Below are 121,866 nucleotides of genomic sequence, written 5' to 3' on the forward strand. Positions count from 1 at the left end.
GATATGTATTGTATTCATTCAAAATTGTTGTATTTTATCTATGAGACTCTTTTATTCATAAGGAGCGAGAGGAAATGTCGATTAATTTCTCTCCCCCGAAATCTGTTTAATGCGCTAGGGCTTTGTTTTGTGGATTAAGATCTGTTATTTCCTCTACGAGAAAGAATGGTGATCAAATTATTTCTATGGATGTTTCATTTGGTGAGGAAAGGAAATCAATCGCCGAAGAGAATTCTTTCTAATCGTAATAACTGGGCGAATAGTAATGTTAACACACACAATGGCTTCGTTTATAAGGAACTTTTATCCTACCTTATTACATCAGCAGCTTTAGCACAGGACACCAACGCGCCAGGCATCCAGCACACCATCATCCTAGTTGTGGGTTCGAATCCTGATTCCAACACAAAAAAATCATTAAGCTGGTAAAGAAACCCATTGAATGGTAGTCAATGGATTCATTGTTTTGTTTATTTTTAACGCAAGCTCTAAACATACATTGTTTTAAGCTAATTTACATCATGAACCCTAAATATACAAACATAAATGCTTTAGTAGGGTTTGTGCATTAAAACTGCTTTACCAAGTATTGCATTAATTTGGTTGTTGTGGGGCCCTTTCCCACTTTAATTATGCTTTATAAAGCTCTTAAAGGTTATGTCACTTTAAAACAAAATCTGATAGCATACTATAGAGCAAACATAAAGTATTCATATAAAGCTTCGTGGTTACTTGGGCATCTTCTATGGTGACAGAGGGCTCGATTGGCTTGTCAGATAGATCGGGCCCGGGACATCCTGTCTACTGCAAATCGCTGCAGTTGATATAGGACATGTCCATTGCCTGCAATTTTCACTTCGGAAATAGCATCATCGAAGGGAATGAGAAATCAGAAAAACCGCCATAGAAAGCGATCAAGAACTCAGCACTTGAAAGTAAAATATGGAACCGATAATATCGAGAATGAAGGTAAGTTTGTTCATCGTATTCATTTTGGAATTTCGTCATCATTTTGTCAAACTTTTCCAGATTGTTCTATGGGAGACCTCATCCATTTCGGTTGTCGAGAGCACGATGGAAGCAACTGCGGCAAATATGGGGAAACTGGATTTTTAACGCTACGAATAGGTAGCAAAGTCAGATATAACTGCACATGATTAATATTAAAATAAATTCACTAAATGCAAAAATCTACATTTTAGTATTTTTCTGGTCTTTGTTTACTATGATTTACGAAAATGGCTAATTTTATTCATATCACAATATTTTTGAACATTAAGCATCAAACGCATACTTTCCAAATAATCATTTACCAATATAAAATTCGTTTTTAGTAGTCAAGCTTAAAACGTTAAAATGCACCGCAATGAGTGAATAGACCGAATATGGTTTTAGAATAGTATTTAAGCCATCTAGTATAATATTTTCTTAGCGTGCATATAAACTTTAATAGGGTCCTAAAGCCCTGTCCCAATTTTAGTGCCAAACGCTTAAGTTTAGGCCAATGGGTTTATTCACAAATGTCATAAAGCCAAAAATGGCCATTTTCGACACCCACCCACCCCCTCATAACGCTTTTTATATGAATATTTTACAAATTTTGTATGAGCCGTAACACCACGAGGACACCCACCCACCCCCTTTAGCGTTATGAAATTTGTGAATGGGCCCAATAACACATGTTTACTCAACTTTCTAATGTTTTCCGTTGGTTTGAGTCCAAAAAACATTTTTTTTAGATTTTGTCACACCCCTTGGCTTAAACTTAAATTTTAGGTGTATTTTGTTTTCCGTGTCCCTTCCAATATGTCAGATAGGAACAACCCCAGTGTTAAAACTAAAACTCCTGTGGTGTTTTTGTCGACTAAGCGAACGTCAAACATGATCTTAAGTGTCAAGATTCATTTATGGACCCAATTTTTAAATTAAAGTTCAAACATGATATAGCCGTTATTTGAGCGGGAAGAATTGCTAAAGTAGTGCAGTAAAGGCCCAAACGCAATGATAGCGGAACGGCAACGGAAAGCGGGACCGGTTCGCCAGCATGAATTACACCATCTCGACTGAGCTGTCAACGAACTACAGTCACAGAGAACAGACATGGAGGCTCGAACAAAATTTCATCTGAACCATGTGTAAAGGTTCGAATCAACCATCAGCGCCGCCAACGCAGACTGCCCGACATACAAACTCGTTTCGACAACACGATGTCACTAGTGAACGTCAAAATGCATTAGCACACAAAACAACGCTAGCGACAAGTGGCAATTTTTGATATCGACACTAGCGCCAAAGTGTAAAAAGCGGCAAATTTGTAGCGTTCTCAATCTGACGACAGCGCCACGTAACAGGAGCATAACGACACACTTTGAAATGACCAGTACAATGGTTTACACACGCTGACGAGAAAAGATGAACGTCTGTTCTCTGTGCTACAGTGAATCAACACTGAGTCGACATACATGTCATAGTTCGTGCTGGCGAACCGGTTCCGCTTTCCGTTGCCGTTCCGCTATCATTGCGTTTGGGCCTTAAGACGCTCTTTCGTGTTATTGAATAACAACAAGATTTCATTTAAAATTTTAGGACCCAATTTTTAATATGGGTCCAAATTTAACCGCACATTTTTTTTTGCGTGTATATCCGAAGCACGCAGCCACTTCGTTCGAAGCGCGCGCACCACTTTGCTCCGCAGCGGCCGCCGTCGGCACTACGCTTGACAGTTCGTTTCGCATTTCAAAAAATCGCACCCGCAGACAAAAGCAAAGAAAAAAACTTCAACAGAAAAGCATCGGCGGCAGCGGCGTCCATCGTATAAATTTTTGTTATTCAACACAGTTTGACGGTGGAAAATCCGCAACAAACCAGACAGTGAACGCGCGCGAAAAGTGACCCCCTCAAACCCGGCCAACGATGGAACGAAAACCGGAAACGCAGATCCAGAACGCCCCGAGCGATATTATTTCGTCGGTGAAGTTTTCGCCGAACACGAACCAGTTCCTGCTGGTGTCCAGCTGGGATTCGAGTGTCCGGCTGTACGATGTGGTCAACAATACCCTGCGCCAGAAGTACTACCACGATGCCCCGGTGCTGGATTGCGCCTTTCATGTAAGTACCACAAGAATGTTCTTCCGGCGAGGGTTAGAAGCTTTTTGAATGACAGGGATAGTTGCGAGTCACTGTTTATGGACTGTTTTGAAGCATCTTAAACGTCTCTATTTTCAACGGAAGGTCACTAAAGCTTTTGTTTTAATCAAAATGGCATTTAAAGTAACGTGACTATTTTACAGGTTGTTCAGAAATTTCTTCTCAGCAGGGCTGGTAGCGAGTCATTTTTTTTTATTTCTGAAAACAATCCTTAACATTTTCCTGAAGATATCCTCGGGAAAAAATTGAGGACTTTCCTGGAAAATTTTTCAAATAAATTTTGAATGAAATCCTGAAGGAATCTCTGGATTAATTCCTGAAGATGTTCTTAGGGGGATGAAATTCTACATAAATCCTGAACGACAATTTTGCAGGAAATCCTAGAATTCTAGAAAATGTCCTCATCGAAAATCTTGAAGAAAGACCTAAAAAATACGATGCTAGAATAAATTGGATTGAGGTCCAAGTTAAATTGGAGTAAAACAGCTGTGTAATATTACTCTTTCTTATTTGTCGATTATTTTGGAGAATGTTGCTTTTAGAGTTTTGACATCTGCTCCAATATTGCTTGGACCTTAATTCCTAAAAAACTGGACTTTCTTGAAAAAAAAATCTGCTAGAGTCTTCGGAGGAATTCCAGATGGAACCTCTGAAGTATCTTCTGTGGTTATCATTTGAAGAAAATCCTGAAAGTATTTAAATCAAAACTCTTACATCTTAAATGAAGATAATTAAAAAACTCATGTCGTAATAGCATGAGTATTATAAAAAATATTTCAGAGAAATGTCTGGTAAGCTTCTCCGAGGAATGAACATCTTATCTTATAGCTGCTGCTTTTTCTCGTACCTATTTGATCTCTTTTGGTTTCTGTCTGGTCTCTTTTGGTGCCTTTTTTCAGGCAAGAGGTCTTTACAATTCCTATTTTGGAAGACACTTCAAGTCTCTGAAAAGTCTCTAATAGAAGATCGCTAAAGTCTCTTGTCTTAATCAAAACGGTCTCCAAATATTTTCCTTCTCTTTCTGAAATCCGATTCCAAAAACCTAACCAGAATTTTTCAGATGGCATACCTCTAGAGATTTTTTTTTAATTCATCAATTCCAGTTCCCACCGATTTTCCAGCAGTTACTCTAGCAAATCTTCTTAAGATTTCTACAGGAGTTCTTCCAAGAAAATCTCCAAGAGCTTGTTCTAGAGATTTAGAAAAAAAATCGTTAAACATTTTTCATAGAACGCCAGAACCCGATTTTTTCAGTTATTTCTCCAGCCATTTTCATATGAATTTCTTCGTAAATTCATCTACTGTTTATCTCAGGAGCGGCTCCAAAATTTTTCGAGGACTTATTCCTGGAAATCTATTAGGAACCCAATAAAATTTGACTAGTGATGCATCATTGAGTTCGTTTAGAAATTTATCTCGAAGTTTCTCCAACACTTCCTTCATGAATCTTCCTTGCAGTTCTTCCAAACTATTCTCGAGTATTTTTTAAATTCCATAAGTTAAATCTCCATGGATTTTTCGAAATGATATTTTAGGTATCATACCAGCAAAAACTACATTAATTCTTTTGATTTCAACATAAGATTCTTGAGGAATTCTATTCTGTTTTTAATAATATGCCTCTAGAAAGATCTGTAAGATTTCATCCAGGGATTCAATTGATTACTCTTCCAATAACTATCTTAGAAATTCATCTAGAAAGACCTCTAAGACTTCTTAGGAAGTAAGGCAGTTTTTCAGAGATCCTCGCAAGAATTCATCAGGAATTTCTACAGTTTTAACAGAAATTTGATTCAGCGTTACTTCGGATGTTTTTTGGGACTTATCAAATAATGTCCATTTCACGATTCCCTAGAAAAAAATCCTGGATGAATTATTCGAGAACTTCTGAGATGAACCAAGAAATGAAGAAATGATCATAGCATAGAAGGAACACAGGTAAACAGACGTAACACTTAGAATAAATATCTGTAAAATACATCGCCCAATTCACACCATGATCATCTGCTGTGCATGTTTCACGAAACACCGTTTTGTGAAATGACGCAAGTGTGAAAAATCATACAAAAAAAACGAGACGCATGCCTCTGGTTGTAAGGTTTGTAACATAGCAATTCAAAATGAATAGATACTAAATAGATGCTCGATGTAAATTTATTCAATGTTACGTCTGTTTGTCTGTGGGAGGAATCTCGGGAGTCATTTCTAAAGGTATCCTTAGGGAAATTCTTGGTTGAAGTTTTGGAAAAACTGATTGACAATTCTGGAGGAAATCATAAGAACGATTTCTCTGAAGAAATTATTGAGTTCTTGAAGGTACTAAACCGAATTCTTGCACAAAACCCTACTAAATTTGATTGAAGGTTCACTGGGTGTATTCCAAGATTTTCATGAGCAATTGATGAAATAATCTTTGGAATAATTCTTGAAGCCTATCATGGTGAAATATCTGGAGTTATCCTTAAAAAAAAGGTTGTTGAATTCTTGAACGTATATAGTGGTTATCACGCCCAATGGTACGGGTGTCCTAGTGTAGATGTAGTTGTGAACCTTAGAGGAAACCAATATGCACTCTGCCTCGAAAAACACCCATAATCGGAGTGTAAACTTTTCAAATTGGGTAATATTTCCATATGCATTTTGATGAGTCTGGAAAGCGTGTGCAAGTTTCTTTGAGGAAAACAAAAACAAACTGTGTATGACGAGCGTATGCTAGTCTACGTGTGTTCAAATGTCACTTAGCTCTATTGAACCAATACCGTTGAAGAATTCATAAAAAAAAATCTTTAGGCAACTGATTTGGTTTCTGATAAAACTGATGGAAAAAATCTTGAAAATATGCTTACAGCAATACGATCAGTAACCGGATTTTTTGAAAATATTTTATGAAAACTTTAAACTCCTGCTTCCATGGCTGGTAGCGGCTGAGCATCTTAAATGAGGGGATTTAGATACCTAATGCTTGAAGAAAAGACACCGAATTGGAACCAAAAAGAGACCAAACAGGAACCTGAAGATAAGATTGTTTCATAAAATCTGGTAACATTACAAAAACTATTACTGAATGCATTTTTCTATGTTTTTTTTCAGCAATTTTATTAGAAACTAATTTGAGTATTTGCCCAAATTTCCTTCAGGTATCAGTCCGAAGGTTCCTGGAGGAATTCGTTAAACAATTGTTCATGAACTTCGTCAAGAATACATTTAAGAGTTCAACGTGGCATTTAATTAAGTTTAATTTCAGCCATAATCGCCGTTATTCTCCTGTTCACAGCATTCCAGGTGCTTTCATGCTGGCACATGCTGCACGATGTTGTCCAGATTTAGGACGCTTGCAGTTTCTGGCATCATCTCGCTTCGCATATCCCTGAATCGAGGGCAGTCGAATATAACGTGCTCCGGTGTCGCCTCGATATTTGGACAGGCCGGAAATTTTATAAGCTTTAATCACTGAAATTTTTGGAATGCACTTTTTTCTCGTTTTTGAGTTATGGCCAATTTTGTGAAAAATGTCCAGATGTGCCATATAAGACTTTTCTTTGAAAGATCATAACTCAAGAACGAAACATTGTAGAAACAAAGTTTTTATATGAAAATTTAAGCAAATTTTCTCAGAAATCCAAAAAAAAATATGAACTGGAAAAAGTTTTCCACAAAATTTTCCACCGTTAGGGAAATTAATAAAGAAAAGCTGGAAAATCTATGCCCGAACTCGCGGAAAATTTGTATTAAAATATTTTTGAGAAGGAAACTTTATAAACTTCAATTCTAGTAACTTTTAGGATGTACTTTTTTTTTGTTCCTGAGTTATGGTCAATTTTGTGAAAAATGACCATATTAGCCTTTTCTTTGAAAACCCATATTTCAATCGAAGCATCAGAAAAACAAGGTTTTTTTTATCAAAGCAATTGCAAATTTTCTAAAAGATCTGAAAGAAACGATATGGGATTTGTTTTAACGAAGTATAAGTCGGATAGGATTATATTTTTCATGAAACATTACACCGTTAAGCAAAGCTGAAAAAACTGTTTCTTTTCCATTCCAAGGGATTCTTTCTTTTCTATGGAACAAATAAGATTCTTTTTATATTTTTCTTTAATTCTATTTATTCAATTATTCAGTACATAACTTACATTTTATCTTAAAACTATCTATTTTTTCAACCGGGAAGATTGTCTTTGGTTGCTACCACCAGAAGATTTTCGTTTCTTTGTAGTATTAAGAACAAAGCATGCTGTATTTTCTTGGTTTTCATGTGCATCTGAGAATTCACTCGCAAAAATGCTTCGTTAGTCTTTTGGAATAAATGAATGATATTTTTTTGTTCCAGGAATTGGAACAAGGTTAGAAAATCTCTCCTGAAGTAATTTTTCAGCCTCTGAATAGTCATTTTCAGTTGCATAGATGAATTCCCAATCTTTTTTAAATTGGTCTTTCACCTTTTGCGACACAGCCCAATCAAAAAATTGTTTGGCGTTGTTAATTTCCGCTGACTTTCTAATACTAGCATCTCTAGCCATTCGCTTAATATTGCCACCGATACCATCACATGGACCTTTTCCATGTGAGGTTGGGAAAAAGTGCCATTCTGCTCTAATTTTAAAATCATTTTCATGGTTTCATACATTTTTGAAATTTAATTTATTTTTGTACTGCTCTTCGCAACCATCAGAAAGATAAATGATTTTTTCAAGCTCAGGAAATTTATTTTTCAATCTTGAAATTAGTTTTGTTTGAAAAGCATAAACTGATGTCGTGTTATGCTTTTTTATGTCAGCAATTACAACAAAATTTAAGACTTTGATCGAAGATTTGTCTTTGTAATAAATTACAAATGGATGTATTGTTACTTGAGGTCGTACAAAGTAATGGCTTTGAATGGAATCTTGTATCACGCACGAATAATTTTCCGCGAAATCCATCTGGCACATTATTTCTTTGTTTTCAACTAGTGATTCCTTTTTAGCTCTTATAAATTTATTTTGTTTATCTACTTTGAATTGATGCACAAGAAACTTCTCTGTGAGATTTTCCAAGTTTTCTATAAAATCATTTACATTTTCCTCTTTGTTGATAATTTCACAACGAGGAGAAATAATCCAAAAACAATACTTAACTTCTTCAACGTTGTTTTCATCTAAGCGATTGGCAACAAAATCTAATTTCTTTAATTTACAATCCTCACAGGACCTCAAGTAACAATCATCTGTACTATCTGGACATATCATTTGACTAATCAAAAAGGTGTTAAGTTTTTTTTTTCTGTATTATGAACTTCAAAGCAATTAGTTTTTTTCAATGCATCAACCATGAATTTCATATTCTCATGTATCATGCAAACACAAACATTCATGGCCGATGAATCCTTTGTATAAACACATTGTTTTGGTTTTAGTTTCCAGAACGATGTGAATGAGACAGATTCCTGTTCACTCTTACAGGTTTCCAAATATTGTTTATATAAAGTATCCAAAGGGTCAAGCAAAAGGCGTTTTTGAACATTTTGGCGCACTCCATTGGGTAACTTAATAGATATGGTATCTTTCAAGCCAGGAAATGGCCGACTGATATCATCCCTTAGGTAAAAATTTGAAACTATGTCTTGGACATCTGATCCATGCGAGGGTCGCCCTACTTTTGAAAGTGGTTGAATCCCTAAATTGTATTTTTTGATTCAGTTATAATGTGTTGAGACACGTCAAAATGAGCTTTAACTTTGGCATATGACCAATTCCTAGGAAGTAATTTTAGAAGTTCAATTTGCTTGTCAGGTTCGGCTTTTGTAACAGCTGAGTTCAAATTTAATAAAACGGAATTAAAATCCTCTGTAACATCGACAATATTAGGCGGAAATCAAGTCTTTATTTTACTCAAAATTTGATTGAACATTTCGTCCATAGAAGCATTGCGATAGTTACTACTAGAAGCATCCAAACGTGAAAATTTTACTTGAAAAGAAATTTCCAAGAATTTAGCAAGCTTTTGTATTTTTTGTACATTATTTATAGAACCAACTGACTCACCCGAGGAAGGAGTTTCCTTTGGCGACGCCAACGAAGATAGTGGTGAAACTTGTTCCTCAAACGCCATTGCTTCTGGAAGATCCGTTACGAGAGCCTTCTGGTCACCGGTAATGGAGCACTTTACGCAAATTTTCATCTTTTCCGTAATCCACCGAACTCCATTCGAATGAAGCTTACTGATGAGGCCTTGGCTGATCGATCGTAGATTTGTCCTTACTGATTTGTGGCCGTCCAGTCCGAAGGGGTTACAGCATAAAGAATTGTATTCGTAATATTGAACTTTGTCCATTTCAACAGCTTCGGGAAAACTTTTTTCACTTTCCAAAAATTAATAACGTGGAATATACAGCTGATAGACAACACTTGCACTTTCTCACTGCTCTTTGTTAGTTTTAGGTAAACTTATGATTCTCAAGCCATTTCAACGCTTTAAACTTGAATTGGTAAATACCTATTTGTCATATTGTCTACCCATTTATTTAACTGTCAATTTTGTAGTTACCTAACAGGAAAAAATTGCCTACATTCTGATTGAAGAAAACTTTGTTTCTATGTAGTTTCGTTCTTAAGAAATTTTGTTTATGAACTTATAAATTTGTAAATATATGGTTCAAACAGCTCATCCTAGCAATATTTGATCATGTTTTAGGAACGAAAAATGAGCGTATTGAAAAATATTGTGGGATTGGATCTTATTGATCGCTCTTTTCAAATATACTTTGTTTGAAAGCTGGAATAGCTAATCGGGTTTTCATAATTTGTTTTCATAAACAGTGAAAAATGTCCTGGGAAACTGATTCCATTTCAAAAATTTCATATTTTTGAGATAATTTGAATCCGGTTCGACAAGTCATGATGAGTCTTGAGTCATGATTTTTAAACGAAAAGGCATGTATGGCAAATCTGCATTTTTTATAAAATTGACCATAGATCAGGAACTAAAGAAAAGTACATCCTAAAAGTTACCAGAATTGAAGTTTATAAAGTTTCTTTCTTAAAAATATTTTATTAAAAAATTTCCGCGAGTTTGGGCATAGATTTTCCAGCTTTTCTTTATGAATTTCCTCAACGGTGAAAAGTTTTGTGGAAAATTTTTCCCAGTTCATATTTTTTTTTTTTTGATTTCTGAGAAAATTTGCTTAAATTTTCATATAAAAACTTTGTTTCTACAATGTTTCGTTCTTGAGTTATGATTTTTCAAAGAAAAGTCTTATATGGCACATCTGGACATTTTTCACAAAATTGGCCATAACTCAAAAACGAAAAAAAGTGCATTCCAAAAATTTCAGTGATTAAAGCCTATAGAATTATCTTCTCGAAAATATTTTTTTGAAAATTTTCCACGAGTTCGGGCATAGTTTTTCCGGCTTTTCTTTACGAATTTTCCCAACGGTGGAAAATTTTGTGAAAAACTTTTTCCAGTTCATATTTTTTTTTGATTTTTGAGAAAATTTGCTTAAATTTTCATATAAAACTTTGTTTCTACGATGCTTTGTTCTTGAGTTATGATTTTTCAAAGTAAGTAGTGTCAAGGGAAAACAAAAAATTTCCACCTGAGTTTTCCGGAAAAATAGGCGACCCTGAATTTTTCTCAATTTTTTTTTATTCATATATCCATGAGCCCTGCTTGTGGAAAAAGTTTCATGAAAATCTGAGACCCTGTAGCGAGCCAATTAGAGCTCAGGAAAAAAATAATAATTTGACCAATCAGAGTTCAATTCCCTCTAAAAACCAACAGCCAATCAAATTTGTTTGGATGAGAGAGATAGCAAATTAGGAGCCCCCGCGCAACTATATAAGTTGGGGCAAACACGCGCCCATCATCAGTTTTAATTTATCAGTTGGACCGAAAAGTAAAAAGCAGAGTGAGCTCTCCTCTCCTATCCCAACCACAGCCTGCAAACCTAGGAGCAAAGCCCCATCGAGGAAGCCAGATAGTCGTACCTACGACGGCGTGAAGCACGAGGTAGCCACGATCCAGTCCGTGCTAGCACCTAACAAGCTGTTTAGCTTCTGTCCCGACCTTTGTTCAAAGGTGCGCGGGTTTCCGAAACATCAAAAAAGGGCTTTGGCTGCTCCAGAGGTTTTGCACGGTAAAATAAACCGCAATTTTCATTGCGATTCCCCAATCTGCGTTTCTAAATGCAACGAAACAAATATTTAAAGAGTTGTTTTCCCTTCCCTAGTGAAACTCCTTTGCAACTGTGTCCAACAAGTTTCAATTGTACCTAAATTGTGTGTGATTAGCGGTAAAACCGATGTAAGCAGTGATCATGTAGTTATTTGCCAATCATGTAAGTGATCAAGTGCTCATCCTCTCAACAGCGCCATCCACGGTGGTCGGTTTTTTGGAGGCGCACCCTAGCCGCCTTCAGTTGAGGTTCTCAGCCGTGATCCACCAGCATGATCCAGACCTCTTCGGGGGATCTCTGTGGCTGAAGCCGAAGACAATGTGTGCACACAAACCAGAAAACTGATGAACATTTGTTTTGCGCGTGAGTTAGTATGTAAGCAGAAAACTAGGGTAAGTCAAAAATAAAAAAAATCTCTAGAACGGCCGTTATGAAGAAGTGTAGAAGTAAAATTTTCAAATTGATTTGATTGGTTTTATTAGTAAATTGTGTTGAAATGATTAGTAGTGTTTTTTTTCTAATATTGAATTTTGATTGATTTTCCTATTAAAATTCTGTGCGTTCCCACGACTTGCCGCAGAGCTTAAACCGGGCAACCTTTTGAAAAAGTGGAGTTTTGCATCAGGTCACGGCCTGATTGGCGCTTAAGCAAAACTTTAAGCAACGGAATCAATCAGCATTCGCGTCGAAATTAGTTTATTTAAAATTTGAGTTTTTGTGTGATCCACCAAGCGAAAACGTTACAACCCTTCGGCCCAAACCCGTACGGTAATAAAAAAAATCCCCATCTGCTAGTGCTGGCTGCTACCGGTATCACTGGCGATCTTTGCATCTTTCCGCTCCTTGCGAATACTATCGCGTCTTTGTTTCGTCCACTAGATTCGATTATTTCTCGCGAAACATTACTAAAGGACCTATGTACAAATGAGAGGCTCTCTTTGTTTACTTTCTCTTTAATCAATAACTGAGTCACATTAACCTCTTCTGTTGCGTTTTTTGTATGAAACGCCAGTCATGGAAACTGCCTTTCGATCTGTAGTGAAAAACTTCCCAAAAGCTTTAGTATTCCACTGTTATAATCGAAAGAGAGCGAGAGAGGAGAGAATCTCCCATTTGTACATAGGTCCTTTAGTAATGTTTCGCGAGATTTGCTCCATTCGATTGGGTCCCCCCTTAGGGCCGCTTTCTCTACTCGTTGTATATAGTCGCCTCTCGTGATCCCATGGTTGTCTATGAAAGCAGGGAGGCCATGCTAGGGTTTACACAATCCTTCGTGGGGGTTGTGTGCAGAGCCGGATCGGTGTAAGTCAGGAATGTTACATTTGAGCCTACTACTCACCGAGGTTGGTGACGAGTTTCGAACGTACACGAAGGCCTGCCAAGGTTTTATCAGAACGGAGGCAGTTTCCTCATAGTCCTATTTGCCGTTTCAAGTTGATGTCACCCTTCCTTACTCAGGGAACAGTAGAGTACGCCGCCAGCCCACGACTGTTAGTCGACGTATCCAATCCGTAATCCGTGTACTGCCCGTTGTTCTACACTGTGACCAGTATACCATAATCAGGATTTTACTGGCATCCATCCTGATGTGCCGGTTGGCACTCCGGAGGGCTAAGGTACTTTGAAAGCGGTACCAGGTCGCTTGTTCAGGGTTACTTGCAGATATGTGGTTTTTTGTAGAGATTCACCAGAGCCCACTGATGAACCCCCACCACATCCTAGGTAGACCATGCTTAAGCCCCTGGTCAGATGGAAGGAAGTGCTAAAGGTGGTATTCCATACGGCTGTATGTACGAGTTTCGATTGGAAAGGGTAAGGATCCCAAGCTCCCACCTGGCACCCCCTCACTCTAGCTGATGTCAGAAGGACATCATTTGGGGGAGGGTGATTCTACGAAAATATGACAGTGCATGTATTAGGTACTGGAAAAAACGTGACAGAGGGGGAGGGGGAAGGGGATCTAAAAATCCCGAAAAACGATGGACATCATATTTGAATCTCCCCATCAATGCTTCCCCTGATTTCTTAAGATTTCCTCAAAAATTTTCGTTTATAATTTTCTTTTAATTTCAGCCAGAAATTTCTTTACGAAATACTTTGCGAAATTACACCATTGATTCCTGTCAAGATTTCTTCAGAATGTCCTCCAAAAAATCATGGTGGCCACCGAACCGGGAAAAACCTGGAAAGCGGGAGAAAAACGGGAATTTGAATCCATCGGGAAAAAAACGGGAAAACCGGGTATTTGAGATGGCCACCGGGAAAATTACTTTAGGCGAATATTTTTGAGCTCTAAATCTACAAACCAAAAGATTTAGAAAGTCGTTATGTTTGAACATAATATAATTAAGCATTTGTGAATTTGAGCATGTAAGTTTCATTGATGCTTTAGAATGTTTAATGATTTACTTCTTAGTATGTTACAATATGCTTCTTAGAAATGTTTTTTTTTTTACTTTTCTATAATTGAACTAGAAGTTTTGTGTGAAAATTTCAAGTTACATCAATTATAGAAAAGGTAAAAAGAATCATTTCAGAAAATTTTGGCACTTGAACTTATAGGGTCAGTGTTCCCTTAGTGGACAGTCCCCTATAGTCGCACTAGTGGCGGAGAAAGTCCGAACAGTGCATCGAGAACGCCCGAGAAGTCGTCAGTTTTTTCCCTCTCGGGTGACGCGTTCTTTTCTGCCGGGCAGTGCGTCGAGAAAGTCCGAGAAGTCGTCAGTTTTTTTCCCTCTCGGGTGACGCGTTCTTTTCTGCCGGGCAGTGCGTCGAGAAAGTCCGAACAGTGCATCGAGAACGCCCGAGAAGTCGTCAGTTTTTTCCTTCTCGGGTGACGCGTTCTTTTCTGCCGGGCAGTGCGTCGAGAAAGTCCGAGAAGTCGTCAGTTTTTTTTCCTCTCGGGTGACGCGTTTTTTTTCTGAGTGCTTTTATATGGCCGAGCACACGAGTGAAGCTGAAAGTGGATTGTGGCTGCTCAATCAGGGATGAAGGATCAATCGGTGAGCTCGTTTCATGCTTTTTTTTCAAGTCTATAAAATATGTATGACCGCACATTTAATCGTTACATAAATATGATTTTTCAACAAACTATGAATGGTTCGTCACTGTGGGTGTCGGCATAAACTCTTATTCATAACTTTATTGTTTTAAATATTTTGTATTCAATCACTTACCTTTATTTTTATACATAAAAAAATGCTTTGAATGGTTTGGTCTGTGCTAGAAGTGTAGACTTGCAAAACGTTCATTTTATTCAAAAAACTTTGATGGTTCGCCACTGTAAGTGTCGGCATAGGAATATTATGTGATGGTCTAGCCAATCGATATTTTTTTTTCAATTTGAGTAAAATATCCTGTAGGAATGTTGCTTTTAGCTATTTGTTCAACAAACTTTGAATGGTTCGTCACTTCAAGTAACGGCATTATTTTCTCATACTTAAAAATTTTTCATGTCAATCGAAAATTTTATATTTCTAAGTATGTTTATATCTCACAAATAATCGTTTATCATGGTCTAATCGCTTATCAAAGTGAATCCTGTGACCCAACGATCCTCCCCATTAACAAACATCCCTCCCAGTAACCTTTGCGGAGATGCAGAGGCAAACACGGTCTCCAAATAGCAAAAGTTACACACTAACATTCCTTCCCCCAATCCCACCTGACTGCAAGGACGTGGCCGGCGCCGTTATTGACCCTGTATAAATAGAGGCACTGAATTATGCACACTGAAGAAGATTATGGCCAATCCCAGCCGAACTTCTAGTTGATTCTTTGTGCATTTTCACTGACTTCGGTCAATCACGGAATAGCAACCATTGATATGTGTAGTCAGTCTAAGCTAAGCTAAGCTAAGCTAAGTCCCCTATAGTCGCACTAGTGGCTTTTTACGGCCGTTTTGCTATAAATCTTTTCAAAATATTTTTTGACATGAAGGTCAGGAGCTTTTTATCTAAGTACCATTGATACACATTTTGATTTTGTTCAAAAAATGATCGAAATAATTAGTTTTGCTTAAAATTTGAGCTCCCTTGCGCCTATAGTAAACCTATTGTTCCTATAGTAGCACTACTGAGAGAAACTGTTTTTTATTATACGAAATAATCAATGAATTAAGAACTTTTTTACATCAAAAGAAAGCTTTTGATCTACACTTTGAAGGAAAAATATAAAAGCATTGTAAAAATATGGTTTTGATTAGTATTTTGCCAACGCCGTGATGCTAATGCTACTATAGGAACAGAAATAAAAATAGTGCTACTATAGGTACATGTATTCCTATAGTGGCACAAGCGATAAAAAATACAAACATATGAGTTTTAGTAGTTTTCATATTTTTCCCTCAAAACCAAGATAAATAGCTTCCAGATGTTATAAAAATAATTACGCTAGCGTTATTTTTCGATTTTATACGAATATGTGTTCTCAGCTATGCGGCTATTGGTACATCGACCCTAGTATTGAAGTTCCTACTTTCAAGACACTTAGTTGCTATCAGCCCTGGAATAATGATTATCCTCCTTTCAGGATTCCGTCCGCACGGTCAGCGCCGGATTGGACAACCTGGTCAAGCTGTATGATCTAAACACACACGCTGAGAGCATCCTCGGCAGCCATGACGCCGGAGTCAAGTGTGTCGAATACTCGTCCAAAGCGAACGGCATCCTGACCGGAAGCTGGGACAAAACGGTCCGCCTGTGGGACATCCGCGATAAGGATTGCGTCGGGAAGTACGAGCAGAGCAATGGAAAGGTATACTCTATGAGCTGCATCGACGAGAAGCTGGTGGTCGCCACGTCGGAACGCAAGGTCCTCGTGTGGGACCTGCGAAACATGGGCCAGTACCTGACGCGGAGGGAATCGTCCCTGAAGTTTCAAACCCGGGCCATCCGGTGCTTCCCGAACAAGGAAGGCTACGTGATGAGTTCGATCGAGGGCCGCGTCGCCGTCGAGTACTTCGACATGGATCCGGAAGTGCAGAAGAAGAAGTTCGCCTTCAAGTGCCACCGCTCCAAGGAGAACAACATGGAACTGATCTACCCGGTCAATGCCGTCAGCTTCCACAACGTGTTCAACACGTTCGCCACCGGTGGTTCCGATGGCTACGTGAACATCTGGGACGGATTCAACAAGAAGCGCCTGTGTCAGTTCCACTTGTATGATAGTTCGATCTCGTCACTGGCTTTCAGCTACGACGGAAGCACCCTGGCCATTGCGTGTTCGTACCTGGACGAAGCGGAAGTGCCACCGGAGCCGGTGCCGCAGCCGACGCTCTACGTTCGCTACGTGAGCGAGGCCGAAACGAAGCCGAAATAACCAGGCGGACTAGGTTTAAGGTAGGTTTATGTTTTCTCTGTCTCTATTTGTGAATAAATTAACGTTCTGTGTAAGAAACTGGAGAAGATGGCGCGCTCTTTTGTTATAGGGGAATCAGTTGTGAAAGCCAAAAGGAGAGGGAGTCCTTGGGTTAACTGTTTAAATTACAGATTTCACGGATACGTTCCCAAACATAGATAACACAAAAACTCGATCTAGTTTCAAAATGTATCTAAGTTTTGTGCAGTAGTAGACATATTTTAGTGTTTTTTTAAGAAGAAGGAGGTAATTCGGAGTGAAGTCCGTAACAAAATGACAACGTTTTTTTCAATCATCATTTAATGTCCCACTGTCCTGGGGCGTCTTCCCAAGAATATGCTCCACATCCGGGTGAACCTTTTTCCAGTGCGTCAGCCGGTTGTTCATCGCTGCAAAGCGTCGATCACAGATACCACAGGGATAGGCCAGTATCCCCGTGTGAACGGCCATGTGGTCCTTCAGGTAAAACCTATGAGAAAACCGAGAATAATTAGATTAGTCTTGAAAAAAAGAGCTCCATAACGAGTGCCACCTACTTGTAGAACATTTTCCCGCAAACCTGACAGGCCGACTTTCGGGGATTCTTCTGCTGGCCCTCGTTGTGGACCAGCATGTGCCGCCTGAGCAGCGCCTTTCCCTTCAGCTTACGCTGACAAACGGGGCACTCTAGCGGGTCGTCCAAATGCACCACTCGTATATGGGCGGCCAATACCCGGCGACTGAAATATCCCTTGCCGCAGCCTTCCTGGGTGCAAACGTAAGGCCGAATCCCGAGGTGCTTGTTCCGATGTTGCTCCATCAGATGTGATTCCGTAAATTTCCCGCAAACATCACAAATGGCCTTTTTCTGTACGGGCACCTCCGAACGAGGTTTCGGTGAGGGAAACGACTCACAGTGGTTCGATCTAGAACAAATGTCGGTCAATACGGGAAAATGTAGAACACGCCGGGATAAAAGCACTAGACAATTTTGCCAAAGAATGCAACTCTGAGAGATGGAGGAATAGGATACGACTTCTAGTATGTTTTAACAAAAATATCGTTGGTTGATTGTCCTACCCACGATTCAATAAAAAAACAGAATAGCAGAAAACTTGAAAAACAAACTAAATTATTTATCATCCGTAAAATATACATACAAACTCGATCAATCTTTAACCTTGAGAAAAACAAATGTAGCAAACCTCTATGGCATATCTAAATTAGTCAATGGATGGTTTCTTACAAATACGTGTGGCCAACCCTGTATATGTTCTGGAACAAATAGTTATGAACATTCCTGAAAGAAATTCTTGAAAATTTCTGGGAAAACCGTAGAGAATTATCAGATTATTACAGAATCTTTGGATGAAGTAATGGATTAATCTATAGTCAATCGTATCGTGTTATATACAGCACGAGTTTGGTAGTACCAGCGATTTCTGAATGTGTGATCACTCCTGATATAATCAATCAAAGCATAGCTGATTCTATTGACGATTTTCAGAGCAATTTCTATAGAACATGGTCTCTTTATTTTAATTCAAGTCGCTAAATAGCCTCTATTTTTTTAATAAAAGGTCTCCAAAGTATCTATTTTAACCAAAATGGTCTTAAGCGGCATCCACAAATTGCATAACGCTCGAAGGGGGGGAGAGGGTAGGCTCAAGCGTTACGACTCATACAAAATTAAAAAAAAATCCATACAAAAAGCGTTACGGAGGGTTCGAAAATTTCCAATTTTAGCGTTACGTAATAAATGGATGCCGCCTTATTCCTTATTCTGCTTGCATTGAACTCTGATGCAAAACTGTACAGGCTACAAAGAAACTTTCAGAAACTATAACGGGTTGAACAAGCTCTTCAAGAGTTCTGAGAATTTTTCTCAGCTTCTTTGGAGAGATCTAAAGATTTTTTACAATTGTTACTTTGTTGCAAACTTCTTACTGGATAATAAGCACATTGTAAGGGATTCTTAGGAAACATCATTGAAATCCTCGAGAAATGTCAAGAAAAGTACTTAGAGATTCATGACAAGTTTCTTGGTGAAATGCCTTATAAATTTATAATAGGTTTTTTTAAGACATCTTTTCAAAAAATTCAAATTGTATCGAGGCGATAATTGAGCATTCACTTGAAAAAATTAGTGCGTCATTACAAACAAATCGATATATTCTAAAAAAAATGTTTTAGTGAATTTTTCTTGAAATTTTAAGCAAATTCTTGGCGTTTGTTAAGAACTAAGCTCAAACCTCTATGGGAAAGTTCTTGGAATATCTGAGTGATTTCCAAATGAAATGCTGGACACATTTGTTAAGAATTGCTGTGTAGCGGTTTACTGGAGGAACTGATACGGATTCTTGACAAAGTCTCGTTTGGATTACTAACTTGACTAATCCGTGATCAACAAAGTCGTTGTGATGGCCCCTAACGAGATTTTGTGTGGATTTCTGCAGATTTATAGCGAATTCTTCCTGCCATTTTCAAAAGTTTACCGTGTGTGATGCTGCTTGACGAACCAATTTGATAGTTTGTGAAACATGTTTGACGGTTGACGAATCGGTCGGCCAAAATCAAACGAGTTTAACAGAAATTCCTCCAATGATTCCATCCAGAGTTCCTTCAAGAATATCTTTACAAATTCTTCCAAGGATTCCTTCAGGAGTTCCCCCAGGGATTTCATCAGGAGCTCCTGTAGTGATTCTATCGGGAGTACCTTTAGGGCTTCTGGAGATTTCATCAGGAGTGGAAAGTCAAAATGCGTTTTGATCCTCCAGGGATTCCATCAAGAGTTCCTTCTGAAATTTCACCCGGAATTCTTCAAGACATTAAATCAGATGTTCCTCGAGGAATCCCATCAATGTTTCTTCTAGAAATATCAGGAGTTCCTCTAGGGATTCAACACAGCCAGGGAGATGCTGATGCGAGATCAAATACTATAGATAGGCGTTCTTCCAAGGATTCCATCAGGAGTTCCTATACGGATACTATTTGGAATACCTTAGGGCTTCCATTAGAGTTCTTCTGGGGATTGCATCAGGAGTTCCTCCAAAGTTCTTTAAGAGATTCCACCTGAATTGCCTCCAAAGATTCAATCAGGATTTCCTCCAGAGATCATATCAGGAATTCCTTGAGGAATTTCATCAGGATTCTTTCTAGGGATATCAGAAGGAATTCATCTAGGGATTCTTACAGGAGTTCCATCAGAAATTCCTCCAGGGTTTCCATCAGGAGTTGCTTCAGCGATAGCAACTGGAACTTCTCCAGGGATTCCATCAGGAATACTTCTAGCAATTCCATTAGAAGTTTCTCCAGGGATATCATCAGCAGTTCCTTCACAGATTCCACCTGAAATTCCTTCCAGAGATTCTATCAGGGGTTTCTCTAGAGATTCCATCACTAGATTCCATCAGGAACTCCTTCAACAATACATTTAGGATTTCATCAGGAGTTCCTCCAGGGATGCCATAAACAGTTTCTTCTGAGATTTCACCCGAAATTCCTCAAGAGATTCTATCAGGAGTTCCTCTATATATCCTGCAACAATATCTTTATATTCCTCCAAGGATTCCATCAGGAGTTCCTCCAGGGATTCTATCAGGAATTCCAATAGGGATTCTATTAGAAGTACCTTTAGGGCTACCATTAGAGTTCTTCTGAAGATTTCATCAGGAGTTTTTCCAGAAATTCCACCAAGAGTTCCTTCAGAGATTCCAGCTAGCATTTCTTCCGAGATTCTAATACGATTTCCTCCGGAGTTTATATCAGGAGGTCACCTAAGAATTCCTTCAGGATCTTCTATGGATATTATAAGGGATTTCTCTAGGCATTCTATCAGGAGTTCCATTAGGAATTTTATCAAGAATTCCTCCAGGGATATCATCAGGAGTTCCTTTAGTGATTCAATAGGGAATTCTTCAAGGGATTTCATCAGGAGTTCCTCCAATGATTTCATCTGGAGTTCCTGCAAGAATATCTTTAGGAATTCGTACAAGGGTTCCATCAGGAATTCCTCCGGATTCCGTCAGGATTTCCTTCAGGAATCATCATTAAATTCTTCAGAAATTTTAACAGGAGTTCCCTTAGAGATTCCATCAGGAGTTCCTCTAGAGATTGTATCAGAAGTTTCTTCAGAGATTTCACCTGGATCCTCAAGGGATTACATCAAAAGTTTCTTATGGGGATAACATCAGGATCTCTTCTGGGAATTACATCAGGAGTTCTTCTGGGGATTTCAAGAAGAGTTCCTTCAGGGGTTTCATAGGCATTTTCTTTAGACATTCCACCTGGAATTCCTTCTGGGATTCTATCAAGAATATCTATAGGGATTCCATCAGGATTTCCCTGAGCCTTTCAATAGGAGTTCCCAAGGATTTCCATCAGGAGTTTCAATAGGGAATTAATTAGGAACTCCTACAGGGCAAAACAACAGAAGTCGTTTTTGGCAATTTCATCACGAGTTTCCAAGGGATTGCAAAAGGAGTTCTTTTAAGGACTTCATCACGAGTTCCTCTAGCGTTTGTTGTTGTGTCGTAACTTCAAAACTCTTTTGAAATGATAAAGGAAAAGTTTAATTTTTTTCTTGTCTATAAAAAGAATTTGAACTTCGTTTTACAACAATGCACCCTACACTACGCTGTACATACATCCACATAATTGATGTTATCTCAATATTCGACTATCTTTGAATTCATTTTCAAATTATACTCAAAATGAGGCCCTATTTTGCAGTTTATTGATATTATGAGAAAAATATAAAATAACTGAAATGAGCAGAGAGCATTGATATACTTTTTACTGGGATATATCCTGCTGTTTTCATCATTCCAAAACACGTATGTGTTGCGGTTAGGGCAATAATATTTATTCTATTAAACTCTTCAATCTTGTTTGGTAGTAAAATGTAAGATAATAATAATAATTACGCAATGCTGTAATAGGAACATTAACTATTATGTATATTCATTCAGGAGCCAAACTGAGAGAAATTGACTTAAATTTTTGGTTTTGAATTTGTTATAAATGTTGTGTTACTTAAGATCCTGAAATATAAGCTGACGATATCCACTCGTAGCTACTCTAAAACTAATTCTAAGTTTTTGAAACTTGTTCTGTATTCGCAGTAATCATTCTTAAGGAAGTGATGTTGAAAAAATGTACGTTATTGTTGGCCTTACCGGCAAATGTTTTCGCAAAAAAACATTGGAAAAGTCGTAATTTTTCTTAAATTCACTTAAGTTTCAAATATGTCCGCTTATAGATTTTTGGAATATACTCTACTATATCTGAACAACACAATGAAGAACTTAAGCAATTATCTAGTCAGTTAAAAATTAGTTTTGAATGATGTAAGTTTGTTTTTTGTTAGGTGTACTGCCCATACTCGCAATACAGTCCCATTAGGAAAACCATCATATAGAGAAAAACACATTTAAACATAAATGTTGAAGTTTTCGTTACACCGCTGCTGGCAGCCGAAAATTCTTGTGGCATTACTCAACACATTATCATTGATGTATAAGAATTTGTTCAATAACTAAAATTTAGTTAATGCGATTGTTTTTTACGTGCAAATCCAAGATAAGAGCAAATGGGACTCGTTATCCGAGTATTTTTCTCGCAAAATGCAAGTATACCCGCATACCAGTCCCATTACTTGGGACTCGCTTACTTTGTTATCGCGGACGATGACATATTTATTTTCAATTTAACAAGACATTCCAAAACACCGTTCCTTTCGAAACTTTTAGGACTCGCATTTTTTAATCGTAAACGTAATTGTAGTGCTGAAGATTACCCTAGATTGGTTGGGCCGGTGCGACCGATCAACACGAACAATTTTCTGGATCCACTTGCTGTTGATGTTGGATTTGAAACGGATCAAGATGTAAAATCGAGAAGTTCTAGAGGCCTGATGTCACCGAAGCAGTTGGAAATTCAATAGATATAGATAATCATACTAAGTGTCCAGGACCTTCTTATTTTCCGGCATTTGATGTCACACTCAGTTTGACCTACCTTGTCGACTGCATGTGCCAATGGCTATGTGCGCATTTCTACGCTGGTATCAAAAGCTTTCCCCTTCATGACTTCGGATGATAAATCTTCAAGAGATTTCGTTGTTATAACCGGATCATGATAGTAATGACCGACATGGACTCTACGGGACGCTTTCTTCTCCAGGATACACGGCAAGATGTGGTTCTATAACTTATCCCGTAAAAAGGCTTACTGGGAATATTTTCAAGTCAAACAAAAACAACCATCTTTCTTGAATAAAACTGATTTGAACCTCTGGAATTTGTATTATATCTACTTTTAATGTGATCAAAACTTGGATGTAAGATTACAGAGATCCTTACAGTAATTATAGTAATACTTTTGGTTGAATTTCATCGTAATTTACTAATGGGACTGTTATGTGGGTATATTCAATATGGGACGCACATGGTTTGGTATTTTTTTTCGCATTTTGTCCATACAAAAACACAATTTTAAGAATGGTACCGAAAAGTACACTAAAAATAAACACTATTCATGGAGCTAACTCAAATGTGTCGAAAATTGAAATGGGACTGTTATGCGAGTATGGGCAGTGTACGAATATGGAATTGGGTCAATTTTAGACACAAATTCAATAGTTTTCCCTTATTCCAAAGATTTAAACAAATGAATACAGTTTATGATTGCCGAACAATAGGTGACACCTATGACCTTCGTTGTTGATAAAGTATATCGAAGTCCATAGATCATTTAATAATTTCACACCAACTTGATATGAAAACAGTGCCCCGTACGAAAATGAAATTGAGTCACTGTAACTCCTTGAGGAATTTGAGGAGGAGTCCTAGGAGCAAGCCCTTAAAAAAGTCCTGGTGAAATCCTTGTGGGAATTTCTGGTGATGATTTTTTTTTAAGAAATCCCTTGAGAAGTATCTGAAAGAATTCGTTATGCGATTCCTGGGTAACGCGTGATGGAATCCTTGGAACTAACTTCTAGAGAAATTTCTGAAGAAGTCTTTGAAAAAAATGTTATAACAATCTGGAGGAATTCTAGGAGGCAGCCTTGGAGTTAGCCCTTGGGATTTTTTGGACAGATCTTTGAAGGAATCATTGGCTGAAATTCACAAAAAATTGTAGAGGAACCTCCAAAGGAATCCTTGAAAAAGGCTAAAAAAAATGTTCCCAGGGAAAAATTTCTGGTTGAATCTGTGGATAAATTTCTAAAAATTTTTTTGATATAATTCGTGGTAGAATCCCAGGAAGAGCTTTTGGTGGAATCCTTAGTATAGCTTATGAAGTCCTGGAAAAACTTTAAAGCTGAATAACTAGAGGAAACGACTAAAAGATTCTGGATAGAATGTTTGAAAAAAAAAATCCCTTGGCCAGTCCCATATCAAGGACTGCTCAGAATATTTCCCGAAAGAGACCCGTCATGATTTCAGAGATTTGTCGGAATATTTTGTACGAATTATAATTGGAATTCATCTTAAATATTTATCTCTTCCGGTACTTAAATGTTGAAAGTTCTTCTCTTCCTTACAGCGATTATTGCCAGAAAATCGCGAAAAGATTCTACCTCACAACCACAGCATTCGAAAAAATAATAATCACATATTCACTAGACTCTCGGCAAGTCTAAAAACATGCGAAGAAATATCGTGTTGCTGCAACCAACCTTGACAGTCGGTCAAACGGTTGTATCAACATAAGTCGGTTTGACTAACTTCGGGGCGGAGTCAATGTTGGTCAAACCGTCTGAGCGTCTGTGGGCTGCATGAGGGGCAGTTGTACGAACACCGGCGTGAGCTAGCCAAATTGTAGCTTTGGCGCCTCATCAAATACCGATGCGCATGGGCGGTAATTCACATTGCGTAGATTTATGCAGCGTTGTCGCCGTGGGAATGTAGAGAATGCGCGCTTTTGAGATTATTCCGTATATTCCACCAACGATTTCGTCCGAATATATACATCATCGAACGATTTCATTTGAACATCTATCAGATATTTTACAGATGTATAACCAGCACTTCTACAAGAATTTAAAACTGTTCAGTATTCACTCCGGGGATTCTTCCCCAGCTTCAGAGATTGCGTCAGGAATACCAACATAGATCCAATCATGATTTTTTTTTGGGTTTTGAAATGAATTCTTTCACAAGGAATTTCACTAGGAATTATTCTAGGGATTCAAGCAGGAATTTCGCTAGATATTGCACCAGGAAAACTCCGATAATTTCCCCCAGTATTTTTTTCATCGTTCCCATCAGGAAAAGATTGCACAAAACAAATAACAGGGATTACACCAGGCTAGTTTCAGGAATTTTGACTAGGGAGTTTTGACTAGGGATTCCACCAGAAATTCTTCGCGATTTCATCGGCATTCCCTCTACGGATTCTACCAGGAATTCCTCCAGATATTCAAGCTAGAATTCTTCCTGGAAATCCTTAAAGAAATCCATCAGAAAATTCCACAAGGAATTGTACCAGGTTTTTTTTACAGGGCAACCTGGAGTTTCTCCAGAAATTTTTACTGCGAATTCCCACAAGGATTTTCTCTAAGATTTGCATCGAGATTTCTTCTAGAGATTTCACCAGGGTTTCCACCAGAAGTATTTCCATTGATTCTCTCTGGGATACGACAAGGAGTTCTGACCAGAAATGTGACCAGAAGTTCTTCTAAGAATTCCACCAGGAATTCCTTCAGGGAAACAACCTGGAATTCCTCCAATAATTTCACCCAGGAGTTCCGAAAAGTATTTCACTAGGATTTTAGCAAAGATTACTTCAGATATTCCTTGTGAAATTCCACTAACGATTTCACCACGAATTTCTATAGGGGTTCCTTTCATGTTTCTTTTACGAACTTTTACTGAAATTTCTCCAGATTTTCCATTTAGAATAATCTCAGGGATTTCATTTGTAAATCCTTCAACGATTCCACCAAAAATTTTACTAGGGATTCCACTTGGAATTCTTCATCAAGAAATCTTCCAGACATTCTATCAAGAATTTCTACTAAAATTCCAGCATGAATTTCATCAGGGAAAAAGAATTTCCTCCGGCAATTTAACTAGGAAGTTTCCCAAATATTTTACCAGAATTTCCACAAAAAAATCCTCAAATCTGTTAATAAAATGCTTGGTGGAATCTCTGAAATAATTCCTAGAAAAAATCATGGTCGAATCCCGGTTGGAAATCTTGACTCAATCTCCTTAAGAATTCCGGAAGAAATCCCTTGAGAAAATACTTTGGAGAAGGTTTGGTGTAATCCCTGAGAATATTCCTATTGGAACCTATAAACTAATTCCTGGAGGAATTCCAAGGAAAATACTAGGGGTATCCCTGAAATAGATCTTTGTGAAACTTTTGGTAGAATTGGTAATAGGAAATTTGTAAAGAAATACTTGTTGGAATGGCTGGAGCTTTTCCTGGTGTAATCCCTAGAAATATTTCTAATGAAATGATTGTCGGAATTCGTGATGGAATCTCTGTTGGAATTCCACTTGTAGTCTTTGGAGGAAACATAAGTAGAATCATGGGAAACATTACCGAACGAATCCCTGGGTTAATTCCTATTCGAAACCCTGGAGGAATACTCGATTGAATCCCTGTAGGGGTTCCTGGTTGAGTCCTGGAAGATATTCTTGTTGGAATCCCTAAAAACCCATGGAGAAAATACTGGTGGAATCCATGAGGACTTTTTCAAGAATATTGTGGTGCAATCGCTAGTCACAAACGCCTAAAGGCATCCTTGGAGAAAATCCTGGAAAGTTCTTGGAGAAATTTCGGGAGGAATTCCAGGTGGAATTTTAAGGAATTCTGTGAGGAGTATATGAGGTGTCACTTTTTTCGGGACTTTTTTCGGGAAACACACCATGAACTACTCTAGGGATCTTATCAGGAATTCTTGTAGGGATGGGCATTACCTCATGGTCATGGAATTTGGTGGAGGAATTTTGAAGTAATCCCTGGAAAATTGGTGACAAAACTCCTATGTATGGATAAACTCTTGAAGACTCTCTGGAGAAATTCCTGGAAAAATTCTTGCAAGCATCTCTGGAAGAATCCCTAAAGAGATTGTTGAAGGAATCTCTATAGAAATTTCTGGTAAGGCTTCATACAAAATTGTGGAGTAATTAGCGATGGAGTATCTGGAGGACTATTAAGGATTCGTGATGGAATACTTGAAGGAATCCCCAAAAAAAATCTAACCCAAATTTCTAGTTTAATTCCTGGAGAAATGTCTGGAGGAATCTTTCGAAAAATTCTTCAAGGTATCGCTGTTTCTCCAGCGATCCTGGTGGAATTGCTTATGGAACTTCTGGATGAATCCCATATAAAATCCTTAGGTGATTTCTTACACACATACCTGTAGGAATTCCTGAATGAATCATTGGAAGCATTCCTGGAATCCTTTTAATCCCTGGAGAAACTTTAATGGAAATGGTGAAAGAATTTGCGATGAATTATCCGGAGATTTTTTTTAATAAATACCGGGGTAAACATTTGGGAAAATTTCTTGAAAATGTGGTTGAGAAAAGCATGATGAAATTTATGAAAGAATACATGAGATGAAGATTTTTTTTTTGGAAATCTCTGATGAAACTAAAAGAACACTATCGATAGAAATTCATGTAGAAATGTTTGTAGGGACTCCTGGAAGAACCTCTGAAAATATTCCTGGTGAAATTCATGGAGGAAACCTAGTAGAAATCCTCATCGTTGGAGAAATTCGGAAAAGAATTACAGATATATACCTGGTGGTATTTCATGAGAAATTTCAAATTTTCGAAGGATTTCTTTATGGAATCTAGGAAGGGTTTCTTGATGGAATCAAGGAAAAGTTCCTAGTGAATTTCATGAAGGAATATTTGTAGACATGTTTGAAGAACCTGAACAATTACTGGAAGCATTCCTTGAAGAATTTGTGAAAAATACCTGGATTAACACTTCACCATTAGTTTCGGGTTAATACCTGGATGAATTGCAGGCAAAATCCCAGCAGGAGCAATTTCCGTAAATTTCTTTGAAAGAATTATTGAAGAATTGTCTGGATGAATGCCGGGAAAATTCATAATTAATTTTTATGTTTGCTCATGATATCTTGGCGATATTCAAAATCTTAATGTATATACATAGAAAATTCCTACAGAAATTTATTATGAGAGTACAGGTCGGACTCGATTATCCGGAGACTCGATTATCCAGGGATTCGATTATCCGGGATTCGATTATCCGGAATTTGTTTTTTGATGTTCTCATTTTTCAATTTTTATGCATAAATCTGAAATAATTTGGTATTGCAATATACAATATGAATGGTTTTGCAATTTTGAACGTATTTAAGAAAAGGGGGTTTGAAAAAGGTGTTTTTTTTGTGTATGCTGGTCAAAATTTAGTTTTTCTTGTAGGGATCCCTAAAGTTTCTAGAAAAAAATTTCTGGCTACGCCACCGCATCATATAAATCAAACAACAAAAAAAGATAATATTTAAGTTCTTTTACCGAAGATTTCAATTTTTTTCTTAGTGATTCGATTATCCGGAGAGAATTCGGTTATCCGGAGTGAAAAAAAAAATCGATACTCCGGATAATCGAGTCCGACCTGTACTGATAAAAAACTCCGTGAAATTTCAATTCTATTCCTTGCAGAACATTCTGTTGGAATTCCTCCCTCTCTACCTGATAATTCCTTAATTAAATATTAAATCCGGGTACATATGTTGCCATTTGACAAAAACCAATGCACGATGATAAGCCAAAATGTCGTACTAATAACATTTTTAATTAGTTTGTCTTGATGCTTCATAAATATTTTCTCGACTCTGGAACGTGGTATCATTTATTCATTGATATTTTTTTATCTGGTGGATATCAGGCACAATTTCTATCATTTTCGCATTCACGGGAACAACAGTTAATGGAAATATCAACGGACGAATATATTCTCCATCCCGGTCACATTAATGTTGGTGCAACAAGATTTGACAATTCGTCAAGCGGTCGTACGAACATAAATTGGTTTGACTAACTTGTGGGTGGAGTCAATGTTGGTCAAACCGTCTGAGCGTCTGTGGGCTGCATTAGAGTCGGAGGAATCGTTTCGCCGAAACAATCTTCACTGGGCTACTGGGTAGTCCTTGTTGTCCGGTTGCCTAGTGTTAGTGAACGTTCAGTCTGTGCAGCCTATGACTGAAGACGTTGTGATCCTTTCCAAAACCCATTTTGAAAGTCCAACCACATATCAAAACTTTCTATTTAAGATGTCTGGAAAATATGCAGTCGCAGAACTATGATACGATCCAGTTTTAAAGTTTTTCGAATGGATACCCTGATCTACGACAACTTCTCTACAACACCCTTTGAGTGATTTCCTTTCGAAATATTTCTAAAAGAGGTACACAATCTCTTCATCTTTTTATATAACGTAATAAACCAAAAGAAAAATTGATACTAAAGGCTCATGCTGCAAAAAAAATACCATAGCAGAGCCACAAACCAGTCAGAGTTGTAAAAAACTTTAAATCCAACTTCGATTTAAACCAAGAACCTGTTAAGAAAGTTGTGAAAAATATTACCGTTCAGAGAAAGTAATTTCGATTTTTGCGGTTTTGGCCGCCTTTGAACCACTGTGCGATGGATGTGTAAACGGAATCGATTCCAGTAGCGTCTCGTCCAACACTTCGTCGTCATCACCGTCAAAAAGTGCACCCGGCAACGAATTTATCACCGGTGGAACATTCCTGATGGCTTTCCCTTCCAATCGTCGTTCAGTTTCCCTGTTCTTGCATTCGAACACTTTGAACATCCCGTCCATCTCGTCCCAGCTGCGTTTCACCAGCCTGTGGCAGTCTTCCAGTATTCCCTTGCTGTCCTCACTGGTACAGGAGGGGCAGGGATGCATCACCAGCTGCTTCGACTGGTGGATGATGTCCGCCTTGAGGCACGATTCCCTGAAGCTGTTGACCATGTCCACCAGAAGCGAACAGCTGCTGCACACGGCTTGGATGCGGTCGTCATCGTTGATCCGCACTCCGACGGCGTCACAGATTCGACGCCGGAAATCCGCCACTTCGGATTCGTCGTTGTTCCAAGGGGAGAAGTCCTTACCCGGAAGCATTCGCAAACAAAGCCTGCACTGGCGGATGTCGTCCTTTTTGAGGCGAATCTTGCTTTTGACCGGTTTAGGTGAACTTTTGGTGGTTGATCCGTGAGGCACTGAGAGTGGGTAACTCATTATCCGGCGGGATGGAATATCCGCGAGGATTTTGATTTTTAACTGATAAACGAAACGCGAATCGCGTCGACTGTTGAATTGTTGTCAAACAAAATTTAAATCCCCGTCAGCTGGTCACTGATTAGTAGTGGGCGATCTGTTGAGAATGATCGATTATCAGGTATTTGCTCGATTCACGCACGCTAAAAATGTTTTCTGCAAGACAGGGGCATCAGATGGCAGTTGCAGGACTGGGAGCTACTGAGTGTCCTTAAAATAAGAAGGAACATCAGAACCCTTAGGACCCATTCACAAATTTCAGGGGGCTGAAGGGGGCGGGTGGGTGTCCTCGTGAGGTTGCAGCTCATACAAAATTAGTTAAGTTTTCTTACGAAAAGTGTTACAAGGGGGTGGAAATGGCCTTATGCTTGAACAATGAGGACCGAACGTTAATTAAAAAGTGCTTAGACCAGACGGGAATCAAGAAAACAAAAACCATCTTATCAGGAACTCTCATGATCCTCTTGAGCCTTTTTTTTTTTTTCAAAGAATCCTGCTAGTCATTTTAATTAGGCAGAAAGGTTCTTGATGATCTCGAGTTCATAATTATAAGCATCGTCTTCAGAAAAATGTGTATGCTCATTTAGTGCGTCCGATTGGTGGATACTTTGTTTTGCCTTTAAGGGGACACGGGAGACCGTGTTATTTTCCCTATCTTTCGTCTCACTCTAACAATAATCATCAAAACATTGTGGCAGCAAATCTAAAGTTTTAGTGAACCGATGAAGCTGAAAATTTATCGGGTTGTGCACTACATATATAGAATCATAGTGATACATTTTCGCATCGATATATGGAGTGGTTCTTGGGATTTGCTTCTTGAAATGGATAGGATGATTATGATGACGTCCCGTGCGGCCTTAAGCATTTGAAATTGATCATTTTCAATGAGGTTTATCTCGTAATCCTGATAAAATACAAAGTTCGTGTCCTTGACAACGTTGCTCAGAAGGTCGTTGGGAGAGCTTGCCATCCCAAATGTGAACTTTCGAGAACTCCAAATATTGTAAAGTCAATAACTTCCTATACACTGTAAACTCCGCTTTACCCTTTAATGTGTAAATAATACCCACTATTTGAAGATATATGGAGCTGTCAAAATAATGGGCAATTGTCAACTTTCTATAATGGGTGAATAATGCTCTCTTCCATATTCTGGATGTTTACTTAGTAATGGGTGAAAAACTTGTTAAAGAAGTTTGATCTCGTGATCTTCTGGCTTTGATTATTGTGCTCTGCAAGATAAATCCACGTAATGCGATTATCTGAAAATGTCGATATATTGTCGCAATGATAATGAAAATCACCAAATGTTTCAGATTTAGCAAATTTGAAACATTTGCGTCCTTGAAGAACGAAAAAATCCAAGCCTACTTGAATTTTGACGTAGCGTTTGAATTGCGCGCATATCTTCTGCGCGTTACCGCCGCCGCTGGATGTGGATTCAATATAAGCGCCGCAATACAATGAGGCCATGTAAACCGGCGTTTTTCTACCTATAGAGAAAGGTAAATTAATATATTCAGAAGCATAAAATACTATTCGTTTACTAATACTCTTCTACATTTATTTCAGGCTTCAAAAATAAATGAATAAAAAAGAGCAGTCTTGGGAGTCAATATGTCCATCAAAAGTAGTAGTTTAAAACAAAGGTACTGCTGAATTTTAGATTCCATGAACTGTTTATTAAAAGAAAATAAAGTGTTTTTAAAATGAAAACTATATCCTGTTATTATTTTCATTACTATTTACCTAATTATCTAAGTTTTCTTAATGAATGCAACAAATAAAAGAATAAAGAGTACATTTTACCCATTTTCCGTAAAAAACCTACCAGCAATAATGGGTAAAATTTACTCGCTGATTTGACGTACAAGCAGTTTACCCATTAAAGAGTACAGGTGCTTTACTCTTTTTAAGAGTTAAACTAGTTTCTCTCAAAGAGGGTACTTTTTAACCTTTTAAAGGATACTTTGAGCTTACAGTGTAGGAAGTTTTTGTTAGTGGGGAGGGTTCAAAAGCTACACTGAACGAAATCTCCCGCCATCAATTGAATGATTTTTGCCTCATCTAAGCCCCATACCTATTTTCAGACACAAACAAGATGATTTTCATCGCTGTCAAAATCATTTGTTTACAAATAGCATCGTATGAAAATCATCCAGTCGAAAAATGATTCATATTGAAGTAAAATATGTTTAAAATTGAATGATTATCACACACACACATGTAAACAAACCCCATTGCATTCTATTTCGTGATTTAAAAGAAATCTAATTGAAAATAAGTAATCAGCCATTGGTGGTTTCCACAAGTCATCATTTATTTTGATGATAATAGGCAACATAAAAATCAATCAACAATTCACGCACTTATGAGCCGCCTTTAATATAGCTGTTTGAAGCATTCTGGAAGTGTCCACATTATCCACTCCAATGTCCCTGGATCGAACCAGGATTATCGGTTCTTGGTCACCTTGAAAATAATTAACAAATTACAAGTAAATATACTTCCGAATGCTTCTATCAAAATGAGCAATTACCTGCGAAATCCGAGAAGAAATGCTAAGTTCCGCTGCTGCCGCCATGTTTTTGTTTAGATTGACAAGGATGATTTCAAGTCAAGGATCATTTGCTATCCGAATGAAGTTTTAGACTATAATTGAATGATTTTTGATTTGGGGCACGGAAGAAATGAATATCCCTCATAAGCCGCATGTTACTCATTTGTGTTGTTAAAGTTCAACTATCAACACATTGTCATACAGATGTATACTGAAAGTCATCATAAAATTGGATGATTTTTGTTCGGCAGTCGTTGGGTGCATCATATTGTTTAAAAATCATTCAAAATGAGTAATATGCAGATTTGTAGCCATGTGAATTACAAATCATTCAATTAGTGGTAGGAGCTTTTGTTCAGTGTACATGATCAGGATTCACTTTGGTAAACAGTCATGCACAAATTATATCAAGCTTTAAGGTGGGTAGTCGATCATGCCAAGCTTTACACAATTTTCGGAGGATGCATACAAAGAGCGTGACAAAGGGGAAGGAGGGAGTCGAAAAAGCTGGGCACTTATCGTAAGGAACGCAATTAGATCTTTAAAGTCAAAAACTGATAAATTTTAACAGTTGTTAGCCGCAAGTCGCGACACCTAGCGGCTGAAGTGACTAACACTAACGATATTTGAATCGACCACGCTTTAAGCGATCATTTAAAATTTCACAGCTTTCATATCTCAACCAGAGGCGCGCGCATCGTTTTCCTTCGTGTTTGACGTTTCTCACTAGCGCCATCTTCAGACCTTGTTGCACATAATCGTATTTCGTGCAACATGGCCGCCAGATGATGATTTATTAAGTGGGCGATGGATTTTAAAGGAAATTGTTCTAAGAGTTACGTCTATTTGTGATCCTATAACATTTCCCCGAATACCATTACCCCGAAAACCATCACCCCGAAAGTCAATACCCCGAATGGTCAAGTACCCCGAAAAGCAATACCCCGAAAACCATTACCCCGAAAAATCCGTTACCCCGAATACCATTTCCCCGAATGGACCATAACCCTGAATTTTCATGGCACGAATAATTCAAAATGAAGATCCGACAAATGAATCCCATATACCTATTTTATAGAATTTTGATTTTCATTTGAATTCATGTTCTTCATATTATCAAAGATGTATTATTCTTTTAATCAACAGCTATTCTTCATGGGCCAAGTGAGAACCCAGACGTGTACTTGATTTTGTGAGAATGGTTGTGTTCACAGCAATAAATCATTTTTCGAACTGATTATAATGCTGACATATTAATATTAGAGACCTTTCCCGCCCTCTTTTAAAAGCGTTATATTATTTGGTATTACATAATTATATTTTTATATTGCTGGAGGCAATGCGAGTTTAAAATGTCAGATGAAAATGTTAACTAATATTAAACTGACCATTATTTCAAAAGTACATCACTAAAGAACAGCCTATGATAAAAGAAGAAAAAATCACTGTTGAAAGCGTCAATAATTATGATGCCAAAAATAATTTTGCTAGTGCAACTTCCGAAGGAATAGCCGATAACTAAAAGAAGGACAAATATCTTGTTGGAAATTGTAATACTGACAAGATGTAATACAGACAAGTAATGCAGGGGCTTTTTTTTTTTTTTTTTTATTCAGGCACTCCGTGCTCGTGGACACTACTGTGCCGAAATCAGTTGATCTGTAGCTTCTTTATCGATACAGATCTATTTTTAACTTATTTATATTTACATCAACTTTCACTCTCTCCTACTCTTTCACTCTCACACCGAGCAGGTAGGAGAGAGCTCTGCTGTTTGTGAGGCTAGCTGCCTGCGAAGAGGGTCAGTTTGTCTCAGTCACCATCTTATACTGACGGAGGATGAATGTGCTCCCCAAAGCACGCTCCTCCGTGCGGTGTCTTCTGGTGGCTGGACGGTTTTTTTTTTGTGGAGGGGCTGGGAATCTAACCCATGACCTTCCGCTTATGAAGCGAAAGCGTAACCTCAAAGCTACGGACCCCCCTATTGCAGGGGCTTATTTTTATTTATTTTCTGAAGTCATTGTCAACTTTGAATTTCGCTCAAGACAATTTTGTCAGACGATTTTTTTACCGCTATCGCTCAAACTTCAACTCAAACGGTATAACTCGAAAGAACAGCCTATAGCTCAATGAAGAGAATATCATAGATTAAAACTTTTACACTGCCATTATACAACCTCGAAAGAACAGCCGATGATTGAAAGAATAAAAAATCACTAATAGGAATAGTAGTAGTTATTAAGCCGAAAACTTTTAGCCTCAAATTCGCGATCTTCCTTGAAGAATTTCTTGAAGTGCATTACTGATTTTCGGGGAAGTGTTGTATTCGGGGAACTGGTTTTCGGGGTAATTTACCATTCGGGGTAATGGTTTTCGGGGTAATGTGTCATTCGGGGAAACGTTACATTCGGGGTAATGGTTTTCGGGGAAGTGTTATAGGACCTGCGAAGACACGTATCTTAAACTAAAATGGATTAAATTTTCAGGGAATGATATTATCAATTATGTTAAAAGTCAAGCATGAAATGTGCCTTAGTACGAGAGAAAGAATTTTATTTACGAAACAAACGACACTAAACACTAAACCGTCCGAAATAGAAATAATTTATCGATATTAAAGTTTTATAAACGACGAAATTCGAGTACACTCCCTCACCACAGGTACGCTCTTGTCCTCCTCCGTTCTCCGTTCAAGCCTTCTTGCCCAAATTCACCAGCTTCGTTGCCTCGGCCGTCGTTACCAACTCCTTCGACTCCAGCGATTCCATGCCCTTGGCGTGCGCTTGTACATGCAACGCATACTCCACAGCATTCAGGTACTTCCGATTGCAGAGGTGGCACTTCATCTCTTTCTTCGGCGTCCGGGTGATTCCGGTGTGTCCTACACCGGTTCGACCTGGCTTCCGGATGGCGCCCTTTCCGCTGGACGCCGGACGGGTTGAGGCGCTGCTACTATTGGCACTGGTGTCTCCGATGCTGCTCGAAGTAGAAGTATCCGTGTCCAGGGAAGTGGCACTTCCGGTCAGGGTGGGAGGCTTTAGGAGACCATTGGGAGTTCTGGACGGGGACGATTTGGCCCGCACCCGGTCATCTTGGGCGAGCAGTTTGCGCTTGTCCGGGATGGGAATCTTTAGGCAGTTGGAAATGAGATGGTTCGACAGGATTTTACCGTTGATGAAGGATTTTGCGCAGTAACGGCACTTGGTGTCTGGAGTTTTGCCGGTTTCGGAGGACGATGTCCCTGAGGTGGTGGGAGTTGCGGCTTGATGAGCTAATTTTTTGTGCGTTTCGAGCGAGGATTTCAGTCGGAATGGGCGTTGACAGGTTTCGCAACTGAACGTTTCTGGCTTTTTGAATGAGATTGGGGCAGTACTGCCAGTTGTCGAAGGCGGACGAATTCGAGAAATTGGTCTTGCCTGTCCCTCTTTTGGAGAGGGTTCTGTTTTGGCCTCTTTGACCGGTGCCAGAGATTTACGCTGCTTGTTCATAGGTTCCGCCCTATCATTTGAGGTGTCTGTAGTCGGTCGCTTTCCAAGGGTTGTGCGGCGAGATGCCTCGCTGCTTGTCAAAGTAGTCTTGGCGGGGACTTTCAGGGGGGCCCTACTCGGAGCTGGAAACAAGAATAGAATCGTTAACTTTCTGTCTGTTCAAATAAATAAAATAATGTTATCTGTGCCTTGAGATCATAGTTTTTTTTACCCTAAAATCAAATCGTGATAACTTCGCAAAACTTAAATGGATTTTTTCAGCTATTTTGGAAAGAATTTAAAGAAACGAACAAATCGCGGGGAGGGGTTCATTGAGTATTTTTCAATAATTAAAAAATAATATATTAATATATATATATTTTTTTTTTTTTTTTTTTGTATGGTATTCAGTTGGAGCTGCCTGACAGCTTAACTTGTCAAGGCTGAACCCTCGGTCTGGCTTTTGCCAAGTTTCTTCTCTACCAGGACCAATACTCAGACGGACTAGGCAATGCCGCCCACATGAACACTGCTTTTTATTACCCATATTCCCATGCTTCTGAGAAAAGGAAGCATTGTGAAAATAAGCAGCTCCATCAGAATTTGTTTGAAATAGAAGTGTAGTAGTGTCATTACTAATACTGTCTAGTCGAAATGGTTTTGAATAATTTGTCATTCAAGTGCTATTCTGATTACTCCTGTCTTTTACGTAAGATTAGGGTCTTAAATGTCAATTGTCGTCAAGTCTTAACAAAATTAGGCTGTTTAGTAGTAGTTCTAGTTAATTTCATTTTTTTGTTGTTAAAAGTATTTATTGGTCATTACGTTCATATATCCTTAAAGAAAAAAGTCGCTTTCCTTGTCTGTTCAATTTTTCAAAACTAGCAAGTGTACCCTTATGATCGATCTCAGCGTCTTACTTTCCATAGTCATTTTTATAGTGAATATTGAAGAGTAAAGTTACCTTAGGCTTCTATTACAGTCTCCTACAAGATTCACTTTTCGGTGGCAAATGCAATACTTCACAACGCCTACTATCTACTTGTAAATTTTGCGAAAATGAAGCTGGAATTAGATTATTTATACCGTTGTTACAAAAGAGGTATTTCTTTTTATGGCAATGTAAAAACCATATTAAAATAAGATTGTCGCCACTACTAGTCATTTTCCTAAGAGTTCCTAAGTATTCTCTACGTCGTACATGATGACGATGTGTCTAGCTAGCTAATAATAAGAGTGGCTACGGATCATTCAGGTTAGCAAAAGGCAAACTGAACGTCACCAATAGTGTTAATGTCCACTTCGAATAGATTAATTATTTGAAATGGGCATCAATTCTATCAATGACGCAGAATGTCCGTTGGATCACATCCGAGATATTATTGCGTCTATGCCATATGAATTATGACGCGACTTTAAGCAAAAAATGCCAAAATGTGATACCACCACTACAGGTTACGCCTTTGGTTTCCATCATATGGGCTAATGGATTATGCCCTCTCATCGCGGCAAGGTCGCATAACCAAGGGGAGGGTTGATACGACCAGACATTTATCAGATAATATTTTATAATAAAACTTATTTTGGAAATTCCTCGTGACATTACGACAAATATTTTTTTTTCAGTTTAGATAAATGGATAGATGACTTTGTTTGAGAGATTTTCTTTTTTCTTTAGAAGTTTATTTTGTTATTATTTCCCATTAAATTTCTCCAAGAATTTTAATAAGGAATTTCTAAAAAAAATGGTTTGGATGTCTCAAAATAAAACCTGAATGTTTTCAAAAATAAACACTTAGGGATTCCAATAGGAATTCTTTGATATATATTTTTTATATTTTTTCTAGAAAACCCTTAGTCCTCCAGAATTTTGATTGACGATTCTTTCATCGAGTTTTCTAGAACATCCTCCAAGACTCACGTTTGAAACATGAATTTCGATTTTTCAGCATTTTCTACAAAATTGTCCTTCAGAATTTCTTCAATATTTTAACTAGAAATTTCTAAGAAAATACCTTCGGGAATTACTCCAGAGATTATTTCGAGAAGTCATTCAATAATTCTCAGAGATTTCTCAAAGTATTCAAAAAAAAATGGCAAGCGTTCTTTCAGGAGTTCTCTATATAATGCTCCAAGGAAATACAGTAAAACCTCCATGAGTCGATATATGAAGGGACCATCGACTCATGGAAATATCGAGTCTGGAAACGAATGCCTTGGAAAGTCGTTTGAAGGGACCATCATAGTAACCATGAAATTTTGTTTCTAGTAGTCGACATCGAGTCATGGAACATCGACTCATGGAGGTTTAACTGTATGAATGAAATTACCCAGGAAGCTGAAAAATTTATAAAAAAAAAAATCGTGGCGTTTTTCTAAAGCAAATCTTAGGGTAGCTTGTGTAAGTTCTTAAGTCACCCTTGATGAATAAGGATTTCTAGAAGAACTCACTCTTGAGGAACATTTACAAGATTATTTAGATTATTGCTAAGATAATTGAAAAAAAAAAGAAAAAAAATGAATTGAATCTTTGGATAACATCCCGCAGGGTTTTGTGGAGGAACTCTGTTACGTTTTTTCGTTAAAAAAAACTAATAAAAAAGTTTGTGAACTTTTGACGTTTTTATCTTTTTAAGCAAAATCATTTGAATTTGGTTGAGCTCAGTGTTATATATATTGTCGATAAGGTTTGTGTCTAGACTAAATGTACTAATTTGACGTCACCCAGTATGGGATATGTGTACACATTTTAGCTGACTACGCCAATTCTTAAAACTACCATGGAAATTCAGACCAATTTACTATGTTTACGGTACACCCCACCGCATTACTGGTATATTTGACAGAAATAATTTACAACAATCTGATTCCAACTATTGTAAACAACATTGTAAAATCAAGCGCATTTCTGGTCTGCTGAAAATTGCCGGTGCGAGCGCTTAAGGCGCTTATATGGGAATTACTATGGGAAAAGCAAGCAAATCATTCAATCGGTGATAGTGTTTGTCCATGTGCTCTTAGGGATTAAAGCTACGTTGATAATGTAAGATACATTCACCAGCCACAACTTTGCCGAAGACCGTTTTCAAATCGGACTTCTCAGTAATTAGTTATTAATTTATATCCAATCGCAAATTCTTCTACAGTGCTCATTTATCTGCTGAACAGGCAACATTGCTGCATCTGCCTCGAAAGATACCACACATAAATCATGGCTACTATGTTTTACTGCATATATCCAGTGATGCCTACAGATCAGCCCAATTATTATAGCCAAAGTTTTAGAACTCATATAAAAATCAATAACTAAGTACTGAGGCATCCGTTCTGAAAACGGTCTTCGGCAAACTTGTGGCTGGTGAATGTATCTTACATTATCAACGTAGCTTTAATCCCTAAGAGCACATGGGCAAACACTATCACCGATTGAATGATTTGCTTGCTTTTCCCATAATAATTCCCATATAAACTTTCATCCGAATGAGCACAAATTTTGGGAGGACACTTAGAATTTGATTTTGAATCGAATGAGCGGTGTGGAGCAAAAACGATTTTTTGAACCACTCTAACATATCATTCTGAATATTTACAGAATTTCCCATGTGTTCATCTACTTAATATTAAGTAACAAATTTCCTAACGTGTGGAAATCGAATTTACACCTACTTTTTCGTGTTACTACTCGATTTACAACAATATGGAGTAAAGTACTGATGCATATTGAGCTGCGACGCGACGAAGGATAAAAATTCGATTTTGACACGTTTTTATAGCCATTTTTTAAGGTGATTATAGAACGAAGCCACACCTCAAATTTTCAAGAGCACAAGACTTGAGAACCAAACAGCGCTCCGCGTAGAAAATCTATCCCTTTGGTCACCACCAGCAAGGAAGCAATTTGATTGGTTTTCATCGCGAACTGTTGTCAGATACTTTCGTCTTGTGCACTTGAAAATTCAAAGTTTGGCTTTGTTTTATAATCACCTTAAAGCAAAACAGATACAGTAAGGACCCGATTTTGTCAGCCCCTCGATTAATTTTAGGCTGACAAAATGCGGAATCTGACAAATTCGGGTCATGTTATTTTGTTTCTGTTTTTCAAATTTTGACGTGCTACATGGTTACAAGGACTTTTTAGATGGCGATGGACAGTTTTTTTATCAGGGCCTCCCCCTTCCCTTATAATGGTAATATCGATTTTTAACACTTAATAAAAGGCATTACCAATGCCCCCTCTGGCTACGCCCATGCGTGCACGACATCAAACATCATCATCAATTTTAATGTAAACGTGGTAAAACATGACGATAACAATTTTTTAAAAAAAACTTAAAATAGGCTGACAAAATCGGGTCAGTACTGTCATAATGAAATATGCAATACATCAGAACCCTCATTCTCCTTTTATTAAACTAATTTTCCTTTTTCTACGTTTTTTTTAACAATTTCTACCTTTGTTCATTGCCGTACTTCCTTTTCCCGTAACTAGACAACTTATTACCTTTGAAAACATCCGAACAAATTGATGGTGCTTCCGTACATAAATCCGCAATCAGCGTCCAATACAATGCTTCCAATTGCAATTTTTTTAACAACCTTATGAATTTTTCATACTAGTCACAGCTATGTGAATCATAAGGTGGCCTAATGAAATTGATACACGAGGTACTATCATGCTTCGCAGTTATGCTTTCCATTGAACTAATATGAAATCCATAATAGCCTTATATGAAAGATGGTATCATTGAGGAATTTACTAATGACGGCAATGAAAATCATAAGTCGCGCAATGAAATTTATAAATTTTCATTATATTTAACTATTTTCTCAATTATGATTACCATTTTAACTATATGAAATCCATATTAGCCTTCTGAAAAAGTTTTTTATAGATTTTTCAATGCTTCATAAGGGAAAATTTATGAAATTCGTTAATTAATTTGCCTGAGTGTATGGGACACATATGGTTTGTATTATATTCTAAATAATCTTTATTAGAGCTAATTGCGACTGTTCTGTACAAGTGCTGGTAATGGAATCATTTTTCAGAGTTACTTGTCAGAATGCAAACTCAGAGTTGTCTGCCATGGACTGCTACGATGCTAGAACTGGATTGCTTGTGATAACATCTCTCCCTTCTTATTTCCGGAGTACCCAGTACGGTTCGAATCTTGACGGCATTCTAATTGTTCGCTTTGGACGGATTCGTACCTCTGGAGTAACTGAAGGTATAGTTTCTGATTCTTGTTGATTAGCTTCAGGTCACTGGTCATCTTCGTTGGTAGCTTGCAAACGTACTTCAAAAATGTCCGATATTTCCTGATTTTCAACTGTGTCAACCGGAATAGTATCTTGAACGGGTGTAGGTTTTGATTGTAGGCCAAACATGTCAACCAGGATACTTAATGGTGATCTGCTGGAATCTGTAACGCTGCTGGTTACTTCACGCCACTTCAGCTGGTTTGCATGGGATCGAATGAGCTTGCGTCTGCCATGCTGATTGTCTAGTAACACGTTGTAGTTTACATGTCCAAACGCCTCAATCACGACTCCTGCTGATCAAGTCCATTTGTTTGCAGAATAAACCTTGGCATATATTTTATCTCCGGCTTGAAACGAACGGGAAACAACTCCATGCTTTTTGTTGAACTGATCGTTCTGCTGCTGGTTCACGACTGTGGGTATGCGTTGGGTTGGTTGAAGTAAACTGAGAGCTGTACGCATTTTGCGACCAAGTATTAGTTCTGCTGGCGATTTTTCTAGCAGTATACGTCTTGGTGTAGAACGGTACGTTTGTAGAAATACCTGTAGTGTCTTGGCAATCTTCTCCCCTTCGTTTATTTTAAGTAGTGATCTCTTCAAAGTGTCGACAAAGCTATCCGCCTGGCCGTTGGATTGTGGATGATACGGTGCTGTTCTTAGATGTTGGATTCCATTGGATTTACAGAACGCGGCGAACTGCTCCGAGGTGAACTGCGATCCGTTGTCCGATACCACAGTTGAAGGAACTCCAAAACGGGAAAACAATTCGTCCAGAAACTCAGTAACACTTGATGTAGTTGGCGATCGGACGATCTGAACCTCTGGCCATTTGGAATGTGATCGAAAAACGGTCCTGCAAAATCGATATGTATTCGTTCCCAAGGACTTGCGGTTTGAGGCTATGATTGCAGCGGAACCTTCCTTGGCGTTTTCGAATGGGAGGCACAATTGTTGCATTCTCTAACGAAAGCTTCAATAGCATTGTCTATTTTCGGCCAGAACACGTGACTTCGGGCGATGGCTTTCATTCTCTCAATTCCGGGATGACCACGATGTAATTGCTTCAGAATACGGGTACGAAAACTGTACGGTATTACCAAACGATCGGCCATCATGACACATCCTTTCACAACAGTCAGAGTTTCACGATACGGGAAGAATTGACGTACTTGCTCATCTTCGATACTGTTTGCTTTTGATGGCCATCCTTGCTGATTTAAACGGACCACTTGCTGCAGAACGGGACACTTGATTGTTTCTTTTCGAATCATGTTGAAAGTTATTGGCAGTATTCCGACAGCTTCGTCTAACGGAACTTCAATATCTTCTTCCAGTTGAACAGCAGCAATAATGAAATCCTCGTCAGGTTTCGTGTGATTGTTGATCAGCCTCGATAGCACATCCGCATAGCCAAACTGTGTAGTTGAAACATATTCAATCTCGAAGTCGTAGCATAAGAGAGTCAGCGCCCATCGTTGCAGAATCATCCGATGGAATTTGGTTACTCCAAAAACCAATGCTAGACCTTCTTTTTCAATTTGGCTGTAACCGGCTTCAGCTTGCGTCAGCGTTCGGGAAGCATGAGCGATTGCTTACCATCTGGAAAACGATGCATGGCAACTGCGCCGATACCTGATTTTGATGCGTCTGCTGCGATGATGATTTCCTGTTTCGGATCATAGTGAGTGAGCAGCAAATCCGATTGCAGAATTTCCTTGATCTTCTCGAACGCATTTTGACACGCTGAGGACCAAACGAACTGGACATCCTTCTTCAGTAATGCATCGAGAGGACGTCGTAGGTGGTGCATTTTCTTCACAAATTTTGAATAATAGTTCACAGCACCCAGGAATGACCGCAAACTGGTAATGTCGGTTGGGGCAGGCATCTTGGAGATTGCTTCAATCTTCGATGGATCCGGGCGTAGTCCATTTTCATCAACAATGTGGCCCAGATATTTGATTTCCCTTTGAAGAACGCTGCATTTTTCTTCGCGAAGATGAAAACCGTACTCCTCCAGGCGCTTGAAAAGAGCTTCGAGACGCTGATGATGCTCTACTTCTGTTTTGCTGAATACAATGATGTCATCCAGAAATTATTCAAATCCTTCGAGGTCTGCTATCATGCCGTTCATCAATTCTCGAAAACTTATTCATACAGACTCAAGTCAAAAAAGTATACAAACTTACTTTATCGATCCTACGTGTTAGGCAGGCGGAATTCTACACGTACCGCTCTGTACCAACTCAACCTTTCACTTTTAGAACGTTTAATTTCCGGATTTACAAAACGACGAAAGTAACATTTTCAACTTTCGCAACCTAACCACTACTTTCGCCGCCCCGCTGTATGGAGAGACAAAGTGACTTAACCACGAATCAAAACAAAGCACTACTTGAGCCGATTTTACACTGGTAGAAAAACGTCGAAAGTAACTGAATGAAACGGCTTATCATTTTCTTATAATTATTTTTGTGGGAAATAATAGAAACTACCTAGTTTTTGAACGCGAGCTGAGTGTATGCAAAATTTGAGCGAAGTACACGGCAAAAAAATGTTAAAAAGGTGATTCATTTTAAAACAGTTTTAGAAGATAGATTGTGATTTTTCCTAATTAATTATCTCAAAACCGTATAAAAGTTACTTACGTCGATTTGAAAAAGTAATCGAGAATTGTTGAAAAGCTCCGGGGGCAGACTTCACACCGTGCGCCAATCTGTTGAAACGATAGAGTCCTCGATGGGTGTTGATTGTTAATAGTTGTTTTGAATCGTCATCCACTTCAACTTGAAGATATGCATCAGATAATCGATGATGCTGAAGAACTTGCATCCGTTCAGCTTGGTGAAAATGTCGTCCGGTACTGGTAAAGGGTAATTGTTCGATTCCAACGCTGCGTTTAATCCGGTGGAATAGTCGGCACAGATGCGTACCTTTCCATTAGGCTTCTTCACAGTAACGATTGGAGCGGCCCATGGCGAAAAATCTACGGGTGTGATGATTTCCGCTTGCTCCAAACGATCCAATTCGGCGTCAACCTTCGTGATGGATGTGAACGGAACTGGACGTTTCGGCTTGTACACCGGACGTGCATCTTGTTTGAGGTACAATTTCACTTTCGTTTTCATACAATGTCCGAGGGTATCCTTGAACACGTTCGGAAACGCTTCTTTGTAGTTCTGGATCGATGACTGCGTAGCTTGTACTTTTCTACAGATCGCTGATAGAGGTTTAGACTATAGTTCAAAAAGTTCAATCCAATCTAGGCCGAACAAATTGAGATTAGGGTGGTTTGTCACGAAGCAGGTGCCGTCTTTGTTGATGTTTCCAAACTTGATGGAACAGGTGAGCTCTCCTACTAGATTCAAAGGCTTCCCCGACGCCGTTTGCGCTTCGCTTGTTGTTGGTTTCAAAACCGGTGATCCCAGTTTCTCCCAGGTTTGTCTTGAAATGAGGGTGATATCAGATGCTGTATCGAACTGAAGCTTAATCTTCACGCCGCAGATGTTGACGTTCACGAACTTCCTTCTGATCAGAGTGTCGTGTTTCTTATGTATACCTTAATGAGCTAGTGTGCCATGCGATATTTCATAACGCAGCTCACAGATTATGTGAGACACGAGATGCAGATACGTACAAAATATACCTTAGTGAGCGAGTCTCATGAGACATCTCGTGAGGCTCGTCACATGCGCTTGCTAGGAGTACTTTTATGTAGTTATGTTTGCCTAGTACAATAACTCCACGAAAGCGTACGACTTCGGTCTATGCCTATGCTTCTTTGGTGGCCAGCACAAGTTTTTCAATTCAAATGCTAGAACCTCAACCGCGTTAAACCACGTCAGTCCTTTCAAACTGTCTACGGGCAGTTTAATTCAAAGTTTAATCCCTTTTCCTTGCTTCTGAACCTTCGCCTGCGAGGCTCAAGTGCACTGTCACATTGAGATTTTCTCATGAGACGGCGCATGAGCCAGTGCAGATGTGATTGTTTGAGCTAGTACATTGCTACATGAGATCTAAAAAAAATGTGTCTCACCATAGCACGTGCTCAAGCGCGCGATTATTTTTGTGCGCTCATGGCAAGCTGATCTCAAGCTCTTGATATGAAGCGCGTATACATGATGTCTGCTTCTGATTTCGCTGCTGATCTGATTAATCGCAAAAATGCCGTTGACGCTCGATTTCTTCTTACCTTTGTGTTTCTTGAATCCTGGGTTGGGCTTCACAGAAACGCAACTGCAGTAGCCTTCCTTATGCCCAACTTTGTTGCAGGATTTGCAGGTATGATTCGCAAAAGGGCAATCACGAACAAAGTGCATGCCACCGCACTGCCAGCATGGTGTTCTTGGAACGCTAGAATGCTTGTTGTCCTTGGTCGATTGCGCAGATTGGTTCGATTGTTGCTTCTTCTGTTTGACTGCACAGACTGTTGCTGCAATTGATGATTTCTGCTCAATCAAGGCGGTGTCGTGTTTTAAATTCTGCAATCGTTGACATTCGTTGATGAGGGTGTCCAACTTGCACTCGCCTTCTCCGTCTGCTTCTAGTTTTAAAAGTAATCTGGTTCTGATGTGAGCTTCCTTCGGCGATCTTAATCCGCAGATGAAAATGAGAGATTTGAATTGATCGGCTGTGATACGGTTCAACTCGAAATCCTCGCATCGTTTGTTGACTGTCGCTGCATAGGTCACGTAATCCTCTTCCGCTTTCTTCGTTATTTGAAAACATTGATACCGCTTGCTGAATAGCGTGGTTCTCATTCCGAACAGCTGCTTTAACTTGGAGACGGTGTCCGCAAACGAAAACTCACGGTAATGCTTCGGTAAGAGGAAGTTCACGTACTTGTCATGCACGTTCACGCTGAGGCTTCTTAATAGAAGACGGACCTTCGCTGAATCATCCAGATTAACGCCATCCTTCAGGAAAAGGTCTTTATATTTTCGGTACCATCGGTCGAATACTAAGCCGTTCTCGGGATCGTAGCAAAACTCACGGATGTTGGACGCTAGGGATTCAATTATGAATTCGGGGCCGCTTGCTGTCCTGGCTGGAGCATCTAAGTTGTTGAAACGTTCCATTATGGCCATTAGACGAGCATTCTGTTCCACCATCTGCTGATTTTGCTGGAGAATGGACCGGAAAACATTTTGACCTCCGAGGTTTGCTGATGGTTCTCCTCCCGATAAAGACATTCTTCTTCTTTTCCGAGATTCCAGAGTGGATTCTTTAAGAGCCAGTTCGCGAGAGCCGCAACCCCTTCTTGTATTGATGTTCTTCGATCAGGCTGAAATTTTCAGGGATTGTTCTTCTATATAAAAGATGATGTTTTGCAAAATATTAGATTTTTACATTAGGGGGAAGTGGGACAAAATGACCCCCAATGTTTTCATGTCACTAAACATGCAAAATCACAAAAAATGATATAACTATAGTAAAACTGCACAGATTACGTTGAAATTTGGCTTGATTACTCTACTTTATATAAACTTTGAGATAAGCATGGTATATGAATTTTAAAAGTACTTCAAATCGAAAAAAATGAGTTTTTCATAAAAAAATTAGTGATTTTCAAATCGATTTTTTTCTTACCAACCGAACTAGGTCAAAAAACTAAATATGACATTTTGTAGGGTAACTTATGGGCTTTCATTTGAGGTGTAATCCAGATATGCCGTTTCAAAAAATTTCGAAAAAAAATTTTTTTTTCGGGGTAGTGTTTGAACTTGAGCCATTTTGCGAGTCACCGCAACCGCCTTGTCTAGAGAGGTTGTATTGATGTTCTCCGATCGACCTGAAATTTACAGGAGTTGTTTTCCTATATAAAAGAATGTTTTCCGCAAAATTTCAGATTTTTATATTAGGGAGAAGTGGTACAAAATGACCACTAATGATTTAAAATACAAAATCAATTAAAGTGCTATAATAGCAATAGAAAAAATGCACGAATTTGCATGAAATTTACATGAACTTCAAAATAAACATGGTGTTTGGATTAGAAAAATGTTTCAAATTGATAAAAAATCTGATTAATTTTTTTTTTAACAATATTAGTTTTTTTTTTTCAAATCGACTTATATTTTTGTCAACCGAACGAGGTCAAAAAACTAAATATGAAGTTTTGTAGGGTAACTCAGGAACTTTCATTCGCAGTGTACCGTAGTGAATCGAAATTTGGACGGTACCTATACCCGGACACTCAGATAATATTTACCAATAAAATGCTAAATTGAAAACATTTATACAATTATATTGAATGAAAAAATAGCTGTTTTTGTAGTTATTACGACGTATTGGCCTTTCGGAGGTCTGTTCAACAAACTCATCAATGTCCCCGATGAGATCAGCTCAAAAGTATAAATTTATTGGTTAGAGATAATCGTATAGCATATTTTTATTACTTACATTTGGTCTCTTACTAGGCAAACAAATTCAAATTTTTAAATTTAATATAAGATAATTCAGGGCTCTATCTGTAATTATTTAGTTTTAATAAGCATATAGTAATCATATATAAATAATAATTCACTTAATAAACGATTTTGCATTCACATCGATCAATCAACAATGAGAAGGTATTTTTTCAATTCTCTTTACCCCACTTGACATTTCCCCCACTTATTCGCATGGATGGTATCTACGCGTTCGAGGAGGGCTTAGATGGAGGCAATCGTCGCAGCAGTAGTGATTTTAACATAAAGTTATAGTTTAAAAGTTTAGTGACACCATATTGAAAAAAAAAATATGCTGTAAATATAGTTTAAAATAGTAAAAAGAGGCTGTCCGGAATTGGAGCCCAATGTTTTTGAATCCGGACATTGTATTGGAATTGTATGTTTCGATGCCGTAAGTACACAATTTTCAAATAAAACTGGAATAATACTTTGAACATCATCAACACATGAGTAATATGTAATAAGAACAATACTGTGCGTCGTGCATTGAACCAATCAGTGATGATGGCAGTTTAAACCACCAACATGTCTGTCCAAACAACTAAATCACAAACATTGCTTACACAATATGTGTTCATTACTATTCAAAAAGAAACCCATTTGGCAGCACTACACTTTTTATAAGGGAAAAGTGGGTCAAAATGACCCCCAATATTGTTGTGTCGAAAACACACAAAATCACAAGATTTACAGTAACGTTCAAACGGATTGTACTGAAAAATATGTTTTTTTTTTGTAAAAACACACATTTTTCTGTGGAAAAATGCAATTTTTAACAATCTTCGTCTCTCTTTTACTCATTCGAGAAATTTGCAAACATCAAGGCTAGTAAAAGTCAAAATTCCATTCAAGATATAAACAGTACAGTGTCTCATAGCAGCCATATGTGCAGTCAGTCTAAACTAAGCTAAACTCAATTATTTACAAATTGATCTCTAGCAAACATACCATCATACACAATACATGTGACCCTCCTAATCAAATCCATCAAACATTATCCAAATTAAAAAAAATGCGGTAGTTGATTCACATCCAAACAGCGTGAGAAGAAACAGCGCTTACTACTGAACCGCCGAAGCTGCTAACGAAAACATTGGTGCAATGACTTATTGTTATCCACATCATCACTTTTGCATCACTGGCGTTACGTCTCAACTGGGACAAAAACTGCTTCTCAGCTGTTCTTATGAGCACTTCCACAGTTATTAACTGAGAGCTTTCTATGCCAATGACGTTTTTTGCATATGTATATCGTGTGGCAGGTACGTAGATAAAAATTTCTAACCCGAAAAGATCCTCGACCGGTGGGATTCGAACCCACGACTCTCAGCTTGGTCTTGCTGAATAGCTGCGCGTTTACCGCTACGGCTATCTGGGCCCCTACTATCGCTCTTATAGCAGTTTAATTAATTTTGTATTATTTTACATATTAAATCATTAGTGGTTATTTTGCACCACTTCTCCCTAATATAAAAATCTGAAATTTTGCGAAATATCTTCTTTTATATAAAAACAAATTCCTGTAAATTTCAGCTCGATCGGAGAACATCAATACAACTTCTCTAGACAAGGCGGTTGCGGTGACTCGCAAAATGGCTCAAGTTCAAACACTACCCCGAAAAAAATTTTTTTTTCGAAAATTTTTGAAACGGCATATCTGGATTAGACCTCAAATGAAAGCCCATGAGTTACCCTACAAAACGTCATATTTAGTTTTTTGACCTAGTTCGGTTGGTAAGAAAAAAATCGATTTGAAAATCGCTAAATTTTGTATGAAAAACTCATTTTTCTCGATTTGAAGTTCTTTCAAAATCCACATACTATGCCAACCTCAAAGTTTATATAACGTAGAGTATTCATGCCAAATTTCAACATAATCCATGCAGTTTTACTATAGTTATATCAATTTTTGTGATTTTGCATGTTTAGTGACATGAAATCATTGGGGGTCATTTTATCCCACTTCCCCCTTATATAAAAATCTAATATTTTGCAAAACATCATCTTTTATATAAAAGAACAATCCCTGAAAATTTCAGCCTGATCGGAGAACATCAATACAACTTCCCTTGGAAAGGGGGTTGCGGTTCTCGCGAACTGGCTCTTAATAACTCGTCGCCAAAATATTACACTGAACCAATAAATATCATAGAAAATATTAAAAACGTCACATACTCTTACGATAATTGAAATCCGATTCACATTATGTGTGTCCATTGATATTCATGTAAGAAACACATAAGTCTCATTATGAAACTTCATAATATTCAATTATCAACACTGTAAAACGTATATGAACAAACGTCATGTGTTCAATGCAATGAATGCTATGGGATTTGCACATGTGAAAATCTAGTCATTGCAGCATTTTGGTGATGGCGAGATTAACCCTAAAAAAATCATCGTGGTGGATTTGGAAGTAAATTATATCTGAAAGCGATGTGGATCATAGAATTATGGTTGGGATTGATAAATAGTAAATAAAGGGTAAGTTAAAAATTTCTGCTATAAAAAATGTAAATTATTCTTTTGGACTTGATTTTACAGAAAACATCAATTTTATTGCAAGCTGAAGCCAATGGAGCCAGACCACGAAAAATAATTGATTATTCAGAGCTCAATGAAACGGATATCCAATGTTATTTAAACATAGCTTATTCATACAAATGGCAATAATGTATAAAATAAACAGTTTTTAAACTACGATTACATTGTTCATCATTTCTACTGAAAAAAGAATCATCTCAAACTCATTATAATGTCTAATAAAAATCATTAACAATATCAATAATTGTCATCTGAATTTCACATAAAACTCATTGTCAACATCCAATGGTTCGTATGATGATTTTGAATCAAATGTATGTGGTTTATCAGATGAATTTGATCATAAAGAAATCGCACAAGCTTATGTGATAAATTGATGAGGGTTATGTGAAAAGCTAGATGGAAAAAAACTATATGTGTTTTCAGATAAATCTGACATGATTCCTTGGTTCAGTGTATATTCTAAATAATCTTTATTAGAGCTAATTGCGACTGTTCTGTACAAGAGCTGGTAATGGAATCACTCTTTTCAGAGTTACTTGTCAGAATGCAAACTCAGAGTTGTCTGCCATGGACCGCTACGATGCTACAACTGGATTGCTTGTGATAACAGTTTGGTATTTTTTTCGCATTTTGTTCATACAAAGATACAATTTTAAATATGCTACCAAGAAGTACACTAGATTCATGAAGAAAACTAAAAAATGATGAGAATTCAAATGGGACTGTTATGCGAGTATTGGCAGTGTAGGGGTAGGAATGATCGAAACCTTTGTGAGTTTTCTTAAAAAATATAATCTGTGGAAAACATTGGAAGATCCCTTAGAGTAACGACTGAAGAATTCAGTTGAAAAGTTGATGAAAAATATTTGGAGGAAGTCCTAGGATAGTCTTTGGAGAATTGGTCAAAATAATCCCTGAGAAAATTACTTGAATGTTAAAGTGCTCGAGTATTTTCCGAAGCTAATTCCAGAAAGCAAAAACAGTAGAACAAATGAGTCAAACGTGGCAGCACATACCATGGAACTCAATCATTCAGTCGACTAGGATAATGCGAAGCTCCTGAAACCTGCGAGGAAGACTTCGCATCTAAACGCTTGGGAATCGATGTACATCGCTACTTCTAAGCAACCATTGATGAACGGTATATTCATAAAATTCATTAATAGTCTCAAAATTGGGGGGTGCTCATCTTTCCCCGTCCTGCCCTATTCCACTAAAGTCGATCTTTCGCCCCACTTGAAAAATCAACTTTTTGCAAGCAGAAATTTATACAAGGTTTCGTAAAAATCCGGAAAAACGTTCATGTTCAAAAAACTTTGGAATAAACCTTTGAGGATCGTTGCAGGAATTTCTCGACCCATTTCCGGGAAGAATCAGTAGAGGAATCTCTAGCGAAATTTCTGAAGCATTCTTAAGCATTTCTCTGGACCATCTGGAGCCTAGATTGTACCAGGATTGACTTGGAAAATGGGATTTTAGAGATCTTCCACTGAAAATAGAGACTTACAATCAAATAATGACTAAGTTTGTACAAAGTGACCTGCTACCAGCCCTGCATCCTATAGAAGCGTTCAAAACACTAAACATGGAGTTAGTTTTTGACCAACAATCAAACCTCTATGAGTCGATATCTGAAGGAACCATCGTCTCATGGAAATTTCGAGTGAACATAAATGCTTTGGAAAGTTGTTTGAGAGGATTAATTCATGAACTTTCGTTCTTAGTATGGTTTCATTAGTCGATATCAAGTCATGGAACATCGACTCATGGAGGTTTTACTGTATTTTTTCTTATAATTTTTATCAAAAATTTACTAACTTTTCGTTGCAAAATAGTTCAACAATCCGTTCAAATTCCGCGAAATGAAGTTGGGACCAAGGCAGAGACAATAAAAGCATCTTACCTGACACAACGGATCGTCGAAGAGTCTTCGCTGGCATAACGGATCTCCGTGACACAACTACCGGAGGAACTACCGATTTGCGCTTCATTGCTACACCACTAGTAATCGGTTTGATGGCTGTCGTCGTCGTTCCAGTCTTCGTCTTCGCATCCCGGTTAGGTCCCACCTTAATCGAATCCCCCACGACATCCTCCTCCCCGTCGTCAGAAACGGACTTCTTGGGATCTTGGGGAACGGCGGTAACCTGGGCAACGATCGTCTTCGGTGGAGGAATCACCGATTTCCGCTTCACCACGCTGATCAGATCCGACTGCTGGTTGGCTCGGCGCATCTCCTTCAAGCGGTCCGGGATCAACCGAACGGTGCTGGATTTACGCGAGGGCTTCACTATTGGAGATTGTGCCACCCGGTTGTCCGCCCCGAACAACGAGTTTCTGGTTCTAGGGCGATCTGCTTCGGCCATTTTCGGGATAAGAGCTTTCCGGACTGCCTTCTTGCGCTCGCTCTGGGGCTTGTTCTCTTTCCCCTCCGGTTCCGGCTGCTTTTTGAGCGATTCAAAGAAGTTCTCGAGGGAGTTCGATTCTCGTCGTTTCTCCGGAGTGACCGCCTTCTCCACTCCGTCCGGAGCGCAGATTTTAATCTGCGGAACCGGAGTGGCTTTGTTGACGTCCAACGATTCGAAAAATTGGGCCAAAACGTTCGTTCCGAAAGATTTATGGCCAGCGGCCGGAGTTCCCCTCTCGACCACCGACTGAACGCTGCTTTCCAGGGTCAACTTCGATTCTTCCCCATCGTCCGCCGAGGAACCTTCCGACAGTCTCGGTTCCCTCATTTTCTTCATGGCCGAAGGCATCTGTTTGTCGTCCGTTTCGTTTAGCTTCCCAATTCCGCTGAGATTCTTCTTGGCACTGCGGGACAAGATCACCTTGGCTGGCGTCGAAGAAACCCCCAGGTATTTGCAGGTCATTTTGCTGGCAATCCGCACGGTTGCCGGAGAAGCTGCCACAATCATCGGCTTCCGGATGGTGCTCACTTCCTCCACACTGAAATCGTTCTCCAGAGTGGCGTCAATGGAATTGTCCTCTTTCGTTACCTCTTTCAGCTGTTCCTCCGCGGCGGCCGCTTCTTGCTCATTCGTAGCGGTTCCATTACCGTCCTCCGTCACCGAATAGTACAGCGAACAGCCAGAAGTGATGCTCTCGTCGTTGGCCGTTTCGTAACCGGCTCCGTTACCCAGCGATTGACAGCTGGAATTGAGCCCCACTCCGGAGGACGAGCGGAGCCGAAGCTTCGCCAAACGGTTCATTTTGCGTGCGTGCAACTGAAAAGCAAACATCCCCCCAAAACAATTCAACGATTTCGTTTCGAACTTCCAACTGGATCTTTCTTACCTAAATTTTCTGTGCTTCAATGTCCGTTTACAGTTACAATTTCAGGAATTTTCACTACAAGAACACTGAAAATCTGTAAAAATCTCTTTAAAATTCTTGCTTGCTTCGATCGATTTGCAACTGACAAAAACAAAAGCCGACTGCCTTCTTCGAGTTTTTGGATCGCTTTTGTGCAAGGAGCAGGGAAGGTTTTTTGAAAATGTGGCTGCGTGCTGATTCGAGCACTCGCGACGGCCCAGAAAAGGGTTTTGCCGAGATGGCCGATCTGCTCGATAACGGCGAGGTGACTGTTAATGGACCGCTTGCAGTTCAAAAAAAAAGTTAAAAACAGCCCATCATTGTACACTAGTGTGGGACAAAATTTATATTCTCGCTCCAGTCCACTTTTCGGATTGTATTTAGGTCCCATAACAACTGTGCAAAATTTCAGCTCGATCGGTGAAAGTATATTTACGCGCCAGCCGTTCAATGTTTGTATGGGATTTACTATGGGAAAACTTACTTTTGCAAAGAAAAATCGCCAGAGGCCGCCCATCGACCTCTATAAAAATTCTGAACACAGCCATCGATAGGTATTTCTACGATGAAGAATATTGCCGAAGACCGCGAAACAATCTGACACTTGTGGAAAAAGTTATTCAATGAAAACCTATTAGCAATGCGACGTTGATTAACACGTAAAGGTATAACAATAATAACAAAATTGGGCAAAATTTCCGAATAGTATTTGTTTAATAACTTTTTTTTACAAGCATCGGATTGCTTTGCCGTCTTCGACAATGTTGTTCATCGTAGAAATACCTATCAAGATCCGAATTTTTATAGAGGTCAATGGGCGGCCTCTGGCGATTTTTCTTTGCAAAAGTAAGTTTTCCCATAGTAAAACCCATACAAATTTTGAACGACTGGCGCGTAAATATACATACACACTCAATCACGATTTGCTTGTTCGGTAATTTTTTATACTGGGTACGAATTGTAAATCAAAAAAAAAATACCGAACTTTCAGCTTTTTGATTGAAAACTTCTGAGGTTCAGTAATAATTCAAGACCAACAATTGAAAAGGCCTCAAGTCCAAAATGTAAACTAATCGGTTTTCTGCTGATTTCAGTGTATAAGAGCCTATTCTTACTAAAACATACAATAGTCATTTAAAAATATGCATAAAAGTTGAAAAAACAACATTTTTCTAAAAGGCCCCATCTCATTTTCCGCTAACCAGGATATTCATCGCAAATGCGGCCTTTTCTCAAAAAGACCTCATTTCTATATCTGACGGAAACCGAGTTGAGGCCTGTTAAACAAACATCAAAATTGCAATGTAGATTACGAAAAACGTTCCAAATTCACTAAGTAGATGCAGGTTATACTACGGAGCGACTGTTCCTTGTATTATTTTATACAGTGGTTGTCTAAACGGCGAACATCATCGGGTTCCTGTAGACCGATGTATTTTGTATCATACTACCTAATAGCACCTGTGTCAGCCTGTCTGTACTTCACACATTATCAAGAAAAACACGATTTGGTTTCAATTGCATGAAAAATAACGTTCAATTGCAATATTATTTCAATTGAACCAATATTTCCATACATTTTCTCGACGACAAACTCGCGTAGCACATACATAATGTTCATGGATGACGAAGGGTTCAATCAATCACATATTTAATCAACCGCACGAATCTTCTCTTGCTGTAGGGATCTCCATGTACTTTACTTCACCACTTAACACTCTTCTACACTTCAAATTTTTTATTTCATCATCAATTTTGAATGATTTTCAAAAGGCCACATCAGAAGATGATGAAAAAACAAGCCACAACTAGAAGGCCTCAACACATTTTAGAGTAAACAAAGGCGTCAACTCACAGGCCTCATCAGCGTCGGCCGGCGTCTATGGACACAAATTAAAAGGGCTGCACAGCTTTTGGTGAAATAAAAGCCTCATTTTCTTTGACTCGTTTTTTTAGCAGGATTTTTTGCTAAAATGATAGTAATGAATATTCATAGCTATAAATCAGTTTATCTATCGACTTTCTGGACGATAAAATAACATACAATGCTTAAATTCATAATTTAAATTTGATTTATTGTTTGACAAAACAAGATTGCATTTTTCTCATTGTTTACTTTTTGGAGATGAAGCCTTTTGAATTGTTAGTCTTGAATTTTTACTTTTTACTGAACTACGGTTGCTGTCAGACCCAATTTTCCAGCATTACCTAACAGGCCGAAAAGTCAGTAAAAACAATTACCGACTATTCAGTACCCGCATAGAAAATCACAATTCGCCATACATTCAAAACAATTAATCACTTGTATCTGGTAAGGTTAGTGTACAACAAACAGTTGCTTTTATGTTGAACTGTATTTAGTCTAAGAATTAGAACTTTTAAAAATGGTATACGTAAAACAATCCAAACAGTAACAATATTAGATACTGTGCAGACATTGTGAAATTATACAGAAATTCAAACCCCCCAGAAATGGTAAAACTATGACTGGACCGATTGAGAAATTGTTGTTGAATTTATCGTTGCAAAACACAAACACATATGTATTTTACCATATACAACAGTTATTTAACAGTTTCGCAAACAGTGGTACGCTGTTGTGATTGTGAGCGAAAATTTTCACCATCTAGCTGCTCACGCTTAAAAAATAGCACACCGATCGTAGTAACAATTCAAAAAACTGATCGAAATATTTCCGTATTTCAAAGTATTTCTGCTAAAATAATATGAAACAACACAATTGTTATTTTGTTCTAAACATTTTCGTTCGATATGGGTGGAAATTTGATGAAAATAGAAATATATTTTACTACCGTTCAAACCATGAAGTTGTATAGAATTGTTTTAGAGTGCCTTTTGTTTTGTCTGTTTTGAATTGAAAAATGAAAATTGTGCGGAAACAAGAATTGTTATTCTAGCATTTTAAAGCTTCTTCCCGTTGTCCGGAGGGTAACATCCGAATCCCAAGTGGCCTGTTTTACATCCGGAATTCATTGGTGAGTAAAATATATTGTTTTATTGAGTTGAATCTAAACTCTAACGGGGCAACATTTTGTTCCTTCCAGGGTGAGTTGTTGCAGTAATCCAAAAATGGAACCATCAAACCCGGATGTCCCCGCAATTTTCTCACTGAGACAGCAAGAAATTGGAACGGCAAAAGTGGTAATGGATTATCCGAAAAAGGAATTACGTGTATATTATGGTAATGTAAATAAATATGCATAAAAATTATTTAACTCATCTTTCGTTGTTCAATCACAAGAGGGGTAAATCTTGGGTTAAATACTATATCGCACTGTAAAATGACAATTACATATACAGTATTAATTTCAATTTGCATTATATGGGTCAACCATTCCCTACCTGTTTGGTGTACAGTAGATTGATCAAAAAATGGATGGTATTTGAACCGTTCGACAAATTGTAATGTAAAAATTTTGTTCGACAAAATCGGCGTTTTTAAATGGTAACATAACTTAACCGCCTATTCACCACATGATAGTTTGCTCAATTACAATTTGTCAAACTGTAAAAACTGTCCACGGTACGGTTGGTTTTTTGTTATTTTAAATGTTATAGAGAATTATTTTGATACTGTCGTAAATTGTAGTGGATAGAATGGGAAACAGTCAAGGAAACAGTAGAAGTATGGTTTATAATTATGCGGGTAGTTGGTGTTTTTTACTGACTTGTCGTCAAAATCAAATCAAAACAAACAATGCGGGGAAGTGTCAAATAAGAATCTCCTGCTGTAAAATCGTCCGGCGCCGGGAGACACGGCTATGGCAACCAATCTTTTCCTGCACTTATTTTGCGCTTTCTTGTGGTAAGTAGTCGAAATTTAGTGAGAAACTTAACCATTTTAAGCAACCAAAAAGGCTCAGGACTGCTTACGTTGGTAAATTCGGTTGGTTTACATACAAAAGGTAAATTCATCTGCATCATTGAGTTTGCCTCTTGTATGCAAACCTTCCAAATAATGATTTTGTCACACATTTTTCGATTACTTCCACTGAGATATGAGCATATCGTAGATGTTTATTCGTACGAAAAATGCATGTCGATGTCCATGTTGATGTCGATTGGGTTTTAATATGTATTGATTTCTGAAAAATAGTATCCGGAAAAGCAAAGCATGGAGCATGGGAAACTGGAAAGCCAGTAAAAACGCTCTACAATTTTACTGACTAAGTCAGTAATTTCCATCAATCAAAACATATTGTGATTTACTGGGTTTTAAAAATTACCAAAAAAACCGTAGTTCCAAAACCCAGTAAAATTTTACTGGGGTCGGTAATCTGAATTGGCTGTGTATACCAGCGCAAACTCCCACATGCTCTAGCTTTACCCGTACTCCTGCATAAATGGAGACTTTCTCATCAACCCTACCGCTGCTCACTTCACCATAATCAAGGCTACGATCTTGCTGCCGAAAATCTACTAAGTCCACCAACATGACTTGATTAAAGTGTTAATTAAAATGAGATTGAGTTCAGTTAACCGTATAAAGTGTTTAATTAGCTTTTAGATTATTGTTTTATTTAAAAATAATAGGGGAAATAAACATTTGATTGCAAATTAAATATATTGGTGAGATTTATAGAAATTACATGCAATCGCACATAATTTATAAAGGCGCTCCATTTGAAATCTAAGGGTTACAGAGCATTTAATTTTATGTGCAGAATTAATACACTCCAAATGCGAAGCTTGATTGCAAAAATACATGTGCGCTGCACATATCAATACAGAGTCAGAATTAGGGCGAATGTGAAGCCTAATACATTCTCAGAAAAATAGATTTGAAGTTCAGCGGATGTAATTTTAATTCTATATTATGTTTCCGATCAATTTAATCGCATGATGCATTTTTGTAGGATCCGTTACAATATTACTTTTGCAGCAAAACATTTAATTTATTTACATATTATGAATAACATGTTAAAATAAATAAAAATCCATCATTCGCCATTCATCAAAATTTAGAATTGTTGCGCCCCTCGGTTTTTCGTCTCCTTCAGTTTGACAGCAGCGATTGCGCCTTTTGACCTCGTCCTTCTGGTTTGACAATCATCAGCTTCGCCGTTTTGCTACGCTCTTTCACACGAACCTTCTTCACTATCGACCTTCTGCACACTCAGTTTTAAATGCGCCCTGCTGCCACACTCAATCTCAAATGCGCCCGATTACCGCAAGGGGGAAGTTGGGCGAAATTGACATCAGAGTTTGTATCGAAAGAAAATATCAAATGCGCCTTTATGTTTTTCTCACTTATTTCGTGAAAAACGTTATTTTTAAGGAACAGATGTGAATTATATGATTGTAATTTATCATTTATAAGCGGTTTCTTCACCACCGCTTAGGCCTTAAACCTGGTTTAATCGTATGGGTAAACCTGGTTTACGGCTTAAGCGAAGGTGAAGAAATCGGCCCTTAAAGTGTTAACTGAATAAAACTCAATTTGTTTACATTTGTCAGTTGGGCCGTTAATCTGGTACTGTATTGATATAATCTTGTAGGAGATTCAGCTCAGTGTATATCAGAGGGTTAAATTAAATACACAACGCCACTTGATTTGTGCAGACTAAATTTGCATTTATTTCGAATGTTTTGTGCATTTAATTTTACCATAGCACCATTTGGACAGTAAAAATTACTATATTGTATGTCCACTTCAATGTTGGATTATCCCGTCTATTTAGAAGACTGTTCAAAACAGTCGTCGGAAATCGAGGGGAATCTCAATGTATTCCATCCAGATGAAACAATGTTGGCAATGTTGTTGAAACACATAATTAGGATAACTATACATACCTTACGCGCAATAAACTATTGCCACTTATTGAATTGTTTCATTGAACCTGTATTTTGAGCATTAGAAACATTTATCACAAGGTTAATTTTGTTTAGTGAAACATACTTTGATAAACATTCCATCCAACCACCCCTCATTTTTCGAGCCGTACAGCCGGCAGCCGAGTGTCAACAACAGCTGTTTTGGAAATCTGACTCGAAGCCCACTCTGCTGTCCTTGTTGCTCTACTTGAAAGAGTAGGGGAACTAGTTTGCGCGCGAAAATCTTCTCGCTCGTTGTTGCTGCCAAATCTGACAGCGACTGTTTCACCGACCGTTTAGAACGACGACTGTTTCAAACGGTCGTGAACAGTTAGGAACTGAACGGTCAATATCATGATTGAAATCTTGCCGCAGACCAGAATTGAACCGAGGATCTGGCCATTGTCAAGCGCGAACGCTTACCGAATGGCTACCGATACGGTTGGATATAGAAAACGCAAGCAAAATAACGCTCCTGATACAGTCGGGATTCGCTCGTTTGAGGTCCGCTACATGCAGGCTTGATAGAAACTCCTCTGTGAGGCAAAGAGAAGGCGATTTTGCCGTTTTTCTGAGGAAAAAAAATGAACTCAAAATTTTCAACACAGTTCCTCAAGCGATTCGAGTGAGAGTGCAAAAAATGCGAGGATTTTTAAGGTACTCTCTCTCTCTCGTTGCGATGCTCACCATAACTAACTCTTCAAAACAACTCTTGAGTCTGCCGCCCGAACAGACAGTCCTCGGGGAGTTGTGAGAGTACCCTTTTTTGATGGAATTTTACTCTGTTGTGTTTTGTGCTGCATCTTCATAGCTCATTTTTCGTTGCTTCTCTGCTTAGCATTTTTTTGCTCCCTCGCAAAGAGGCAGCACGCTGCTCTAGAGTATGTCACCGAACTCTGATGATGTTGAGGAGAAAAGGGCCCTAAAGTCCTGTCCCGATTTTAGTGCCAAACGCTTAAGTTTAAGCCAAAAACACATGTTTACTCAATTTTCTAACACAGATAACAGATGTTTATGATCGTATGCGGCATGTGTGTAATAACACAGATAACAGATGTTTATGCTGGAACAATTTTTTCCAAAAACCTGTGTAAAATTTCAAACCAAAATACGTTGGAAATCACTGGCGCACTAATGCCATCTGTACAACGAATTGCGGCAGTATCTCTATCATCTGACATGATGTGCTTAAAGCAATCTGTCAACCGATGAATCAAAACAAAAACAAAGTGTTGTGATCTGGTGGTCTTTTTCATAATCTTATCGACCGTATCTAATAATATAATATAAAATACCTACGCTTTTTGTTATATTACACGGTATAATAACGCGGTATATTACGCTTCGCTTTCGTGTACCTTTGAAGACGACCGGAACTTCAGTAGTTTATCAACATCGGTGTTCTAATATCTATAAACGATCATAGCAACCGCCGAGTTCATTGAGTTCAGTTTTACCAGTTTTACAGCATTGATAAAAATGTAATTACACAAATGGTTATATGAGATGAATGTCCGGTTCGAATGGAAGCAAGAACGATTTGATTTTTCATTCGAAGTTCTCGGAAAGCAGTCAATTTCAAAGAGGTCAACAGTGGATAACTGCAAGAGGTTGTACGGTAGGTAATTTTTTTTTTTTTTTTTCATTTTAATGGATGATATTTGATCATTCTTTGCTTTTTAGGATTGATTATCATGTCCATACATCAAATGAACAGAGCAGAGCAGTGCGCTGCGTTTAGTTTCTAAACTAGTTGTGCCCCTACTGCTTGATTAAGATGCCTACTATACATGGGTAATCACTACGCCAGGATGGATCCGGATCAGGCACTACGTTGAGACCCAAATTAACCTGACGTCAAAGACTCTGGCTAGAGATAACTCGCATACTATGCGTTGCTAATTTTGGAGTACTTCACAAAACATGATGTGTAATAGAAGGTCCCTTCGTTTATTAGTTACTCAGTACTGAAGAAAATGGCAAGAAATTGAAGGCCCGTCCTCATGTACTATTCGACGACTATAACCTGAAGCGATATTGCAGTTAACGAAAAGAAAAACGTAGGATTGATTGTTAAAAATTTGCTGTTTCGACTACCATGATGAAGCGAACTGTAGGGGTGATCGGAACAATATGGTCCACCTAAGGAAAACGTCATGTAATGCATAGAAAAATAGCGAAGACTAACGTTTAAATGCAAGTGACTTGTACTATAAAATGTTTTCTTTAATGTTATGCCGAAAATAATATTAACATCAACATGAAACTTTTCTTAGGAACGTTTAAAAAAATTGTATTCATTAACCATACGAGCACTATGAGCCACCCAATGGAGCAGAATGAGCCACCTCATTCAATCATATGATTTTTATTTGAAACAATGTAGAGAAGAGCTAATGATAAACAGTATATATTGGAAAGAAAATTTTATTAGCATTGCTTGAAATCTAGCGACTCATTTTGATAGATACATAAAACATATATTCAATAGACCATGTAATTCTTGTATTAAATTTCAACACTTGGTTAAACGTATTTTATAGCAAAGATTATTTTAAAGATTTTTATTGTGATGGCTATTTTAAGCATCTTCTAGTAGATCATAATGATACTTAACATAAAAACACTGTTTTTGAGATCAAATCCGGGGCGGCGCATATTGCCTCTATTGCCCCTAATTGTGTGATTTGATGTTTACTTAGCTAGGGGGCTTAGAGATAAAATGCACAAGCTAAGGTAGGTGTGCCGAAATGAAGACTAAACAACATGTATGTACAGTGTTTCAAGACACACTCAAAATAATTTTGTTGTATAACCAACTGAATCTGTGGTGAAATTAGGAACTGCATCAATGATTTTCAACCGAGTATAAAAATCCGTTAAATTTACCAATATACTAAACTTTGGTGAAAACCACTGAGCAGTGCAGTAAACGTGACCAAGTTCATAGTAACCTCTACTAAATAGCATTTGGGTTTATTCTACGACTGGCGTGAGGTGAGAATTGTCGGTGTCAAATGGAGAGTCACTTCACTCGAGTCGAGAATTGTCACCTCGGTATACGACACCGACAATTCTCACCTCACGCCAGTCGTAGAATAAACCCAATTGTTTTTCCATCTGTAACACCTTGCTCGAAAGTAAGATTCCAAATTTGTCAGACCAATAATATTCGTAGTTATGAACACTACACCTCTGGTCAAATAAACCAAATTTAATTTCATTTGTAGTAGTTAACAGATATTTGTGGTCGGTTAAAATCGTTGGTTAAATTCTTAATTTTATTATAGATTCAGTAGGGTATACAGACATTTGGGTTTATTCTACGAGTGGCGTGAGGTGACAATTGTCGGTCTCGTATAGCGAGGTGACAATTCTCGACTCGAGTGAAGTGACTCTCCATTTGATTTGCACGGCGAGTCACTTCACTCGAGTCGAGAATTGTCACCTCGCTATACGACACCGACAATTGTCACCTCACGCCACTCGTAGAATAAACCCAATTAAAATAATTTCAGTACACGAATCTATATATAGTTGTACTGGACAGCTCCCAATACCGGACGGACTGAGAAAAGAGAAATCATGATCTAATCAAGATGATGTATTAGAAGAAGAGGAACATATTAAACCATGGAAGCTAAGAAGCATTTTTCTATCTACCATAATAAAATCATTGATAATTTCATATCTACAATTTTATATAGCCTGAAATTATTTTTAATAAAAAAAATATATTGTATAAAATCATATGAATTTCACTCTAATAATCCATTTTGATATGATAATGCATTTTTATAATTTTCATTGCGAAAATATGCTATTTTTTATAATTTAATGATCGATGAATGGAGCATGAAGCGGTGAATGGCATCCTTACGGTAGTTCTTGTGGGTCCGACCGGTCCAAATAACGTTACAGCATCAAGGCATCAATACGTTCAGGTATTCAACTATGCTAGAGAAGCGATAGAGTTTTTTATTTTCTAATAAGTGTTAATTATTTAATACATTTTTCTTTTATTTTATATATCCAGATTTTAACAACTTTGTTCCTTAACTTATAATGTAACAACAGTTTACATATTAACAAAATGGTAGGTACTGAGGAGTAACTCGTGCACGTTTATTAGGATCTCGCTATTAAGTCCCACTGGTAAATTCATTTATCCAGCTTTTGGTGGCTTGTTTCATAGGTACAAGACAAAACAATGGTAAAAAGGTTAAGAAGGTACAGGTAAATTCATACGGAAAGCTTTGCGGTTGCGTTTTGTTCGACGTTTGTTGTTCTGAGCCAACTTGTTTTTAAATCGAATTTCCCTCAAAAATCCTTGAATGAAAGTATTGAAAATAAAATCCATTAGTTTTTTGAAACAGCCTTTACAAATTGATGTTCCGAATTGCTCATAGGTAATGTACTGCTTCATTCGCTGTTTTACACCCTTCCGATTTTCATACAAAAATTTCTTAAATTTCCGGTTGAACACAGCGAATGCCACTATTCCTATATCATACAGTTTGGTGTTGGGAATATTGATCTTCCGGGTAGATGCCTGAGCTTTTAACTTAGAAAAAGAGTAATCCTCATTCTGTAAATAGTCGTCATCCTGTGTGGCCTTTAACTGTTCACGACACTTTTTATGATGAAGTTTATTAACTGCTGCTCCAAGAATATACACTAATGCGTTTAGATCTTTTTTGTGGAACTCGAATAGTGTATCTACGTCCAACGGCTCAAACTCGTAGGAGTTAGTTTTCAGATCTTGCATAGAAATTTGTTCTTAGTCCTTCTCGTTTAAAAGGGATGGTACTTTCCCAGGAAACATTTGCCTATTCTATAATCATTTATTAAGCAATTTTTCACAACTACATACTGAATAGTTGCTTTATTATATTACTTTGCAGCTGCTACGCACACATTGTTCAAGCAAATCTGGCGAAATTATTAGGCTACTTATCATTTAATGATTGTAATCATATATTGTAGTGATGTTTATTCAGGTTTCACTTAGCCTAATAAGGATTGTTGATTTAACAACCCTAATTTAACAAACAACATTATTGCAGTTTAGTTCAGCATCATGTTTAACAACTTTTAAATTATTTCCATGTGAAGCATTTGTTCAGGCGTTGTTCACACAAATTTGGAGAAGTTATAAAGCGTGTCGTTGTATATTGACTTTATTCTACGACTTCAAAATCGCTTTATAAACATTTATCTCAGCTTTTATTCAACTGTCACAAACTTAATTGAAAACAAATAAATGACCAAAAATCGCTAACACTGTACACCAAATGCAGTGTATACTTTTACCATGAATTAATAACCACTTTTAATAATTAACTGGATATTGGATTCAAACTCGAGACCTTCCCATCATCAGCGATGTTCCTTGCCATCTGCACCATCCTTGAATTCATATATCAGCCTACCCGTGCCCAATATAAACCTCTTGTAGCTGAATATTGATCATGCTTGAGGTTCTATTCAGCAATGTCTAATCAACAAGTGCTAGGCTGATCAACAACTGTACAAGCGCATTACTTCTGCTGCTGTTCAGTACTGATGCAAGCTGAATTCAGTCGGCTATTTATAGCGCACAGTGAGAAAATTTATGTCAATGCTGATCAAAAATAAAGTTTATTCACAAAGTAAAAACAATCTGAAATAATTTATCAAATTTCAGATAAAGTTTTAACTTGTTAAAACTTCAATTTAATTGTTCATCTAACTATACTAAAATTCATTTATTTCATATTTTATATTTTTTATAAGGTTAATATATTAATTTTTGTCGTATTTTTTCTTTTAAGCATTATAGAAATATAAAATATATTTCAATCATTTGTATGTTAAATGTGCTCTTTTTGTTTTTCAAAATAATCCTTTATCAGAGGACTGATTCAAAATATTTTTCAAACGCAGTTGAATAATTGTATTGAACAGTTATTCAGTTATTATTGTATCCAATATGTTTTTATATATTAGTAAGTAAGTGACGAATTCGCGGCGAAAAGTCACTCAAATAGAGATAAATAATTTTTAGATATTTTGTCCATTTTACGAAAATTTGGCTATGGTGTGACATTTTTTGTAAAGTTTATTTGTTGCTGAACAATGTGTTTATTAATCGTTATTTTGGCCTTCTTTGGCTTAACTGCTCGGATGATATATCTATGTTGTATTTGCATTTTATTAAATACCTATACAGCTTTTAATCATGTGCTTGTTAAGCATGGAAACAGCTCAAGTGCGAAGCAACCAAAACGTTAGTTCGTCTCCTATACATCTGTTCACACAAATATATTTGTTTGGTCGAATATTGGCTCTTTAATAGAAGGAAAAATGACTTGTTCAACTTATTAGTAAAACAATCTTGACAAGTCGACAGAGATTATTTGTAAAAGTTTAATAAGTGTTGATTCTACTATTATTTATTCCAATGAAAAATGTTGAACATTGCCTTAACTTTGGATCCAAATAGCATCTTCTCAGCTCTTTGTAGGGCTTTTTTCAGCTGTCACCATTATTCAACAATAATTAAATATGTATGTTTATATGTGACTCTTGACTGTTAGTTGGGTAAACACTTTCATGTAATTATTGTTAAATTATTATAGATACTTCGATTATCATTAATAATGTTATGATTAGTAACTATTTCCGATATCAATAACGTCGCAGATGATGATCACTACATTTAGAAAATTTAAATTATAATCTTTTTAATTCATTGTGATTCGAACTTTACCTTCGATGATCCATTGTCGCCTACATGGCTTGGATTTGATTTGTTTTCCTGGAAACTATCTTGAATTTATTTATTTAATGAAGCAGGAAAAACCCCCAAGGAAAAACCAGGGAAAAACTTTGAAAATAAAAAAAAGACAGAATATGTTTTGCTTGAATAAAAGCATACTCATAAACTGTTATTTACCTTGTTTATAAGTTTCACTAATCATGCTGGTCAACATTTTAAGTATTAGACACTGAAACTTTTGTACGATTTGTTGTTAATCAAATGTTCAATATTCTACTTAAATGTTCGCTACAACCTATAGAAGCTTTTAATTAGTCAATTGTTAAACTTCTTATGTGTTGTAGAACAAAAGCTACTATATTTGCATTTTTGGAGGTTTATTCAGCTCTTACTCAAAACAAAAACTTCAAGTGGAATAACAGCTTTTTAATAAGCGTAAATTAATTTTATACAATTAATGATTCAACTAAAAATTTGTTCAGCAATGGTTGCTGCTATGCAGCTTGTATTAAACACGTAAGTATCTTTAAAGCTACCAATTGTTCCTTGGGTTGTCATCTTGGCAATTCCTGCCTTCATTGGAGTCATTGGAAGCTGTGATCATAGCATATTTGAATGCACTGCTAAATTGAAACACGTTCGGAGCATCATTAAATCCACAGCGACGGCGGATTTCGGAGAAAAAATTTTCCAAGCAATCTTGACATAGTGGATTGGTGCACAAATATGTGCATCGATATTTAGTTTTAACTATGTTCCAAATCCAAAGCAAAGCATGAATATTTCCTATAAATCCCTTCAGATAAGCTGGATTCCTTTGGGCTGCTGTTAGTTGTTTGGACTCCTTTCGTGCCTAAAATACAATAAAAAAAATATGTCAAAGAGGAATTCATTTTCATAATGGGCCCCTTGATTATACAGACTCCAATCCAACTAATACGTAACGCTAAAATTGAAAAATTTTGACCATCTTCCCACTCCCCTCCATAATGCTTTTTTATATTTTATTTTTTCTATGACTCGTAATGCTTGAGCCTACTGCCTCCTTCTCTTCATGCATTACGTAATTTGTGGACGGCATCTTATACGGAACGATATTCTTGCCTTTCGAACGTCGAAACACGCTTTCGATGTATAGTACATGGTCTTAAAGATCTGTAGCGTCTCTTCCAGAAAGTTTAGGTGAACTGATTGATCCGTAATTGGAGCTCTGTAAGGCTGAATGGGAATTATTAATGCATGCCTCATGAAGTACAAATTATGTGGAAACATTTACCTTGCCAATCGAATCTGAATAACGTTCCTTTGAGTTGAATGTGTCAAACAGCTTGTCATGGAGAGCAACGAATGCTTATGTTTGCAGCGACTCTTTCGGTAGTGTTCCTGCTTCTACGTAATGCTGGATAGCAATTGCACAAGATTCGCTTAACGTTCGTGTTGCCATTGCCACATTCATTCTAGAGAACGGTGGAAGATTAATGGATTTGTAATGCAACTTGGGAGCCAAACGTAACGTGGATTCTGTGTCTGCATCGTAAAGAAGCTTCAAATGGTCGAAAGATGCAATTTTTTTGTTGAACACTGCGTTGTGTTTGTAGATTGCATTTCGTGCATTTTTTAATAAATGTGGTGAATCAAACATAACGGCAATATCTTTGTTATCAACTTGCATTATCGGTTGTTCAGCACTCACTCCGGCTTCACGAACCATTTTTTGATTAGTCGTACTCTGGTCCATCACAAGAGCTAGCGGAATCAGGCCAGAACTACGAACAGCTCTAATACTCTTTTTCACTAGGTTCATTTGAACTCTACTTCCAAGGCTGTTGTGAGCTAGAAGATATCCAATAGGCTAAAAGTAAAGGATCGTTAAATCACAGATAAGTTGAATTAATTTGAATATCTTTTTGTAAAAGTTTCATAACAGGGGTCTCGCACAAATAATGGCACGCTTATCAAGCCCTAGAACATTTTTAGAAGGCCTATGTACAAAGTAAGGGGGGGGGGGGGGGGTAAGTTGTAGAAAATGCCCAAATTAAGCGTGACATTATATGTATTGTAAATTTTGCACCTTATCGGACGCGACGATTTGTAATCGTCGCCAGAGAAACCGTCGCCAAAATCGTCGCCAGCCAACCAGCCGGTGCGAATTTGCCGTTTCACCAGTCTTACCAACACAACGGCAAATCACCTCCTTTGATTCGTTTGCTGGCGACGATTTTGTTGCTCTGTTCGACAGTTGGCGGCGCGTTTTGTTGCCAATGAAACAGACAATATATCACCCCATAGAAGCAATCAACTGTACCTGTTTGAAGCTGCGATACATGCCAGATACCATCACGACAATAGCTTCAGTTGCCAACTTTGATGGATCGTTCTTCTCGATCTTTTTAGCAATGCCATGATTTGGAAATCCATAAAACGTGTCAGATTTTGAACAGTAAGTTAGGTCCGATTTTAGTGACATGCCATCTAAACAAACCATCACTATTTTCTCCTTTTTGGTTCTAATAAGCTTAGTCTTCTTTCCAAACCGATTGAGAATAATTTTGTTCAATCCTGGTTCCAGTCTTATATTCCGGTTATAGTTGTACACGGTAGTTTTATGTGGCAGTACTATGTGTTTGGAATTTCGCATATATCGATAAGTTCTTGGACCGTTCAAATAAATTCCTGCAGCGAATTTCATTGTTGCTGGGTGATAGCGACGAGCTTTAGGGTGTCGAGAAGCATTTTTTAACGAATCTCTTATTATAGGATTACCTGCAGCTTGTTCACCGAGCTTTTCTGCAGCAGACTTACGCTTTTTCATTGTCTTGAGTTCGGTCCTGAGCTTTGCAACGACACGCTTGCTACGCTTTGCCGCCTCTAAACGTCTATCACTAGTTTGCTTCGAAACGAAAAGTTGGCGACGAACGATCTTCAGTTGTTGTTTCAGATTTTGGTTGGCTTCCTTTTCAACGTTCAACAATTGTTCGACTGCCTCTTGATGACTACGTCTAGATGAGAATGATGTTAGACATTGGCCTTCCTCAGCTCCTATTTCGTGAATTTGGTTGTTGCCTTTGTAAACCTGGTCCTCTTCTGGGGCGAGCTGGAAAAAGGAGTACGAGCTACACACCGGACCAAAATTGTGTTCCGATAATCCAACAAGTTGCTCCTGTTCTAATTCCTCCGCAAATTCTTCATTTCGACCTGGTAATTTCTGATTGATGACCAAACCATCTAAGGAGAACAGTAGTTCTTCGTTCGTTTTCTCGCACATCAGTTCTTGATTTACATTCTCCTGCGCGCCCAGTTCCTGTTTGGTGATAAGCTCCTGTTCATCTTCCGGTTGTCCAAGCAGCTCCCGCTTTTTCATACATTCATCTCCTCGCTCCTCGTTGGTACTGGATGTCGTAGATTCCACACAACAACGCTCGAAGGAATATATTTGCAGTAGCCGTTCTTCAGGGGATTTTCGGTGCTGTTTTCCATCGTCGATTTCCTGTTCCTCCATTACTTTGGCACGCCACACATTGAAGTCAGGATCGTCATTCAAATACTCGACACATGGTTTTTCGGAACTATTATAATGCTCGTTTTTGAGCATTTTCGCAAAACCTCTGCAGGTCATTGGAAGAGCACCTGGCAACAGTCTTTATGGAAACCATATTAGTCATATACATTTGATCGTATGGTTGTTAGCTTACCCTTTGTGTTTCCTGCTGGCATCCTTGAATGCTTTGGGTGCAAAATGATCAGAACAGATCTTTTTCTTCCGAAATGCCTGAACCCCATCCGATTTGAAGATGTACGCTGCCTCTGGTGAGTTACAGGCTTCCACCCACATCGCACATCTAAGATTGTTTGGGTTACATTATAAGGCTCAAAAATATAATATTGCTATACTTACTGCATTTCGCTTTTAGGAAAACTAAAAAATGTTTTATTTCCATTTCCCTGCAAGCTTCCGCACGTATAAAATTCGCACTTTCTTCCCATTTTAGCTCGTTTGCTGCGAAGAGAACTTAGCTTCTGATTAAAATCAACGCCAACAATAACAAAACAACATGTTTGACAGTTACACTTGGACAAACTGAGAATGATGGGAGCGCCATCTACAAACGATTGCCAGTTGACCGGTCGTATTTGAAATGACGGTTAAAAGTGTACAACTATAACCGGAATATAAGACTGGAACCAGGATTGAACAAAATTATTCTCAATCGGTTTGGAAAGAAGACTAAGCTTATTAGAACCAAAAAGGAGAAAATAGTGATGGTTTGTTTAGATGGCATGTCACTAAAATCGGACCTAACTTACTGTTCAAAATCTGACACGTTTTATGGATTTCCAAATCATGGCATTGCTAAAAAGATCGAGAAGAACGATCCATCAAAGTTGGCAACTGAAGCTATTGTCGTGATGGTATCTGGCATGTATCGCAGCTTCAAACAGGTACAGTTGATTGCTTCTATGGGGTGATATATTGTCTGTTTCATTGGCAACAAAACGCGCCGCCAACTGTCGAACAGAGCAACAAAATCGTCGCCAGCAAACGAATCAAAGGAGGTGATTTGCCGTTGTGTTGGTAAGACTGGTGAAACGGCAAATTCGCACCGGCTGGTTGGCTGGCGACGATTTTGGCGACGGTTTCTCTGGCGACGATTACAAATCGTCGCGTCCGATAAGGTGCAAAATTTACAATACATATAATGTCACGCTTAATTTGGGCATTTTCTACAACTTACCCCCCCCCCCCCCCCTTACTTTGTACATAGGCCTTCTAAAAATGTTCTAGGGCTTGATAAGCGTGCCATTATTTGTGCGAGACCCCTGTTATGAAACTTTTACAAAAAGATATTCAAATTAATTCAACTTATCTGTGATTTAACGATCCTTTACTTTTAGCCTATTGGATATCTTCTAGCTCACAACAGCCTTGGAAGTAGAGTTCAAATGAACCTAGTGAAAAAGAGTATTAGAGCTGTTCGTAGTTCTGGCCTGATTCCGCTAGCTCTTGTGATGGACCAGAGTACGACTAATCAAAAAATGGTTCGTGAAGCCGGAGTGAGTGCTGAACAACCGATAATGCAAGTTGATAACAAAGATATTGCCGTTATGTTTGATTCACCACATTTATTAAAAAATGCACGAAATGCAATCTACAAACACAACGCAGTGTTCAACAAAAAAATTGCATCTTTCGACCATTTGAAGCTTCTTTACGATGCAGACACAGAATCCACGTTACGTTTGGCTCCCAAGTTGCATTACAAATCCATTAATCTTCCACCGTTCTCTAGAATGAATGTGGCAATGGCAACACGAACGTTAAGCGAATCTTGTGCAATTGCTATCCAGCATTACGTAGAAGCAGGAACACTACCGAAAGAGTCGCTGCAAACATAAGCATTCGTTGCTCTCCATGACAAGCTGTTTGACACATTCAACTCAAAGGAACGTTATTCAGATTCGATTGGCAAGGTAAATGTTTCCACATAATTTGTACTTCATGAGGCATGCATTAATAATTCCCATTCAGCCTTACAGAGCTCCAATTACGGATCAATCAGTTCACCTAAACTTTCTGGAAGAGACGCTACAGATCTTTAAGACCATGTACTATACATCGAAAGCGTGTTTCGACGTTCGAAAGGCAAGAATATCGTTCCGTATAAGATGCCGTCCACAAATTACGTAATGCATGAAGAGAAGGAGGCAGTAGGCTCAAGCATTACGAGTCATAGAAAAAATAAAATATAAAAAAGCATTATGGAGGGGAGTGGGAAGATGGTCAAAATTTTTCAATTTTAGCGTTACGTATTAGTTGGATTGGAGTCTGTATAATCAAGGGGCCCATTATGAAAATGAATTCCTCTTTGACATATTTTTTTTATTGTATTTTAGGCACGAAAGGAGTCCAAACAACTAACAGCAGCCCAAAGGAATCCAGCTTATCTGAAGGGATTTATAGGAAATATTCATGCTTTGCTTTGGATTTGGAACATAGTTAAAACTAAATATCGATGCACATATTTGTGCACCAATCCACTATGTCAAGATTGCTTGGAAAATTTTTTCTCCGAAATCCGCCGTCGCTGTGGATTTAATGATGCTCCGAACGTGTTTCAATTTAGCAGTGCATTCAAATATGCTATGATCACAGCTTCCAATGACTCCAATGAAGGCAGGAATTGCCAAGATGACAACCCAAGGAACAATTGGTAGCTTTAAAGATACTTACGTGTTTAATACAAGCTGCATAGCAGCAACCATTGCTGAACAAATTTTTAGTTGAATCATTAATTGTATAAAATTAATTTACGCTTATTAAAAAGCTGTTATTCCACTTGAAGTTTTTGTTTTGAGTAAGAGCTGAATAAACCTCCAAAAATGCAAATATAGTAGCTTTTGTTCTACAACACATAAGAAGTTTAACAATTGACTAATTAAAAGCTTCTATAGGTTGTAGCGAACATTTAAGTAGAACATTGAACATTTGATTAACAACAAATCGTACAAAAGTTTCAGTGTCTAATACTTAAAATGTTGACCAGCATGATTAGTGAAACTTATAAACAAGGTAAATAACAGTTTATGAGTATGCTTTTATTCAAGCAAAACATATTCTGTCTTTTTTTTATTTTCAAAGTTTTTCCCTGGTTTTTCCTTGGGGGTTTTTCCTGCTTCATTAAATAAATAAATTCAAGATAGTTTCCAGGAAAACAAATCAAATCCAAGCCATGTAGGCGACAATGGATCATCGAAGGTAAAGTTCGAATCACAATGAATTAAAAAGATTATAATTTAAATTTTCTAAATGTAGTGATCATCATCTGCGACGTTATTGATATCGGAAATAGTTACTAATCATAACATTATTAATGATAATCGAAGTATCTATAATAATTTAACAATAATTACATGAAAGTGTTTACCCAACTAACAGTCAAGAGTCACATATAAACATACATATTTAATTATTGTTGAATAATGGTGACAGCTGAAAAAAGCCCTACAAAGAGCTGAGAAGATGCTATTTGGATCCAAAGTTAAGGCAATGTTCAACATTTTTCATTGGAATAAATAATAGTAGAATCAACACTTATTAAACTTTTACAAATAATCTCTGTCGACTTGTCAAGATTGTTTTACTAATAAGTTGAACAAGTCATTTTTCCTTCTATTAAAGAGCCAATATTCGACCAAACAAATATATTTGTGTGAACAGATGTATAGGAGACGAACTAACGTTTTGGTTGCTTCGCACTTGAGCTGTTTCCATGCTTAACAAGCACATGATTAAAAGCTATATAGGTATTTAATAAAATGCAAATACAACATAGATATATCATCCGAGCAGTTAAGCCAAAGAAGGCCAAAATAACGATTAATAAACACATTGTTCAGCAACAAATAAACTTTACAAAAAATGTCACACCATAGCCAAATTTTCGTAAAATGGACAAAATATCTAAAAATTATTTATCTCTATTTGAGTGACTTTTCGCCGCGAATTCGTCACTTACTTACTAATATATAAAAACATATTGGATACAATAATAACTGAATAACTGTTCAATACAATTATTCAACTGCGTTTGAAAAATATTTTGAATCAGTCCTCTGATAAAGGATTATTTTGAAAAACAAAAAGAGCACATTTAACATACAAATGATTGAAATATATTTTATATTTCTATAATGCTTAAAAGAAAAAATACGACAAAAATTAATATATTAACCTTATAAAAAATATAAAATATGAAATAAATGAATTTTAGTATAGTTAGATGAACAATTAAATTGAAGTTTTAACAAGTTAAAACTTTATCTGAAATTTGATAAATTATTTCAGATTGTTTTTACTTTGTGAATAAACTTTATTTTTGATCAGCATTGACATAAATTTTCTCACTGTGCGCTATAAATAGCCGACTGAATTCAGCTTGCATCAGTACTGAACAGCAGCAGAAGTAATGCGCTTGTACAGTTGTTGATCAGCCTAGCACTTGTTGATTAGACATTGCTGAATAGAACCTCAAGCATGATCAATATTCAGCTACAAGAGGTTTATATTGGGCACGGGTAGGCTGATATATGAATTCAAGGATGGTGCAGATGGCAAGGTACATCGCTGATGATGGGAAGGTCTCGAGTTTGAATCCAATATCCAGTTAATTATTAAAAGTGGTTATTAATTCATGGTAAAAGTATACACTGCATTTGGTGTACAGTGTTAGCGATTTTTGGTCATTTATTTGTTTTCAATTAAGTTTGTGACAGTTGAATAAAAGCTGAGATAAATGTTTATAAAGCGATTTTGAAGTCGTAGAATAAAGTCAATATACAACGACACGCTTTATAACTTCTCCAAATTTGTGTGAACAACGCCTGAACAAATGCTTCACATGGAAATAATTTAAAAGTTGTTAAACATGATGCTGAACTAAACTGCAATAATGTTGTTTGTTAAATTAGGGTTGTTAAATCAACAATCCTTATTAGGCTAAGTGAAACCTGAATAAACATCACTACAATATATGATTACAATCATTAAATGATAAGTAGCCTAATAATTTCGCCAGATTTGCTTGAACAATGTGTGCGTAGCAGCTGCAAAGTAATATAATAAAGCAACTATTCAGTATGTAGTTGTGAAAAATTGCTTAATAAATGATTATAGAATAGGCAAATGTTTCCTGGGAAAGTACCATCCCTTTTAAACGAGAAGGACTAAGAACAAATTTCTATGCAAGATCTGAAAACTAACTCCTACGAGTTTGAGCCGTTGGACGTAGATACACTATTCGAGTTCCACAAAAAAGATCTAAACGCATTAGTGTATATTCTTGGAGCAGCAGTTAATAAACTTCATCATAAAAAGTGTCGTGAACAGTTAAAGGCCACACAGGATGACGACTATTTACAGAATGAGGATTACTCTTTTTCTAAGTTAAAAGCTCAGGCATCTACCCGGAAGATCAATATTCCCAACACCAAACTGTATGATATAGGAATAGTGGCATTCGCTGTGTTCAACCGGAAATTTAAGAAATTTTTGTATGAAAATCGGAAGGGTGTAAAACAGCGAATGAAGCAGTACATTACCTATGAGCAATTCGGAACATCAATTTGTAAAGGCTGTTTCAAAAAACTAATGGATTTTATTTTCAATACTTTCATTCAAGGATTTTTGAGGGAAATTCGATTTAAAAACAAGTTGGCTCAGAACAACAAACGTCGAACAAAACGCAACCGCAAAGCTTTCCGTATGAATTTACCTGTACCTTCTTAACCTTTTTACCATTGTTTTGTCTTGTACCTATGAAACAAGCCACCAAAAGCTGGATAAATGAATTTACCAGTGGGACTTAATAGCGAGATCCTAATAAACGTGCACGAGTTACTCCTCAGTACCTACCATTTTGTTAATATGTAAACTGTTGTTACATTATAAGTTAAGGAACAAAGTTGTTAAAATCTGGATATATAAAATAAAAGAAAAATGTATTAAATAATTAACACTTATTAGAAAATAAAAAACTCTATCGCTTCTCTAGCATAGTTGAATACCTGAACGTATTGATGCCTTGATGCTGTAACGTTATTTGGACCGGTCGGACCCACAAGAACTACCGTAAGGATGCCATTCACCGCTTCATGCTCCATTCATCGATCATTAAATTATAAAAAATAGCATATTTTCGCAATGAAAATTATAAAAATGCATTATCATATCAAAATGGATTATTAGAGTGAAATTCATATGATTTTATACAATATATTTTTTTTATTAAAAATAATTTCAGGCTATATAAAATTGTAGATATGAAATTATCAATGATTTTATTATGGTAGATAGAAAAATGCTTCTTAGCTTCCATGGTTTAATATGTTCCTCTTCTTCTAATACATCATCTTGATTAGATCATGATTTCTCTTTTCTCAGTCCGTCCGGTATTGGGAGCTGTCCAGTACAACTATATATAGATTCGTGTACTGAAATTATTTTAATTGGGTTTATTCTACGAGTGGCGTGAGGTGACAATTGTCGGTGTCGTATAGCGAGGTGACAATTCTCGACTCGAGTGAAGTGACTCGCCGTGCAAATCAAATGGAGAGTCACTTCACTCGAGTCGAGAATTGTCACCTCGCTATACGAGACCGACAATTGTCACCTCACGCCACTCGTAGAATAAACCCAAATGTCTGTATACCCTACTGAATCTATAATAAAATTAAGAATTTAACCAACGATTTTAACCGACCACAAATATCTGTTAACTACTACAAATGAAATTAAATTTGGTTTATTTGACCAGAGGTGTAGTGTTCATAACTACGAATATTATTGGTCTGACAAATTTGGAATCTTACTTTCGAGCAAGGTGTTACAGATGGAAAAACAATTGGGTTTATTCTACGACTGGCGTGAGGTGAGAATTGTCGGTGTCGTATACCGAGGTGACAATTCTCGACTCGAGTGAAGTGACTCTCCATTTGACACCGACAATTCTCACCTCACGCCAGTCGTAGAATAAACCCAAATGCTATTTAGTAGAGGTTACTATGAACTTGGTCACGTTTACTGCACTGCTCAGTGGTTTTCACCAAAGTTTAGTATATTGGTAAATTTAACGGATTTTTATACTCGGTTGAAAATCATTGATGCAGTTCCTAATTTCACCACAGATTCAGTTGGTTATACAACAAAATTATTTTGAGTGTGTCTTGAAACACTGTACATACATGTTGTTTAGTCTTCATTTCGGCACACCTACCTTAGCTTGTGCATTTTATCTCTAAGCCCCCTAGCTAAGTAAACATCAAATCACACAATTAGGGGCAATAGAGGCAATATGCGCCGCCCCGGATTTGATCTCAAAAACAGTGTTTTTATGTTAAGTATCATTATGATCTACTAGAAGATGCTTAAAATAGCCATCACAATAAAAATCTTTAAAATAATCTTTGCTATAAAATACGTTTAACCAAGTGTTGAAATTTAATACAAGAATTACATGGTCTATTGAATATATGTTTTATGTATCTATCAAAATGAGTCGCTAGATTTCAAGCAATGCTAATAAAATTTTCTTTCCAATATATACTGTTTATCATTAGCTCTTCTCTACATTGTTTCAAATAAAAATCATATGATTGAATGAGGTGGCTCATTCTGCTCCATTGGGTGGCTCATAGTGCTCGTATGGTTAATGAATACAATTTTTTTAAACGTTCCTAAGAAAAGTTTCATGTTGATGTTAATATTATTTTCGGCATAACATTAAAGAAAACATTTTATAGTACAAGTCACTTGCATTTAAACGTTAGTCTTCGCTATTTTTCTATGCATTACATGACGTTTTCCTTAGGTGGACCATATTGTTCCGATCACCCCTACAGTTCGCTTCATCATGGTAGTCGAAACAGCAAATTTTTAACAATCAATCCTACGTTTTTCTTTTCGTTAACTGCAATATCGCTTCAGGTTATAGTCGTCGAATAGTACATGAGGACGGGCCTTCAATTTCTTGCCATTTTCTTCAGTACTGAGTAACTAATAAACGAAGGGACCTTCTATTACACATCATGTTTTGTGAAGTACTCCAAAATTAGCAACGCATAGTATGCGAGTTATCTCTAGCCAGAGTCTTTGACGTCAGGTTAATTTGGGTCTCAACGTAGTGCCTGATCCGGATCCATCCTGGCGTAGTGATTACCCATGTATAGTAGGCATCTTAATCAAGCAGTAGGGGCACAACTAGTTTAGAAACTAAACGCAGCGCACTGCTCTGCTCTGTTCATTTGATGTATGGACATGATAATCAATCCTAAAAAGCAAAGAATGATCAAATATCATCCATTAAAATGAAAAAAAAAAAAAATTACCTACCGTACAACCTCTTGCAGTTATCCACTGTTGACCTCTTTGAAATTGACTGCTTTCCGAGAACTTCGAATGAAAAATCAAATCGTTCTTGCTTCCATTCGAACCGGACATTCATCACATATAACCATTTGTGTAATTACATTTTTATCAATGCTGTAAAACTGGTAAAACTGAACTCAATGAACTCGGCGGTTGCTATGATCGTTTATAGATATTAGAACACCGATGTTGATAAACTACTGAAGTTCCGGTCGTCTTCAAAGGTACACGAAAGCGAAGCGTAATATACCGCGTTATTATACCGTGTAATATAACAAAAAGCGTAGGTATTTTATATTATATTATTAGATACGGTCGATAAGATTATGAAAAAGACCACCAGATCACAACACTTTGTTTTTGTTTTGATTCATCGGTTGACAGATTGCTTTAAGCACATCATGTCAGATGATAGAGATACTGCCGCAATTCGTTGTACAGATGGCATTAGTGCGCCAGTGATTTCCAACGTATTTTGGTTTGAAATTTTACACAGGTTTTTGGAAAAAATTGTTCCAGCATAAACATCTGTTATCTGTGCTGCTACGTTTGCTGGCATGAAATTTCACTCAAACGGCTATTTATGATTCGATGTGATGCAAACTCAATCATTTTTTGCTGAGAGGTTCATGTGAGGATTTGAACAGCATGCGCATAATTGGTATAAACACAAAGTGGAATAAGAAAAAAACTCAGCAATCACAGAAAAAGAAGACCGTCTTCGCGAGTCTCGTCTCAGGTCACACCCCTTGGCTTAAACTCAAATATTGGGTGTATTTTGTTTTCCGTGTACCTTCCGAAATGTCAGATAGGAACAACCCCAGTGTTGAAACTAAAACCCCTGTGGTGTTTTTGTCGACTAAGCGAACGTCAAACATGATCTCAAGTGTCGAGGTTCAATTGTGGACCCAATTTTTAAATAAAAGTTTAATTATGATATAGCCGTTATTTGAGCGGGAAAAAATGCTGAAGTAGTTGAAGTAACATGCTCTTTTAGGTTGTTAAATAAAAACAAGATTTTATTAAAAATTTTAGGACTCAATTCAATATCCTACACAAATATCATACTTCTTTCAACGAACTTCCACACTTTTACCTACGACGACGCAGTTCATACAAAATTCATGGAATAATAATACAAAAAGCATTACGAGAGGGTGGGTGGGTGTCAAAAATGGCCATTTATGGCGTTATAAAATTTGTGAATGAACCCTTACCAAAACAAATGCAAACAAATGGAGGAATTCCCATAAAAGTTCTGGAGGAATTCCTGAAAGTCTTTGAGGAATCCCTGAAATAATCAGTAGAAGGACCATGACAATGGATTACCTGCTTTGCTCTTGCCCACAGTTGACCAGCAGGAGTTTTCTTATTTTATTTTTTATGGGGAAAGGCATATGTAACTTCAAATGTCTTGTTAATTGAAGACTTGGTCGTACAAATATTTGGTAGGCGTGATGCACAACCGGTACCAAATATTTTTTCGAAAATAGTTCCCAATTTTAAGAAATAATTCATTCGATGCATTTCGCCATACAAATATTTTTCGCGTTACCTTTTAGTGATTTTTCGTACATATACTCTAGCACATGTACGTTACTATAAGATGAGTAGCGAATCAGGCCATGCATGTAACCAATTCGTGGAAAGAATCTAGGAGCAACTTATTGAGGATTTTCCGCATGAACTTTGCAAGGATTTTTTTGGAAATTATCCGGCTGATTTCCAGAGGAATCTGTTTTGGAAATCTAGGAGTAATTCAATCCAAGAAGAAAAAGAAAAAAAGGAGTAATTACCTAATTTAATTGCTGGTAGAATTTACTGAGTAATTATCGGAGGATTTCTTGAAGGAATTTTCTGAATTGTTCCTATTGAATCCTTCAAGAGAATTCCAGTACAGATTTGAAAAAAAACATGATTTTGGCCAAGGTGTAGATCACTTTTTCAGTGCACATCTAATGTGCATCAATTTACATCAAATGCTTTTTTTTTCATTCACATCAACTTAGCCCTGATATCACTATATCATCATAGCAACACGTCATTGTCTGTTGTGAAAAATTGTGAAAGTTTCTTTTTTTTTCGTGATTTCAAATATTGGACAGCTAAACACATTAATGGTATATCACTCAATTAAAATCTTAATCGTTATTTAACTTAATCATTATTCCTTCCAGGTCATAAATTGAATTTAAGGCACATCTGGTACAACACAGCATTTTGAGGCATGCTTATCATGGAATTTGATGGGCTGGCTAGTGAACCATTCTTAAGTAGAGTTTCTGTCTGCATAAATGTGGTTTGATAAACAGTTCTAAAGACAAGAATATAAATCGATTGGAAAAATAAATCCAGGGATCAGAAAAAGAACTGATATAATAAATAATCAATAAAGTTTCTAGAAGTATGAGGGTGTTTATTATGTCTAGACTTTCGAATAATTTGAATGCTTTAAATTTCTATCGGCTAACAGTGGCTGGCGTTCTGTTAACCATGCCTGCGACTTTTTGCATGGCAAATGCCAGTTCAGATCTCTGTCATATGAAAAAAGGTATTCCGTGAAAATCCTGGGGATGGCCCGTACTAAGCAGACCGCCCGTAAGTCAACTGGAGATAAGGCTCCTCGTAAGGAGTGTCCGTCTGCGTTTTCAAGTGTTAATGATTGCGTATATTGAACTTGTAATCGAGACCCAGATTCACTGACATTTCACCCTACAATAGAATCCTCATAAAAATTGTTCTTCACTATGCAATATGCTACATATATATCAGCCGCTTAAAATCAGTGCACATACTTGTTTCCTCGTAACCTTGGGGAAGATCGGGTAACCAACCCCCGGTGGGAACTTTGGTCGTATGCTGACAGGGAAGGGGGGGTTTGCTTCTGCAAACCTGGAGCGTCTGTACTCCACGTTAGGAGCGGCTCACAACAGCGTCTGTTCCCCATGTCAGGGGCGGCTGATCATCGTCCGAGTGCCAGAGAAGGACTCTAAGCTAAACTGCGCACTATGGCCCTCCGAACATTTAGGGGGAATGGTCCTCCGGAAATCTAGGGGGTTGGTGTCAGGCCCTGCAAGCCAACCGTAAAAACACATCAGCACAGGAACGTCAACGAGAGAATACGGACCGGAACAATCGGCAAAGACCACAGCGACGAAAATGGACTAGCGATTGGAAACTCGGTACGTGGAACTGCAAATCTCTCAACTTCATTGGAAGTACTCGCATACTCTCCGATGTACTGAAGACCCGCGGTTTCGACATCGTAGCGCTGCAGGAGGTGTGCTGGACAGGAGCATTGGTGCGAACGTTTAGAGGTAATCATACCATCTACCAGAGCTGCGGCAACACACGCGAGCTGGGAACAGCTTTCATAGTGATGGGTGATATGCAAAGGCGCGTGATCGGGTGGTGGCCGATCAATGAACGAATGTGCAAGTTAAGAATCAAAGGCCGATTCTTTAACTTCAGCATAATCAACGTGCATAGCCCACACTCCGGAAGCACTGATGATGACAAGGACGCATTTTACGCGCAGCTCGAACGCGAGTACGACCGCTGCCCAAGCCACGACGTCAAGATCATCATAGGAGATTTGAACGCTCAGGTTGGCCAGGAGGAGGAGTTCAGACCGACGATTGGAAAGTTCAGCGCCCACCGGCTGACGAACGAGAACGGCCTACGACTGATAGACTTTGCCGCCTCCAAGAACATGGCCATTCGTAGCACCTATTTCCAGCACAGCCTCCCGTATCGGTACACCTGGAGATCACCTCAGCAGACAGAATCGCAAATCGACCACGTTTTGATCGATGGACGGCACTTCTCCGACATAACCGACGTCAGAACCTATCGTGGCGCCAACATTGACTCCGACCACTACCTGGTGATGGTGAAACTGCGCCCAAAACTATCCGTCATCAACAATGTACGGTACCGACGCCCGCCCCGGTACAATCTCGAGCGGCTAAAACAACCGGATGTCGCCAATGCGTACGCGCAGCATCTTGAGGCAGCGTTGCCGGATGAGGGCGAGCTCGATAGGGCCCCTCTTGAGGACTGCTGGAGGACAGTCAAAGCAGCCATTAACGACGCTGCCGAAAGCGTTGTCGGATATGTGGAACGGAGCTCAAGAAACGATTGGTTCGACGAGGAGTGCCAGGAGGTTTTAGAGGAGAAGAATGCAGCGCGGGCTGCAATGCTGCAGCATGGTACGCGGCAAAACGTGGAACGATACAGACTGAAGCGGAAACAGCAAACCCGCCTATTCCGGGACAAAAAGCGCCGCCTGGAAGAGGTGGAATGCCAAGAGATGGAGTTGCTGTACCGTTCTCAAGAAACGCGGAAGTTCTATCAGAAGCTCAACACATCCCGCAAAGGCTTCGTGCCGCGAGCTGAGATGTGCCGGGATAAGGATGGGAGCATCTTGACGGACGGACGCGAGGTGATCGAAAGGTGGAAGCAGCACTACGATGAACACCTGAATGGCGCAGAGAACACAGGCACAGAAGGTCAGGACAGCGAAGGCGATGGCTACGTCAGCACAGCGGACAGCGGAAATCAACCATCTCCCACGATGGGGGAAGTTAAGGATGCCATTCAACAGCTCAAGAACAACAAGGCCGCTGGCAAGGATGGTATCGGAGCCGAACTCATCAAGATGGGCCCGGACAGGTTGGCCGCTTGTCTGCATCGGCTGATAGTCAGAATCTGGGAAACGGAACAGCTACCGGAGGAGTGGAAGCAAGGCGTTATATGCCCTATCTACAAAAAGGGCGACAAACTGGAGTGTGAAAATTATCGTGCAATCACCATCCTAAACGCCGCCTATAAAGTGCTATCCCAGATTCTCTTCCGTCGTCTATCACCTATAGCAAACGAGTTCGTGGGAAGTTATCAAGCAGGTTTCATCGACGGCCGCTCGACAACGGACCAGATCTTTTCCGTGTGGCAAATCCTCCAGAAATGCCGTGAGTACCAGGTCCCTACGCACCATTTGTTCATCGATTTCAAGGCGGCATACGATAGTATCGACCGCATAGAGCTATGGAAAATCATGGACGAGAACAGCTTTCCCGGGAAGCTCACAAGATTGATCAGAGCAACGATGGACGGTGTGCAAAACTGCGTGAAGATCTCGGGCGAACACTCCAGTTCGTTCGAGTCTCGGCGGGGACTACGACAGGGCGACGGACTTTCGTGCCTGTTGTTCAATATTGCGCTTGAAGGTGTCATGCGGAGAGCCGGACTTAACAGTCGAGGCACGATTTTCACGAGATCCGGACAATTTGTTTGCTTCGCGGACGACATGGATATTATTGGGAGAAAATTTGAAACGGTGGCAGATTTGTTCACCCGCCTGAAACGCGAAGCAACAAGAGTCGGGCTAATGGTGAATGCGTCGAAAACAAAGTACATGCTGGTTGGCGGAACTGAGCGCGACAAGGCCCGCCTAGGAAGCAGTGTTACGATAGACGGGGATACCTTCGAGGTGGTGGACGAGTTCGTCTACCTCGGATCCTTGTTGACGGCTGACAACAATGTTAGTCGGGAAATACGAAGGCGCATCATCAGCGGAAGTCGTGCCTACTATGGGCTCCAGAAGAAACTGCGGTCAAGAAAGATTCACCCCCGCACCAAATGCACGATGTACAAAACGCTCATAAGACCGGTAGTCCTCTATGGGCATGAGGCGTGGACTATGCTCGAGGAGGACTTGCAAGCTCTTGGGGTTTTCGAACGCCGAGTGCTAAGGACGATCTTCGGCGGCGTGCAGGAGAACGGCGTGTGGCGGCGAAGGATGAACCACGAGCTCGCTCAACTCTACGGCGAACCCAGTATCGTGAAGGTAGCTAAAGCTGGAAGGATACGCTGGGCAGGGCATGTTGCAAGAATGCCGGACAACAACCCTGTAAAGATGGTGTTCGCCACGAATCCGGTCGGAACAAGAAGGCGTGGGGCGCAGCGAGCTAGGTGGATTGATCAGGTACACCAGGACCTGGAGAGCGTGGGTCACAGGCGAGGATGGAGAGAAGCGGCCATGAACCGAGGGAATTGGCGAAATATTGTTGGCGAGGCTTTATCAAGATAATTGATGTAAAGCCAAATAAGTAAGTAAGTAGTAACTTGTTTCCTCGCACGGTTTGTCAACTTTCCAATAATAAGGCCGCTCTCTTGCATCTCTGGCGAATGATCCATTCTGAAGAATGATATTCTGGCAAAAACGATCGTGTTGGACATCAAAGCTGCAACAAAGAATATTTAACTATTATAATCAAGGAATAGAAATTGCCATGAATATCCGATTCTCCATCAATCAATCAAACCCATAAGGGCCATTATGTACTTTTTAGTTGGACTTTTGACACTTCGACAACGATAAAAATCAAACATTGTAGCAATCCATAGATTAGCAAAAAACTGTGCATTTAAATGCAATCAAATGCATCAAAATCTACTGATGCATCAAATACATCAAGAGTGATCCGCCCCTTGATTTTGGCCCAATATCACGAAAACCGAACTTACCTACTTATTTGGCTTTACATCAATTATCTTGATAAAGCCTCGCCAACAATATTTCACCAATTCACTCGGCTCATGGCCGCTTCTCTCCATCCTCGACTGTGTCCCACATTCTCCAGGTCCTGGTGCACCTGGTCAATCCACCTAGCTCGCTGCGCCCACGCCATCTTGTTCCGACCGGATTCGTAGCGAACACCATCTTTACAGGGATGTTGTCCAGCATTCTTGCAACATGCCCTGCCCAGCGTATTCTTCCAGCTTTAGCTACCTTCACGATACTGTGTTCGTCGTAGAGTTGAGCGAGCTCGTGGTTCATCCTTCGCCGCCACACGCCGTTCTCTTGCACGCCGCCGAAGATCGTCCTTAGCACTCGGCGTTCGAAAACCCCAAGAGTTTGCAAGTCCTCTTCGAGCATAGTCCACGTCTCATGCCCATAAAGGACTACCGGTCTAATGAGCGTTTTGTACATCGTGTATTTGGTGCGGGGGTGAATCTTTCTTGACCGTAGTTTCTTCTGGAGACCATAGTAGGCACGACTTCCGCTGATGATGCGCCTTCGTATTTGCTGACTAACATTGTTGTCAGCCGTCACCAAGGATCCGAGGTAGACGAATTCGTCCACCACCTCGAAGGCATCCTCGTATATCGTAACACTGCTTCCTAGGCGGGCCCTGCCGCGCTCATTTCCGCCAACCAGCATGTACTTTGTTTTCGACGCTTTCATCATTAGCCCGACTTTTGTTGCTTCGAGTTTTAGGCGGGTGAACAAATCTGCCACCGTTTCAAATTTACTCCCAATAATATCCATGTCGTCCGCAAAGCAAACAAATTGTTCGGATCTCGTGAAAATCGTACCTTGACTGTTAAGTCCGGCTCTCTGCATGACACTTTCAAGCGCAATATTGAACAACAGGCACGAAAGTCCGTCACCCTGTCGTAGTCCCCGCCGAGAATCGATCGAACTAAAGTGTTCGCCCGAGATGTTCACGCAGTTTTGTATACCGTCCATCGTTGCTCTGATCAATCTTGTGAGCTTCCTGGGAAAGCTGTTCTCGTCCATGATTTTCCATAGCTCTACGCGGTCGATACTATCGTATGCCGCCTTGAAATCGATGAACAAATGGTGCGTAGGGACCTGGTACTCACGGCATATCTGGAGGATTTGCCGCACGGAAAAGATCTGGTCCGTTGTCGAGCGGCCGTCGATGAAACCTGCTTGATAACTTCCCACGAACTCGTTTACGAAAACCGCTTGTAATCATGATAAATACAACTTCGTAGTCTGAACATAGCATTAAGAGTTTGTTCATAAATTTCATAAATGGCCATTTTGGACACCCACCTGTAGTTATTTTAAGACGTTTTTCTCGAAGCGTCTTTTCGAGCCAAGATTAGACCAATAACTGACAGAATGCTTGTATCTTGGTTTCCGTCCTGATGTTTTTCAAAGCCTGCTAAGAGTACGACATGTGGATTTAAAATGAGCGCCGTAATAATGGACGGCGGTCCATGACTGACTTATGACCACAGACAAACAGACGTAACCCTTAGAACAAATCTCTCTAAAAATCATAGTCACGATGACATGTATGCCCAATGCTAAAATCGATATGTTTGGCCGACGGACCAACAGATGGCACTAGTGTGTAAACGTCAAACGCGAACAAAAACGATGCGAGCGCTGTGGGTGGCGGATTGGCCACCTACTATATTTTTGAATTGACCGTTAAAAAGATGGTCGATGGACAATGATGAGAGTGTGACGTCTGTTTGTCTGTGTTATGACTGTGGCCAAATTTAGATCGATTTGCGGTTCCGTGTATTGCGTATTCGAGCAGTTCCGTTTGCACTCGAACATTTCGAGCCAATGAGAATATATACTAAGGTGTGGAAGAAGAAACAACGGCTATGTATTAGTAGAGAGAAAAAACGTAAACAAAAATAACTACGTCACTAATTTACACGGCTTTTTATGGGAGCTCGCTCGCTTGTAGTTGTGAAACATTTTGCACCGTACACGGATGTAACGCACACTAAATTCCTCACCTCGGTATAATGGTTTTCACGCCCAATGGTATGGGTACCCTAGTGTAGATGTAGTTGTGAACCTTAGAGGAAAACAATATGCACTCAGTCTCGAAAAACACGCAGAAAACGGGTTTAAATTTTTCAAATTGGGTAATATTTCCATATGCATTTTGGTGAGTCTGGAAAGCGTGTGCAAGTTTCTTTGAGGAAAACAAAAACAAATTGCGTATGACGAGCGTATGCTAGTCTACGTGTGTTCAAATGTCACTAAGCTTTATATATTCTCATTGATTTCGAGCCATTTCGAGTGACTGTGACAGTTCCTCTCTTTGACATTTCCCTTTCCCGTTATTTTCTTTTGTTTGCTGCGCCAGTTCAAAGCAGTCGATGCACTTTTGCTTGCAAGCATCGCGTTGTATTTTAGTGTGCGTGTGTGTGCGCGCTGACTGGTGTTCTTTTCATAAATAATTACGGTCGATCCGTCGAAAAAAAAAGTCGCGTAAAAGCTGCGTTTTGATTGAATTTCGCGACCTGTGTGTTGAGTGTGTGACGGAATTCGTCGTCGTATTTTCAATCACTGAACGACGAGTGTGGTTGGTTTGGTGCGCGGAGAACATTGACAGAAGAGGGTCGAGTCAGTGGCAGAGGACAACAGTGCGAAGAAAGAAAGGCCCCCTTTTTTCTGTGACGATTTTTGCGAGGATTTATCGAACGGTTCCCCGGAGGAATCTACTGTCAACGTCTGGAGAAATCCGCGGATTCGAACTAGCAGCTGGTTTCCGGTGAGTAGCGATATGGGATGGGATCGAAATTTGACGAAGGAAAAGATGGATTCGCGACAGGTTGCCCTCTTCTGGGGAGAGGGGATTAGCCTCAAAAGTAGGTAAAAAAAAAGGTGGACACACAGAAAGAAAGCAAAAGAATCGACATTTTGACGACAACACACTCAGTGTTGTTTATTGGGCCATATTCGAGGTAGTGAATAATAATTATTCTCTTCTGGTTAAAATCGAGGATAATTCAAACGAAACTACGAATGGGGACAAATTTTTGCCATTGTTTGCGACGATCTAGCCAATATCGATCCCCCCTCCGAGTATTTTTGTTTATAGCCATACATTGCCTTCAAGAAGGATAGTTGCAGTTTTTGGTGTGGAACAGCTGTAGTTACGATACGGTCGGGAGAGGAGCTCGAAAAAGGTCATAGGAGGAAAGTAGCACCAATAGTATAGAGGGTGGCGTAATTCGAATGCGTATTCCTACTCGAGGTTTCTGCGTGCTAGATTCAGAGGCTGATGCAGAGGACTTTGCGTATTGTGTAATATGTAGGTGCAGGTGGGGAGAGTGTTTGGTTGCAGTTTGACCAATTACAGTTTTTGTTTGGGAACTGGAAGGAGATAGAGATTAAATGGTGATTTGAATAGTATGTCTTTTCAATGCTTTTGGACTTGTCCTAACTATTACATATGTGCGTTACAAATTTAGCTTTGACTTATGGAAACTGTCTTTTCCCAGCCGATTACCACAAATCATTCATGAGACCTTGTATTTAAACTCCTACCTAGAGCATTGTTTTCTCCATTTCTATGACAGGAATATCTCCCTCTGGAGACTTGTCATTGTAATGCAAGTTACGTTTTTAAACTTTCAGGATTCGTACGCGTTATTTCACAGCAGGTTTTTTTTGAAGAATTCTTCAGATTCTTCAGGAAAAAGGTTCTGGAACATTTTCTCATCTAAATCCCTCCAGAAATTTCTCCTGAAGTGTACATTCTCCAGAATTTGCTCCATTTCGACAGTGATTACTATGAAAATTTTCTGAAAATCTATCCCGATTCAAAAATTTTAAAATTTGCCAAGGTTCGGCATTCTAAATCAATTAAATTTTTCTAGTACAGGTCGGACTCGATTATCCGGAGACTCGATTATCCGGGGACTCGATTATCCGAGATTCGATTATCCGGAATTTTAGACTCGATTATCCGGAATTTGTTTTTTTTTTGTTCTTGTTTTTCAATTTTTATTCATAATTCTGAGATAATTTGGTATTGCAATATACAATATGAATAGTTTTGCAGTATTGAACGTGTTTAGGAAAAGGGTGGTTTGAAAAAGTGGTTTTTTGTATATGCTGGTCAAAAAAATGTTTTTCTTGTGAAAACCCCTACTGTTCCTAGAAATAATTTCTGGCTACACCACCGCATCATATAAATAAAACAACAACAAAAAAGATAATATTTAAGTTCTTTTATTGAAGCTCGCAATTTTTTTCTTAGTGATTCGATTATCCGGAGGATTCGATTATCCGGAGCGAAAAAAAAATCGATACTCCGGATAATCGAGTCCGACCTGTATTGACCATTGCACGAATTTTTAGATTCTAATGCAATTGTTCGTTTGCTAGATACAACTTACACACTCGCTAAGACCAGTAGGCGTATGTTTTAGAAGCTATGACGTTTCAGAATAATTCAAAGTAGTAAGATGGATGTTATCAAAATTTGTTTATTTTCACGCACGTTTTCAGGTTGTGTTTTGAATAAAAATAAATATTTGAATATGAGGGACCGGATCCTATTTTTTAACTTTTGATCCACTTCAACATCTGTGTGGTTCTTAGCCACAAACCAAGCCACTCCTATCTCTATCTTCTCACGGTACTGACCGGGGTTCGAATAACCTTAGGGAAGATCGTGTCATCAATACCGATGGGAACTTAGGTCGTATGCTAACTGAGAAGGGGGAGGGTTTGCTTCTGCAGTGCCTGTACTCCATGTCAGGGACGGTTGATCATTATCCGAGTGCTAGGAATCGGTTACGTTTCCTGTTGCCAGGTTCAGTTCTTTGTCGATGAGCGGATCGGCATTCCGGCATTCTACTGGTAGAACTTTAAGCAATCTTAACCGCTCATGCAGGAACGTCCTGAACTACAGGATCACCATGGTCATCTGCACTAATAACTAGAGCATTCTTCCGGTGGCGTTTCTAGAAATGATCGGATTGCATTTTGAAATTTTAAAATGATGACTAGAACAATATACGTGACTCTCGACAGAAATCACTGTTGATCACTTAAATACATCGAAATTCAAACGTAACACTTACCAGAGATAAATTGCGGATGAGTTTTGATGGAAATCCTAAATATGCATTTATTCAGGTGATGATAATATTTCGCGCAAAGAAAACTCAAAACAAAGACGAAAAACTTTGGTATCGAAGCAACTGTCAGGCTGTTATGCAAGTGTATGTGTGAGGTGTGAAAATGTTCACTGTGCAAAAATTATTTGCACAGTAGTCTAATAAGGTGCAAGATGCTCAATAATTCTTCCACAGATTTTTACACTCCATTCTGTTAGCAAGCCATAATTTATAATCAATTAATCATAGCAAGCCTTGTATCCTAGGAGATTAAATAAAACATTCTAGTTTTCGCCTTAATCCAGTCTAGACGTATATAACAGTTTTTGGCGACGAGGATTACAGAATTTTCATAATGAATCCAGAATTTCAAAAATCGCTATTGAACATTTTACAAAACCAACAAAAGATACTCGATCAACTTATGCAAAACCAGTATTCTGCAAGTTCACCAAGCCAACAAGCAGTCGTTTCAACGCAGAGGAATCATAACCAGGAATTTCTAATCGAGTCTCTGTCCAGCGGTATTACGGAGTTCACGTACGATCCAGAGAACGGCGTAACATTTGCAGCGTGGTTCTCGAGATACGAGGATTTATTCATTGAAGACGCGAAGAATTTGCATGATGCAGCGAAAGTTAGACACTTGCTTCGGAATATTAGCACGGTGGCTCATCAAAAGTATATCAGCTATATTGTTCCAAAAAATCCAAAGGATCAAAACTTTGAACAGACGGTTTCTACACTGAAGATCATTTTTGGAAGGCAGATATTCTTATTCAACGCCAGATACCAGTGCTTGCAGTTGTCGAAGAGTTCCGGAGACGATTTTTACACATATGCAGGAGTTGTGAACCAAAAATGTGAGGAGTTCCAGCTGAACGGAGTTACATCGGTTCAATTTAAATGCCTTATGTACGTATGTGGCCTCAAATCTCATCGCGATGCAGATATACGCACTACGCTATTATCCAGGATCGAAAGTAATAAACCAAGTGAAGAGATGACGGTACACATGCTAGCCGAAGAATGTCAGCGACTGATCAATCTCAAGCGTGATACAGCAATGGTAGAGAAGCAAGGCAACATGCAGGAAACAGTTTGCGCAATCAATCGTTCAAATCCATCGAAATCAACAAATAGTGAAGAATGCAACGACGTTCCTAGATCACCATGTTGGCGATGTGGGGATATGCACTACTCAAAATACTGTTCGTTCATCAACCACGAGTGTCGAACGTGCCAGAAAACAGGACATAAGGAGGGTTATTGTGCTTGTTTTGAGAAGGTAGGCAAGAAACAGAAGGAAAACGGTAAGCAACGATTCAACCACATGCTCTGGACAGCAAGTTAATTTGCTCCAAACTGACTTGCGTAAATTGACTCGCAATAAGTCAAAATTTTTTGTCATTGGTGACTTTAATGCCAAACATCGGTCATGGAATAATTCTCAAAGTAATTCCAACGGCAGAATTATATTTGATGAATGCTTTTCAGGATATTTCTCAATTCAATACCCTGATAGCCCTACATGTTTTTCCTCTTCTAGAAATCCATCTACGATTGACTTGGTCTTAACCGACTCTAGTCATCTTTGTAGCCAATTAGTTACTCATGCTGATTTTGATTCTGACAATGTCCCTGTTACATTTCAAATATCCCATGAAGCGATTCTCAATCCTATCAGCTCCACTTTCAATTATTTACGAGCCGACTGGAATATATATAAACCGTATGTTGACTCTAATCATGATGTTAACATTTCTTTAGAAACTAAACTTGATATTGACAATGCTCTTGAAACTTTAACAAATTCCATTGTTGAAGCCAGGAGCATTGTAATTCCAAAATTTGAATCCGTGATTATAGACGATGATCCTAAACTCTTGATCCGTCTCAAAAACGTGAGGAGAAGGCAATTTCAACGCACTCGTGATCCTGCTATGAAAATTATATGGCAGGATTTGCAGAAATAAATCAAGAACCGTTTTGCAGATTTGAGAAACAAAAATTTTGAAAAAAAAATTTCTCAATTGGACCCTGGCTCTAAGCCCTTTTGGAAATTATCTAAAATCTTGAAAAAACCTCAGAAGCCAATACCGGCATTGAAAGAGGAAAACAAATTATTACTATCTAATTGCAAAAAAGCTCAAAAACTTGCTATGCAGTTTGAAAATGCGCACAATTTCAATTTAGGACTTACTAGTCCAATTGAACATCAAGTTACTCAGGACTTCGAAAATATTTTCAATCAAGAGTTCGTTTTCGAAAATGCCTGGGAGACTGATTTGGAAGAAGTGAGAACTATTATAAAAAAAAATTCAAAAATATGAAAGCTCCTGGCGATGATGGAATTTTCTACATCTTCATCAAGAAACTTCCAGAAAGTAGCTTATCATTTATAAATGATATATTTAACAAATGTTTTCAATTAGCATATTTTCCTGACAAATGGAAAAATGCTAAGGTTGTTCCAATTTTAAAACCAGACAAAAATCCTGCAGAAGCTTCTAGCTATCGTCCAATCAGTTTGCTTTACTCCATCAATGAACTTTTTGAAAAGGTTATTTTGAACAGAATGATGGTCCACATCATCGAAAATGCAATTTTTGCCAATGAACAGTTCGTATTCCGCCATGGACATTCGACCACTCATCAAATTTTACGTGTAACAAATTTGATCCGTTCCAACAAATCTGAAGGCTACTCTACTGGTCTTGCTCTTCTAGACATAGAATAAGCATTCGTCAGTGTTTGGCATGAAGGTTTGATCGTAAAATTAAAAAACTTTAATTTTCCAACATACCTTGTTAGAATAATTCAAAGTTATCTGTCAAATCGTACACTTCAGGTTTATTATCAGAGCTCCAGATCTGAAAGTCTTCCTGTAAGAGCTGGTGTTCCCCAAGGCAGCATTTTGGGACCAATATTATACAATATTTTCACATCTGACTTACCTGAGTTACCTCAGGGATGTCAAAAATCCTTGTTTGCGGATGACACAGGCCTCTCCGCCAAAGGACGAAGTCTGCGTGTCATCTGTAGTAGATTGTAAAAAAGTTTGGATATATTTTTCTTCATACTTGCAAAAATGGAAGATTTCTCCTAATGCTTCTAAAACTCAACTAATAATATTCCCACATAAACCAAAAGCTCTTTGTTTGAAACCTTCATGTAGACATGCTGTCACGATGAGAGGGGTTCCAATAAATTGGTCAGATGAAGTTAAGTATCTAGGGCTCATGCTAAATAAGAATTTACAGTGCTGTTCTGAATAATAGCAGCGCATGTCGATTTCCATACAAAATGCTCAACTTTGACATGCAGTAGTTTTTTTCCCTTTCAAGCAATCGGGCTGAAATTTTCTCCACAGAACTACAAATATGATCAATTTTGTAACTACAAAATTTCAGTTTTTTCTGAGTCCCTGCCGAAAAGTGAGACACTAGGTGAAATTTTTCGAAAAAATAGCAGTTTTTCATTTTAAATTTTTTTTTCTAAAAATTTTCGGTTTAGGTGTAGGTTTGATAAGTAGGAGGAGATTGTTCCAATGGTAAGTGATATACAATTTTAAACTATAATGTCAAGCCGAAATTAAAATTTTTGAAACTGCTATTTTTTCGAACATTTTCACCTAGTATCTCACTTTCCGGCAGGGGCTTAGAAAATTTTGAAATTTTGTGTTTACAAAATTGGGCATATTTGTAGTTCTGTGGAGAAAATTTCAACTCGATTGCTTGAAATGGAACAAAACTACAGCATGTCAAAGTTGAGCATTTTGTATGAAAATCGACATGCGCTGCTATTATTCAGAACAGCACTGTAACTTTCAAAAATCACATTGAGGGCATTCAAGCCAAATGTAACAAACATGTTAAATGTCTCTATCCCCTTATTAATAGAAAATCAAAACTTTGTCTTAAGAACAAGCTTTTGATATTCAAACAAATTTTCAGGCCAGCCATGTTGTATGCTGTACCAATATGGACTAGCTATTGTAATACCAGGAAGAAAGCTCTGCAGAAAATTCAAAACAAAATTTTGAAAATGATTCTGAGACTTCCTGGTATAGTACTAATGAGTTACATAGAATATCCAATGTGGAAACATTGGGACAAATGTCAAAACAAATAATCAATAGTTTCAGGCAAAAATCGTTACAATCTTCTATTGCCACGATTAATGCGTTATATGTTCAGGTTAAGTATATTCAAAACGTTTTTTTTTGTCTTACAAGCAGGTGAAATCAACTCACCTGTAAAAAAATCTGAACTGCTACGGCAAACAAAATGTAATATGTTGCTAACAAAATGTTAATAAAATCTAAAATTTGTTTTACCAAATTAGGATGATAGTGTTGTCTAATAACACAGAACACCGAGATATAAGAAATAATGAATGTAATAATACTAATAAAGAAATTAAAAAAAAAGGTTCTGGATTCGTACTGTACTGTATGTGATGGTACAGAGATGTAAACTTCCGGATGCGTTGAAGTTCTGTACTGCCCATAACTGCTTAATTGTAACATTCGACAAAAGTAGGTATTGAGTAAATGGAATGCCAGCATTTTATTGCAGTATGGGAGGAAACTAAAATTTCAAAAAATTACCAGGAACTCAAAAGTGCTTAATGGAGGCTGATATTTTGTACAACTCATATATCATTCTGGAGGAATGGTCAGAAAATAATTCTGATAGAAATTTCATTGCTATTACATTACGAGGCTCATCTATAATCTCAATGTGACTGTTATGCGGTTATAATTACCAATGTGACAAAACAACTTGGTATTTTTTTTCGAATTTCCTAGATTTCATCAAGTTGATCGAAAGTATTTATGATTTGATGACTCTCCATGGTATTAACTCCAATTTGTTAAAAATGTCGAATGGGACTGTTATGCAGTTATGGGCAGTGTACACCTTTCATCTTTCCAATGCCTATATTTCTTTACTATATAGATTTTGAACAGTCGTAGTATATTCAGCCATCTCACGACATCTACTTATCTCAACATTATCTCTCCATTGCAGACAAGAACTATTTTCCGATATCATGGACTCCACGGCGCTCCTGGATGCCGTTGCCAGTTCATCACTGTCGGTAGCTGGTCCCTCGTCTTCTTCGTCGTCACTGTCTTCCACATCAACAGTGGAATCGCCCTCGGCCGCAGCAAAGGAGATCTGCAAATTCTTCAAAATGGGCACCTGTCGCTATGGGTCGGCTTGCCGTAATGCACATGCTGTCGCTGCAGAACAACCGGAACCCGGTCCATCGTTTGCCGCCGATCCGGGACCGAGTACCAGTACCGGTTTCACAATTGATCCACTCAAGTGGATCAACGCGCCGGAATTCGTGCCCAAGTTCAAACAGTGGCAACCAACTGCTGGTTCGGTTGATGTGCAAGAGGCAGAGCAGAACTTGCAGAGATCAGAACATCTACAGCCACTGGAATTGCCAGAAGAAGAGGACGCGGCGATGGATGAGGAAGAGGTCGTAGAAAATGGGGATCAGGAAGATGATGTCCCTGCCGCTGGCGGCGGAATGTCCTACGCGGCGATCGTCACAATGAACAACAACCACAACGGCTTGGGAATCATTGAGGACCATGTCGATTCGGTGCTATGCCCGTACTTTGAGAACAGTGGCGTTTGTATGTTGGACACGTGCCCGTATGCCCACGGGGAACTGTGCGAACTGTGCGGCAAGTTCTGTCTGAATCCGCTGGACAAGGAACAACAGCGACTGCACAACGTCGAGTGCATTAAACAGCACGAGCTGGACATGGAGCACTCGTTTGCCATTCAGCGATCCAAAGACAAGATCTGCGGCATATGTCTGGAGGTGATCCTGGAGAAGCCGAGCCGCGAGCAGCGGTTCGGCATCCTGCCGAACTGCAGTCACATCTTCTGTCTGGAGTGCATCCGGACGTGGCGACAGGCGAAGAACTTCGAGAATAAGATCAAACGGTAAGCGGGGATGGGGTTGGGTTCAATTTAGAGGGTGATATTGATCTTGTTACGATTTTACAGGGGCTGTCCCACATGTCGCATCTCGTCGGACTTCGTTTGTCCCAGCATTGTGTGGGTGGAAAGTCGGGAGGAGAAGGATAGGCTGATCAACGATTACAAGAAGGCGTGCAACACGACTCACTGCAAGCACTTCAAGCAGGGCACGGGCAAGTGTCCGTTCGGAAACAAGTGCTTCTATAAGCACGCCCTGCCAGATGGTACGCTGGTCGACGTCGGCGGACCATCTCGACAGACGGACAGCCGCCTGCGGATCAGCCACCTGCAGGTAAGAATCGTCTGTATTGGTAGCAAAGCTCAAAGCTTTAAGCCAACCCTTCTCCAGTAGAGAAACTAGGTAGAGTACAGAACGCTTCGATGCTTACTGACTTTAAAATGGCTTGCTCAATGTTCACCACCTAATAAAATTTAAATCTTGTCGCTCCCCTGCATTTACTTATTTGTGCTTATTCTGCGCTGCGTGTGAGGCGAGACAAGTCGCTTTCACCGTGAGTGACGTGAGACGACTAATGTTGATCAAATGCGAGCAAGTCGACAATTGTCACCTCATTCGACTCGTGCTTCCTCACACGCCATAACAAAAATGATAAGAATCTACACTACCCGCGTACGGACTCGCTTGAAAAAGTAACAATTGCAACATTTAGTTGAATATTGCGCCGCCCTGGGAAAGCCCTAGAGGCAAGTAAATTCTTGATGTTATATCTCGAGTTCCTGATTATATGTGAAGGTGCGGTTTTCTACAAAGTTTTTCTTAGAATGGGGTACCGTTTCAAAAGAATGGAATAAGCTTGGAAAGCGTCTGACTTCAACGAAGGTTTATTAGCAAGTGAACAGTTATGAAAAATAACAAACTCTTAGTTACTAGGGCCGGGGGCGTAGCCAGGGATATCTTGATTGTTGAGCTACTTAGATTACACCCCCTCTCAATCAGATAATCCAATCTTCATCCTCAGGGTCTTGAACCGGCAGAACTCCAGGGCCTTTGTAAAAATATCCGCCAATTGATTCTGCGTCTTGATGGGTTCAATTTTAAGCATCCCGGAAGCTACATGATCACGCACGAAATGATGCTTGACATCTATATGTTTGGTGCGTTTTGTCTCCAGGTTCTTCGCCATACAAATGCAACTACGGTTGTCCTCGTACAGGGTAACAGGTTTGGTGGATTCTTGAAGGTCTTCAAGTATTCCTTGCAGCCACAAGGATTCTGCAACCGCTGCACTGAGCGCGATGTACTCCGCCTCGCTAGACGAAGTTGCAACCGTGGTTTGCTTCTTACTACACCATGTCACCGTGGATCCAAATACTTGAAACAGGTAACCGCTTACCGATTTCCGGTCTTCAGTATCTGACGCCCAGTCGGCGTCAACGTATCCAACCAATGGACTACTAGTTGGGTTACGCTTGAACTGCAACATCAGCTTCTTTGTTCCTTGCAAGTAACGGACAATTCGTTTCAGGGCTTGCCAATGCTCGACGGTCGGCTGTTGCTGGAAACGCCCCAGGTAGCCAACAGGATAACAAATGTCCGGTCGAACGCTGAGCATCACGTACATCAGTGATCCCAGCAACTCACGATATGGTTGGTTTGCGTCCGGTCCATTTCGATCAAGCATCAGGCCTTTTTCCATCGGTGTACGAGCAGGATTGCACTCAGCCATTCCAAAACGGGTCACCAGCTTTTCGATGCTGGCATCTTGAGAAAGCTTCAGCTGATCATCGTCGCGATTGTACTCTACCTTCATGCCTAAGAAGTGCCGGAGCTCCCCACAGTCGGACATTTCGAACTTCGATGCTAGGTCCTTCTTAAGCTTTGAAATTGATTTCTGATTGCGTCCAGCCACCAGGAGATCATCAACGTACAGGATCAGTATTAGCTCGTCGTTGTCATCCAGCTTGGTGTACAGGCAATAATCGTGTTGTGAACGCTTGAAGCCCATTGTGACTATCGCCTCGTTGAATCGCTCATTCCAACATCTGGGAGATTGCTTCAAACCGTACAAGGATTTCACCAACCGACAGACTTGACCTTGTTTCGCAGCTACGCCATCCGGGACTTCCATGAAGATGGTTTCCTTCAAGCGACCGTGGAGAAACGCGGTACGAACATCCATTTGGTGGAAGTAGTATCGCCGATGTACGCCAACTGCCAATACGGTGCGGATGGTTGCCAGGCGAGCCACTGGAGCATACGTCTCTTCGTAGTCGTGACCTTGCTGCTGGAGATACCCCTTCGCCACCAGTCGGGCTTTGTAGCGAACCGGTCTACCGTTTTCGTCCTCCTTCAGCCGAAACACCCACTTGGATTTGAGCGGTTTCACGTCCTTGGGGCAGGTCACAAGTTGCCAGACATTGTTCTTCTTCAACGACTCCAACTCGTTTGCCACAGCACGCATCCAATCGTCTTTGTCATCTCGGCGGGCGATTTCACCAAACGTTTTGGGTACATCTGTGGACAATGGGACAGCAGAAATTGCTCCGTAACCAACGAAATAGTCGAGCAACTTACCCGGAAGTGTGCGCTCCCGATCGCTGCGCCTCACCATCGCTTGTCCTCCGGACTCGTGGTGTTCTGGTTGCGATGGGAGCGCCGATGCTGTTGCCTCGTCCATCTCATCATCGGAATCATCAAGCTGGTCTAGCAGATCTTGCTGGTCTTGTTCTTCAATCTCTCTTGCTACTTCTGGTTCTTGCGTAACGGGTTCGGCTTCGGCTTCATCATCCCCCTCTTTATCGTAAGAACATTGGACTACCAACGGTGAATCTGTTTTGGCTTCATTGTCAACTTCATACGGAAAACGACCTTCATCGAACTTCACGTCACGAGCCACGATGATCTTCCGATGAGTTCGATTCCAGAGCCGATAGCCATTCGGCGCGTAGCCGACCATCACCGCTTCAAAACTTTTTGCGTCCAGCTTCTTTCGTTGCTGACCAGGTATCCAAGCGAAGGCTCTGCATCCGAAAATTCGAAGCTTCTCCAGATTGGGTTTCACTCCTAGCCACAGTTCCGCGGGGGTCTTCTGGACCGACAGGGCTGCCGTCGGACTCCGATTCATTAGGTACACACCAGTCAAGGCAGCTTCACACCACATCTTTTTCGGTAATCTGGAATCTATAAGCATAGCACGTACCTTTTCGATGAGCGTTCGATTGAACCGCTCAGCCACCCCATTTTGTTGCGGGGAATATGCAACCGTCGCCTCGATTTGAATTCCTTTGCTCTTGTACCATTTCTTCTGCTCATTTGATCCATACTCTGTGCCTTGATCCACCGTCAGCTTCGAAATTTTCTTGTCAAAAGCCGCAGTCACCATTGCTTCGTATTCACGGAACCGCTCGAAAACTTCACTCTTTTTCTTCATCAGATAAATCACCGAAAAATGGCTGTAGTCATCGATGAAAGATACGAAATAGCGTGAGCCATCCCACGCCGGAGGGTCGATAGTTCCACATACGTCCGAGTGGATTCTCTCCAGAACCCGAGTTGCACGTTGACGAGTTCCGTCGAAGGGCTCACGGCACTGCTTGCCCTGCACACATGGTTCACAAAATCCGATCTTCTGTGGTTTCGTTCTGATACCTTCAACCATATTGTGTTGCACCAGCTTCGAGATTGCTTGTTGGTTCAGGTGACCCAGCCGACGATGCCACAACTCACTCACCTCAGCTTGACATACATTCGCAGAAGACGCTTGAAGCTTGACATCCAACTCGTACAAACTTCCTTTCAAGTACGCTGTAGCAATAACTGTGTTGTTTTTCTGCAAGGTAGCTTGCTTACCGCAAAACAGTACCGAGATTCCAGCCTTGGCCAATTTCTTGACAGACATCAAGTTGTCTCTTAGCTCCGGCACAAACAGGACTTCGTTGATCGTCATCTGAACACCCTTGTTGCTAATAAACCTTCGTTGAAGTCAGACGCTTTCCAAGCTTATTCCATTCTTTTGAAACGGTACCTTAGAAAGCGTCTGACTTCAACGAAGGTTTATTAGCAAGTGAACAGTTATGAAAAATAACAAACTCTTAGTTACTAGGGCCGGGGGCGTAGCCAGGGATATCTTGATTGTTGAGCTACTTAGATTACAGTTTTAGAACAGGTTAAGGTCAGTGAATCTGTTCTGAATCACTAAAATATTCAGTTGATTAGACCTGAATTACTTCAATTTAAAATAAATGAGGCTTGAATCACTTGAATATGACGTAGATCCGAGCTGAATTACCTAGGGTAAAAGCACCGGTTTTGGCCAGCCTAAGAGAAAATGTCAAAAAAAAATAAATGGGAAGCCGTATTCATACCACAAATATGTCAAATGCAAGCTTTCAATCCATATTATGTGTGTAAAATATCAAAACTGAGCTATAATCATTTTTTTTGCTTTCAAAATCCCGTTGGTCAATATAAGCCAACGGAACCAGTTTCGGCCAGAGATTTAACTTCGGTTCCTAAATTGGCCAATCGCATTGATTTCTCATGAGAGTGGCCAAATTAGGAGTGTCCTGGCCAAATTAGGTGTATGGGAGTTGAAATTATAAGGAAAATGAATTGTTTTTCTTATGTTTTGAATCAAATTGGACGAGTAAATGAATGTAGCTCTACCATGAGAATGTGATCTACTGAACACAAAAGGTTTCATGCTGATTGGATATGTAAAACGGTGTATAATCATCTATGGCTACAACTGGCGTATGGCCAAAACCGGTGCTTCTACCCTACATGTGAAGTGATTCATACCTGAATCATTCAAATGGTATCAATCAGATATGAATCACTCGAATGTAAATTGAAGCATTCCTAAATCATTTGAATATGAAGTGAATCAGACCTGAATGACTTGAATATGAAGTAAATCAGACCTGAAACACTTGCGTATGTAGTGAATCAGACCGAATTCTTTGTACAGAGCAGTACCGACGCCGACTGCGCCCGAAAGCAGGTTAATTTGGAAAGGGGAGGAAATGTTGATGACTCGCTTAACGGAAGCCATTGAGTTTTCAGCACTTCCACGAGAAAACACTGGTATAGGACCTCTCCCTTCTCTTTCACGCCTCGTGCAAATTGAAACCGAGTGGCAATATGCTTGGTTCTATTGTAGAGTTGTAGCATCTTCAGTGCGCTCTGGTTATCCTCGTAGGTAGGGTAGGGTTGCTCTGCTGCTCGTTGAAATCGTTTAGAAGACGCTTCAGCCAAATCAGCTCCTATGTGGCCTCCGAGCGCGCCTCGAACTCTGCCTCCGTGGTTGACACACTGGTCTGTTTCCTGCACGCCCAGCTAATAACTCCGCCGTTAAACATCATGACGAATCCGGTGTTGGATTTCCGATCTCTGCATTCGGCCCAATCTGCATCAGATAATCCGACCAGGTCTTCGGATTTCGCGTTATTACTTACTTGTAGCTTGTAGCCTTTAGTGCCCCTCAAATAGCGGGTCACCCGGGATTTTCGACGACTTGGCCTCTTCGAGTCCATTCATTCTGGAAATATCATCGATGTATCGCTTCTGGTTTAAGAAGAAATCGCCGTTCTTGTCACGCTCCACTTCGATCCCAAGGTACCAGTGTACGTTTCTCATTGACGCAATGTTGAAACGTTTCTGAAGTCCTTTGGCTGTTCTCTCGATGGTACGCTCGTTGCAGCTGGCGATGATCAGGTCGTCGACGTACACAAGAATGTAGCACCACTGGTTACCTTCCTTCTTCCGATAGCGACACGAGTCAGAATTACACTTCTGGAATCCCAGACGCAGCAGCTGTGCAGCATGTGGTTCCAGGATCGCGCGGCTTGCTTCAGTCCTTCACCTTGTTCTTCGCAGCGACCGCCAACAGAGTCTGAAACGTCGTTTGTCGAACCACAGGCGCGAAGACTTGATCATAATCGGTTCCGCACTGCTGGCTGTACCCCTGTGCAACCAGTCTCGCCTTGAATCGCGTAACTTCAGCTTCGGCACCTTGCTTGATCTGGAAGATCTATTTCGATCCGACTGGCTCCGTCCAGGTGGTAGGTTCACCAGGTCCCAGGTCTCGTTGCAAGCTTCTTGCAATCACGACTGTAGTGTCCCTCCTCGTTGCATTAAGGTCCTCCTCTGGTCGACTTTCCAGTGCCGTGACCAAGCTCCTGAATGACTCCGGTAGACTTGAAAACAGCGTCACGACGACCAGATGCTCCTTGAGTTCTTCTTCCATCGTAGTCAGTCTGTTCGTTAGCGCTGTTACCTCATTCAGGTACTCCGACATACTTCCGCCTTCCAGCGGGCAAAGCTTCCGTAACACACGGACCTTGCTTGAGAGAGATGACCGCTCGTGGTACTTCTTCAAACTGTGCCACACGTACTTCGCCGTTGCAGCTCGAATGACGTGAGATAGTTGACCATCTTCGATTGACAATCCGATGAGCGTCAGTGAGGAAGAAGAAGCAATGCCGTCAGTATCTACTGAAAACATAGAAGGAAACGCAGTATGGTAAACCAGTGAAGCTTACATCGACACAGCACCGTGTCGTTAGCGTTTCTAGACGGAAGTGGAAGTGAAACGGAAAACGGAGTTAAGCCTCGAATCGTGGACTCGGGCGTGACAAGCCACATCGTCGCGAACCGAGAATCTTTCATGGAACTGTAAGAGTGAAGCACGTTACGTTGGCCGACGGGAAGAAAGCGATTGTGCTGTCTAAAGCGTTATACACATCCACGTTGTCGATGAACCTTCTGTATGATCCGTCGCTGGCGCAGAAAAACGAAACTGTTATTTTCGACGTCAACGGTTGCCGGATCATGCGTGGCAACCGATCCGCTGCAATAGCAATGCTCAAGTAAGGTTTGTAATACTTGAAACAACCAAGCGAAGTCATCCTCCTGGCGGATGGGAATCATCCGAAGGGCTGCATGCACGAAAGGCATAGGAAGTTTGGGTATCGTGATCAAAATGGCAGTGTGAAATTTGAATCACCGATTGAACCCAGACGATTCATAAAGACAACGAAAGAAGTCCTACCAGAGCGGTACCGGCAAGTAAATGGTTTGACCAGTGATTCCACGAGCGAACTCCGGAGGTTGCAATTCAATATCCAGAAATCGATGAAGGAAGAAATCCTCTCATTGCAGGAACACCGAACATGGGTGTTGGTATCCCTGCCACCGAAAAGAAGACCGTTGGATGTACGTGGACGTTCAAAAAGAAGTAGGACGAAAGCGGAAACACAGCGCGATACAAGGCCAGGTTAGTCGCACAATGTTTCACCCAACAATATAGTACGGACTACGACGAGGTGTTTGCACATGTTGTGCAGCAAACCACCCTTCGTACGGTTTTGAGGATTCCCAGCCGAGACGACATGGTAGTGCACCACTTGGACATCAAGACTGCCTACCTACACGCCGATCTGAAGGAAGATGTCTACATGCGATGGTCTCCAGGTGTGAAGACAAATGACAAGGTTTGCCGGTTGAAACGTAGCATCTACGGGCTAAAGCACTCAACACGTGGAACAGGAAGATAGACGTCACCTTCAAGAAAATGGGATTTAATTCTTCGTCCTCTGATTCCTGCCTGTACGTGAGAGAAGAAAATGGTAAGCGAAGCTACATTTTAATCTATGTTGCGACAATGTCGAAGCCATTGGAGCGACACCGAGATGCAACAGGAGTCTGAGGCACTCTGGACGCCGATCGTTAACCGTTGACTTTGTTGAGGAAAAGTGTTGTACGTTGATTCAAATCACATACAAAGAAGCAACCTAGAATAAATTCAAATTAATCGAAGCAATAATGTTTAAATAAAATTTTCTTCAGTCTCTGTTCATTAGTCATCCAAACCAGTCGGATTTAATTATTCAGGGTGTCTACTACATGGAAGAACCTGGAAAACCTGGAATTATCAGGGAATATTATTCAACCTGGAATAAACCTGGAATTCTCAGGGAATTTAGATCACAACCAGGGAAATTATGTTAAGGCAGTAATTCATGAGAGAATATTTTCACGCCAAAGTATTTTTGCGTCATAACGCAGAGCCAGAATTTAATTGCCAGAAAACTCTTCATTCGAAAAAAAATTCGGCTGCGACGCTCTCAAAATACTATATTAGCTGTTCAGTGAGAATTCATTCGAGTATGAAATTTCATCAGCTTATCAAAACATGATCTAAATTTATTCAGTAAAGCATTAACATATCTGAGGCTAGTAGCAGGTTTCTTTTTAGATACAATTTTTATGCAAGTCTCTAAAAAGTTTCTATTTTTGATAAATGGCGCCTGGAGTCTCTATTTTGACCAAAATAGTCTCAAAGTCTCTTTTTCCATAACATGCTTGCAAATAACTGAGATGCATAATTTCTTCTCGTATTTCTCGAGAACAGCTTCAGGAAATATCCTTGTGGTTTCTCCAGAGATTTTATCGAGAATTCTTCAAGAAATTCCTTCAGCATTTATTTTTCATAGGATGCTTACAGGAGTTCCTCCATAATTTGCTTCAGGAAATCCTTGAACATTTCAACGTTCCTACCTCTAGTAATTTTCTCAGGGAGTACTTTGAACAAAGACTATCCTGGGACTTCCTCCAGATATTTTTCACTAGCTATTCAACCGAGTTTCCCACAGAATTTCAGAAAACCCGACAAGAATTTCAACGCCATTTCATCTATGGTTATTTGCAAAGAATAGATCCAAAAGCTCCTCGAGTGAATATATTAAGAAAATTTCAAATAATTCCCTGAATTCGACCTGTGGTTCATTATTAAGTTTCTTTAGATTTTTTTCTAGGAATTTCTCCAGCATTTCATCCAAGGATTACTGGAGTTCATCCAAACATTTTTCAATGAAATCCCCAAGGAATATTGAACAGTTCATTTAAGGGTTCCGCACAATTTAATACCACAACGATTTTTTTCTATGAAATCCTTCGATTGTAGGAATGATTATTCCTACACAATTTTCTAGTAATTTCGTCCTGTGTTCCAGGAGATCCTTTGCAATATCCTGCGAGATATTTTGATTTTTTTTTATTATTTTAGCAATAATCTTGGAAATCTTCTAAAAGTTCTTCAAGAGTCGTAAATTTGCTTTAGGAATGCGTCACGAATTTTCTCAACAATTTGTTATCTTTCTTTGAAATTCCATTAAAATTCCTTGGATAAAACACCTGAAAGAATGCTTGAGAAAAAAGTTTTGAAAACTTCCTTGAGAAAACTATTATAATTAATAGAGGAATTTCCGAAGAAATCCTAGGAGCAATCTCTGAAGTAATTCCTGAAGGTATCCTCAGAGAAATTTGTAGTCAAAATCTTATAAAAATTCTAAAAAACAATTTTGTACAAAATCCTGAGAAATCCTTGGAGACATCTGGAGAAGTATCTTGTTGAATATTACAACATGTTTTGAACGGGAGTCTTGGAGGATGTTCTAGAAAAACTGATTGGAGAATAGACGGATAAAATTCTCGAGAACCAAGGGCTTTTTCAAAAAATATCTGAAATAATATGTGAAGGAATTTCTGATGAAAGCCTTGAGATATTTTTTGTGATTTTTTATGGAAAAATGCTGGTTCTATTTTGAGATATCCTAAACAATTTTTTTGGAGAAATTGCTTAGGAAAATTTTTGGAGAGTGAAAATCTCAAATATAGATATCAATCCATCCCTCTCGTAATGTTGTCGCAACACATCAATGAATGTTTGTACTTTACTGGCATATACCAGATGCTTGTATGTTATCGTAATGTCACAAAAAAAATTGGAAAAAATAGTTTTAAAAATATTTTCAGCGGGATGTCTGGTCTGATCCATCTATTTTTTCCTGGTTCCTGTTAGGTTTCGTTTTTTGATTACTGTGTTGTCTCTTTTTGGTTTTGGTGAACCTTGACACTTTTGATCATGTTTGACGTTCGCTTAATCGAAAAAAACACCACAGGGCTTTTAGTTTTAACACTGGGGTTGTTCCTAACTGACATTTCGGAAGGGACACGGAAAGTAAAATACACCCAAAATTTGAGTTTAAGCCAAGGAGTGTGACAAAATCTAAAAAAAAAAGTTTTTTGGACTTAAACAAAAGAAAAACATTAAAAAATTGTGTAAACATGTGTTTTTGGCCTAAACTTAAGCGTTTGGCATTAAAATTGGGACATACTTTTAGGAAACTATTCAAAATTTCGAACAATCATGATTAATTTAGAACTTTTTCGAATGAAATGCAAAAATTTATCATTTATTTATATTCTCACAGTTCTCGCATAACTTATGATCTAGCCCTAAAAGCCATTGGTAACCATGTGTGTGGCTCGTTGTTTTCTAAGAATTTGGATGGAGTTTCACGTTATTTAACAACGATATGGTGAAGAAAGGATCATTCCATACCTGCCAGTAGTGTTGGTTTGGATGCTTAATAATTTGCTCAGAAACAACGAGCTACACATGTGGCTTCTAGGGCGTTATCCCAGATCATGCGAGACGGCGAGAGTTAAATGTTATATGGTCGAACGTGATTACCCAGGGGCTTAATAATCCGTGTTTCTATTAAAAAACATGGATCCGGGATCCAAAAGTTTTACGAATTATTTGTGTTAATTTAGATGGGTATATATTAGAGTGGTTCAAAAAATCGTTTTTGTTCCACACCGCTCATTCGATTCAAGATCGAATTCTGGAATTCTGGAAATTTGAGCTCATTCGGATGAAAACTGAGACTGCACAAGCCATTCAAAGTTTATATGGGAATTACTATGGGTAAAGCAAGCAATTCATTCAATCGGTCATAGTGTTTGCCCATGTGTTCTCAGTAATTAGAGCTACATTGATACTGTGAGATACAATAATCAACTGCAATTTTGTCGAAAATCGTTTTTAAATCGGACTACTGAGTAATTAGTTATTGATTTTTGTATGAGTTGTATAACTTTGGTTAAAATAATTGGGCTATACTGCAGGCACAATTGGATATATTTTATTTTATTTTATTTTATTTTATTTTATTTTATTGATGTACAAGGGGGTCAGGGGCCAAGTCTCCAGCATATGTTTGAAAACTCACACCGTCCATAATACACCGGGGAGTTTTGGAGTTTGGGAAGTAGGCAACGCAACATCTTTGACCAGAAGGTTCTTTAAGTTTTGCTTCTACTCTTGACTTCCAATACACGTATGAATGATGCAAGGTCAAAAGAACATGAATCAGTCATACATATAGCGGTAGTGAAGTGTTTTGCCTAAGGATATGGGAAAGGAGGGATTTTGGGTGGTATTTTGTAAATAGCTCTGTGAAACAAGTTTGTTATTAGTTTAAAATTTAGTTAATCTGATTCACCTTGCAATCAGTAATAAGAATATTTACAAAAACATGATACTTAACTTTTCTCGGCCAATACGCTGCCATGTCTTTCCTCTCCAATGGATTTTCCTCGTTGTAATGGCGGGTTAGATATGAAAACAAGGATAAAGAGAGAAGAAAAGTTAGTGATTGTTACATGCTTTATTGCTGTATTGGCCTACAATGAAATCATAGAAAATTCGCTCTTTGGATTCCCATGATAACAATCCCCATTAGAGTGGTTCAAAAAATGGTTTTTGCTCCACACCGCTCATTAGATTCTAGATCAAATTCTGAGTGTCCTCCCAAAATTTGAGCTCATTTGGATGAAAACTGAGACTGCACAAGCCCTTTAAAGTTTATATGGGGATTACTATGAGAAAAGCAACCAATTCATTCGATCGGTCATAGTGTTTGCCCATGTGCTCTTGGGGATTAGAACTATGTTGATACTGTGAGATAATTTCATCCGCTACAACTTTGCCGAAGACCGTTTTCAAATCGGACGCCTCAGTAATTAGTTACTGATTTGTGAATGGGTTGTAAAACTTTGGCTATAATTATTGGGCTGTTCTGCAGGCATCACTGGATATATGCAGTAAAACATAGTAGCCATGATTTGTGCGTGCTATCTTTCGCGCCAGGTGCAGCAATGTTGCCTGTTCAGAAGTTGAATGAGCACTGCTGAAGAATTTGTGACTGCATATAAACCATTAACTAATTACTGGGGCGTCCGATTTGAAAACGGTGTTCGGCAAAGTTGTAGCTGATGAATGTATCTCACAGTATCAACATAGTTCTAATCCCCAAGAGCACATGGGCAAACACTATGACCGATCGAATGAATTGGTTGCTTTTCTCATAGTAATCCCCATATAAACTTTAAAGGGCTTGTGCAGTCTCAGTTTTCATCCAAATGAGCTCAAATTTTGGAAGGGCACTCAGAATTTGATCTAGAATCAAATGAGCGGTGTGGCATGTGCGGCATTCAAGACATCTCAACAATACTGAGGACGAACAACCAAAAATGAATCCAAAAGAGCGAAAACCTCAATGTTTCAATGTAGGACAATTCAGCTTTAATGCATGTGAGAAGTTCTTGGTAATATTCTCACAACGGCCATTCAGAATGGTTCGACGGATGTAGATAAAAGATCATTATGATAAAATTAACGCGACGACATGTTAGTGAACTCAGAACGATTATTGTATTTGCAACTGTTAATTTCGATAGTTAAACTTAGGGTCAGTTATTGTATATAACTTTTAAGATAAGCAGGAGTAAAGCACGAACGCGAAGTAATGACCTTCCATCCCATCTTCAAGTGCTCCCCACAAGCACAACACTTCATTCTGGCACTTTAGAACGTCCATGTTATAACTTGCTCACACAAGAAATCTGTCTCGACCGAGTTGGCAGAACGCGCCCATACCCCTTTCTGAACCAAAGGACAGGGTACTGCAGGCACAATTGGATATATGCAGTAAAACATAGAAGCCATGATTTGTGCATGCTATCTTTCGCGCCAGATGCAGCAATGTTGCCTGTTCATAAGTTGAACAAGCACTGTTGAAGAATTTGTGACTGGATATAAATCAATAACTAATAACTGAGACGCTAATTGAATGAATTGCTTGCTTTTCCCATAGTAATTTCCATATAAACTTTGAAGGCCTTGTGCAGCCTCAGTTTTCTTCAGAATGGGGGACATTTTGGGAGGACACTCAGAATTTGATCTTGCAAATTCTGCAAAAACGATTTTTTGGACCACTCTTATGTTCATATCAAGGCCTAATTATCATCAGAAACAAATATGTTCATCATTCCTGCGAATATTAGGTGCTATATTCTAGTGAAAAATAAATCACTTTTTCTCCCCACTATTGCCATAATTGATACTATAGCGATAATAGGAACTTCTACCCTACTTACTTATACTATATCTTGCGCATTTCTTCCATAACTGGACTATCGCAGAAGTTTTTACAAGTGCGGAAATGCTAATAAAAGTGCGCAATTGCATCAAAACGGGTAGGTTTCCTCGGGGGATTTATTCTTCGCAAATCAAAGAATAAGTGCTCTGAAGACACCAACAGCATTCAATGCAACCCCGCACTTTTATTTACACTTTCGCACTCATGAGACTGCACTTCGCAGTCCAGTGGTGAAAGAAATACACAATATCTACTTAACACGATCGATTCAATTTGAGATATTTTAAAGAATTTGGCTTCTTTGCTGTATGATAACTTGCCAATACATGGGTAAACTTAGTATTTATTGTAAAATATTGCCACATATCCAAAAAAAAAAAAAATATTTTGCGCCCATGAAGCTGTCTTAGTTATCCAAACGACCGATGGAAATGAATGGTATATAATTTGTACTAAAAAAAATTTCAAGAAGCCACATACTGATGCACTTGAAAGTTCCGTTCAGTTCACAGATCTCTTACAAACGGAATAAAAGGCATCATCATTGGCCAATACGATTCATTTGAATAAAACTTAGCTTTGGTATTGTTATCATCTTTATATTGTAATATTGGATAATGGAATAGTTTCAGCATGCTCTACATAATGTTTAGAAGTGCATAAATAGCTATTAAATCAAAAACACTTTAAATTTGTCGTTAAATTGTTTTAGATATATAAAAATTAGAGTATTTCTTTAATCTGGAATTATTTTTATAAAACCTGGAAAAACCTGGAAATTTCAGGGAATTTCATTTCGGTGAACGAGTAGACACCCTGTTATTACTGTCACCTGCAAGAAAAACAAATTGTAAATGACCATTTTGAATTGCTCACTAGCGCCACGTAGTGGTAGAATTTTTAACTAAACTCTGTGTCTTCCTGATACCAACAACTTTGCCAAAGATTTGATCTTTCTATCTCATTGAGATGCCGAGATATCGAGTTATGAATAGTTGAACATGCCCAGTAGCTCCACCTTGTGGCAAAATTTCGAACTTTGGCCTTTCAAAGCAAAGCCATGCTGAAGGTGTCTGGGTTCGATACCCGGTCGGTCCAAGATCTTTACGTAATGGAAATTTCCTTGACTTCCCTGTTCAGAAAGTGTCATCGCACCTGCCACACGGTATACGAATGGTAAAGAAAGCTCTCAGTTAATAATTGTGGAAATGCTCATTGAACACTAAGATAAGAAGCAGGCTCTGTACCAATGGGACGTAATTGCAAGAAGAAAGAGATAAAACTATTTGAAAAAGTGCTATTTCATGCCACCTAACGGCAGAACGGCAAAACAAACTGTTCACCAATCGGATGCCCTTAAGGTGAAACGTCTCGGAATCTAAAGATAGCCGGCACAATGGCCGATTTGTGCCCCTACTCACGATTTCAAAGGCTCTAAACTGGAGAAATAGTTGGCATTCGTTTCTGATCTTCTCTGGTAGCGCACAAAGCCAAAATAAAAAGTGCACTGTTGGATGCTTTCTTCGCGAGATTTGTGCCTTTAAAGTTTTTGTGTGCATTCTTAGAAGTTAATTCCAGACTGCCTTTGGAGCCGGCCTTCTGATCAGGGTTTCGAGATATAGCATCATGAATGTTCCTGTATTTAGGTAATACTTTTCAAGCGTGATGCCATATTCAGCTGAGCGTTGCAATACTTTTTCAAGCGAGTCCGTAATTGTGACGGGTAGTGTATGTCTAATGTATGACCGCATATTCAATTAACGATTTGTTCCGTATCCGCAGGACTTTTTCCGCGAGGTGCTGCACCAGCGGGGACGCCTCCTGAACGACTTCATGTCGTCGATCTTCTCCGACAGCGACGACTCGGAGATGTCCGAATTGTACGATCTGTACGACATCTAGTTGCTCAGCCCTACAGCAGTAGCAGCATCAGCAGCAGCAATAGCCCGCCAGTCGCACCAGCAGCAAACGCACCAGGATCAGTCGCAGCCGCAGCCACAGCAGCAGTCCCAGAATGGCCAATTGTGTCAGCAGCAGCAGCAGCAGTACCAACACCACCAATACCTTTATTACTACTATTACTATCAAATCCTTACCGGTGGCGGCAGCGAGTCCCGTTTTGGTAGCACCAACCACAACAGTAACACCCGCGGCGGCGTCGGCAGCAGCAGCAGCAACAGTAATTGTATTTTCGTCTATTTAGTCCATATTGGAAGTGGAGGAGCAACTCTCGTGGCCGTCGGACCTGGTGGCGGAGAGTAACCTAGAAAAGAACGTGTGTTTCAGTGTATTTTCCGACCTGGTAAGACATTAATAGTAGGCCATGGTAAGGCAGTAGGCTCCGCCAGGTGGCGTGCACTACCTTTATGTACGATTAGTGTGGGACCTTCCGGGACGTCCACATCCCAGTTAAGCTTGGCGGCGTGCCACAACTTGGAAATGTGTGTATCGAAGCCGCCCGCAGACTTTGGCCCCGTTTGAAAAGCGGGACGGAATCCAAAGCTGATTGATGATTCATGTTTCTTCTTTTCGATTACTTCCCATTTAAATCTGTCCACGTCCCTGTACGTTATCGATTAGTTCAACTATTTATTCAAGCAGCGTTGATATTCTTATTTTCTGTGTTGAAAAATTCGGCAGTCTGTTGATCTGTATTAGTTAATGCCCAGTTCTTTAGGTAGATCGGAAAAACTCTGTGAGCTGGCAAGGGAGCGTCCTTCCACACAACTGTTCATCATCATAATCGTCATACACTTTATTTGGTACGTTGTAATTTAGTGTGTAGTAAACTTGATGTAGAAGTCGACTTCCATCGCTATCGAGTTGTTGTTAAGTTAATTGGAAAGCCATATATCCCACCTGCCTCCCCGGCCATAGTTCCCCGCTGGATATCGCACTTGTCCTCCGGTTCAGAAGGAAAGTCGTCGAGTATCCGCGTGACGATAGCAATCGTTCCAAGCCGGAAGATTGCACTCAAAATTTAGCTCAATTTTACGTTTAGGAATCGATTCGTATAGTTTTGTACCTGAAAAAAAAGAACATCTGATTCTCTACTACCTCTCACCGTCTCGCTCCCTCCATAATGTTCACTCATTTACTCATGTAGAATGATCGAAGTAGCCCTTGCTAGTGACGCCGACAGGTGGGAAATTCAAATTCGACAATTTGATTTCAAGCAGTTGAGAGATGCATCAGAGCACGTTGCCAGGCAGGGCGGTGTACACAAATACAAACACATTATACTCCGGTTTTGAAAAAAAAGTATGTATCAATGAAAAAAAGTGAAACTCTAATAAACAATATCTATTTCTATATTAGGAATCGATTGATTATCAATAGAAACGTTTATGAAGAGTAAATCCACTCAGAACCAGAAGTTAGATCACAACAATATTCAATTTGAGCGCCACAGAAAGTCATAAGCGAGAGCCACTCTGAAAACACACTTGTTCACGCTAACATAAATAGACACGCCTACTTTGTGAAAAGTAAAATGAGACTCATCGTGATTACGAAACAAACACAAACACACAATCCCACACACACACACACCTTTAAGCGCAAGAAAATCCGCTAAATGCCTAAACAAACACTATTATAAATGATTATCAATAATCATCAATTATATGTAACGAATTATTACGATTATATATATATACCTAATGAAACTTACAATAATAGTTGTTTTTAGCGAAAAAAAAACATACGAACACAGAACACTTTAACATTTAACAAACGTTGTCGTCGTTGTCGATATTAAATCTTTGAATGAATTCGAGCAAAAAAGAGAAAAACTAACATTGGCAAAAGCGAGCTAAACAAAGCAAAAACAAACAAAAAAAACAATTGTGAAGCGATTCCTGGAATCGAACAGCTACATGTGTTATTAGATTGAGAGGTAAAAAACTGATAAACGAATGGCAGAAACAAAAAAAAATCAATATACATATGATAAATATCTACTTAATTCAAGCAAACATTAATCGAAATAGTGATTTTTTTTGAATGGGAAAGCGGGCACCGAAAGAAAGTCCTTTAAAATGGAATGGTTATCCTGCGAAGAAACAAAGTGATCCAGGAGGTTGTAGAAAGCGCATGTAACGCCTTGATTCCACTCCTTCGGTAGTTGTTCCGTCTCCATGATTATGACTATCAACCGATGCATGCAAGCGGCCAACAATGTTGCGCCATTCTGGTGCTCATCGTAGTGCTGCTTCTACCTTTTAATCATCTCGGGTCTGTCCAATAATGGATCCCGTCTTTAACCCTGCACATTTTGGTTCGTGGCATAAAGTCTTTTGGGCTTATTCTAGAGTCACCATATTACAGTCACTTCAATCGAGTCGAGTATTGTAACCTCGCTATACGAGACCGACAATTCTTACCTCACGCCACTCATAGAACAAGCCCATTTGAGGAATGAGCCTAGTAGACATAGACTTTCTGCGTTCCTTGAAAATGGTTTACTCAGTAACTCCAGCAATGATTGCGCCACGATAGGTTCTGACGTCGGTTATGTAGAAGAAATGCCATTCATCAATCAAAACATGGTCGATTTGTGATTTTGTCTGCTGTGGAGACATTGTGGTTTATTTGTGGAATTGGTCTTTTCGGGTTGAAAATGTTCTCAACCTTCAATCTTTGAGGGCGAGTCATTTAGCATAAGGCCGTTTGGCATAAGGTCATTTGGCATAACCGGGGAATTATACCCCTTCTTTCAAAGAATACCTGTTATTCAAGAAAACAAGTAATGCTTAAGGATATCATAATGATCATAATAATAATCGGATGGCATAATAACCGATATGTTAAATCACCTCATGCTAAATGGCATGCTAGAAATTCGTGGACAGCATGATGTGGAGCCCATATTTGAACTCCGTATTCGAGAACACTTCGAACTAGCGCGCAGTATAATGTCTTCAGAGCGTAAACGTCTGCGGTATTGCAGCACAGGAACCCGAGCATGGAACTTGCCTTAGCGATTGTTCTCGAGATATGTTTAGTGAATCTCAATTTGCCGTCTAGAATGATTCCCAGATCCTTAATGGAGTAAACTCGTTCAAGCGGAACATGATTCATCGAGTAATCAAATCTTATCGGTGACTGTCAACGAGTATAAGTGATTATCTTGCATTTGGAGACATTCACTTACATTCCGTTGATCTGACACCACGATAATAGCTTTCCGATGTCACCTCGAAGAACACAACAATCTAGAATTGATTTTACCACACGGTAGATTTTCAAATCATCTGCATATAGCAGTTTACAGGATTTTAAATGGTCACACACACACATAATTTATAAATAGGATAAAAATAAGCGGTTCCAGGTGACTTCCTTGTGGAACACCATAGGGGCTGTCCATTAATTATGTAAGGGTTTATGGGGGGAGGGGGGGGTTTGATATTTCTTACACGCCATACAATTTATTTTTAATTTCCATACAAAAAATCTTACCATGCCTCCCCCCATGGGGGTTGAAAAACACCGAAAATTGTCTTACGTAATTAATGGATCGCCCCATATGTAATCTCAAAAACATTGGATACAGAATCACGAATCTTGACAAAAGTCTTCCTAGAAGATAAATACGATTTTAACCAGTTTACGATCCACGGAGGAAACCCTGGAGATCACCTCAGCAGACAGAATCGCAAATCGACCACGTTTTGATCGATGGACGGCACTTCTCCGACATAACCGACGTCAGAACCTATCGTGGCGCCAACATTGACTCCGACCACTACCTAGTGATGGTGAAACTGCGCCCAAAACTATCCGTCATCAACAATGTACGGTACCGACGCCCGCCCCGGTACAATCTCGAGCGGCTGAAACAACCGGATGTCGCCAATGTGTACGCGCAGCATCTTGAGGCAGCGTTGCCGGATGAGGGCGAGCTCGATAGGGCCCCTCTTGAGGACTGCTGGAGGACAGTCAAAGCAGCCATTAACGACGCTGCCGAAAGCGTTGTCGGATATGTGGAACGGAGCTCAAGAAACGATTGGTTCGACGAGGAGTGCCAGGAGGTTTTAGAGGAGAAGAATGCAGCGCGGGCTGCAATGCTGCAGCATGGTACGCGGCAAAACGTGGAACGATACAGACTGAAGCGGAAACAGCAAACCCGCCTATTCCGGGACAAAACGCGCCGCCTGGAAGAGGTGGAATGCCAAGAGATGGAGTTGCTGTACCGTTCTCAAGAAACGCGGAAGTTCTATCAGAAGCTCAACACATCCCGCAAAGGCTTCGTGCCGCGAGCTGAGATGTGCCGGGACAAGGATGGGAGCATCTTGACGGACGGACGCGAGGTGATCGAAAGGTGGAAGCAGCACTACAATGAACACCTGAATGGCGCAGAGAACTCAGGCACAGAAGGTCAGGACAGCGAAGGCGATGGCTACGTCAGCACAGCGGACAGCGGAAATCAACCAGCTCCCACGATGGGGGAAGTTAAGGATGCCATTCAACAGCTCAAGAACAACAAAGCCGCTGGCAAGGATGGTATCGGAGCCGAACTCATCAAGATGGGCCCGGACAGGTTGGCCGCTTGTCTGCATCGGCTGATAGTCAGAATCTGGGAAACGGAACAGCTACCACTCCTCCAGTAGAGCATATATATATATTTTTTTTTTTTGTTTTTTACAAGGGGGAAATCTGCAAACAGATCCCCTGAGAAGATAACTCAGGGAATGCGGGGATGACGCACCAACGACGACCCGCTAAAACCAGCCTATGCACTGTGCATGAGCAATTCATTTAGAATTGCTCAAGTGGTGAACAGTGCATCGACATGACCCTTGGACTCAGACCCTCATCTCCCCGGAACCACCTTACGGTATTTCTTCGGGAAGGGACCAGTGCATATAGCACAACACGTGTAGCAGAAGTAGCATGTAGTGAGCATGCGACCTCTCACAACAATGAAACGGGGGCAATCGAACACGACATGCTCCGCTGTTTCCTCTACACCAGCACAATTGGGGCACGCAGGAGATTCTGAGTGCCCGAACCTATGCAGGTACTGTCTATAGCAACCATGTCCTGACAGAAACTGCGTCAGGTGGAAGTTCACTTCCCCATGGCTTCTACCATACCAGTCTGACACATTTGGTATTAGTCGATGGGTCCATCTACCCTTAGTGGAGTTATCCCATTCCTGCTGCCAGCTTCTGAGCGTTTCCTCTTTACACGTGTCGCGGACTCCTCTGGTACCCCTTTGGTTGAAGCATTGAACATCTTCCTTGATGATGAGCCCGATGGGCGTCATCCCGGCTATGATGCACACGGCCTCTTTAGATACCGTCCGGTATGCACTTGCTACTCTTAAGCACATTATCCTGTACGTGCTTTCCAACCGCTTTAGGTTTCTGTTCGTTCTAAGCGCTTTTGACCAGATTGGTCCTCCATACCTTAGTATGGATAGCGCCACGCTTGCCAGCAGCTTGCGTTTGCTGGCAATTACAGCAGAGCTGTTAGACATCATCCTCGAAAGCGCCGCTATAGCCGTAGATGCCCTTTTACAGGCATATTCAACGTGGCTAGCGAAGCTCAGCTTGTCATCGATCATTACTCCAAGATGCCTAAGGGATCGCTTGGACTCTATGGTGCAATCACCTACCGAGATAAGCGCCCGTTGCTCGGACTTGCGGTTGTTGACCACCACCACCTCAGTCTTGTGACGGGCCAGTCCTAGTTTCCTAGACTTCATCCATTCCTCAACCAGGGAAATAGAGTGCGCTGCTGTCAACTCTACTTCCTCCATCGATTCACCATAGACCGCTAGGGTGATATCGTCGGCGAAGCCAACAATCTTAACACCCGTCGGAAGGGGCAGCCTCAGTACGTCATCGTACATCGCATTCCATAACAGCGGGCCCAGGATTGAACCTTGAGGTACTCCCGCGGTAATTCGAACGCTTTTCTGCCCTCCTCTGTGTCATACAGTAGAATCCTACCATCAAAATAGCTTTCTAGAAGCTTACACAACTGCACCGGTACCTTGAGGCGGTGAAGCGCGTGTGCTATTGCTTCCCAGCTTGCGCTGTTGAACGCATTCTTCACATCCAGAGTGACAACCGCGCAGTAACGGATGCCGCTCCTTTTATGCTCGATTGCCACCTCAGCTGTTTGAACGACCGACTGGATGGCGTCCAGAGTAGATTTACCTTTTCTGAATCCAAACTGGTTGTTGGACAGGCCGTCCGCACTCTCCGTATACGGTACTAGTCTGTTGAGAATCAACCTCTCCAATAACTTGCCCGTCGTATCTAGTAGACAGATAGGTCTATACGCCGACGGGTCACCTGGTGGTTTCCCCGCCTTTGGTAGTAGCACCAATTTCTGTCGCTTCCATACATCCGGGAAGATTCCTTGATCAATGCAGCGTTGCATCGTGGTTCTGAACATGTCCGGATCCGTGTTCACTGCCGCTTTTAAGGCAACATTCGGGATACCATCGGGTCCCGGTGCCTTGTTTGACGCGAATGATTTCACGACTTCTGCCAGCTCTTCGTTCGTCACTCTCGCCACTTCTTCTCCTTCATCTGCCGCATACGGCGCTGGGGGCCATGGGCTTATGGGATGGTGCGGGAAGAGTACATCGATTATCGATCGCAGCAACTCGGGCGATTTCTCTTGGGGCGCTATGGCTCCTTTGGTCTTAGCCATTACCACTCTGTAGGCGTAACCCCATGGCAAGGCGTTATATGCAAATACAAAAAGGGCGACAAACTGGAGTGTGAAAATTATCGTGCAATCACCATCCTAAACGCCGCCTATAAAGTGCTATCCCAGATTCTCTTCCGTCGTCTATCACCTATAGCAAACGAGTTCGTGGGAAATTATCAAGCAGGTTTCATCGACGGCCGCTCGACAACGGACCAGATCTTTTCCGCGCGGCAAATCCTCCAGAAATGCCGTGAGTACCAGGTCCCTACGCATCATTTGTTCATCCATTTCAAGGCGGCATACGATAGTATCGACCGCATAGAGCTATGGAAAATCATGGACGAGAACAGCTTTTCCGGGAAGCTCACAAGATTGATCAGAGCAACGATGAACGGTGTGTAAAACTGCGTGAAGATCTCGGGCGAACACTCCAGTTCGTTCGAGTCTCGGCGGGGACTACGACAGGGCAACGGACTTTCGTGCCTGTTGTTCAATATTGCGCTTGAAGGAGTCATGCGGAGAGCCGGACTTAACAGTCGAGGCACGATTTTCACGAGATCCGGACAATTTGTTTGCTTCGCGGACGACATGGATATTATTGGGAGAAAATTTGAAACGGTGGCAGATTTGTTCACCCGCCTGAAACGCGAAGCAACAAGAGTCGGGCTAATGGTGAATGCGTCGAAAACAAAGTACATGCTGGTTGGCGGAACTGAGCGCGACAGGGCCCGCCTAGGAAGCAGTGTTACGATAGACGGGGATACCTTCGAGGTGGTGGACGAGTTCGTCTACCTCGGATCCTTGTTGACGGCTGACAACAATGTTAGTCGGGAAATACGAAGGCGCATCATCAGCGGAAGTCGTGTCTACTATGAGCTCCAGAAGAAACTGCGGTCATGAAAGATTCACCCCCGCACCAAATGCACGATGTTCAAAACGATCATAAGACCGGTAGTCCTCTATGGGCATGAGGCGTGGACTATGCTCGAGGAGGACTTGCAAGCTCTTGGGGTTTTCGAACGCCGAGTGCTAAGGACGATCTTCGGCGGCGTGCAGGAGAACGGCGTGTGGCGGCGAAGGATGAACCACGAGCTCGCTCAACTCTACGGCGAACCCAGTATCGCGAAGGTAGCTAAAGCTGGAAGGATACGCTGGGCAGGGCATGTTGCAAGAATGCCGGACAACAACCCTGTAAAGATGGTGTTCGCCACGAATCCGGTCGGAACAAGAAGGCGTGGGGCGCAGCGAGCTAGGTGGATTGACCAGGTACACCAGGACCTGGAGAGCGTGGGTCACATTCGAGGATGGAGAGAAGCGGCCATGAACCGAGGGAATTGGCGAAATATTGTTGGCGAGGCTTCATCAAGATAATTGATGTAAAGCCAAATAAGTAAGTAAGTGGTGGACTCCCGAACTACGAAACCAACGTAACAACCTCAGAAAAGCACGGAAACGCTTCTTTCAATCAAGGGACGATAACGACAGAGAAGTCATCTTCAACAACTCGAGATACGCATCAGTGCGCATCGTACCTTCGTGCTGTGCGTACACGAATTCTCTCTGCTCTTGGAAGTTTTCTTAAAAACTACCTAAAGCAATAAAACAGTACTTTTCAGTGCTACAAAAACAGTACTTTTCAGTGCTAAAATTAAAAACGGTACTTTTCAGTGCTACTAAAACAGTACTTTTCAGTACTATTTTTTCTACTATTGATCCCTTTACGATCCTTGTTTGGACCCGTGCCTTCGATTTTTCGTTGGACCCGTTGGCGAAAGCTAGCGGTGGTAATCCTTCTTGGACACCGTCTTGGGAAAAAACCTTTCGAAGGTCACGTCTTCTTTCGTTTATTAATTAAACATGGTATCAACAACAAACAAAAGGAAGGGTGAATCTCTGAATTCACTACTTCCTTCCAAAAAAGTGGGTTTCAAAACTGTCACTACACGTGGCAAGAATGGAAGAAAGGACGTTTCCCCGGAATGCGAACTTTCTTCCAAGGGTGAAATGAATAATTGTATCGAAATGAGCAATCAGTTCGATGCTCTAGACAAATTTTCCGAACACCAAATCGAAGCAGCCTCTAGCCCAGGCTCTTTGATTCAAGTGAGGAAGCAAAGAGTGCCGCCTATCGTGGTCAGTTGTTCCGAATTTGGGGGATTTAGGCAGGAGATCTTGAACTCCATTAGAGGAATCAAGGTTTCCTTCCAAATCACAAAGAAAGGAGACTGTCGCGTTTTGCCGGAAACTCTTAAAGATCGTGAGCTTCTTCTCAAACATCTTGAAGAGAAGAAGCACAAATTTTTTACTTATGACGACAAAACTGAACGTTTGTTCAAAGTTGTCTTGAAAGGTCTCTCAAGTGACTATAAGTCACCTGAAGAGATCAAAAATGGAATAAATGATATACTTGGATTTTCCCCAGTCCAAGTAATCATTATGAAAAAGAGAACCCAATCTGGCATTGTTCGGAAAGGGCTTTCTCAAGAATGTTATTTAGTTCACTTTAACAAAAAAGAACTAAATAATATTAAAGCTTTAGAAAAAGCAAAACTTTTGTTTGATGTCCGTGTGACATGGGAACATTTCCAGAAACCTGGAGGAAATTACCAGAACCCCACTCAGTGCCGTCGGTGCCAAAAGTGGGGTCATGGTACAAAAAATTGTCGCATGGATGCTAAATGCATGATTTGCGGAGGTTCTTCTCACGCTAAGGACGTCTGTCCAGTGAAGGAAGATACCACCAAATTCATATGCTGTAATTGCGGGGCTAACCATAAGTCCAATTTTTGGAATTGTCCTTCACGCAAAAGGGTCATTGAGGCTCGTGCCAGGCAGATGAAAGATAATATCCGTTACGATAACGGTCGTTTCCGGAATTTGCCTGGTAGAGTATCGAACAATGCTAATTTTTCAGTTAACGATCGCTTGATCATGAATCATACCCATCAGGAAGATCATAATCATGCTCATTCACAAACTAATTTTAATCCGTCGGGTAGCCGTTCGAATCTTTCTATTTCGAATGTATCTACCCACGGTAAATCCTTTGCCGATATCGTAGCAGGTAATTTGAACTCTTCCCCTATTCGTTCCATTAGTACCCATTCTACTTGTTTCAAATCAAATGGAAAAAACCCTACCGCTACAGGTAACTCCTACTCCGCTTCGTCATCTACCGAAAATTGCAATGGGAAATCATCAGATGATATGTCTGCCTCTGATTTTAATTTTCTAACTGAACAATTGAATCTAATGATTGATGCAATGTTCAAAGCCACCACTATGACTGAAGCAGTCCAAGTAGGTGTAAAATTTACAAATCAAATTGTTATTGGATTACGTTTTTCTAATGGATCCAAATAATAATATTAATATTTTAAATTGGAATGCTCGTTCTCTGAATGGTAAAGAGGACGAGCTGTTTAATTTTCTTACGGTTAATAACGTGCATATAGCAGTTATCACCGAAACGTATTTAAAACCTGGATCTAAACTCAAAAGAGATCCTAACTTTTTTGTTTATCGTAATGATCGACTTGATGGGGCATGTGGGGGAGTTGCAATCATCATTCATAGGCGTATAAAACATCAACTGTTTTCGTCATTTGAAACTAAAGTTTTTAAAACTTTAGGTGTTTCTGTTGAAACACAGTTTGGTAAATATACTTTCATAGCTGCCTATTTGCCTTTTCAATGCTCTGGACAGCAAGTTAATTTGCTCCAAACTGACTTGCGTAAATTGACTCGCAATAAGTCAAAATTTTTTGTCATTGGTGACTTTAATGCCAAACATCGGTCATGGAATAATTCTCAAAGTAATTCCAACGGCAGAATTTTATTTGATGAGTGCTCTTCAGGATATTTCTCAATTCAATACCCTGATAGCCCCACGTGTTTTTCCTCTTCTAGAAATCCATCTACGATTGATTTGGTCTTAACCTACTCTAGTCATCTTTGTAGCCAACTGATTACTCATGCTGATTTTGATTCTGATCATGTCCCTGTTACATTTCAAATATCCCAAGAAGCGATTCTCAATCCTATCAGCTCCACTTTCAATTATTTACGAGCCGACTGGAATATATATAAAACGTATGTTGACTCCAAGCTTGATGTTAACATTTCTTTAGAAACTAAACTTGATATTGACAATGCTCTTGAAACTTTAACAAATTCCATTGTTGAGCCCGGAGCATTGCAAT

General features: G+C 39.5%; 4 protein-coding genes and 5 long non-coding RNA genes across 9 annotated transcripts; 6 read left to right on the forward strand and 3 right to left on the reverse strand.

Moving 5' to 3' along the window:
• The first annotated feature begins 793 nt into the window (after positions 1-793).
• Positions 794-1,194, forward strand: LOC110676271. The gene is made up of 2 exons (XR_002500229.1): positions 794-969; positions 1,030-1,194. It is a non-coding gene; the product is annotated as an uncharacterized LOC110676271 (long non-coding RNA).
• Positions 1,195-2,722: 1,528 nt separating this feature from the next.
• LOC5569203 (mitotic checkpoint protein BUB3) lies at positions 2,723-16,704 on the forward strand. Its single transcript, XM_001658324.2, has 2 exons — positions 2,723-3,108; positions 15,833-16,704. The coding sequence occupies exons 1-2, from the start codon at positions 2,914-2,916 to the stop codon at positions 16,619-16,621; spliced, it is 984 nt and encodes a 327-aa protein (XP_001658374.1). The 5' UTR covers positions 2,723-2,913; the 3' UTR covers positions 16,622-16,704.
• Positions 16,705-16,945: 241 nt separating this feature from the next.
• On the reverse strand, positions 16,946-29,993 carry LOC5569200 (zinc finger protein 250). Its single transcript, XM_021843672.1, has 3 exons — positions 29,220-29,993; positions 17,197-17,565; positions 16,946-17,129 (listed from the first exon to the last, which is right to left on the reverse strand). Exons 1-3 carry the CDS (start codon positions 29,876-29,878, stop codon positions 16,949-16,951), a joined length of 1,209 nt encoding a protein of 402 aa, XP_021699364.1. The 5' UTR covers positions 29,879-29,993; the 3' UTR covers positions 16,946-16,948.
• Positions 29,994-35,008: 5,015 nt separating this feature from the next.
• Positions 35,009-53,693, reverse strand: LOC5569196. Its single transcript, XM_021843752.1, has 3 exons — positions 53,506-53,693; positions 52,115-53,435; positions 35,009-36,090 (listed from the first exon to the last, which is right to left on the reverse strand). Exons 2-3 carry the CDS (start codon positions 53,418-53,420, stop codon positions 35,171-35,173), a joined length of 2,226 nt encoding a protein of 741 aa, XP_021699444.1. The 5' UTR covers positions 53,421-53,435; positions 53,506-53,693; the 3' UTR covers positions 35,009-35,170.
• Positions 49,985-50,365, forward strand: LOC110676331. The gene is made up of 2 exons (XR_002500287.1): positions 49,985-50,148; positions 50,209-50,365. It is a non-coding gene; the product is annotated as an uncharacterized LOC110676331 (long non-coding RNA).
• Positions 53,694-55,913: 2,220 nt separating the features above from the next.
• On the forward strand, positions 55,914-56,754 carry LOC110674411. Its single transcript, XR_002498838.1, has 2 exons — positions 55,914-56,519; positions 56,589-56,754. It is a non-coding gene; the product is annotated as an uncharacterized LOC110674411 (long non-coding RNA).
• Positions 56,755-60,589: 3,835 nt separating this feature from the next.
• On the forward strand, positions 60,590-61,576 carry LOC5579112. The gene is made up of 2 exons (XR_002498839.1): positions 60,590-60,976; positions 61,042-61,576. It is a non-coding gene; the product is annotated as an uncharacterized LOC5579112 (long non-coding RNA).
• A 15,829-nt stretch (positions 61,577-77,405) lies between these two features.
• On the reverse strand, positions 77,406-78,418 carry LOC110674412. The gene is made up of 2 exons (XR_002498840.1): positions 78,003-78,418; positions 77,406-77,940 (listed from the first exon to the last, which is right to left on the reverse strand). It is a non-coding gene; the product is annotated as an uncharacterized LOC110674412 (long non-coding RNA).
• An 8,516-nt stretch (positions 78,419-86,934) lies between these two features.
• Positions 86,935-112,974, forward strand: LOC5569202 (probable E3 ubiquitin-protein ligase makorin-1). The gene is made up of 4 exons (XM_021843885.1): positions 86,935-87,373; positions 94,769-95,704; positions 95,768-96,032; positions 110,774-112,974. Exons 2-4 carry the CDS (start codon positions 94,791-94,793, stop codon positions 110,891-110,893), a joined length of 1,299 nt encoding a protein of 432 aa, XP_021699577.1. The 5' UTR covers positions 86,935-87,373; positions 94,769-94,790; the 3' UTR covers positions 110,894-112,974.
• Positions 112,975-121,866: the final 8,892 nt, after the last annotated feature.

Source organism: Aedes aegypti, chromosome 1 (genome assembly GCF_002204515.2).
Source record: "Aedes aegypti strain LVP_AGWG chromosome 1, AaegL5.0 Primary Assembly, whole genome shotgun sequence".
In the NCBI taxonomy this organism is placed as follows: domain Eukaryota; kingdom Metazoa; phylum Arthropoda; class Insecta; order Diptera; family Culicidae; genus Aedes; species Aedes aegypti.

Coding starts and splice junctions, on each gene's coding strand:
- LOC5569203 (XM_001658324.2), top strand. CDS start 2,914: ATGGAACGAAAACCGGAAACGCAGATCCAGAACGCCCCGAGCGATATT. Junction 3,109..15,832: donor TGCTGGATTGCGCCTTTCAT/GTAAGTACCACA, acceptor TCCTCCTTTCAG/GATTCCGTCCGCACGGTCAG.
- LOC5569200 (XM_021843672.1), bottom strand. CDS start 29,878: ATGAGTTACCCACTCTCAGTGCCTCACGGATCAACCACCAAAAGTTCA. Junction 17,566..29,219: donor GAAATTACTTTCTCTGAACG/GTAATATTTTTC, acceptor CATTTGTTCTAG/ATCGAACCACTGTGAGTCGT. Junction 17,130..17,196: donor TGCGGGAAAATGTTCTACAA/GTAGGTGGCACT, acceptor GTTTTCTCATAG/GTTTTACCTGAAGGACCACA.
- LOC5569196 (XM_021843752.1), bottom strand. CDS start 53,420: ATGAACCGTTTGGCGAAGCTTCGGCTCCGCTCGTCCTCCGGAGTGGGG. Junction 36,091..52,114: donor TCGACGATCCGTTGTGTCAG/GTAAGATGCTTT, acceptor TCTTGTTTCCAG/CTCCGAGTAGGGCCCCCCTG.
- LOC5569202 (XM_021843885.1), top strand. CDS start 94,791: ATGGACTCCACGGCGCTCCTGGATGCCGTTGCCAGTTCATCACTGTCG. Junction 95,705..95,767: donor TTCGAGAATAAGATCAAACG/GTAAGCGGGGAT, acceptor ACGATTTTACAG/GGGCTGTCCCACATGTCGCA. Junction 96,033..110,773: donor TGCGGATCAGCCACCTGCAG/GTAAGAATCGTC, acceptor CCGTATCCGCAG/GACTTTTTCCGCGAGGTGCT.